Source organism: Aristolochia californica, unplaced genomic scaffold (genome assembly GCF_029961685.1).
Source record: "Aristolochia californica isolate CCGP_79_NKW_82.1479 unplaced genomic scaffold, dmAriCali1.0.hap1 SCAF_9, whole genome shotgun sequence".
NCBI lineage: Eukaryota > Viridiplantae > Streptophyta > Magnoliopsida > Piperales > Aristolochiaceae > Aristolochia > Aristolochia californica.
Window position 1 is genome coordinate 207,510 of NW_027182290.1, and position 131,178 is coordinate 338,687.

Below are 131,178 nucleotides of genomic sequence, written 5' to 3' on the forward strand. Positions count from 1 at the left end.
TATAAGTCTGTTATTTTCTAGTTTGTTTTTGTGCCATATATGTGGCACTATAATTGCTGGCGCACCTACTAAGGGCATTATTTTCCTTATTGTTTTTTACTTTAAACAATATAGTAGAGATTAGAGGTTGATTCGAGCCCCTGAAGACATCTGCTCTATCAAACCATCTTTCTCTACTTCCTCTCTTATCTCTTTCTCCTTTCTTTGTCTCTCTTGTTCTTCAGTTATACTATTTTACAAACATCAATAGCAATGTGTCTTTGTTGCTAGCATAAACTAATATTGAGAACCTTTGGCTTTTTCTGTAGCTGTTTTCCTTGACCTTGCTGGAAGATTGGCTATTCAAGTAGAACTTGATGCGTTATACATTTATTGTATGGTACTTTGGGATTTAGTTTCATTTTTTCAGGAAAACGAGCAATTGAAAATAGGCTTGTGATAGGGAAGTGTTAGTTTCACTTTGCTATTGAGATTTGACAAGAAAAGAGGTTGATTTCAAATTGTTTAATCAAAACCCAAGAAGTTGATATTGATTAATGCAATTCAAGGATCCAGCATGGTTCATCAAATTCTGTGGAGCACGACTTTACGTTGTATATATCTATATGAACTTGACACTTGTTCATGATTTCTTGACAGTAACAATGTTACAGAGAAAACCAGAGTTGAAAATCCTGAGGATGAGGTGGAGGAAAATAGACTGAAGCAAAAGCAGGAAGAAAATGGCATCTCATAGAAAGTGTGCTATTCTTGCTATCTCTCTTTCAGAGTCCTGTTCTGTTTCCCATGCCACTGTAGTGAACAAGATTTAGAATTTTGTTTGGCAGGTGGACTCTTCAGGAATGCTGAAAGCTTCAATTACACAGAGAATTACTAAGAAAAAGTGAAATACTGTATCTGAAAGAGCTAGAATGAAATGCAGCAAAGACCAATTCTTAAAACAGTATATGGCTTTTTGAAAGCAAACCGATGATTCACACTGTGTTAGTACACATCATACTTATTTTTTGCGTTCTCCAACATTTTTGTTTGGAAAAGAAAAGGAAAACCACCTTATGCAGTTTCATAGCTGAAGTAATTGCTGTTAACATCAGGCCAAGATCCTCTTAAACATATCTATTTGAAATTTAGACATGCTCATACCCAAACAAGTTGGTACTTTCTGGGTTTCAAAAAAAAAAATTTGGAACTCCACCATTGTAAAAAATTTGGAACTCCACCATTGTCCTTAATGGGGAATTAGTGTAATCGTGATAACATCCAAATGCTGTGGGTCATCTTCTTGGATTTAATGTGCAGAAAAAATGGCATTGCATTTGTCATCACTATCTGGTTTGTTACTTCTTTGTGGCTCTGTGGGTTTTGTTAACGAACTGCCCTCATATTTGTCACAGAGAATTCACCCTCTAAAAGATTCACCAAATTCTAGCTTGCAGCCAAAGATGATGCAAAGCTGGGCCTTACAACTCCATTGGGTTCTCCATTTTTCAAGAATGGGCTTCACCTACCTACCTGAATAACTGTCCTTTTTTTTATGGTAGAATCTTCATGAGAGTTTCATGGAATTATGCTTCTATTTATTCCCAGTTCAAAGTTATCTCATGGTGGCAGAATTATTTTCCTTTTTGCCTCGTGGTGGTGTTGCCTCAGCCCTGCAATTCGTTTCAAGAAATGGGAGCGTTAGGAACTGGAAAAGAGGGTTGTATTCGGTGAGTCACCGTGCATATTTTGTATGAAAAGGAAAAGCATGTTAACTTACAACAGAAGCCTTAGGATTCATCACATGGATCTGTTTTGTTCATCTCTTCACTATATTTCCATCAGTAGTGTAATTTCTATTGTCATAACAGCATACATCTCTGCTGGAAGACCACAGCGTCAGAGATCAGGATAACGATCCTTGTTCACAGGTACCAAATTTGCAGCCAATTTTCTGGCTAATCCCATCAGAGTATTATAGTACAGTCAGTCTGGTACATGGGATACAGGATTGATCCAGAGTCTACTGGCCATTTTGAGCTGTTGTAAATTGTAATAGATGTTTTTGTGACTTTTCAAACTGTAGCAATTGGTACATTTGTTATTACTGTTCCCCCAGCTTTCTGCTTGTTCCCTCATCTTTCAAACTGTTTCAGTTTTGCAGGCATCGGAGTGTAGTGAAGCTTCTTTCTCTATCTGGGGATTTGACAACACATTCAAGGCACAAGAAAACGGAAAAAAGAGTGTAATGAGAACGTCATCTAAGGTAAGCAACTGCGATGCTGTAGTGAGTACGTAACACCGAGGACTTTCTCCGAGGAAATGGGATGGCAGCAGATCAGACCTCAGAGAAGTCTTTGAAGGCTTAGAGACAATGTTTGCCAGGTACAAGCAGGGAGATTTCAGAGAGGACTCTCTAAAAACCCTTTCAAGACTCTTGGAAAACCGTAGTAAGCGCCATGCTCGAACATCATCTGGTCTGAAAGGAGTCCTTCCATTTTTGAATACTGAGAAAGAGTTGGCAGTCCACAGACTGAAGAGAATATAGATAAGAGTGATATTCCTGATTCCTGAAGACACCATTTGGATTGGTCCCCAAATCTAAAGGCAAACGCTGTTTCCATTCTCCTGCCTTCTGAAAACACAGACAACAGCTGCGAGCCCTTCGACATGCATCCAAAAGAAGTAACAAAAGCTTTCGTCTTTCTCTGCCCAGGATCGGAGCCGTGGTGGACCCACTGTCGTCCTCCCTGGTGGACCCTCGTTTACAGATGGAGAGGGGACAGCATCTTCAGAAAGGCCCGTCTGTCACGGAAGGCGGCTTCGATCCCTTTGGTCGAACACCACAGAAAGGTTCTCTGTGATCGAGGTGATGGGCCCTGTTTTTGTACGTGGCACTTTGGCAAAGGGACGACCCTTCTGCTTTGTCTTTTTGAAAGAGCCCGTTTCTGAGGAGCCATGGAAAGAGCTTTCCCTTTCGTGTTTGGGGTGGGGAAAGGGATGGAGAACTACAAGTCAAAAAGTCAAAAAGTCAAAAAGTCAGAACGCAAAAATGAAGCTCCAACAAATTAGGCTTTTCGTTTTTAGTCTGCTTTTTGCAGGAGCACCCGCTTGGCTTACCATCTTTTAATTTTCAATGGCCACATGAAACAAGCCCTAGTGGCTAGGGTAATATGTCAATGAAGACGATTAAAGGATTCAATTTATGCCAACTTAGATATATTTATTAGTTTCTACTTAAAAATTACACTAAGTAAGTCTATCATTCAATTATACTTATTCACATGTTAGTTTATCGACAAGAGTGAGACTCTAAATAGTAGTAGTTTTTGGTACGTGTCGCTCTTTTCAAATATTCATGCAACATCCAAGCCCTAATTACTACAATAATATGACGATGGAGATGATTCAATGATTCAAATTAGGTCAACTTGATATATTTATTAGTTTCTACTTAAAAAGTATGTGAAGTAATTCTATCATTCAATCATACTTATTCATATGTTGGTCTATAAACAAGTGTGACACTCTACATTATATTAGTTTTTTGTCAAAGTGTCTATCTTTTGGATATTCATGCAACGGGCAAGCTGTAGTGGTTATGATAATATAACAATGAAGACATTAAATGATTCAAATTACACTAACTTGATTTTTTATTGATCTTACTTAAAAGTGTTGGATAAAGATTGTCTCAATATCCTTTCTAAGCCCTAATTTGATGATAACAAACCAAATAAATTAATCATGGCATGTGAATTAAGATTTTTAAAATTTAGAAGATACTTTGTGGGTAAGAGAGTATGAAGTTGTTTGCTTAAGTAGAGTTGATTACATATTGAGGTACCTAGATGATTATAAATCTTAAGTAGTTGACTACACTTTAGAAAGCAGGCCATTAACAGAAACAAAAAGTTTTTGAAGCTTTCAATAGTTGGCCGACAAGAAGTAGTCGATTACATTGATATAACATCTTTGAAAGGTAACATACCATAATTCTAAAAGTAGTTGACTACACCTGAAATAAAGGAATTTTAAAATTTCATAGTCGACCACCAAGCATGCAGTCAACTCCAGCTGCAATAAGGAAAACAACAACTGTCAACTACATATCGTATATACATATACCTTTGTCTCTTCAAAGTCTAGAAGATATGACAAGTAGTCAACTAGATAGATGCAGTTGGCTACAAATAAGAGAGAAATTCACAATCTCCAACTATGACCTTTGATTTAGCATCTACAAGTTTTCAAAATTTGTAATCAACCATTATAATCAACAACTAAAATGAAACATTTTGCATATGTTGCATAGTTTTTGAGTATGGTTTAATCTATTTTATCTCAATGACAAAGTATGTTTTTCTAGTTATTGGCTTATTTGTGGGTGTAGATGACAACACCTAGTTGTTGGCTTGAATTTTCAAGTGTAGGTAGGTGTTGTATTAATTCGTACATATGTAGTTTTTTTATTGATGATGTTTTACTAACCAAACATAATGAATTAACTCTAAGGTACAAAACCTTGAGATTAGATTAACACATGAAATCTTTTTAACTCTAAAGTGTCACTCCCTCTAAGTTTATCTTTTTAAAACCTAATAAAAACTACATGAAATCTATCATTTAATATCGTTTATTGGTCTATTGAAAAGAATGACACTCTAAATTGCATTAGTTTTTTTTTCCCAAAATCTGCTCTTTTTTTATATTCATGCAACAAGCAAGCTTTAGTACGCTATGATAATTTGGTGATGTAGACGATTAAATGATTCAAATTCAACTAATTGATATGTTAATTAGTTTATTAATTTAAAAATGCCATTAAGTAAGTCTAGCATTAAATCATGCTTATTCATATGTTGGTCTATCAACAAGAGTAATACTTTAAATTATATTATTGTTTTTTCTTCTAAATGCCTCTTTTTTTTTGGATATTCATGCACCAAGTCCTAGTGGATACAAATTACGCCAACTTATTACATTTATTATAGTCTAATTAAAACTACTCTAAGTCTGTTGAGCATTCAATAATACTTATCCGATTTCGATTTTTACAAACTCTATATATGGATGAAACTTGGGTTAAACTTACTCTAGTCACTCACTTATTTTATACAAACCCTAAAGTGTACTTGAATTGAAGAACTGGTGAGAATCCTAATGAGAAAGGAAATTCAGGGTTGTCACTTCTAAGTTAAGCTGGTTCAACCATCCAACAGCTTTAGTAACTTAGAAAATTGGCTGGTGATGCTTTGTATGTTTGATATGTAGGTAAAAAATAAGTCTTTTTTTTTTTAGATTTCCAAAACTTTTAACCATCTGTGTATCTGCAACACTATTCAAAAGTACTTCTTTGAACTTAATAAGCATCCCCTCATCAGTCATGAGGCATCATCAATTTGGGGACCCAACTGAACTCATATGTGTGGACTGTGGGTATTATTATTATTAGTCAAGGCAAGAGCTGCTCAACAGTCAAAACAAATCTGCACCTTCCATTTTCACCTTAAATTCCAGGTGTACTGCTGGGACATGTTCTTCTCTCTTCCAACAGGAGAAGAAAAAAGGAAGTTTTGCAGGAGAGATAAATGAGAAAAGGTGGAGGAAGCATGAGAGAAGACATGATTCTCAGGGCACAAGTGCTTGTCGGTAATCATCTCCCTCTCTTCTCTCTCTCCTCTCTCCCTCTGAACCTCTCTCAGAAAAGCTGTCGGCGCCGCCGTAACGCGCCGGAAAATCATTGCACCACGTTCCTATTCCTTCCCCGTCTCGGGATTATTTTCTCTCGTCTTTTTCGCCCCTCCCCATTTGTAATCTTTCACCCTCTCAGGGAATTTATTTCGTTCCTGCACACCTCTCTCTTATCGAACTCCTACACCCACTTCTCTCTAAAAAACCTTTCAAAACTCCTGTCTTTGTTGTCATACGTGAGATACCGGTTAGTTACATCATCAGTATCAGTGACAAGGATTTCGAAAATTTCGGAAGTATTGCTTCTGAAAATCTTTTGCTATGATGGGTCCTTTATAACAGGAAAGATTTCTCCAGATCTCTCGGTGGCCAAATCCTCGCCCTGAGTCCCACGTACTTAAAACCGACTTCAACCCAGCTTTTTTCCGTTATTCGACATTTGCTGTCTCCTCTGTAGGCAGCTCTTCAGTTATCTTTCCTCCTATATATATATATATTCTCATTTGTTCCTCAACCTTGTGCATATCTTATCTGCTGGGCATCAGGTAGCGGAAGTGCGAGAAGATGATGCCATTTCCCAGTTACTATGGGTTCGGGAGAGTTGACGAGTACTTGCCCGGAATGGGCATGGTGGAATCCGACGGCGGGGACTCCAGCTTAACAGGATTATCGGCAGAAGCGAAGGCGATCGCCGCCAATAAGAACCACAGCGAGGCTGAGAGGCGGAGGAGGGAAAGAATCAACGGCCATCTCGCCACACTCAGGACTCTTATTCCAAAAGCAGCTAAAGTAAGATCAACATAATCCAAATCAACTATTTTCATAGCTTCCATTTCTTTAGTACTTGTGTAAATTTCTGGTGCTTCCCGTGATCTACTCAGTTTCTCTTCATCGTTTTTTCTTCTGTAACTTCCTGGTTTTCCAACGAAGCAAGATTTTAGAAATTGCGGAACCGATAGAGACGGAACCATCGGCTCATGCATGAGTAATCTGAGCCGTTCAGTTGGTAGTACCTTTGCTTGCATGGATAAATTAGAAGCCATAGGATGGTTCGCCGTTGTCGTCAACGACAGAAGAATCTTTGGAAAATCTGAACTTCGTTTCTTCCCTCAGAAAAGAAAAAAAAAAAAAGCTACTTTCCCATTGTATCATGAACAGATAGGAGTGGGCCCGCAAGATCAACGGCTGCAGATAGAAACGTCGCTTCGCGCGGCTGACCCTTCCGTCCAGGAGATTCGCCTACTGAAATCCTTCATGCGAAAATAGTTGACTGGAAATATCAAAATTTTATTTTTAAACCGGGCCCACCCAAACCACGTGGGTCATTTCAAATTTTCACGTGGTCCATTATAGGCTATTTCTGTTATTTGACGACGTAGCTCTGTATGTCGCAGGCGGACAAGGCGTCGCTACTGGCGGAGGTGGTTCAGAAGGTGAGAGAGCTCCGTCAGAACGCGGCCGACATCGTATCCTTCAACACCGCCGGCGAAAAAACTGACGGAATCAGCAGCGAAAGCGGGGTTATCGAGGGAGAGAAGGGGAAGAACAGCAACAGAGTCAGTCTGCCGCTACTGCCGGACGAGACGGACGTGGTGACGGCGGAGCCGGAACCGGGATCGTCGCTGATACTGGCGACGGTGAGCTGCGAGGACCGGCCGGAGCTCCTCTCCGACCTGGACGCGGCCCTGAAGTCGCTGAAGTTGAATACAGTGAAGGCGGAGATCGCAACGCTTGGAGGCCGGACCAAGGGTGTGTTCTCCATGGAAGCGGAGGAAGCTGACTGCGCCACCATCCGCCACGCTCTGAGGGCCGTTGTCGAGAAGGGCTGCATCTTCCCGGGAAATAAACGGCCCCGTCTCGCTCGACCCTCTGGCGGCCCCAGTCTGGTTTAATCATAACTAGTACTGGTTAAAGAATAATTATCATATACTTAAATGTTAAGAATAACTGCATTAAAGTTGCAGAGTGATATATTATAAAGAAGCCGAACATGTTTGAGTGATATTGACCAAACTGAGAAGGGCCCCATGAAGGATGGGGACATGTAAGAGTGGGCCCGACAGAATGTTTGCATTCCCTTGGACATAATCTGATACTTCGGTTTTGGTGATGAAAATTTGTTGTCATTTCTGTTCCATCAATTCATAGTCTCATGAAACAATCTATGTGACTTCCATCTGCCAAACGATAGTATTTTAATTTGCTTTCAAATATCTCAAATAAATCACCCATTTTCCAAGGAAAATAAGTAATTTTCATAAAAATAAAAATTTAAGATAGCATCACTTATAATGATTTTGCAATAATAAGCAATGATTTTACAAAAAGAAATTTAGCTTAAAAAAATAATGATTTTTTTTTTAACTTTGCCTAGAAAAATGCAGTAATTAAGTGTGTGATTTACCTTAGAAAATACAATGTCATACTTGCCCAAAGAAATCAATAATTAGCCAAAAAATCGAAAAACCATTTGGTGCAAAACATGCAAAATGCTATCTCAGTCGTCCAATCAGTGACTATCTCAGTTGTCCAATCAACGGTTATCTCAATCATTCGATCATGGTTGAACAGTTGAGATAGTCCTTTCACACCAAATGACTTTTCGTATTGGATCAGTCGTGTATATATATATAATTATGTTTAATATTTTAATAGATTTATATGTCTCAATTTTATAATATATGAACTACAAAGTCTTATTATAAAGTTATTTTATAAATTTTAAGTTATTTGAGATAAAATTATGATTAATCATATTACTAACATTAGATAGAAATATAATGACTTGAAAAGGAGTTATATGGAGACATTTTTAAGAGCCTAAAGATTTTGAAAAAAATTTATAGTGATATTTGACATACATAAATAGCAATTTTCAATAATATTTTAATATACATGTATGAATTAGTTTTGCTCGATAAAAGATATTATAATAAACTTATATAAGTTGAAGAGTGTAAAACTTGATTGAATAATAGAATAAAAGATCAATGGATAATCACAAGTTATTGACATAAAAACCCTAACAAGAACTAGAGTCGGTCTCTTTTGTTTCACTTAAGAAATGCATGATTTTTAGGGCACTTTATATGTTGAAGCGTTATTGTGAAATGAAATACATTTTTCCATACTTGTTTTGGCATCTTTTTTGTTTTTGATTTATGCTTGCAATAGTGCAACAACGGGTCAACTTGAAGAGTGTTGTTATCGCGAGCTGAAAAGGATGTGTTTGATTGCATTCATAAAGATATAATAATACTAAATTTCAATATATGAAGACTCGACGAAGCCATTTCATTTGTAAAAGCCTTAAGTTAAACAATGTATACACATTTTTCTTAAATATTTTTCTTTTATATATAAATCTAAAATTTAAAATATTGTGTCTTTTTATCAAATCATTTATACTTAATGGTTTGCACTCCTCCAAAAGCTTTTTGGCTTTGCAGTTGAGCTTAATGTTTATGAGTCATGAACTTCAAGCACATCGTTGTAGAGCTTTCTCCTTAAAGTCATTAATCTATGTTTTTTTACCAGTTTTAGTTTCTCTTATACACTTTTCTTATATCTAGGAGTTTTTTTTTATAGACTATAAATATGTATAGTTGTTTGCATTTCATAAAATGAAAAAAACTAGGCGACCTTTTATGTGCATTTGTATCTTATTTCTTCTATAAATATTTGTAGACCCAAAAATATGTTGTTCATAATTACCTTCCTTTCCTTCTATAAATATGTAGGAGTTTTTAAGTTGACCTTGTTCCATGGGATGAGAGGGGGAAGCTTATTCCCACTAGAAGTGGATCAAGTTAGGTTAGTTTTTCCCTATAACCCAATATGTTGTCCCCCCTACTTTTTAGAATTCTATGCTTTGAAGAGGGTCAAGTTAGGTTAGTTTTTTTTTCCTACAACCTAACCCATTGTCAACCTTACTCCATTTTTATTTTTTTTATTATTTTTACATAAGCATACAATCTATACCGTCAAAGTGATATGAAAGTTAGCCAATATTTGTGAGGTCAATGTTTAGAAGTTATAGACTTCAAACTTGTAGTGTGCAATTTAGATCCTTCTCTCTAGAGTTTTTTCTCTAAATTTTCTCTATAGTTTTTCCAATAAGTAAACTTCTTTTATATTTTTCTTGTATTGAGAAATCTATGGTGTAGTTTATACACATTTCTAATTTCTTGCAGTATATTAGGGGTGTCACTGGGTTCAAACTCAACCCAGTAAACTTAAACCCTAACACAACTTGCATTAGGGTTGTTCAATGAGAGCCTTGTTGAATGCTCATTTCTTAACATGTTGCTTTCGGGTTTTACCCAATATATAAACTATCTGGTTATTAATTAAACTCATGAAAATTTTTATCTGTGTTCCATAAACTAAGTGAACACTTTTTTTTTCTAATAATAGAACAAAATAGAATATTTTTTATGTCAAAAATATGTTTTTCCCATTCAATCGCATGGAACAACAAGTCACTTTCTTGATGCTACGAGTTAGAATATTGAAGCTACTATTGAGTTGGTTCTCTCAGGTTATTGAGGTGGCAAACTTGCTCTATTATGAAAATACAATTAACACTATCCCTTCTACAAAATTCATTCCCTTCCCATTGTGCTAGTTACTGACTCCATTATAGGACAAAAATATGATTTTAGAACCAAATAGTGTAACCCTAAAAAATGTTGGAGGATTTGTTGGCTTTCTTGGAGAATGGTCCCTTCCAATATATTTGTATGTAAATCTTCACTAGAACAAGCTTCATGGAAGATGAAACAACTAAGTATTTACAAGAGATGTGTATAGACTATAGATAATGATAAAACAACTGACATTGTTGACAATGAGATTGTTATCAAACCAACTAAATTGTAGGTTACTCACCAAAAGTAGATTAGGCTAAATTGACCTATAACAACTAAGTGGATTTTCATCTTATATCTAGAACTTTTTTTTGTTTTATTCTTCTATTTCTTTTCTTATATCTAAGAGTCTATATTATAACCTATAACAAGATTCAATTGGTTGCATTATATATAATAAAAACAACTAAGTGGACTTTCATCTTCAATTATACTCGATGTTGTTTCTACTTATTGAGTTTTTTTTTCTATTTCTCTTAGTCTATCGAATATCCTATTTGTTTATGTTTTTTAGGGCTAACATTCCTCATCTTGCCTAGAATCCAAACTCCTTGTTTCCTTTTTACCCAACACAAAACTATCTTTCTCGTAATATCGGGGATGTAGGTACATTGCTCAATAAATTTCCCTATTCTCATGAAAGGGTGGTTCCTTCTATGTCTGCATGCACTAACAAAAAATAATGCTTAATGGAGAATGATATGGAGATTAATATTGACAAATTCATTTTGATTTTACGAATGGTAATAAAGGTGATCATTAATATGATAGATCCTCATTTTGACTATTTCGTTATTAATGTTGTGAAATCTTCCGAAACTAAAACATTAGTTACATACTCTCAAAGGTGGATTTCTATTTTTAAGGGCAAGTAAATAACCTATAAACGAAGAGTTGTAATTAATGTAGTATGTGGATTTCTATTTTTACAAGGCAGTTTAATGACCTGAAAACAAAGATCTTTAATATAGACACCTTTTAGGTGTAGGGACCCCTTAGACTCCACCCCTGATTTAGTGAATAAATATTAAAATTATTTTTTATACTACTTTAGTAGTGTAAGCTGATTGCATATACAATAAAGATGCTCACAAAATATGAAGTTGTTGCAATAGAGTATAAAAAACTTATAAATTGAGGCGGTCAAGGCCATCATAGAGGTGATAGCAAGTGTGTCCACTATGGATGCACCAACCACTATTCACATAGATATTGGGATAAGTATAGGTAACTTACATGTACAAGTTTATTGTTCATAAATATTGAACTTCTAATTGTTTTTATCTTAGCTTTTATACGATGTTGCTAGCATAAATTGATTAGAAATGAAATGAAAAAGTAAAATGAAGTGGATTTATGTGAAGATGAATACTTAACTAGTTTTATTTTATTTAATACAGCTAATTATAAATATTTATGAGTTACGATGGAGATTTCTAGATATGCGATTATGAAAGTATGTAAAAATTAAAATTAATTAAAAAATCTAAAAAATAGGGAAAAAAACTTTAGAGAAAAGGATCTAGATTGCTCATTATATGTTTAATGTCCATGGATCCTAATTGTCATAAACAAAGAAAATTTTAATGAAACAAGAAATTTTCGATTGTAATTTGTTCTTGTCATTTTTTATCGACAAAAACACACTATGTAATTCTCGACTAGGTTTCTAACAAATCACAATCACAGTGGGTTAGGTTTGAGTTAGGTTTTTTTGCAAGAATAAGTTTTATACTATTAGATTGAAGGGGGGCAGATATAAATTACAAAATTACACAACCTACAATAATTTGTAGTAATAATACATGTATATGAGCTAACAATAAAAAAATAACTTAACCCATTTCCTCAAAAACAGTTGATTTTATAAGGCTCAATCAATATGGATTCTCTATTTAACCCAGCTTTGTGCCCCACAGCCCACCCCTAGTTGGGCTCCTCCGAATAAGAAAAAAAACCTATTTAAGCTTTGGGGCATGTTAAAATTTCCTCCTCTTCTTTGTTTAAAGTTCCAATCGTGCGCCTCGTCAGCTTGAAATGCAGTTAAAACCGAAATTCAACACCCAGACATTGCTGTCCCGGTCCCCAACTGTCCCCTTCCATGCGCAAAAACACGCTTATAGAAAACTCGCTGTCTCCTTTTCGTCCCAGACTCGTCTTCTTCTTCTTCTCTATCTCAAAATGCTGTCCATGTCTTCATCTCTATCCAGAGATCCCTTATCCTCTCTGTGCCTTCCTAGATCGTCAAAGAACCATTCAAAAGTAGATTTGGCCACTCTCAATGTAAGAGCTTCCCTGCTTGTTCCTCTCCGCTTATTATTTTTCCTTTTATCTTTCTTTATGTTAATGTTGCGATTTTGTTTGCGGCAGTTTAGTGGATGCCGGTCGACACTGTCTAAAGTCGAGGAGGTCCATTTGAGAATCGCAAGCTCGTTTGGGTAAGTGGGTTCTTCCTTCAATTGCTTTGTGTGGAGACGGGAAAGAATTAGCTAAAGGATTGGTACTTTTTGACAGATTTCGCCATTTTTTTTACTGAGTAGCTGTAATTCATTTTTCTGTGTGTGTATGTGTGTGTGTGTTGTGTGTGTTTGTCTTTAGATTCGGATACTTTTTAATGGGTATTCATTAAATCAGGCACTTGGCTATCGCTTGTCCATGATATCAATATATGAGACTATTCACTTCTCAATTGTTCAAGAATCTGTTTAATTAAAAAAAACTTGCTGTGTCAGTACATGCCTCTTTCTTCGGACATTTTTACTTTTTTAGCAGTTTGATTAACATAACCGAATTATTTACAAATTTATAGTTATCTGGCTAAGTACAATACTGATTACTGTTCCTCTGATTTGTTTTCTTTGCTTCTTCCTTTTGTCAATTTTTCTGGCCACCTCTTGTCTCTTTTTAGCTATTCTTCGTAGTCAAACTGTATTCATTTGGTCAAATTAGTTAGAGAAAGTTACTTTTTCCCTTTTTCCTTTTGACAGAACAGTATGCAATACAAGCTGCAAACATGCTACTAGCCACATAAGCCAATTGGAACTTTTTTTTGTTGATCTGCAGCTAATGTCTTTAAAAAATGATACAGAAACAAGGTTTTTCTTAGATCCAAATCCTGAGGAACTCTTCCTATATAACAATATAAACAGTGAATATGTTCTCTAAAATATTTCTACATGTAAAATATAGTCATACTTGTATTATGTATGTGTCTGTACATCTCTCTCATTATCTGAATACCTACTGTTCAAGATTTTATTTTGAAGGATACTTCTTTTTTATGGATACATGGAAAAGTTGTGGACTGTTTGAGGTTTTTCATAGAAAAATGGTAGTTCCTCTTTCACATGAACCAAATAATTTTTATTTCTTTGTCTTTTAATAGCGAGTTTCTGTCATCTGTTCATGAAGCATAAGAGAAAAAAATAGCATATTTACTTCTTTCACTATGTACTGGTATTTGTCGTGGTATTTCAATACCAATAAGGGGGAGTTCTTGATCTGCATATTTGCTCCATTTGCACTCATGTTTTGGTAGCATGTAGATGGTTTGATGGAAATTGAGAGTAACAAGCCTCTCTATTGGCAGGAGAAATCCCACATCAAGAGTAGAAGCATATGAAGAGCCTCTCGGACTAACTCAAGAACTTAGCAGTACTGAACTAGAAGATCAAGAAAAAACTGGCAGGAGTTTAGATCCATTTGGTCCTCTGAAGCGTAGATTTCTCAGATTCAAAAGGGAGCAATTTCTGTAAGCAATCATCTACAGAGCCAGTGCTTAAAGCAATGATTAGTTTACCAGAGGATTAAAATTGTAGTTTGAACAGGGAGTACCAAGTCCATTTCAAAAACCTTGCTGAAGCTCAAGAACCAAAGGTGATAAAAACTCTTTCTCTAACAGTTTTTTGCATACCAAGTCTGCCTTTTTAACATGAAGACCTGTGAATCTTTTTTTATTTTACTTATTTTTACTGAAAATTTCAAAAACAGTTTTTGGTGATTGCATGTGCTGATTCTAGAGTCTGCCCATCTGCCATCCTAGGCTTTCAACCTGGAGAAGCCTTTACAGTGAGAAATATTGCAAATTTGGTTCCTCCATTTGAGGTTGGTGATGCCTGTTTTTCAGATATTTGAACCAGTCTTCCAATTCTATTTAGTTCCCATCAATTTGTTTTGGTGCATGAAAAATTTCTTAGTTGATGGTCACCTTTTTCTTTTTTTTCTGGCAGAGTGGACCTTCTGAAACTAAAGCAGCGCTTGAGTTCTCTGTTAATACTCTTCAGGCAAGTTTTGAGAAATTTTACTCAGTGTGTTATAATTCTGAGAAGAAGCTTTTTTTTTTTTTTTTAAATAAACTAGATAAGAAGCTTCATTTCAGGAGTGGATGATTTGAAATAATTTTTGCCACAAGTTCTGCTGCCAAAAGTTTGAAGCATACATTTTTGTTTTATGTCATTGAAGCATTCAGTCGATTGAATTGGCTACTGCAAGCCAGGTCCAATAGGAAGAATTTTATATGGTGGTTTTCAAGTATATCCATGTATGCAGTTGAACAAATTTTTTGTGCTGCACTAGGTGAACAAATGTAGCAATGCCCTACTAGGATTTATTGTTATTTATTTTTGTGAGTGCATGTCATATTGCAATTGGGCCATTGTGAACAGTCTCTATCTAACTTTATTTTATGCCATGTTGATATCAACTGTAAAGTGATGAATACTATCACTTTGCAGGTAAGAAATATATTGGTTATTGGACACAGTCGCTGTGGAGGCATTAGAGCCTTGATGAGTATGCAAGATGAAATTGAATCTGAGTAAGTAGACTCACCTATAACATACACAGTAGTGGTTCATAAATCTCATATTTTTCTTTTCTTTTGATATTATGTATTTTCATTTTTTTTTAAATTGATCATTTTACTTATTCCCTGATATGCCAGTGGAAGTTTTATCAAGGAGTGGGTTGTGATCGGGAAGAATGCTAAGTTACACACAAAGGATGTGGCTGAAAAACTCAGCTTTGATCATCAGTGCAGCCACTGTGAGAAGGTGTTCCCTGCTCCATGCCTGTCATTTTTCTTCTCCCATTAAATTTTCCGTGGCATCCTCAATATTTGCATTATGCATTTGTTTTGTTGTCCTGAGTACCTGGGTCCTTATCTCTTTCAAGTGCATATGCTAATATATTTACAATCAACAGTTTTGACACTGCTACATGCTTTTTCTTCAATCTTTTTCTTTGTGTAACCTGCAATTATTTGGTACATTTACAAGTAGGAAAGCAATAATATGACAGAATGGTTTCTCTCCTCTTGCAGGAATCAATCAAACAGTCAATGCTGAGACTGCTGACTTATCCATGGATAGAGGAAAAAGTGAAGAATGGATTTCTCTCTATTCATGGTGGGTACTATGATTTCGTTGATTGCACGTTTGAAAAATGGACACTTGATTCTGGGGGGAATTCAAAGGATGATAGTAACTTATTATCGAAAGATCACTGCTTCTGGAGTTAACTCTTAATGGCATTTATTTTTTATTGTTTTAGAGTGCATGAATAATTTTTGTGTAATTAGGATCTAGTGATGGTAATTTAGTTTTCCACTTTCAAAGGGTGTGGGCCTGTTGTGGTATTTGTCTAATGGAAATGTACTCTGAGCTGATAATATTGTTAATACCACTTGTGTGCTGACTAATAAATTCTGTTTACTCTTTATGTTTCTTATTCCAATTCTAAAGGAAATCATGAAGTAGAAAATAGGTGTTAACGTTCTTTCTGTTACCATTTCTAGTAGGATTTTTACTTATCTATCAACCTTCAGTTAGTCTACGTGTCAGTTTTTTTAGAAAGTTAAGCTGTTCAAAAAGCAGCAGTGCAGAGCTTTCTATGAAGCTCCAAATATGAGCTGTTGGGGCTCCAGCAGGGAGCTGAAGCTAAGATACAAAATGCTCTCCATTTCATTCAATGGTTATGAACCTACATAGAATAAGATAACGGATCTGCCAGATCGAGGGCACCAGGTTGGGGATGAATCAGCAGTATCCATCAGAGTTTTCTGGTGGTTCCTCAAGCGAATCTCAATCCTTTGGGGTGAATTGGTTTAATTTGATTTTATAATTATTGTCATTTGTGTTCTCCATTCTTTACTGATGGTTTATTTGCTACAGCCCTTTCATAATTGGGTGCCACAAACTTTCTTTTTCTCTTTATGTTTTCAATGAACTATCTATTAAGTCCTGCATCTTCTTTCTAATTCTGACAATTAAAAACATAAAAATGGTATTGTATGTCTGGGACATCTTCATTTTCATACTTGTTCATGTATAATTTAATTTATTTTATTTTCCTACAATTAATTCTTGTGGTTGTCTAGGTCGCTTCTCTTATCATTCAAAGCAAACAATACATTGATTTGGTGATGAGCGTTCATCTTTAGGCTTGCTTATTCTTCTTTCAGGATGCCAGTATTTATTGGGCAGATTGTGGATGAGAGTTTAAATTTTTCTTATTAAATGCTACTAAGATTGACATATACCATTGGACAGATTTCTGTTACTTCTGTTCCATTTTGGATTCTTGGTGTTTATCGCCTAGATGCACATGTAAAAGTGTGTTCCATGTAACAGCTATTGGATGTTTCGTAGCATCAATAAATCCTTCTGGAAAGATGTTTCAAAATTTAGCATGCAGACTATATATTAGAAAAATATTACTCCTCAATGTGACTATTGTTCACATTGTGGGAATCGCTGGTAACTTGATCACTGCTCCAGAGGGGGATATATGTTCAGCTTCTGTAATTGCTTAGTCCATTATTGTTTCTGTCTGTCTGCAATAATGAGGATAAAATTCTGGTTAATAAGGCTATCTCTGTGAAAAGAGATGAAGCAACGGTGGGCTTTGCTTGGAGATGTTAAAAGAGAAGAATGTGACTTTGGAAAAGAGATGTTAAAAGACCTTTGCATGGAGCTTGGAGCTCAACTAATCCATTTATTGAGATGTTTAACTGGGAATAAATTGAATTCAAATAGTTGGTGAAGTGAGATTTATTTTGTTGGATACTTTCCTATTTGTCTGAACTCCCTCTCTCTCTCTCTCTCTCTCTCTCTCTCTTAATTCATCAAAATCAGATTACTTGTGGCCCCGTGTTGGTTTCTAATTTGATTTGATGATTCAATTCTTGCTCTCTGTGTTATTTTCTCCCTCTAGTGCAGCTTTATTTTGTGTCCTTCCAAAGAATGAATGGTTTCCTACCCAGATGCTCTTATTGGAGGATTCTTTAGGGATTTGATGTCCCAGTAGCAAACGACAGTTATTGGAGCTATCACTTAATGCAACGAAAAAATGTTAGAATCATGTTCTTCAAAATGTTAGCTTCACTTCGAAGAAAATATACAGTGAGTTGATTTGGCCGAAGCATCTTTTTACAAATACTTTTATAGGGAAGAGATTTGAGGTGAAAGAAGAAAGAAGATACAAATTGTCTTTAGATGTCTTTAATTATCATAAAACAGAGCACATTTGGTTCATTTTTGGAAGCCACTTTTTCAAAAAAAAAATTCAAACTGTGATTTTAGTGTTAAACGTAAATAACAAAAAAAATTATTTGGGAAAGAAATGCCTACATTAGTAATCTTGGATCTATATTAATTCTTAATATATTAGTTAATATAAGTAACTAATAAAATAAAATATTTATAGATCATGTTGAATATTCCTGAATTACATTGGGTTTAAGAATTTAAGATCTAATCCCATCTATTTTAATTTAAGGATCAAAATCGGTTTCGATCGGGTGTTCTTTTTAGCAAATTCCAACACTTATCCATACTATGTACGGATAAAAATGTTTGATCTCCTAATCTAATTCCATTACTCTAGCATCTAATTGCCACTGTTCTTCTATTCTCTCAGCCATTGTTAAGTGATACTCGAGTGAGATTATATTTGAATAATCCTTTACTTATCTTGTTATTTCCACTGACATTTATGTTTCATGAACGCGCTAGTTTGGAATTTCTCAAAAACGTAAAAGATTAATCATCAAAAGAGAACTATAAAGCCCAATGGATACAAATAATATTTAAATCTCAAATCATTAACAAGTATCTCATCTGGAAGTAAGGCGCGATTAAGGAAATATGAAGGAATTAAGAGACACTTTCAAACACAGAAACCTCACAATGAGAAGAAGAGAAACTTGTAGTAGCTGCAACTAGCCTTTCTTCGTCAAGTTGAAATCTTTCAAACTGTAATCTGAGGCTTTTTGGAGTGTTGAGCCTTTCATGGGGTAGCGATTGAAGGGACTTCTTTCGGGATTTCAGGGATATCCTGTAATTTAGCCTTGGGCAACTCGGGGAGCTCTGGGACTTCATTCTTTGGCAATTCAGGCAGCTTAGGGACTTCAATCTTTGGCAATTCAGGCTTCGGTAGCTCAGGCAGCTTGGGGACTTCAATCTTTGGCAATTCAGGCTTCGGCAGCTCAGGCAGCTTGGGGACTTCAATCTTTGGCAATTCAGGCTTCGATAGCTCAGGCAGCTTTGGGACTTCAATCTTTGGCAATTCAGGTTTCGGCAGCTCAGGCAGCTTGGGGGCATCAAACTTTGGCAGTTCAGGTTTTGGCAGCTCAGGCAGCTTGGGGGCATCGAACTTTGGCAGTTCAGGCTTGGGCAGCTCAGGCAGCTTCGGGACTTCGAACTTAGGCAATTCAGGCTTCGGGAGCTCTGGGAATTCCGGCAGCTTTGGAACTTCAAACTTTGGCAAATCAACTTTGGGCAACTCCGGTTTGGGAAGTTCAGGAGCTTTAGACGTGGTAGTCTCCTCGCTAGTTTCAAGAAGATGTCGAGCTGCAATTCTCACACTCATGCTCGACATTGACAGTGCAATGACAAAAGAAATCAGAAAGAATTGGTAAGAAGAAGACATCGCTACAGAGGGAGATATAAAATTACAGGCAGTTTGCTAATATTAAAAGTGGACACTGCAAGTTTCTTGGTGAAAATAAAGGTAGCAGGGTTGCCTTCTTATAGCAAGGAGCATCAGCTGAGAGACGTTAAGGACTCAGGCATCTACGTGAAGTTTTCAGAAAGATTCTGAATATTTCATTGGTTAGTTTACCTTCTGATCTGCTTCAACCCTTCGAGTTGATTACCAAAACAAAGGAAAACAGATCGCATTGTGATGAATCACCCTTTCTTAATTGTTTTATATTCTCTTCTATTTCAGGAAGTCGGAGAAAAAGTTACCTAACCAGAGGCTTCGTCATGGCGCTGCATAATGAAAGAGACTAGCTTGAAAGGGCATTTTGAGATTTTCGTATTTGATTAATTTCAAGCAAAGTGCATCTACGTCGAACGGTTTTGGAGTATAGATCTCCAAATCTTAACTTTAATGGTGCCCTCTTAAATAAGTTGGAGGAGTGCCCCTCGCCCATTTCTTCTTTGTCAATGGATTAAGAGGAAAATAGGAGGGATGAAGCTCCTCCCCTCTCTTTTTAAATAAATGTTTCAAAATATAATATTTTAAAATAAATAAAATTTTAAAACGAATAAAAGGGTAATCTAATAGTATTTTGTGTTCTTCGGTCTGACAAGGACACGCTTGTGGGAAGACAGTTGGAGAGGTTTGCTAATTGCTAGCTCTATTGCCTATTTTTTATGTTTTACTTTAAACAACACAAAACGTGTATAATCAATTAATCGATCATCATGTGCAACCACAAATTTAGGAATTAGATACCCTAATTACAAACTAACGAGAACAATAATAATAATCACAAAAAAGAAAAACAAACAACAAAATTCAACAAGATTTATACAGGTTCGCCTCAAGGTGAGACTACGTCCTGTCTTCCGCCGCTGTAGTAATCCACTATAAAAATGAAATAGTTTACAAAAGAAATTGCACACACTTGCAGGTGTTTTTCTCTAACTTTTCTCGAGCTGCAACTCGAGATCCTTCTCCGTAATGATGATAAAACCCTAACAACGGCGTCCCCAAATATCAAGAGAAAATTAGGGCAACCGGATTACAAGTGTGAAATCCCAAAACTACCCTTAATGAAATAGAAGTCAATATAGCGAAGGTCGACACACATACCAACTCAGCGTAAGGCGTTGATTAGGCTCAACAACTTAACAATAAAAGCTTTCACATTTGCCATGAGCCAGGGCAAGTAAAATTAATTACAAATGCACCTATGTCTTTAGGGCTCTTTCATGTCCTTCTATCCAAAGAAGTATGAAAGTCATGTAGGATAATGCTAAGTAGCTCAACATCCAATGGAACATACAAATAACAAGATATCATGATGAAAGAGTAGTGAGTGACGGACACATGTTTATAATAAGTCTTAAGAGGGTGGAATCATTAGCATAAGCATGTGTAATCAATTCTCCATAAGTAGAAATAAAAGATAAAATTATCGACATGATAATAGAATCAATCCAATGGGATAAAGCATCAACTGCCTTATTACTAAATCCCTTGTGATAAATGATAGCAAAATTTGTTAAGTTGTGGAGCTTAATCAATGCCTTACGCTGAGTCGGTACGCGGATCAACCTTCGTGGTAAGGTCCTCGTAGGGGTTGAAAGGGTGGCGGGAAGCTCACCTCCCGAGCATGTGGAGGCGAATCCCCTATTCGGTCCATGATATATTAACTATTGTTTCATTAAGGGCAGTTCTGAAATTTTATTCTATCGCGATTGCCCTAATTTTCTCTTTATAATTGAGGGGTGCAACTATTAGGGTTTTATCATCACCCAAAAGGAGTTGGAATTGTAGCCCGAGAGAAATTAGAAAAAACACCTGTAAGTGTGTACGATTTCTCTTGTAAACTATTTCATCTTTATAGTGGATTACTGTAGCGGCGGACATGACATAGTCTCACCTTGAGGTGAACCTGTATAAATCTCGTTGTGTATTTTCGTGCTTGTTTTTTCCTTCTTCTGCGTTTATTATTATTGTTTTTGTTAGTTTGGAATTAGAGCGTCTAATTCCTAACAAAATCGTAAGCTAGAAGTTTTACCAACCAACACCATTTTCTAGTTTGAGATGATTATTTAATCAAAGAGATATTACAGGGATATGTGATAAGTTAATATTTTAAAATGATGCCTCAATAAGTATGTTTGCCAATTGTATACTAGAGTAGAACCTTTTAGGACATGACTAGAATAGGCAATTATATGACCTCTTGGCTTAACGTGCCCCAATCCCAGTGTCGAAAGTGTCACACTCAACCACAAAGCAACTTTATAAAATCAAAAGGTGACAAAACGAGAGCTTACAACTAAGACTATTTCAAGCGCTTAAAAGTGACAGTGGCTTCAGGTGACCATTGACAAACCTCCTTTAGCAAGTTTGTTAGGCCAAAGTCCCATAACAATGAATGAAATGCCTATAAAAACTCGTTAACCCACAAATCCTCTTACCTACTTTATAGTTATGGGTGCGAGCCATGATTACAGAGCTGCCAGTTGTTTGACTCGATTGAGATTACCCTTGAGTCAATAATATAACCCAAAGAGGCCACACTAGAAGAACCAATCGTACTTCTTAAAAAAATGGTTTTGTCATAATAAATTCAATACTATATATAAGCATTCTAAATGTGCTTCTATTGTTTTATTGTATAACAAGATGTCATAAAAAAGATTAAGACAAATCTGTGTAAAAATCATCTAAAGATCATATTTATGAGGCTCTAAAATGTTGATGGAGCATTAGTCAAGCTAAGTGGCATGACTAGGAACTAAGTGTGCCCTTAGTGTGTTTTAAATGTTGTCTTGATTAGGCACATCCTTCAGAGCCATACAAATTTGATGACAACATGAGTCAAACTTTTAAAAATATATGGGTTCCTTGCAACTCATCCACTTGTTTTTCAATAATAGGAATTGGAAACTTATCCTTCAAAGTAATGTCATTTAATGTATGATAATCAACACAAAAAAGCCGACTACCATCTTTTCTAGACAAGTAATATTGATGATGAATATAAGTTTGTACTAGATTGGATGGCAACCCTCTCAGCTACTAAAATAGTTCATGAAAGTATTCCAATATGACACCAATTCATCTAAAATTAAAGATTCACCGCTCAATGTTTGATAAAAAAAAACTTCTAGTCATAGATAAACTACATCAGTGACACATTCAGTGCCCATTGCCTCCAAAGCCAACTTGATACCATTAATTGCTGGTTATGCAATTTACCATTTCATTGAAACTTCCTTGAAGTCAAACTCAAAGAATAAAAAAAAACCTACAAATTGTACCAAGAGTCCGAAAGCACTAGAGACCCAAAACCACATCCATTCCTTTAAAACGTAATATATAGAAATCAAGGGACAAACTCATGCTTTGCACTATAATCACTACCCCTTTACACATACATGAGCAAAACAAATATTGTCCATTCCCAACTATGACCTTGAAGGAAAACACCCTGGACTTCACCAAACCCAATTGTTTGGCTACTTTTCATAAAATGAAGTTGTGGGTGCTTCCACTATCTAATAGATTGAATTTTGAGTTGCTATTGTTGTGGTAAAATAACCTAGTAGTGGGTGTATTCATTTTATTCCTATTATTATAAAATTAGCATACTAAGAAACAAATGACTATTGTAATCATAATGCAAGATCCTTGCATTTGTAAATCCAATCTATTAGCATGTGAGAGCTAATTGAAAGCTAGAAAATCCTTATGTGGGTTTAGGTGTGTGTACCTAATTATTGACCATAAATCCCATGTGGGCAAATATTGTGATTTTGACGTTAAAAGTCTTTAGTTGTAAATGTTGTTTAGTTGTTGAATATAATGAGTTAATTTTGAAGTGTAAAAACGTTGGGAATGGATTAACAATCCAATGCAGTTTACAAACCACTACAAATCATTATATAATTGTGGTTGCTTGATTTGATTGTTTAATTGTTGCAAGAATTTTAAGAGCCAAACTAAAAATTAGCCATCAATGTTGATAAAACTATTCACTCCCTCCCTTCTAGATTTTTCTTTGTGGAACCTAACATTTAACTGATGAGAGGAATCAAATACCGTACTCAATATGGTAGCTAAATTCAAATTAGAAATTTAACAAGCTAGCACCAACACATTCAATAAGAACAAATCTGATTAAATAAGCTAGAAGAATGTATTTAATTGATTTTTGAAACTTGGAGAGAATGAGTCTTTGCATCATTGTAAGATTTGTTAAAATTAATTTACCAAGCTTTTGGGGAACTTTCACACTGAGATTTCTAATCTTAAGCCCAAATCCAGAGATATTTTCACCTAAGCGAGTCCACAACCAATGGAATGACAAAGGCAGACATCAACCTTGACAACCAGCACAATCTTGCTTTTGATACATCAAACTATTTTAGAGAAGCTTGGGAGCAATTATCGTTTTTACCCTTGAATCAAATGTTTTCATAAATCCAGAAGAGTGAGGAGAAACAAGAGTTTCTCGGTTTTTGTAATTGTATTTTCAAGCTCGCATAGCAAAAATGCCACAATCAAATTCTCAACTCGAATTCCAAAACCATCATCTGAAAGATACAAGCATGTCAACTGTCTGGATGAGTTTCACATTCCGTTGACTGCTAATGATTAACCAGATGTAATATCAGAATCCCAGCAGCAACAGTCAACCAATGAAAAGTAAACTTCCTACAAAATACCGCGAAGATTAATTGGTAGCCATGAAAAGCGAATCACGAGAGAGACTTACATGGGTAGCTATAAGCTTTAGAGCAGTAAGCCTTCTTCCCGTGGGAGCCGACAGTAACGAAAAAGACGATTAGTAATACTTAAAACGAGTGAAAGTGAAAGTAAATATGATTTATTTCATTTATAGTGTTTTTGGTACACATTTCAAGGTACATGTGGAAGTGTTGGAGTTCCTTTTTTCTTTTCACTATCTGATCAAGGAGATAAAAGGTATGTTTGTCATGCATGTATTGATTTATTGTACTAATTTTTTACTAAATTTGATGTTGTTTTATTAGATTAATAAATTGCATTTCATTGTAAAGTTGGGGGGAATACAATGGTTTACAATGGGACTATGTTTGATAGCATTTGTGTATATTTTTGTATTAGTTGTCTTAAAGAGAGAGGGCTAGTTGGTTGGGAAGGGCAAGAGAGAGAAACAAAGAAAGAAATGAGAGGAAAAGGAGACGGAGAGAGAGAGAAAGACCCAAAGGAGGAAGAGAAAGTTAGGGAAGTGGGAAGGAGGGGGGAGAGGGCACGAGGGTAAGGGAAGGAGAGAGGGAGAGAAGCAGTCCAAGAGCCACAACAAACCAGCTTGACTAGGTAAAGCAATAGTCAAATCAGGCCACAAATATTATATTTTCATCTCAAGGTGTACTAATGTTATATCTTCCACTTCAATAAAATTGCATTCCACCATCTCATAATTATTAACTACTTATATTATATATTGTTGGGAAGTCCCGTCGTCTGTCTTTAATATCCACGTTGCGCCTTCTCTAACAGGTCAATCTTTTACAGCAACTGGTTCTAATATGGTATTGAGCAGGTCGGTCGTGTGTTCGAATCCCGCTGCCCCCGTATCGGTTGTCGCATTTGTCCCCCCATGTTGTGGGGTTGTCGTACGTGCGGGGGAGTGTTGAGAAGTCCCGCCGTCTATCTTTAATATCCACGTTGCGCCTTCTCTAATAGGTCGATCTTTTAGAGCAGTTGGTTCTAATATATGTTGTACTTCCTCTATGCCTCATGTAAGCAAGGCCAAGTACAATCCTACTCATGACCTTGTTGTCGATTTGGCCATTCAGAGGCATGAGGATGGAGGCTACCCATTCGAGACATGGAAGTAAAAGGAATTGACAAATCATGATTCTACTAAGATGCTTTGGACTTGGGCACCTTAAACCTAAGTTAGATCCCTTAAGTTGGATCAAGACTCTAATTAAGGGAGGGGCGCGGTTGTCCTTTCAACTTGTTGGGTCAGAACACCAAGAATTTTTATACAATGTGTATCTCCACATTGAGGTGACAATATTTTCTTTTATGACTATGTTTTAATTAATTTTTTTAATATATTTTTGTGTTGTTATGACTTGATTTTTATATTAATTAAAATTATAATTATAAAATATTAATACTAATTATCATTTAATTTTAATAGGAAAATATGCAAAGAAGGTGGAAGGGGTAGAGACATCTAATACTCCATTGGACCCCGAAGAGATAGTGTCATAGGTATTGGGTAGAAAATTAGGTCAATTAAAGGGGATGAGTCTTGGGATACCGACTCCAGCTAAAGGTAGTAGTTCAACTTCATACCCTCTAATTGTCATGGTAGAGTTAAATCAAACAAGAGAATGACTAGAAGAGATAGAAACTCGGCTCCAATACCATAAGCAAGAGAGGGGGCCATAAAATAGGCTACTACAAAAGCAAATGAGAATGATAGAAAGACGTATGTTTGTAAAGAGTCAGTTGGCAACCAGCTTTGATGAGGAGGTATGTGTTCAAAGGATCCGTCTTTGTAGAAAAATTTAAATTTGTGTATTATATATTCTATGAAAATTTTAAAATTTTATGACAATATTTTTTACATAAAAATAAATTTTATTTTAAAAATATTTTATTCACATTACTTGTTGCATTTATGTATTTTAAAATTTTATATTGTCAATGTCAAATAATACAAGGTAAAAAAAAACTAAAAACTAAAAATTTAAAATAAAATTTTAATGTCAAAATAAATTAGACAGAAGATCTAACATTGGTGCCAACAAATTAGATCTTCATCAAATTTATCTTTTAAAAAAAAATTTAATGTGTCATTAAAAACATTTTATTAATGAAAGTCAAAAAATATCTTTGAACCTAAAAAATTAAATTTCATTAGTAAACAATTTTGATTTTGTTGAATTACCTACTGATGATTTTTACTGAAAAATTGTGTTTTAAGAATGAATGTTTGCCGAGAAAAATTTTATTTTGTTGTAGAGAAATTTTCATAATGATTTATGTATAAATATATTTTTTAAAATAAGTCTAAGAGGGTGATTTATATTTTTCTCTTTAAAATATAGAAACAATTTTGTTTTGTGAAATTAAATTACAAGGTTGTATTTTCAAATACAGGATCAAGCAAACAACATTAAAAAATACAAAACCTAAGATGATCACATTTAAAAATTATTTAATTATTCTTTTAAATTAATTTTAACACATAATTTGAGAGGTGGAATTATAGAAAGTAGAAACCACAAAGTTTTAATCATTCCTAGCAGCCATGAAACACATTGTCAGACTAAATTCTCCTTGTTAAAAAACATCATGTGGTTGCTAGTAAGAAACCAAATAGGCAATGAAATCAAACCCAAGTAGTGGAAAAGGAAATGTTTTCGACACTTGCAATTGACTTCCTTGAAACTTGCAACAAGCTGTAAACACATCTTCCTTATACTTCCTTATACTCAATGATTCTTTGAGGCGAAACAAAAAGAAAATACCTTTCTCTCCCCTTTTTCTTTTATTTTCTTTTCTTTTATGTTTGTTCGTCTTCTTCTGCATTGAACAGCCTGAATTAATCGGCTAGTTTATGTTCAGTCGTTCATTTCATCTTACCTGTTCCAGAAAGAGCAACCTCATTTAACATTAAATAAAGCTTTAACCACTTACTCAAGACACCACCTACTTCGGCGAATTTCTTGCAGATTTTTCTGCCATTAAAGCTGTTTTCCTACCGCCATTTATCCATTTTCTTTCTTTCTCGCCACCTCTGTCAACCGAACAATGAATAAAGTAACCAATGATCTTGACCATATGCCGCGAATAGACTCTGTATAGTGAGGATGAGAAGTTGAGCTACCTATCCTTTTTCAACAACCTGAACCACAAGAAAGAACACGTACCACCTTGTACGTTTTCCCCTTCCATGGAAAATCATGCACCGTTCAACAACCGTCCTTCTACGCTCTCCGCTCCTTCCCCTATAAAAACCCAAGCCATGGCCGGAGTGATTCAGTCAAGCAATCGAATTCAGTAGTTCTCTTTGTAGTAGTAAACATGTCGTCTCGTCGATCAGTTCTGTTGTGCTTTCTCTGCATTGTGCTTGCGTTCTCGAGCATCAATGTGAGCTTGGGGGCTCGTCGTCTTCTCGACGAAAAGCTGCCTGAGGAGCCTAAGGAGTTGCCGAAGCAAGAGATTCCCAAGGTGGAGGTGCCAAAGCCCGAGCTCCCCAAGCCGGAGATTCCAAAGGTGGAACTGCCAAAGCCAGAGATTCCCAAGGTTGAGGAGCCAAAGCCTGAATTACCCAAACCTGAGTTGCCAAAGTTTGAAATTCCAAAGGTTGAGGTTCCCAAGCTGCCTGAGTTTCCAAAGGTTGAGGTTCCCAAGCTGCCTGAGTTGCCAAAGCCCGAGTTGCCGAAGGTTGAAGTGCCAAAACCTGAGTCGCCAAAGCTTGAAGTGCCCAAGCCTGAGTTGCCAAAGCCAGAGGTGCCAAAAGAATTGCCAAAGCCTGAATTGCCAAAGATCGAAGTGCCAAAACCTGAGTTGCCAAAGCTTGAAGTGCCCAAGCCTGAGTTGCCAAAGCCAGAGGTGCCAAAAGAATTGCCAAAGCCTGAATTGCCAAAGATCGAAGTGCCAAAACCTGAGTTGCCAAAGCTTGAAGTGCCCAAACCTGAGTTGCCAAAGCCAGACGTGCCAAAAGAATTGCCAAAGATTGAAGTGCCAAAAACTGAGTTGCCAAAGCCGGAGGTGCCTAAAGAATTGCCAAAACCTGAGTTGCCAAAACCTGATGTGCCTAAGGTTGAGGTGCCAAAACCTGAGTTACCGAAGGTCGAGGTGCCGAAACCAGAGTTGCCAAAGATTGAAGTGCCAAAACCTGAGTTGCCAAAGCCCGAGGAGACAAAGTACGAGGAGCCAAAGTACGAGGAGCCAAAACCCGAATTGCCCAAGATTGAAGTGCCGAAACCCGAGTTGCCAAAGATTGAAGTGCCTAAATTACCTGAGTTGCCAAAGCCTGAGCTGCCAAAACTTGAGGTACCAAAACCTGACGTACCAGAGCATGAGTTGCCGAAACCAGAACTACCAAAGCCTGAGCATCCACAACCTGAGTTACCCAAGATTGAGGTGCCTAAACCAGAACTGCCCAAGCCGGAGAAGCCAACAGTGCCCGAGGTTGAAGTGCCTGAACTACCTGAGCCCACCATTCCTGAAGAAGCTCCCTCCTCCACCCATGAGCCCTACACGCCATGAGCAGTCCACCTCGCATTCCTTTCATTGGCACTTTCAGTAGAATAACACGGGTATCGGCAATAAAATAAATCCATTTCACGGTCAGCTGGTTTAGGAAGGCCATCACCACTTCCATCGATGGCGTTCTTCATTTGTAGTTGATCCAGTGTATGGGTTGTGGTGTTTGTTTTCTTATTCTTTATTCTATTCACAGTAGTTATACGAGTGTGGAGATTTCTTATGTATGAGGGAATGATTTATAGGCTTATGTAAGATTATATATTCTCATGTTCCATTTTGTGATGAATGATAGTGATTTCTACTTTCTAGTATCAATACTTTTGGTCTACTGATGGTGAAATTAAGTTGCTTATGACTTTACGAACATTAAGTAAGTTAACCAGACAATTTATCATCCAAAGAAAACCTAAGAATTTACTTTCTTATCGGTGAAAACTATTGCAAGAAGAAGGATATATAAACTTGTTAATCCCTCAGGTCATGTTACTTGTTAATGCCCTTGGTTGAATTATGGGAACCCAGCTTTGGCTAAGATAAGACGATTATCAATTTCTTTGAGTCGAAAATCTTATTGTATCAATTAAGCTTGAACCTCAAAATGTTGAAATTCTCAATTGGTTGGTAATCAAGGAAACGTTTTCAAATAGCCCTTTGACTTCTTTTGAGGGCATGATCACGGGAGTCTGGAGCCCTTATATGTATGTATCACAGTTCTGTTCGTTTTCTGGTTTCTGGCCTGTCCTCTTTGCTGTTTTAGAAGGAAAACATAAAAAATATATATATATATATATAGAGGGTGAGAGAGAGAAACGTGTAATGACGAAAAAGAATTAAGGTCCCACCGAGATTTGAACTCGGGTTACTGGATTCAGAGTCCAATGTCCTGACCACTAGACCATGGGACCATTTTGTGTATTGTATTGAACAATAAATTAATTTAAATTACTGTTTTTTGTTTACCAAGAGGGAAAAAGCGGGTAGGAGGACGGTTTCCTTCTGGCTGGTAAATTGTCCGTTTCGGCTCACGAAATATAACATAATACAACTCCTTTTCGTTGTCTTCCTCCACTATTTTGTGAAAATTAGGGCTCCTTGCGTCTCTTCGATTCTTTGCTCGATCTTCAAATCTCTATCCAATCGGTTTGCTGATTCGATCGTCTCGGTAAGCTATCGTGCTTGAAGACTCCTGCGCTTGAAATTATTTATGTTTTATTTTTGTTTTAGCTTTTCTCTTGGATAGTGGCCAATTGAAGGAGTGCTGTTTGGGGTTGGCCTTGAATTGGTGTCGCCCGTTGCATTAAGGATACTGCGCGTGCTTGTCTTCGATTGTGGTTGTTTCCTTTGTTTGAATTTTATACTTGGGTGAGGATTACGGGATCGGATGCTTTTTTTCTTTTCTTTTCTTTTCTTTTCTGGTGAAGCTCTTTACTCGTTGATCTGGTTTTCTATTTATTGTTTTTTTTTTCTTTTTGCCGATCTGTTTGATAGTCTGAGACTGGAGAACCTGCTGATCTTCAATTGTGTGTTCTGTTTCTTTTCTTTCTTCTCCTTTTTTTTTTTTTTTTTGGTTCATGGAAAAATTACCATCTTATTGATGTTAGAAAACTGTAATCTTAAATCCTAATCCAGAATTTACATCATGCCAGAATATTAGGATCCAGGATAAATACCTGGATTCATTCCAATCGATCACCTATTGTTGCGGAATTCTGCGACAATCGATACGAACGAATGATTGGTTTTTGTGATCTTCCTCAACTAAATCTCCTTAGTTCCTCAATAGGACCTTCGTCTCTCTTCTGGTTGGGGAGAAGGGAAATTGTGTATGATTTAGTCTCTTCAGGACCATAACCATAATGTGTCTCCTTATATAGGGTCCCATAATTCCCTATGGTATCTACTCAATTGGCCCATATTCATGACCCATATTCCTTAATGGGCTTAACAAAATTAGATCGCTTAATTTCTGCCCATTCCATTGAATAGTAAATATAATTGAATAATAAATATGTTGCCCAAATTAGAATAGAAAACGTGAGTATCCTAACAATCTCCCAATTGAGTTACATATCATTCCTGAAACAATTATATTACAAATTCTTTAGCCGCACATTTGTATACCATTAATAATGGAACCACCGCGACTTTCATCACAATACAGTCGTGACTAAACCACGATGATCATCATACTAATACACTCAATGACATAGATCAAATATGGATGAGTAGCATGAAAATTACATGCAATATGATCTCAGACATTCCTATTTCCAACTGGTCCTTCTTTAGTTTTTAGTAAGATCTTTCCAAAGTCTTTAATGCAATGCGAACATTGCTCATAAAAAGAAACACAAGCAAGTTCAGAAATATAATAATAAGCAATCAATTTTATTACGTAAAAAATCTAATAACTCAATATCTAAAGTAAACATATAGTACAAAAATGACTCCCACTAAACCAAAGTATCCTCAGAAATAACGCCCATATGAGCAGTGTGCTCATGAAAGACCTTAGGCGTTAAGCCCTTGGTTTTTGGGTCTGCTAGCATAGAGTCTATCCCTATATGTTCTATAGAAATCTGTCTATCTTGAACTCTCTCATTAACAACTAGAAACTTGATGTCGATAAACTTCAACTTCGTCGAGCTCCTGTTGTTGTTGGAATAAAGTACCGCCAAGTTATTGTCAAAGTAAATCTTTAATGGCCTATCAATGCCATCTACCACTCGCAGCCCAGTGACAAAGTTTTGCAATTATATCCCGTGGTTGGATGCCTCAAAACAAGCAATGAACTCCGCAACCATGGTTGAAGAAGCTATGAGAGTCTGCTTAACAGACTTCCATGAGATAGCTCCTTCACCCAACATAAAGATGTAGCCTAATGTGGAGCGTCTGCTATCTTGGCATCCAGTAAAGTCGGAGTCAGAGAACCCAATGATCTTTAAACTGTCTGATCTCCGATAAGTGAGCATGTAGCCTTTTGTTCTCCTCAAATAACGCATCAAGCGTTTGGCTGCCTTCCAATGCTGCATACCTGGATCACTCAAATATCTGCCCAGAATTCCTACTATAAATGCTATGTTGGGACGAGTACAAACTTGAGCGTACATTAGACTCCCAACTACTGATGCATAGGGAATTTTCTGTATCTCTTTTCTTTCAAGATCATTAATAGGGCATTGTTTGAGATTAAACTTGTCTCCTTTTGCGATGGGTGTGTCTCCTGGTTTACTATCTTTCATACCGAATCTGCTCAAAACCTTATCGATATAGCTCTTTTGTGATAACCTAAGGATACCTTGAGGACGATCTCTAAGTATCTATATACCTAATACAAAAGAGGCATCACCAAGATCTTTCATCTCGAATTTTTTGGTTTTGTGCAGTAAGCCTATATCGCTAATAGCAAGCAGAATGTCATCGACATATAATATCAGGAAGATGTATTTACTCCCACTGAACTTGTGATATACAAAGTCATCAACAACATTCGCCTCAAAACCGTACGAGGTGATGACTTGATGGAACTTGTGATACCATTGACGGGAAGCCTATTTGAGACCATAGATGGATTTCTTCAATTTACAGACCATAGACTTTGGATCTCTAGATACAAAGTTTTCTAGCTATACCATGTAAATTGTCTCGTCAATGTCTCCATTTAGAAACGCAGTTTTGACATCCATCTGATGTAGCCACCAGTGCCATTATTGTTCTAAAAGAGTATTTCGAAGATACTGGAGAAAAAGTCTTTTTATAGTCTATGCCTTCCTTTTGAGTAAAACCTTTAGCGATTAGATGGGCCTTATATCTCTCGACATTGCCCTTTGAATCCCTCTCAGTTTTAAATTTCCATTTACAACCAATGGGCTTTGCACCTTTAGGCAACTCGATGAGATCCCAAACGTCATTGTCTTTCATAGACTTCATCTCATCCTTCATGGCATCAATCCACTTTTGAGAGTTAGAACTGCGCAAGGCTTGACAGAAGTTAATTGGGTCATCTTCTGTCAATCCGATGCCTTCCTCATGTTCTTGAAGAAAGACGATATAATCATCTGGAATCACATTTCTCCTCTCCCTAGTGGATTTCTTTAATGACACTTCTTGAGGTTGTTGAGTTTGTTCTAAAGGTGGTGCTTGAGGAAGAATCTCATTGTTGTCTTGATCTGGAACATTGTCAGGAATAGGAGCATGAACATTGTCCTCTAGTGCCTGAACTGTGTCTTGAACAACAATAGGTATGGAGACCTAATCACTGTCAATAACAGATTCTTCTTTAAAGACAACATTCCTTATGTTTTCTTCCCCTCCAAACTCAATGTCCTCAACGAATCTCACATTTCCCATTTCAAAAAAGGATCTTGATGTGGGATTGTAAAACTTATAGCCCCAAGAGCGTTCAGAATAACCAACAAAATAACAGCTAACCGTCCTTGAATCCAGTTTTCTTTTATGTGGCCTATAAGGCCGTGCCTCAGCTGGACAACCCTAAATGTGCAATGTGCCTAATGCTAGGCTTCTTGCTTGTCCACAGCTCATAGGGGGTTTTGGCAACTGCTTTGCTCAGTACCCTGTTAAGGATGTACACTGTGGTCTTTAAAGCTTCTCCCCAAAGTGACTTTGGCAAAGGGGAATGACTAATCATACTCCTTACCATATCCTTAAGAGTTCGGTTTCGTCGCTATGCAACTCCGTTCATGTTGGGTTTGCCAAGCATGGTGTATTGCGGAACAATTCCACACTCTTTGAGGAAAATCGCGAAGGGTCCTGGACGTTGTTCTCCTAATCCATCATACCTTCTGTAGTATTCACCATTGCGGTCGGATTCGACAACCTTTATTTTCTTTCCAAGTTGAAGCTCAACTTCAGCTTTGAAAGACTTGAAGACGTCCAGGGATCGTGACTTCTCATGTATTAAATATAGGTAACCGAATCTGGAGTAATCGTCTATGAATGTAATGAAGTATTGTTGTCCATTCCATGAAGTTGTAGGGAATGGACCACAGATATCTGTATATATAAGTTCTAAGACATTTGTAGCTCTTTCAACACCTAATTTTCTAACTTTTGTTTGTTTCCCTTTGATGCACTGAACACGCACTTGAAAGTTTGTAGTATCTAGGGGTTCAAGAATTCCATCCGACACAGGCCTTTGAATTCTCCGTTTAGAGATGTGTCCTAAACGTTTGTGCCATAATGTGGCGGAATTCTCACTTAATTTTTGCTTCGTACCACGTGAACTTGTTTGCAGTATTTCTCTTTAGAAACTAACATCATCAAGCATATACAGATTATCAATTAAGGGACCGAACCAACAAATTTGAATTTTGGTAGAGACTAACTTTATTATTTCCAAAAGAACAAGAAAAACCTGATTTGTCCAAAATGGAAATAGAAATTAAATTCCTCCTAAAAGACGGTGCAACAAATGTCTCAAATAAGTCCAAATAATATCCATTGTTTAATTGTAATCTGAAAGTTCCTATAGCCTCTACCGCAACTTTATTGTCGTCGTCCACAAAGATGAACTTTTCAGCATCACTTGGCGGTCGGCTCCACAAGTAACCCTTCTAAAGATATACTTACGTGAGTGGTAGCACCAGAATCCACCCACCAAGTATCTTTAGGTACAGAAACTAAATTAACTTCAGAACAAACTAAAGTTAGAGGCATACCCTTCTTTACATGCCAGGCGGCGTACTTGGGACAATCCTTCTTCATATGTCCCGGCTTCTTGCAGAAGTAGCAGGTAAACTCCTCAACCTACTTCTTATGTTTCTTATTCTGAGAAAATCCTTCCACAACATCCTTACCTCTCTTCTTCTTCTTGTTCTGAGAGGTCGAGGCCAAGTGAGCACTTTCAATCTTATCCCGTTGCTGCCTCTCTTACTCTTGCACACAGTGAGATAGAAGCTCATTGAGGGACCATTTGTCCTTCTGAGTGTTATAATTCACTTTGAACTGCCCAAAGTGTGCAAGAAGAAATATTAAAACCAAGTGCATGAGCAAGTCCTCAGACAGCTCCAACTTAAGTGACTTGAGTTTTGATGCGAGATGAGACATCTCCATGATGTACTCCCTTATGTTCCCTTTGCCTTTATACTTCATCGAAACGAGTTTAGTCAAAAGGCTACTCACCTCCGACTTTTCGTTCTTGGCAAAATATTGCTCAATTTCCTCTAGGAACTTCTTGGCGCTCTTGCTCTCAATCATAGAGCCCCAAAACGCCTTCGGAATGGAGCGTTTTATGATCATCAAGCACATTCGGTTGGAGCGATCCCACTTCTTAATTTTAACCTCAAGGTTATCCAGAGTGGAAGTGGGTTGTTCTGCCTGAAGTGCAAGATCCAAATCCATATAATTGAGGACTATTTCCATGGTATCTTTCTAAGCCTTAAAGTTCGTCTCGCTCAGCATTAGGATGTTAGAGATTTGGGCAGAAACATTCGTAACAGTAGCAACAGAAACTATATATAGAACAAAATAAACAAGTATACTCACATAAACTAGCATGTCAAATAAAGAAAAACAAGACATGTTCAAACAATCCAAATTGGGGACCCATCTCAAGATACCTAGTACAACATTAATTCCTAATCTTTGGACAGAGAAATTAACTGTAAGTGGTACTCTCGGTGCAATGATCAAATACTGACAATCATAGCCTTTCTTTAGACCGACTATTGTTCACATAAAAAAATCTTTATAATTGTCACACATTTATCATCACAGGCACGTTGTTGATTTGGCCAAACTGTGTCTTCCTTTGGGCCGAGCAAAATTGGCATAAATAACTCCACACAAACGTCTATGTATTTCAAGTCAAATTAATCTACACTATAGAGGTTACTTTGGCAACATGTAGCTTCAAACAATTTGATTGAAAATACCAGGCCAACTGAGCAAATTTTTTTTTTTTTATTCAGTTGTCCAGCAATGCGGCGCCATGGCGTTGGTCTTGATGCTCTGCAGCGCGCCCCTCTGTCTTCAGCGCTGTAGTGCGCCCAACGGGCGCTGCAAGATTTTCCAACAGACGCTGCAACGCGGGCCTCCACCGTCGGACGTCAGCCGATGCCTTCCGACGGAGACGCCAGCCGACGTACAGCCCCAAGGCGAGTTTTGTGGAGAAAGTTGAATGTTCTGCACAACGCCGGCGCTCTGTGTGTCACTCACCACGGAATTAATCCATAAATCCTAATAATCTAAAAGTACTACTCTAATACCACTTGTTAGAAAACCGTAATCTTAAATCCTAATCTAGAATTTACATAATGCCAGTATATTAGGATTCGGAATAAATACTTGGATCCATTCTAATCGCACCTATTGTTGCGGAATTCTACGGCAATCGATACGAACGAATGATTGGTTTTTGTGATTTTCCTCAACTAAATCTCCTTAGTTCCTCAATGGGACCTTCGTCTCTCTTCCAGATGGGGAGAAGGGAAACTGTGTGTGATTTAGTCGCTTAGGGACCATAACCATAATGTGTCTCCTTATATAGGGTTCCCATAATTCCCTATGGTATCTACTCAATTGACCCATATTTTTTTAATGGGTTTAACAAAATTAGATCACTTAATTTCGGCCTATTTCATTAAATAGTAAATATAATTGAATAATAAATATGTTGCCTAAATTTGAATAGGAAACGTGAGTTTCCTAACAATTGATTGGGTAGTACTTGCTGATGGTGCTCTGCTAGATGTTTCTGGATATTTGTGAATTAACTTGAGGAAATTTAATCTTCTGACAGACAAGATTTTTGCACACCTGGTAATATCTATTTGCGACCATGAGTGAGGTATTTGAAGGCTATGAGCGCCAGTACTGCGAACTTTCAGCTAACCTCTCTAGAAAGTGTACTTCTGCGGCTCACCTTGATGGAGGTAAAGAGTGACACATTGTATTGTTATAGTTGGACTTTCTTTGCTACTACATTGGCTGTTGTGAGGTTTAGGTGTTTGAAGTTCTGCCTTTTTGTTTTAATACTTGATTATTTATTTGCAACACTTAAAGTTTTGTTTAATGAAACCAGTGAACCTGCCTGATACTAATATTTGAGTAGGATCGAAGTTTAGAAATCCCTTTTTTAAATTTTATTAATAAGAGTTTTGCTTGGAAATAGTGAACAAGGATTTGTTGTTGTTTAGTCAAGATTTTGAAATCAATAACAAAACCTTGTGGGCTGCCAACTAGTGATGCTCTTTTTATGTAAAAAAAAAAAATTAAAATTATGATGCTCTTTGTCTACCTGGTGGGATTGTTGTTATAAATCTTTTCCAGTGCTTACCACCTCATTTGTTTATTGGATGTTTCAGAGCAGAAGAAGCAGAAAATCTCTGAAATAAAATTCGGAATAGATGACGCTGAGGCTTTGGTATTGTATGAATATGTTTTTTAGTTTCAGGTCGTCTCTTCCTGTTATACTGTTATATTCACTGTTTTCCCTTAATTCTTGCCTGAATTTTCTTTAGATTCGGAAAATGGATCTTGAGGCCAGGAGTTTACAGCCTAGTGTTAAAGGAGTGCTCCTTGCCAAATTAAGGGAGTACAAGTCTGATCTCAACAATTTGAAAAATGAAGTTAAAAATCTCACATCAGCAAATGCTAATCAATTTGCCAGAGAAGAGTTGTTGGAATCTGGAATGAAAGATACTCTAATGGTATGGCTGCACTATTTTCTTCTTCTATGAATGCTACATGAGTTTCCTGTTTTGTGATTTGGGGTTGATATTGTGGCTCTGAACAGCTTGATTTTATTTGAACTAAATACTCAAATATTGAGTAGACAAACTAATGATAAGCATCCTACTGGAACTTTGGTCAACTGATGGGAAAATTAAAGTTATAAATTTTGGTGAAAATCTTCTATTAGAGTGTAGATATTTTTAGAAAATGAAGTCAAAATCTATTTTATTCAGGGATATGCTGCATTAATTGTTGATAACGGTGAAGCTCCTGCTAATTGAATTATCAAGGAGTGTGGAATTTTGTCTCTGTGGCCTATATGGGGAAGTATATTGGGAGTACGGCCACATATGGTGTGTGTGTGTAAGATTCATGGTTCCCCAAAAAGAAGTTGAATTTCGTAAACTGCCTGTTGAAACAAAGATTGCATGTGATAAATAGTTCGCTCAAGTCCTTGCGTAGCTTCCTCCTCTTCCCCCTGATAGGAAAGTCTTTGATGTTCTTTGCTCTGAACTCTTCAAGTAGGCAGACCTAAAATGATAAATAAAGTAGTTTCATATGATATTTGGATGGTGCAGGCGTCTGCCGATCAAAGGACAAGATTATTGATGTCAACAGAGAAGTTGGATCAATCAAGCAATAGAATCAAGGAGAGTAGAAGAACCATGCTGGAGACGGAAGAACTTGGTGTCTCCATTCTTCAAGATCTACATCAACAGCGCCAGTCTCTATTGCATGCCAATAACACGGTATGACACACGTCTCCCTCTCTCTCTCTCTCTCCCTCTCACCTTGTGTTCATTTTGCAGCTGCATGCTGTAGATGACAACATTGGCAAGAGTAAAAAGATCCTTACCACCATGTCCAGAAGGATGAGTCGGAATAAGTGGATCGTTAGCACCATTATTGGGGTCCTGATATTCGCAATTATTTTAATATTGGTTTTCAAGCTTAAACACTAAGGCCTTCAATCCTCTGCAGATTGGAGACTCAAATGTCAAACTGCAATTGTTTTGATTTGGTACTGTTGTGTGCATATTTGTAATCTGAACATTTTGCTCACTGCTTTCTCGTGTTTCGCCTGTAAGAGGCTTTAGTCAATTTCCCTCGATTATATATTAAGGATAAATTGTGCAACTTTGTGATTAAAGAAACTAATGAAATGTGTCTTTAAGATCTGTCAGGTAACGGGTGCTCAAAGTCATTTAAACAAATCTTATATGTATCTTTTCTTATTCATTGTTGCATCTTTATGTTGTTTCAACTAATCGAAACCCCTTGAGTGTTCTGTACTAATAACGTTAAACCCCTCTTTTAAAACAAAACCCCTATTTCTCGAGGGAAACACACTCTGTGGTTTGCTCATACGACGGGGTTGGATTTCAATCAAATAATCCTAGAAAATATAGGTAAAACACAGTTGTGATTTATTCATTGCACGAGTTACTACACAACCTCATTCCCCTGAAATATCAACTGCAACGACATATACTTAACACATCGTACATCAATTGATGCTACAACCAGCATACCAATTAGATTAGAATTATTTTGAACAAATGGCGCGTAACTCAAGAATGGAGGATCTAGCAATGTTATATCCCGTCAACACTTCTCAGCCCTTCACTCCTCACCACTTCCTGGGAAAGAGATGATTCAAACTGTTGGAATTGCATTCCGCAAAGATTATGGCACTCTCGGTCAATAGAAACTAATACAGATTAAGTTTATGGAGGGAAGGCTTTTTCGTTAGTTGCTAAACGGAAAAAGAAAGAAAAACTTGGGTGGCATCTCATGATGCCCCTTATTTGGATCAATTCCGCGTACAAAATTTGTACACAAAAAACTTTGACCATCCTACAGCAACATGGAGTGAGGATTCTCGATGTAGCCCTTGAATGCTTTCAAGTATTCTGCTCCAATAGCACCTGCACAACATCAAAACAATCAGGGCCACCATTCATAAACCAAACCAACAAAACGAAATTAAGTAATAACAATTGCTAATAGATGATTACTTTCGCATGATCATATACTGACAGAATCCTTTTTGAGAAGTAAACTGGATTTGTAACATTGGAAGTAATGTTATTAATTTATATGATGCGTCTAATTTTGGCTGGACATTTTCTTCCCCTTTCTATGGTTTCAGTATGTCTTTGTCCTATTACCCCTCTGACATAACTTCCAGTCAACGAAATATTGACGCACCATGTACATAAAATATTTTACAACCTGGCATAAGTCCTTACCAGATGACAACTGATACGTAAAGGTAAAATCAGACATGCATGTGAACCAAAAATCATAAAAGACTAAGAGATACAGTAACACATACCATCTATTACACGATGGTCACAGCTCAAAGTAACTGACATGAAAGAACCAAACTCATATTGATCAGGACCAGCTCCAGGTATCACTCTCTTCTCAGCTGTCACAATTCAACAATTTCACAGGTATAAACCCAAAGCAGTAGAAGGTCCCACATATGCGACTGAAGAAGCATAAGAATCATATTGCAGTTGGCAATAAAGTTCAATTTGGTGATGCAGTTAGTAGGTGTAACGATGAAATTCAACTAGTTTTACAAGTAATATTAGTTTGAACAAAAAGTAAGTTGCTTTACCAGACCCCACAGCCAAAATTGCTGCTTGTGGAGGATTTATGATGCCACAGAACTGCTTGACTCCAAAGGGCCCCCCCAAGTTTGATACAGTAAATGTACCACCCTACAAAATGGATGTTGCATAATTCATCAGGATAGCAATGTATGTGCGGGCATCGTAACAGATCATAGATGGTGCAAAACGAGATCTCAAGTGGACCCACAGACCTCATAATCTTCTGGCTTTAGATTGTTTTCTTTGGCCTTCTGTGCCAAATGTTTAACCTCATCAGCAATGGTAGATAGGCCTTTCTTGTCTGCATCCTGCATCATACAGAATATTTGTATGTCATACAAATTCTTAGAATCTCACATGCAGTCACTCATTGAAGAAGATACTGATCAAATAAAGTATCTGCCCACTATTACCCTGATGACAGGGACAAACAATCCATTATCTGTCTGTACAGCTACATTGACGTTGACACTGTGATATCTGATATAACAAGAGACGGTAACGTCAAATATCTGATGTGGGAAGAGATCGCAGTCGATGTTAAAATAGTAAGAGAATAATAAGCAAAATAAAGTTATTAAACTCACTGTCTGATGAAATCATTCGTCCAAGAGCTATTACACTGAGGAACCTTCCTAAGAGCCAATGCAGCAGCCTGTGAATAATAAAAGTTCCATCACAAGAAAAACCCGTAAGGATTCAGAGAAAAGAATACCTCAAACTTGAGTAAAAGCAAAGGCTATACACGATGTTGATGCAACTGAATCCACATATTTCTGAATTCCAAGAGATTAGTTTACTAAACAGAAGAAGATAGCCATGAAGTAAAAGTACAGGTAGTGAAACTTCCTCAAGTTTAAATGAAAGTACAGGCCTTGGGAATAGGTATCATTTAAACTAATGGATTGGCAAGAACAATCTAAAGTCTAGCTTGAAAAATGTCATTTAAAATAATGGATTGGCAAGAACAGTCTAATGTCTAGCTTGAAAAATGGCACATAGGATAGCCCCTTTGAACACCATTAGTATTTGATACACACATGGTTACACTTGGGCCAGAAGACATGATTTGCAGGTTCATCAAGAATTGGGAAACATAAAGAAAAGGAATTTTTTATGCACAGTTAGTCTTTGTTTGCCCTCACAGATGTGCTTTATGCCAAACAGCACAAGCCCAAAAACTTATATAGAAAAAAAAAAAAAAAAAAAGACAGTCGATACATGAGATTGTGTAAGAAGCAAACCTTAATGACGAGGTCATTTAGGGAAATCCGTTTTCCACCAGAGGCCTCTTGCAGGGAATTAAGTTGGCTACGCAAACTGAAGAAACACCCAAAGTCAAGAACTATTAAATATTGTTAGCAGGAATAAGCCCACACCATAGTTGTTATTATTTGGAACAAGACTACCTAACTTTGGGTAGCTATTTTATGATGGCCCTGGACCCAACATTCACCTATAATAAGTTGAGCCAGCTCCATGCAAAATAATAAGCAATTAACAGCCCTACTTCCCAACCTATATGCCTAAGAATTTCAAAGCCTAAAGTAAAGATAATTTTACCCCACAATAGAACCCTTTCTCATCTTCAAACCTGGTAGAATCGGAAGACAAATGTGCCTGATGTTTCACATATACGAGGCAAAGAACTAGGTCCAGACCTTGGTCTGGTACTATGGGAAGTTAGGCCAGGTTCCTACCCTACATAATTAATCAATTTGACCAGGTTCCAACCTAATAAGACTAATCAATTTGAGGAGCCTACTTCTGAACTTATAAACCCAAGAGCTTCCAAGCCTAAACAGATGTGTGATTCTATCCATACAAACACTCTCTCACATTGAAGCCGTATTGAATACATAAGAGTGGCCTAAAACATGGATGACATGGACATGGAGCAAATTGGTTTGGAGCTAACTTTGACAGTATAATAAATTGTGCTGATTCCATCACAAGATGATCAATCAATTTAGAAGGCCTACTCCCCAATTTATAAGCATATGTGTCTCCAAATCTTAACTGTTGTGGAATATTCACCCATCAGTAACGATCTATCAATTAATGAGAGGCGGTAGAGGGTGTGTTTGGGTTAGAAGAGGGAGAGAACAAGCAAATTAAAAGTTGTCTAATGTACTATATAGAAGATGACTTTGAACTCACTCCATCAGTTTGTCTGTACGTGTATCTACAGTCAAATAATAGTGAGGAATAGTTTGTTTTGACAGCAGCAATCTTGAAGCAGTCACCTGCCATAAGCAATGGTATGACCACCAAAAATGTTACGATGAATAGCAGCCAGCTAATCAAATACAGAAAGTTTTCAAGATGAATAATTACTTTTCTAATCTGAGAGACTGGCATGTCAGAATAGTCTAAGGCTTGTGCTGCTGTAGTTGCCTTGGCAGAAGACACTGAAACGCCCTTTGCACTTGAAGCTGCATCATGGTTTATAAGTGCAGAAAACCCAGAACAAATAAATGATCTGCCTCGAAAATCAATGAATAATCATCAAATGAGTCTTCTCCTTTTTTAGGAATATGACGATTAAGGTTACACAAACACCCAATCTTAAAAGACCCATCGTACAAATCACACAAGGTGATCAAAACTGCATCTATGTACATATGTCTGGGGACACTTACCCAAATAATCTTCAATATCCGCCTTCACAATCCGCCCATCAGGACCAGTACCTTTGATGCTAGAAACAGGTACCTAAAATAAAATCAAATTAGAATTTAACAAATAAATAAAAGCATATGTCCCCTTGCAAATATAGTCAAGTTAAAAAGTCAAACCTAAATTATTTATCTCATGTATCAGCAACTAGGCAAATGAAATGATTTGCTTACATTATGATCTTCTGCTAATTTTCTGGCTGCGGGACTCATGAAGATACGATCTTCTTTTCGAGGCGCCTCATCCACTACCTTTGAAGTTTTAGTTGGCTCTGGAGAACTAACAGGTTCTACCTCCTCTTTTTTGGATGGTGAGGTAGATGCAGAAGCCGACTCTTTGGCTCCTCCAGCAGCCCCATCAGGTTTATAATCTTTGAATTTTTCTATATCATCTTCTTCTTCCACAGTTATAGCAATGACCTAAATAAGAAGGAACATGAAACGAATAACTACTTTAAAGTATTGTTTAATCTGAAAATTTTACTTTCTACAATTTATCACAAGTAACAGGCCCCTATGACTGAAAATTGAGTTCAAAATAGTAAACAACAGCTTGGCATTTTCTCAAAATTATAATCCAATAAAAAGATTACGATGATAATAACAACAAACGAATATGTAAGAGGGGTTATGAAGAACTATGCCAAGTGAACTATCAGGGTACTATAAGTGCAGTTACACATGCTAGAAAGATGGTCAAAATTTGTCCAGAACAAGAAAAAAGACATTTCTAAAGTCAACCATGCCCGGCTATGGATGTCTTATGCAGTCAACCTAAAGACTACAGGAACATTTCACATTTGCTTCACTCATTGTGATTCTTAACCAGCCACGAATAATAGATTTTAACCAGCTATGGTTAGCTCAAACTGTAGGTGACAAGAAAAGAGTCCAATCCAACAAGGAAATAGCACTTAGATTTTATACTGGAACTAAGAAAATTCATTCACTAGTTACCTCTATCACCAATTGTCAAAACAAAAACTATTGAATGCACAAATCTGTAAAAAGATGACCTACACTTCATACAACAAAAAACATTTTAGATGGAAGGAGGACAGATGAAATATTCTTCATTCCTTTTGTAATCTTTTTGCTCAAATAAGGAAATTTTTCTGATCAATGAAGAAAAAATTTCCCTCTCCAACCCCCTTTCGTTTTGCAATTAGAAATGGATAGGAAAAATTAGGTCAAACAGGGCCTTTTTTAGAAACAATAATGTCAATAATACTTTCAATTTAGGCACTAGGGGCAATTTCAATGCAAGCACTTGTACCTTTAGTCTCTATGTTTTATAATGTCATAAGTCTAATTTTAGTTTACAAGTTGAGTGCTTAACAAAATACAGTGTTGAAAAACGTGTATGAGAGAGTCTTACATGGCTATTACATCAAGAAGTCTTACAAAGCCTGAATTAATATGGTGGAGTCTTACAGGAGTCTCATAGGAGGAGGTCTCATAGAAAAGTCTTTATTTAAAGGTGTTTTAATTATGTTAGTATTTTTTTTCTAGTTTTAATTGTAATTCTGTTTATTTCCTCTATTATAAATAGAGCCTCATTGTACTAAGTTATAGTCAAGTCAATGAATTATTTCTCTTTTCCAAAAATTCAACATCCAGGGAGAGAAGACCCTAGAATAAATCTCACATTCCGACTTTTGTAAGCTGACCTCTCTCTCCTCATCTCCTTATATCTTCTTATGTATGTTGTTTGATCTTTTACTTTAACCCTTGTTATTTCTTGTCACAATTTATTTTTATTTTTCTTTGAATGGTTGATCTATACCTGGTGAGACTTGAACCCAACACCTTGCTTTAGAAACCCAAACTCCCTTTCGTCATTGATCCAAAGGCCCGATCCATGAATTGATTATGTAACAAATTGGCCTTATATCAATATTCTTTATATCCATAGAAAATCAAAATATTTTTTTTAAAATATGTACTCTAATTGTGATAGACTACTTTCACTTTTGACAACATTTAAGAAAGAAACAAAAACAAAAGAAAAAAAGAAGAAGCAGCAAAGTGATTGCTTTTCTTCAATTCTAACCTAGAAAATTGTTTAAAACAAAAACATGGAAGTTACTACTACAGGACTAGATAAAAATAGAAATTAAGCTATTATTTTCCAAAACACAGTCTAGATGGAAGTATTGTCATCCATTTATATGACACAAATAATGAAAGCATTATAATTGTAATGAAGGTAACATTTGATAACAGTCAACTAAAATGAATATCAATTCTTGATTCCTGACAAAAATAATCAAGCTATTTATTAAGGGTCTATTCTGAGTCAATATGCATAGATAAGCATTAACAAGGACGTTCCTGTTGAGACTTGAACCTAAGACTTCACACTAAAAAACCCTAGGTAGCCATTGAGTCAAAGGCCCAATCCACGGATATGCATAAATTTAATCTGTATAAAATAATGAATTATGGGTTAAATGACACAAAGTGATGCTTTTCCAACTTCTTTCATATACTGGGTTGGTTTGGAAATAAAAAATACATGTTAAGGTCAAGTAAGGTCACTTATCCAAAAAAAAAAAAAAAAAAAGAAAAAAGGTTTGAGCAAGGTCATTTCAGCCTTTCTTCAGCCTAATAATATTGACATAAACAAAAAAAAGACAAAAATAAAAAATGTGGGAATAAACCAGCACAGAAGATACGTTTAATTTTAGTTTTAGAGGTATCCCTGTTTTACATAACTTCCCTCAGGTTAACAAATATCAGTCAAAACTTACATGAGAACAGATATTAATTTTTTGGCACCTGAGAATAGAGATATGATTAACAAATGCAATGACAGAGCATTTTCTATAGCTGAATGGAATATGCATCACAATGACACGTTTGTGCAAGGAAAAAAGGTTATGACAAGATTATTTGTTGAGGTAAATAAATGGAATCCTTGATAGCTTTGGCTCTTTATATCAAAGAGTGAATCATACCTCACCAACTTTTATGTCTTTGGAACCATCTCCACGTAATATCTTAGCAAGATACCCCTCTTCCATACATTCCATCTCGACAGTCGCTTTGTCCTAATAGAAAGATTATTTTGAATGACAATAAATCTAAAGAAGTATATAAAAAATATTTTAAAAGACATGTTCCTAGATTATTTGGCAAAACAATACTAGATTTGATGATAAGATGCTTCTGGAAGGTGGGCTCATACAGTTTCAACTTCACAGAGTACTTCACCAGGAGAAACCTTGTCTCCTTCTTTCTTCAACCATCTCGCAATATTTCCCTGTTTATATTACAAAAAACGACTATGCTTGAGTCTGAAATAAAATACATGCTTCTACATGACTGGACAGGGAAATACCTCTGTCATTGTAGGAGAAAGAGACGGCATTCCAATCTCTTGGTGTGCAGGCAATCCTGTGAAAAAATAACAACCTTAGGGTGAGAAACATTGTTAAGGCTTAGCCCTCCTATATCTACCATAATCCAAACAGAGAGGATAGGTATATAATGTGGTTTAAATGTCAAGCCTAGAACAATTGAGTTCACTCAATGCATGGCATCATGTGTACATAGCCAGAGGAAGTACACTAGACAAAGAATCATGATAACAACAGGGGAATAGACACCATTGTCAAAATTTTGCTTAGAGAGCTAAATTTCATGCACAAGACAATGAAAGGCCTCTAAACCCTAAACTATAACAATAGTGTGTGGCGAATAATAAGTTGATAGTTAGGATCCACAAGAAAGGAGGTTTCATAAGGTGAAAACATTCACATATTATTTTATTTTTTTGGAGAAGGTCAGAACAATTCATAAGATGAGAGAAGAAAGAAAAAGAAATAAAAGCTATATTTAGCATGCTCTAGAGATGCAAAACTAGATTATTGCTTCAAAAGTCTGCACTGGATCAACATTCCTCAGAAGAAGACAAAAAAGCAGCAAAATTTTCATAAAAAAAGTTAAATTTATAAAGGAAAAAGAAAGTAATCTAAATACAGATAAGCTATTTGGAACTACGATGAGAAACCCTCCCAGAAGAGGTTATAAAACCAACCAAAAAAATCAACATGAGACAAGTGCTGCCATTCAGGAATGCACATATAAATACACAGGCAGTTTTTCAAAACCAAATTAGTCTTCAAACGTGTGGAACAAAAAACGTCAGGATGGAAATGTGTGTGTGTGTGTGTTAGAGAGAGGGAGAGAGAGAGAGAGATAGGAGCAATAGACATACCTGAATCAGATGAAAAACCTCTTGCAGTTGTTGTTTGAAAGCTGACAATAAGAACAGAAAAATACATGTTACAGTATTGATGATTCAGATGTCATGAAATGACAAGCAAATGAAGCATTCAAACAAACCATGACAAACTATGATTGAGTCCAAGGCCAGTCACTAGGTTGCGTACTTTCATTGCTGCCCTAGGTGAGTAAGATTTAAACAAAGATCCCTGAACAATTGATATAAAATTAGATAGGCACTAACTCCAAATTCAAAAATAGTATCAACATATAAACATGTGAAACAAAAACCAGATCTGGCAACAATTCCCACACCTTGAAGCTGAAGCTGTTAACTGTCTCAGGAACCCTTCTATCAAGATGGACATTGAGTTCTTCAGGTACATACAATGGCAGTCGAGATCGTAGAATTTCTGGAAATAAACAGAATTTGCTATGAGAACCAGAGAAAACACAAATATCTACTAGTTCAAAAGAAAACTGAATGTCTGCTGCACATTTTCAGGGAAAAGCTTGATGAAGGTCTCGACTGCTATGAATAAATATTTTCATTGATCTATTTCAAAAAATAAAATATTTTCATTGATAACATTTTGAAAATTCAAGCTCAAAATACATAGTCTGTAGGATTGGAACCTCAGGACCTCAACTAAACTGTTAGTACTACAGCAAAGGTAGAATAAGACTAAACATTTTACCTGGCTGTGAAATATAATTTCTTCTACATTTAAGCCCTTACAGCAAAGAGAAGCATGTTCAGCATGCACTAGATACTTAAACCTTTTTTTTTTGGAATGATCATATACAATACGAGTCAATGAGATCACAAATTTAATGTTGAGGATCCATATGCAATGAGGCTGAAGACAGTTTGAGCAGTTGACCAGTTCAAACAAAAAGGAAAAATTATTCATAGAGGACTCCTAAGAGAATTGAGAACCAATGATGGCAGCTGAACACATTCAAAAAATAAGTAAGGAAGAAATATATACAGAAAATACAACAAACTCTATGCATCTGGACTAGCCCAATATGCTCCGGAGGAAACTATTCCATCTCCAATAGAAGATCAATTGTCTCTGAGAAATGGGCAAATTAGTGACCTACATTAATTACCTGAGTGAGAGCCTTCAAGAATCAAGGCAACCGCTTACTGCTTTTTACATAACAGCAGTAGTGTAGCCTTTTCAGGGTTTCTCCTAATTCCCATCACATCTATTACGAGAAAAAAAAAAAAAAAGAATCATGATGTTTTGTGGACCTTCCGAAAGTCGTTATAAGATTTATGATCAATTGAGTAGACCAGACACTTATGGAGCCTCTTCCATTACTTGTAACATTCTATCACGAATTTATGAAGTTTATCACCTTTTTGTAGCAGTATTTGTTTTCTGTTTTCAGTGAACTAATTTGGTTTATCAAAATCGTGGACTCTAAATCAAGGCATATTATTCTAGATCATATCTATCATAATAGCATACTTACAGATTTCTCTCCCCCATCATTTTTAGCATAAAAACTCAAACTGCAGTCTTTATCCCTTCTACATCCACATCAATTTGATTTTATATTCCTACTGTGAAATCAAAGACTATATGACAACCTAGTCCAAAAAACAGGAAGAGGATTGTCTGCTTCCTGATGCAAAGAGAAATACCTACTGAGCAACTAAACACTAAATATGAAAACTACTTACTATCTGCCCCATTTGTAGAAGGATCTGCACTCTTGGAAAAGCAACGGATCAGGAGAGCAGTATCTCGTGGCAAAATACTCTGACCATTCTTTATCTGGAAGAGGCTAAATGTCAATTAGAAATTCAATAATTAGACCCTCAAACGCAATGATGGAGATAATACAATTGTTCGGTCACTTCAATGTGGAATTTTGACTATGCCAAGTAGAAGGATGCACTGCATCCAGCCTTAAAAGCACTTCATTTCTATAAAAAACTTCACTTCCATCTCGCCTTCAGATACTTTATGAAAACAAAGGCTCGACATAGTATATACTTTCGGCTGCATTGGGAGATACAAAGAATACTCTTCTCCAACATGAAGAACAAAAGACAAGGTCGCTTTTCGAAACAAAATGAGAGAGAAAAGATCTGAAAAATTACCTTTCTGGAGTGGCCGAACAAATGAGATCCACGCATCATGATCTGATTCGTCTTTGAACGTCAGATAGTACCCAAAGCTCTTCAAAAAATGAAAACAACAACTAGACTCAAGAAAATATCAAGATTGATATTCAATAGAACCATACGTATAACCACAAATATCCTGATTGAGAATCAACCTACAATCTCAATCGAAATGACCTCGACCACAGCAATACTTCAAAACTTTCATAAGCATAACTTCTAAAATGAACAGCTAACTTTTAAAACATTTAAATCCATTCAGGCGCAGAGATCCAAACACGAAAAAAAACTGCCTGACACGAGAGCAGAACAAAATGCCACATCGACGCAATAAGAAAATTAAAAATATAAATACAATTTAAATAAACTACGTTTAGATTCCTAATGAGAATCAGAAAAGAAGACAGAGAAGGTGGAAAGACGAAAACGAAATAAGAGGTAAATGAGCGAAAGCGCGAAATGAGGAGAGAAGAGAACAAACCTGGCGCAGGTTTTTCTGAAAGTTGAATGAACAGGGCAGACGCAGCAGGGAGACGTGGATGACCTGTGCTCCCCTTTTTCTACTCCAGTATTCGGGAAATTAGCGGGTGGCATCGGGTATCTTCGACCTTTCTTCATCTGAATACATCTAACGGGAGGTCGAACTCGAGCTGGAGCTGAGTCTCGACCCCAAAAAGTTTAAGCGAGTTTGAGTTCGAGCTCAACTTACATATAAAATTATAAAAATTAATAAATAAAATATTGTGACGAACTCGGTATTATTGAACCGAACTAATAAGCCAAATTTGTTTTTAAGAATATTATTTCGAATTTGAACTCAAACCGAACCCGAGCGGGTTGGGAGCCGGTTTCATTTTTGCCACCCTTACGGGGAAATAGGAATCCAGCCTTCGGGTAATAATAAAAAGTATGAAACGGGAACTGATGAAGAGTTTCTCTCGTTGTGCTTGTGCATTTTTTTCAAGAAAATTACCTTAAATTTTGCCGTATTTAAAGAACGCTCCTAACTTTCGGGTTATTTTTAGAAAAAAATCCAAAGAGTGTCCTAATTCGGATATTTTGAGGGTTAATTTTTTAATAAACGTTTTGATAAAATAAATTTAAAATATAATATGTGGACCCTTTTCTCTCCTAGAAGAGAGGGAAACTTGTCCAATATAGAAGAGAGTTGGGGGCGCTTTCCCTCTTGGTCTGTACACAAGTAGTAGGATTAGTTAATTTATTGTAGGGTTATAGGAAACCAGAAATACACTTTTGAGCCACCAAAGTGACCCAAAACATAAGTCGTAGATCCTGTAGGTGCATTTTGAAGCGGAAGAATCATTAGTTGGCTTTCAGCAACCTTCCTTTCTGAACCATTTATGGTTCAGACTGTTTGCATGGAGAAGGTAATCCGTCTACTGCAAGCAGTTTTGATTGTATTCTCCAAGTTCTCCAGCCGGTCATAGTCCACTCTGAAAGTGATTCTAGTGGTGCCATGCTCACCTGTGTCATAATCTTGTTTGATGTCTTCCACTTGAAAAGATTGTAGCTGCCAATGAGCAAGTATAAGATAAATAGATCAGATTAGCTAGCACATGTAGTGCTCTGGTCCCCTCTAATCACAAGAAGAAGATGAATCAATTTAAATTAAAAAAATGGATCCTCTCACCATCCTTGCCATATAATTGGAGGAGACCAGGCCAATGCTAATATATATGTATTAACAAATCTAACATCTGAACATGTGAATGGATACAAGAGCGGTTTCTATTTAACTGAATGACAAATGATTTTATAAAGAAGCACCATTATCCGAGTATGTTATCATCTGCTATGAATTACTAACTAGTTTCCATTAACTGAGTGGCAAGAATTTCTGCTGAAGGCAACACCTTAGAGATAATGAATTTTATGTCCAACCTCGATTCTCAATACTTTCTATGGCAAGAAGACTATTGAATGATCTGGGAATGGGCCTCGGATGGAGCCTTCTCTGTCTCTTTCTTCTTCCATAGCTGAAGAGCTATCCAACAACCAAAGGATGAGGCTGCGCCAACTCTGTGGAAACTTCTTGGACCCCATAAGACTCTTTTCTTCATTTCATGCGCTGTCAAAACAAGATTCTGACAGGAGGATCTGTCAAGAAGAGGTACAGTAATTATTAACACCTTGTGTTCCTGTGGACAGTTCGACGAATCTGTGGACCACATCCTGCTTTTCTGTCCCTTCGCCAACCCGATATAGTCAAGTATCTTCCAGCTTCTTGGCATCCAACTCTGCATGCCCCAATCTTTTAACATGTTTATACAGCTGAATGCCTTGATCTGCTACCTACTCATGGAAGTATCCTTTGGAAGACTTGCCTTGCAATCACCCTTAGGACAGAAAATAACAACAGCATTTCATATAAGTGAGCAACCCGAAAATGTCAAGGAGAATCCGGCACCATGTTCTCTCATGGGTTCCCGCTAGAAATGTGTTAAATTATGTCCAAGGCCCATCCCAAAATGACTAGCTAACTTAGGAAGCCTTTTTCCCAACTAATAAACTCAAGATCTTTATACTCACTAATCCATGTGGGACTATTCCTTAACACTCTCCCTCACGTGTAGGCCCTCTTTTGTGGCTCTACAAATAGAAAGGGCCCCTTTTTTTTAAGAGTATATTGCATTAGCAAACAGCAACAAAAACACAGGCCTAAGAGGAGGGCCCTTTCTTGATTCACTTGAGTTTTACTGACAGACATGGCTGCAATCTCTGCCCAATTTTATTGAATGTAGGATCCATGGAACTCAGCAAATGCCAAAGCTGATAAGCTTGCCGATGACAGTGTCAACCGTTCAAATTTAGTTGTTTTTAATCCAGGCTTGTAATTTTCTTTGTTTTCTCTGTGATTTTTTTTGTTGTTTCAAGTTGTATTCAGGTTTTTGAGGCTGGCTGACCCCTTCGATATTTTGGGTCAGCCGTTATAATTTCTCCCTTCTTCAATGCAAATTTTCCTCACCTCCCTCAAAATAAAATAAAATAAAACACCTCGCTTTCACAACACTATCTCTTTAGTTTATATTATAAGATCTGGGATGAGTTTAATTCTTAAAAGACAAGCATAATAGAATAAAATCACTTTGGGGGCCTGACTTCACAACAAAGTGTTGGAGAGACACACCCACCTTAGCCAAAGAGCGTGGAATGTGTTTCCATATACAGTTTAAACCAGAAAGTAAGTTACAAATTTCATTGAACATATCCCAATAACACCATGGGGGGTGACCATGGTTAGCACACCAATTGATGACTACTTTTGAATCGCCTTCAATACAAAGGGGGGCGGAGAGGTGGCTAGAGAAGACCTTGAGCCCGTGCAGTAGGCCAGAGAGAGCTATGCAGTAGTAGAATTTGAGTTGCCAAGGGGACCTGCATATGAGAAGAGGAGATCGCTATTTCCATTGTGGATAACACAACCGAATCCTGCAGGACCCAGGCAACCTAAAGCACTGCCATCAGAGTTGAGTTTTGTGTACCCAGGTGGAGGGGGGGGGGGTGTCCATGTAGCCATAGTAGGGGGGTGAGAGGGCAAGGGACATCCCAGCAATAGATTGCCAGTTTCCTCTAAAGTTGGAGTCACTGTTCTTTTCTGTTTAAGAGTCAGACAGAGACTTGACTAGATATTTGCTCAGTCAGAACCTCAATAGGACAAGATTTGAGTTTGAATATCCTTCTGTTGCGCTCTTTCCAGAGAGCCCAGATAATATGACCAATACAACAAGATAAGATCATTTTTCCTAGTTTTGGGAGCTTCGTATTGACTAGGGAGAGGACAGTGTCAGCAATGTATGCCGAGGCACAGAATTGAAAGCCAATTTTGTTTAAAAGGGATGTCAAGACTAGGTAGGCAAACTGATATGAAAGGAGGACATGTGTTGCTATTTCTAGGGTATTTATGCAAAAGGGGCAGTGAGGGTCCAAGATAGAGGTTCCCCGACGAACTAAAGCATCAAAGGTTAAAATTTTGTTTCTGCACGCAGACCAAATGAAGAACTTAGCACGTGGGGGGGGGTGAGCAGATCCCAGGCATATGCAGCAGGGTGCTTTGGGTGGGATGAAAGGTTGTTTAACTATGTATAGGCAGAAAATGTGAAGAAATACCCCTTTGAACAGGGAGTCCAGATTAGAGTATCATTGGAGGTATTTGGCCGTCTAGGTGGAAGAATGAGGAGTTGGGATGCAAGGAGGGCTTCTGTATTAGTGAGATGTCTTCTAAGGTTTAGATTCCAATCTCCATTTTCTGACCAGCTATCCGAGATATTGATCTCTGAGTTACCTGAGAGGCCAAAGATTTCCGGAAAGCTATTGTTTAGGGGTGATTGGCCAACCCACCAATCATTCCAAAACTTTGATGTATTCCCATTTACGATGTAACATTTTGTAGCCATTTTGAATTTGGGGAGGAGCTGAGCTATTTTTCCCCAGGCGGGTGAGAGAGAGCGAATTCGCCCTCCTTCTGTCCACCAGCCAGAGGGGAGATTTGCCTTCTCCTTAACAAAGCTCTCCAAATCAAATGATGATTCATATTAAATTTTCAAATCCATTTAAGCAGCAGAGTAGAATTTGTTGTGGATGTGTCTCGGATTCCCAATCCACCTAATACTTTTGGCTTGCAAACCTCCTCCCATTTTACCAGATGATTTTTTTTTTTACCGTTTGGACCTCCACAAAGGAAACGTCTCTTAAGGAGCTCAATTCTGTTTCTGATTGGCATTGGGCAATGGAACATGGACAAATAATAGTTAGGGATTCCTTGTAAACATGATTTGATGAGAGTTAACTTGCCTGTTTTTGAGAGAAATTTTCCTCACCAGGTGGCCAGTCTCCTTTCCAAATGCTCAATGACAGGGTGTCAAGAAGCCTTAGAGGGGAGACGTGGGGTCAGAGGAAGCCCCAAATAGTTTCCAGAGGTTGATTCAATGCGGCAACCAAGATAGCTGGCCATAGAGTTGAAAAGACCAGGCTCAATATTGTAACCAGATAGAGAAGATTTCTCCCAGCTGATTTTTTGTCCAGACGAGATTTCAAATAAGCTCAGCAAGGCACTTAAATTATGAATTTAATTGAGGGTGCCATCACACCATTTACTTGATGTTACTTGTAATCTTCTACATCAAATGAATATCCAAAACGTTTTTGGGGTGAGGCTATACTAATTGTGTGTTATTTAATTACTCATATGCTTTTTTTAATAGTAGATGGTAAAATCCCTATTCGAGAGCTGAAACTAGACATTAAGTTATCTAAAGTTGCTCCACGTGTGTTTAGATGTATACATTTTATTCATTGATTTGCCTCCTCCACAAATAAGTTATATCCTCAGTCTATCAACTGAATTTTTTTGGACTATTTTCATTTGCAAAAGGGATACAAATTTTAACACCCTCTCATTAGAAAAAGGTATATTTCCAGTTGATGTGACTTTCTTTGAGGACATTCCTTTTAATTCTTAATTAGAAGAATCTCTTCCCCCATTTAAGAGTTCTGGTTCATCTGTTCCTCTCCCATAGGGTTGGCTTCGAACCGAGCCGGCTTGCGAGCGGCTCAAGCTCGGCTTGATTCTGGCTCGGTTCGATTCGGTATACCCGAATCTCGAGCTGAGTTCGAGATCCGGGATCGGCTCATTTAAATTAACGAGCCGAGCTCGACCGAATCAAGGTTCGGGCTCGAAAGCTCGCAAGCTGGCTCGTTAGTTTAACGAGTTGCGCGGATTCGGGGGAGTCGGGACCGGAGCCCTGAGCGGAGTGGGAACGAGAGCGAGGGGGGAAAAATTCTTCCTCCCCTCGTCACCACCGAGCCCCTCCGGCCGCCGGCCGCTTTCTGCCTTTCCGTCGCCGCCGCTCAATTTCTTCTGCCTCGTCTGCCTTCGCCTTTGTTTCCGTTGCTGACGAAATTTTCCCTCGGTGCGTGAAGATGATTTCGCACGTGCAAGATCATAAAGTGAAAAAAAAACTTTTTCTTAACCTCTCCTTCCTCATGGCTCTTAAAGAAATTAAAAATACATTTTAGTATAAATAAGTTTTTAGGGACTATTAGTGTCTCATGTTTTTTGTAAACATTTTTCTAATTGAAAATTATTATTAAACAAATCATATAATTTTCTAAGTAAGATTTTCCTGCCAAGATGGGCTAGAAAGCCGTATAGAAAATTTTTGAATAAGTATTTGACAGTTGATATTGTAATACTTTTAGCATGAGGCAATTTTCATAGCAATTTTGTGTTTGACATTTTATTTGATTAAAAATTTATCGATAAGTATAGTAATATATTAGATTGATTATTAATTTTTATTTATTTCCCTAGAAGAGGCAATAAGAGGTCCATTTGATTTTCCTAAGAAAATTTTAAAATATTTATTGTAATTTTCTAATTAGTCACTAATAGTAATAGGATTTTATTTAAAGGTTTTGTTTGGAAATATGTATCATAGGAAAAACATATCTAGTTTTTCCTAGAATATAAATTTTCAACTAGGAGCACTAAGGAGGCCATAGTAAATTTATGGCCAGATTCAAAAATTACAAAATAAGCTAGACAACATTTGGAGTAAAAACATTAATATTGGTGTGTTCTAATCCATTATTAAAATTCAATCCTGAACCTCCCCTATCATTCTTTTTTTAAACTGTATGCGTAATTTTATATATAATTTATTTGATATATATTTTATATAGAGTATTAAATGCAGGTTAAGCTCGAACTCAGCTAGAGCTTGAGCTCGAACTCGGTTAAAATTATTTAGGTTTGAGGCTAGGGTCAGTGGAGTTCGAGTTCAAAATATTTAAATCAAACTCGACTTGAACAAGGTTCGGACTCAATTGGATTCGATGCCACCCTTATACCCAATTTTAAGTAGAGGTCATTCCCAATTTTATGTAAAATGTATGCATAATTTTATATATAATTTATTTGACATGTATTTTTCGAAAAAAATTTAAATGTATGTTGGAGCACGAACTCGAGACTTGTATTTTTTTAAAAGTTTTAAATGAATGTTGAAGCTCGAGCTCGGCTCGAACTCGGTTAAAATTATTAGGCTCGAGCTCGATAACAATTTTAGGCTTGAGCTCAAGTTCGAAATATTTAAATCAAGCTCGGCTAGAACATAGGCAGGTTCGGGCTCGGCTCGATGCCACCCCTACTCTCCCTGTTCCATTGATTGATGTGTCATAGCCTTTGTTAGAGCGTTCACCGGTAAACCATTTGTTGGAGTATGGACAACCCACAACAACATAATTCCTCCACAATCATTATCTTCAACTAAGGCTCTGCCTGAACTCGATTTGCCTATTGACTTGAGGAAATTGGTACATTCTTCTACTCATCATCCATTGTCACATATACATCCTTCGTAACTACAGTATCTAGTTCATCTTTTCCTTATTTTAGAGGAAGATATTGGATGTCCAAAGTGGAAGCAAGCAATGGAGCAGGAAATGCAGGTATTTGTCTGTTGTCAGTTATGGTCTTTGTGTGATTCACTAGAGGGCATGAGCATTACTGGATTCAGTGGGTATACAATATAAAGTACATTTCCAATGGAATTGTGGAGAGGTATAGGCTAATTTGGTTGCTAAGGACTATATCCAAAACTATGGTATTAATTATTTATGAAGTTTCTCTCATATAACCTGCCTAAGTTTAGTTCGTGTCTTGATATTTGTGGCAGTAAGTATGAGGGCTATACCCAAACAATTGCTAATAGAACAAGGGTTATGTGATTCGACTACTCAACATATCTAGATTACAATGAATCCATTGCATATCAAGAAAGTCAAACAATTTTTTTATTGCACAACACTCGGGAAGACCAAAAAGTCAAGTTGGCTACATAGCTTAGCTCTTTTACTTCTAAAACTTTGGTGGAGCCCATAGGACTAGTAAAGGTACAGGAGGAGAAACCTAATATCCTCCAAAGCCTGGGGATGACCCCAAGACCTATTTCATTCCCATGGTCCACAATTCAGCCACAGAAAGAGGATGCCTTCGTGCTGCCACAAAGACCACCTGTCAACATTGGGTCTAAACCTTGCCAAAAACTTACTTAGAAAGAAATGGCTAGCAGACAGGCACAGGGATTATGTTTTATTATGATGAGCAATTTGCCATGAGACACAGATGCAATATTTTTCAGTTACTACTCTATGAAGAGAGACGAAGCAACCGGTGGAGAATTTAGGGGTGTCAATGTTACCAGTTTACTCGATTTTTCAGTTATTGTTTATTAAATGGAATAACAATGGAACAACAATTCTTACCCAATTAGGCATTGGATAATTTTACTCGATTATAGGTTTTCCGTTCATGAAATGGAACAGAAATGGGTAAGGCTATTCCATAGCTGATTAAACTAATTAACCGATTACATATAAAAGTAGCTCGGTAAATTTATATTTGAGTGAATATATGTTTGAGATAAAACATGATGCAAGTGTCTTTTTTAAAGATTTTTTAATATTCTTTTTAAGGGTTTTGTTATACATTAGAGTGACATTGTTCTTAGGCTTATGCGCATATGATGGTGTGATTTTTTATTCTTTTTATGGTATGATAAATTTTATATCATTTTTTTGTTATTGTTACAGTTATTTACCTGATTACCTACTCAACTGTTTGATAAATAGGTACATAAAGCGTATAAGGAACAACTTATTATATATACCGATAATACCGTATATAGACATACAATATATAAATGAGACAGTAGATGAAATACCGTTTATATATCTTTTACACCCTAGCGAACATGAGCTTCAAAAGAATTCATATTTTTTCCAACTCAACATTGAGATCTTCCAAGCAATCTTCACTTTTCTGTCATTTTAGCTGGTGCTTGTTCTTAACCTTACAAAGAATTCAGCTAAGGGGCAAGGAGATATTTCACAGCCTACCCTCTGCAAAATAGTTTTTGTCAAGCTGCAAAATGAAATTGAACATTCCAACATAGGGGAAGATGTCTTGCAGCTTATAGGGAAACCCCTATGGTAAATTTGAATAGTATAGTTACAGGGACTGTTGCCAATGTAAGTGCCAACCTTGATATAATGGAGCCATGTGGCAAGATTAAGGACAGGATAGGTTATAGTATGATAGCTGATGTTGGGCAAAAGGGATTAACTATACTTGGAAAGGTTGTTCTAGTGGAACCCACTACTGGATACACTGCACTTGGGCTTGCTTTTATTGCTGATGCAAATGGATGCAAGCTAAAAACTAACAATGTCGGCATCCGTGTGTATGGAAAGATGAATCCTTATTAGCGCATTTGAAGCAGGACTTGTACTAACAAATTCAACAAGGGGCATATGCAGGGAGTTGTTCAAAAGACTGAAGAGATTGTGAAAAAATACACCTAATGCTACATACTTTGGCAATTTGACAACCCAGCAAACCCAAAGATACACTATGAGATAACGGCTCCTGCAATCTATTACAAACCCATTCACCCAGCCCTTGACTCAGCCTATGACTCAGCTCTAGACGTAGTCTCACAATGCTCAAGTCAGCTCTAGAGGGTGGCTACAAGAATAAAGACAGTGTTACACCTGCAGGATCAATTAGGAGTAGTTTATTCCAACAAGTATCTTCCTATGTAATCAGTATTCTAATTTGAGCAGGAGAATAATGATGTAAGGTCTCGAGGAGGATTCAAGTAATGTAGAAGAGTTTAGAGAGTAGTTGCTTAGAGTTCAAGTCAAGTTAGAGACATGGGAACTCAGTCCCACATAGGATTTAGATGAGAAGTGCTCAGTACACTTATTCTTCTTTTCTTATTTTAAGAAATGTACCAGAAAGGTAAAATAAATGCCCAAAAGATGAAAAGAAGTGAAATTGAAGCAAGCAAATGTAAACAACTATTACATGCAGTCAATATCAAAACATACCTGATGATAGACACTTCCTAACAGATCAAAAGGGACTTCAAGACCAACTAGAACCTGCAAGAAGAACTCAGATGAATGAATGAAATTAAAAAGGAAAGAATAAGTAGCCCCAAATATAATAAATTTCCTATATCATATGCATTATCTGCATAAGAAATAAAATTAGCCACAAGAAAACAGTGGACTAGAACGACACATCTCGTTGGGAAAGGTGCTTCGATGATGATAACAAAGACATTGGTAATTACTTTAGATTTCACAAGGCATGTCGGAGCATCTCTCAGGCACTCTGTGGTAACTCCTCCGTAAGCCCTCACTAATCCCCCAGTACCCAGCTTTATCCCACCGAAATACCTGCGAAGTCAAGACCCACGAGGCCATAATGGACAGAAAGTAAGAAATATTAAAAGTCAATAAAATGATGTATAAAAAAGACGAGAAAAAATAAGACACCAAAATTAGGCGCTACCATGGATGATGGTCGATGAGCATTGGCAACTAAATTACTGGTTTGAAGAAGTTCAACATTTTTGAAGATCATTCACCTGATGACTACCACCATCACTCTGTCAATTCCCGAGGAAGCAATGGCCGAATATATTGGCTTGCCAGCCGTACCTGATGGTTCGCCGTCATCGTTACATCGGTACTGATCACCAATCTAAGGAGAAACAAATAGATATAACAAAGAAAGCGGAACTATAAAACCAAAGCAGCAAAATTGGCAATCAGATTCATGCCAGACACATGATATACAGACCTTCGTAAATCAAGTTTGTCCAAATACTAACCTTGTAAGCCCAACAGTTATGAGTCGCACGAGGCTCACGAACCTGACAACAACAATCCAGAAATGGTACATTAGTTGAATATAAAAAAACACATAAACAAATGAACGCAAATTGGTAAAAGGAATGATCTCAAATAATGATTATCATCTTCCAAAGAATTTCAAAGGAACAGGATGAGGGGAAGAAGAAGAAGATGAGGAAAAACCTGCCTGAGAGAGGAAAGCAAGAGCGGATAGGTCGTCAGAGATTGGAGCGGCGACAGCGATGAATTTGCTGCGTTTGATTTCCCGCTCGCAGCTGATTCTCTCGCGGAGCGTCGTGTAAGATATTCCGCCGCCGCTGCCGGAGGTGCTGGTACTTGCCATTGCATTCGCTCGCAGGAGCAGGGCCGGGAAACGGTTGAGAGGCGATACCGCAGCGAAGCCCAGCGCCATAACGGGCTAAAGGCGTTCGTTCTTCCACACGGGCACACTGGAAGACAGGCGGCTCCCACAAGGGGCAGCTCCGCGAGTAACGGTAGCAGTCGGGAAGAAAGTGAAGGTAGCATTCGCTTGCTGATGGAGTGGCATTCAGCGTGCTAAACTCAAACCTACTAAACTTGGATGAATTAATATATTTCATTAATAAATTAAGATAGATTACAATTTAGTATAAATTAATATAATAATTACGTGTGAAAAATTAACTGTTGCACTAATTAATTATAACAAATAGATAAATAAATTATTTTATTCATAACATAAGGTAGATTTTTATGTAGTAAAAATTAATAATATATTTCTACAAAATAAAAAATTATTATTTTAATTAATTATACAAATTATAATAATTAAACAAAGATACTTGATCAAATGCTTACTTTAAAAATATTTTAATTATCACTTTTAAATCACTAATTTAATATAGTAATAAAAATAATTAATATAATAAATAAATAAATATAAAATTTTATTAATAACATAAGATAGATTTTTACGTAGTATAAATTAATAATAAACTTCCACAAAATTTAAAATAATTAGTTTAATTAATTATAAAATAATAATTAAACAAAAATACTTATCAAATGTTTACTTTAACAATATTTTAATTATCACTCTTAAATCACGAATTTAATATACTAATAAAAATAAATAATATAATTAATAAATAATATATAATATTTTATTAATAATATAAGATAAATTTTTACGTAGTATAAATTAATAACGACGCGAGGGATACCGAGGGCAGGAGGGAGTGTCAACGCAAGGGAAAGTGGATGAACCAGAATTTCTATGGGATCTCTAATTCTCCCATTTTATTCAGGAGCAAGTTCAAGTGAACGAACGGGTTTATCCACTTGAAATTACCTCCGTTGCACTAAGTGTTAAGTGCCACTTGAAATTACCTCCGTTGCACTAAGTGTTAAGTGTTCAGGTCACGTGACAATGTAATCACCTACACTTTCATTTGACTGGGCTGAACAAAAGAAATTGACTAGAACAATCAGAGTAAACAGTATTTTTGTAAAAAAAAAAAAAAATTCTAACCGGGCTCACAAGCTAAGCTGGAAAAATCTCAAATTTAGATTTATTTCAAGTTTAAATCAATTACCGGCATCGGCTCTTCCATGGAAGCCCACTTCCCCCATTTAAAAATTGAAGCAGTCAGTTAAGAAATCCGAGGTGCTGCACATTGTAGAGAGAGAAAAACACACTTACACATCCCAGCTATGTCTTACTCTCTTTATCCCTTTCTCTCCGGGCCCCCGGAATGGGTCACTTGTACCGGATAAGGCCATCGGCGGCGGAGGGGCTCAATCATTCCAGACCGGACCGATCATTTGGATGGTCCCCCTCCGGACCATTTTCCCGCCTTACAAGTCACGCCACTTTTGTTTCCGTTTTTGGCGGCAGGGTCGAGTGCATGAATGGGCTCTGTCAATCCCCGTCACCCAAACTGGAAGTTATTCCCTTGGCTCCATTCTGGCCCCTCCCCAGTCGCCCATCGATGTCACCTTTTCTGGGTTCCCTTCGGCGGCATGCTTGCCGATTAACGATTCAATTCTACTTGCCCTAACTCGGATTATTCACCAGGGAGAGAGAGATTTCTCGAGTCTCCTCCGTCGCTTCGAAATCCACTATCTATTCTTCGACGCTACCCTGTCGTTTCTGACCTTCCTCCATTCCGATCAACAGAGACTTACACTTACACCAGACCCCTTGCCCAACCCCTATCTCCAGGTCTCTGCAATTCGTCAACCCGCATCCATCCTTTCTGCTTTCAGGTTTGTTGGCCGACAACCTGCCCCGCACATTCAAGTATTTCAAAGTTCAAAGTTTGAACTTTGAACTTTGAACTTCAAACTTCAAACATCAACAGCCCTCCATTTGAAGGTTGGGAAGTCAATGGCCTTCGGCAGATCTTCTGCACCTCAGAAATGTGAAAGTGGGTTTCTGAGTTGATGGATGATGGGTTCGATTTGACATGTTCACAAGCATTTAAGTGATCTAAAGGTCGTCCCTGTTCGCTCCGCCTATTCCATCAGGACTGTTCTTTCTATTTCAAGTACGTTTGCATTTATTAGAGATGGGTAGAAACTACAAAAGGAGAGACTGGTTCTGTGGTTCTTCCCCAGCTCGCCACGTCGGAGGAACAGTAACATTGGAGATACTTAATTTGTAGTATTTTCTCATTGCAAATTATGAAGAAATGAAGAAGAAGATATTGTTATCTAGGAAGGATTGAAGACTGTTTTTCATATCTTTTTCTGACGAGGGTGGAGCTGAAAACTTTTCTCTGTAAACTGTTAAACGATCATCACCCGTCTTGTATCTTTGAACACAATCAGAACCAGATCAATAGAAATCTATAAAACTGATCAAGTGTATCTTTCCTCCGCATTAGAGAAGAAGCTGTTTCTTCCACTTGTAACATTTCCAAGTAAATCGTGCAACTTCAGAAAACAAGACTGAATCCTATTTCTACAGTTTCCCACCTCAGAAAGTAAAAGTATTGCCAAATATCATCCAAAACCAAACTTTAGACAGACTCGAATGCTTCCTTACCTTGCCGAATTTGCAACAAACAAAGCAGTTCAGAGCCTGGAGAGTTTGCTGGGCTGGCTTCAATCTGAATCGATTCCATTACTTATTTCATGCTAAGGATCGTCCTTTTTTATGTATCATCTTCCCTTTGAAGCTCCCACTTAAGATAAGCAAACCGACTTGATCTAAGCTTGTTTCGAATCCATTTCTTCGGTTACAAGCAAGACATCGTTTTGATGACAGAAAAGGGTTTGGATTTCTACTAAAGCTGTAAATCTCTTTTTAAAGTGTTTCCAGAAGAGTAGAAAAGACAAGGGCTCTGCCACCAGGCAGACGCTGGAGAACTGCTAAAACAGTAAAAAAGGTGAAAGAATCTTGGTTGGAATTTTGACTTTTGCCCTCTTGTAGGGAGGACAATGTGTAATGAAGTTCTAAAAGAAAACTTAGACTGATTAGTTTAAGGCTGCCAATGATTTGTTATTCTAATACCCTCCTATTGTGTTTTAAAATTGGGGTTTGGTACATGAAAAGTTCAAATTTAGGTGTCACTCCAGTTTTTATGAGTCTAAGGGGAGACAGGTCTGGTTCACCCAACTAAGTAAATCCCATCTCAAATGAAAATAATTATTGAGAAATATTGGGTAGGGTAGGGTTCCCTTCCACCAACATAAAATGAGGGAAAGGAGGGGGGAGCATCCCTATATAACGCTTGGTGTTCCATTTGAGTGCCAAATTTGAAGTAAACTTTTTGTTGTGCCGATTGTTCGGGATAAAAGCATTTTTACCCTTTTGTCTCTAAAAAAACGTTCAAGAAGATTTTAAAAATATAATTTTTAATAAAAATTGAAAAAAAATCTATGAAAGTTTAAATTTTTTTAAAAAACTGGATAATATTAGATAATCCATCTTTAATTGAGTCCCACTGCCAGAAAATTCATTCGCTCACGCTCATGATTTAATGATTTGAGGCCGGTAAATCCTCTCATTTCGTTTTTCAAGCAACGGATTAGCTAATGCTTTATAAAATCTGTAATCTTTCTTCCCTTATGAGATTACACAAATAAATGCGAAAGGAAGAGAAGCAGGTCATCAAAGGGATCATTGATCATTCCAATCTCTTCAACCGGCCTGGATTTAAGATCCATCAATGGCGACTTGGGACCCCAGAAGGCATGTGAATTCAGCTTGCAGTCTCCATCTTCCCTGATGCAGTAGAGAAGAGATAGGTACAGTACAGATCCAGTGTCTGCCAGTTCATTGATCAGGTCTCTGGATTTTACGGGGGACCCACGATATAGGGGGGGGGGGGGGGGGGGGGGGGTGTCAACTCTGGAAGCTCTGCTGCTGGCGACCAACTCATCTCCATCTCTGGAAAGTGGAAGGCGAGCAGAAAAAGCATTTTAACAGTAACCAGAGGACGCAAGGAAAGACATGCACACTCTCCCTGTCCGTCTCGCAATTACTCTCGTTGTACGAAGATGGTGAGAGAGAGAACGGAGGGACAAGGACGAAGCCCAGGAAGAGAATGTCAAGTTATTTCAAGTCGAGCACGGGAAATTGCTTTTGGCAGTTCTTAGGAAGAAGAAGGTAAAAGTACGCCTAAGAAAAGCTAATTTTGTTCGACGAATGGAAGTGTACTCTCCTTCTCTTGCTTTCTCAGGGGCGGGAGGGAGAAAGGAAATAAGAAAAGAGAAAGAGAAAGAGAACGGGGAAGAAACAGATAAAGGAGATAAAGATTAAAGGCGCTCGCGTGAGCATCTCGCTCGTCCCTGCAGCGTTCTTGCAGTACTCCTGCACAGCTGGTGAAACCCTAACCAGTAATCAGAGCCCAGAATTCAGACGTTTTTTTTTTTAACTTTTGCGTTTAGTCGTTTTGTAAACAGATAATTTCGCTCACAAGTTGGAGAAGATGAGGGAGAGAGAATCACATTCACGTCATCTGGTGCAGACGTGGAGTGTTTCTCAGAGACGTGGAGAAGGGCTTCCCCTAGTCTCAAACTCCAAGGCACATCCCACTGCCCAAAGTTCCAAGAGAGGAGAGAGAAAGATCGGAAGTGATTGACCTTGACGATAATCCATATTAAAGACAGAAGAGATGACCATGACTTGTCTTTCAAAGGCCTACTCTTTTTTTAGCTGCCAAGTTAACCATTACAGGGAAAGAAGAGCCTGAAGGAACAGTTCTCTTTCAGAATCAACTGGTTCCATTCAGGGCAGACGTTACAAGTTAGAACCAGGTCAAGCATTAACCTTTGCCTTTATACGGAAGAAAGCCAGTTTTAACAGATTGGCCTTAGGGTAGAAGCTTTCTCGGATCGAGATGAGTTTCGGTCTTTTAGATATTTCTAAACTCTCGCTAACTCTTGCGAAACGGAATTCAATCGAAGATGCATCTCCACTGCGGAGGAGATGATCTTTTCGAATCAAAGCTTACTTTCACTAGTAGCTTTCCTGCAACAATTCCAATTTTCGAAGTCTTAAAGACAGAAACCAGTAAAAGGGTGGGAGACTGCTCGGTTATCTAGACAACAACAAAAAGCTTCCCTTCGGAAGGACTGTTGCTTGCTAAAACCGCAGCAGTTCAAACCAGCTAAAACCCATTACAATGGAATATGAGCTTTCAACTTCAGAAGGTTGGTTTTGATAAAAAAAAACTTCATCCCTACATCTAAGCTAAAGGCTAAAACCATCAAAATGAGAATTGTTAACTCCGAGCACAGTTTACTCTCTTCTTCGCAAGTTTTTTAGATTCTCATGGATCTCCGAACCAAAAGCTTGAACTTTGAGAAGATGAAACAACACTAAACCAGTAATGGACATGGATATGGCCTATTTTTACAATCTGAGACAAAGTTAAAACAAATCTAACAAGAAAATGGTATGAGCTAGAAAGGAGTATGTAAGTAACCTAGCCCGGTAACATACATGCAGCAAATCCAAATCCCAAACCTCATCAGTACGGCGGTGGCTGCGGCGGGCGAGGGGTGGGAGCCCATATCACATCAGATGGCAAATGGCAACTGTACAGTGACATTCCACAACTCTCCGCCGAAGGCTGATGTTGATGCTGTTGATGGGTCGTATCCGGCGGGGATACTGCAACGGGTGGCCCGGAAATCTCGTCCTCCACCGGGAGCCTATGGTACGTAGGGCTTCCAAAAACGGCGGCGACCACGACGACAGTCCCGACAGCAAGAAGCGAGCCGACGACGGAGCCGCCCACAATCCGACCCTGGGCGCCGGCAAGGGAGATGGCGAAACCGTGGGAGACGGAGGAAAGAGAGCAGGACGGGGGGAGGAATGTGGCGGAGATGGAGAGAATCTCGAAGCGGCCATGAAAGGTAACAGTGGATCCGGGAGAGGGACCAGGTTGGCGAAGGGTCACGTTGGCGACGGTACCGCTACCGGAGAGCAGACAAAGTCCGATGCTTTTCCGCCGCGCATACTGGGTGATAGCCTGAACGACGTCCTGACCACCGGGGACCTCCAAAACGTGAGGTCGCATCGCCGATTCAGCTTCCCGGGTGATGATAATAGGCGGCTTGGGCTTGTTCTTGGAACCAGGAGGGCGTCCCCTGGGGCGGCGAACGACCTCGATGGTGGCGCCGTCAGCGTTTGTGGCGGTGGCGGAGGCGGCTATCTTCCTGGACTTCTTGGAGCCGCCGCTGCTGCGGGTGTCGTCTTCCTCGGAGGTCTGGCATTCTCTTCTGCGCTCGTCTTCGTACTCGGCCTTCATTGCGAATTCGATCCTCCCACAAATATAACCACAGAGGAAGAAAGCAGCGGACCAGACCACCCCCGAATAAAATAACACGAAATTGGCGAGAGAAAGAGGAGAGGAAATCAGGAATAGAAACGCAAGCACAGATTGAGAGAGAGAGAGAGAGAAAGAAAAGGATTTTTGTTTGTTAGAGACCGAGTGGGTTTTTTATAACTGGGAATCCGGGACATTCACAAACACACGCACGCGTGTGCATACACACCACTCCAACCACTCGGGCTCGCCCGATTCCAACAAGCCACATTGATTTCAGTGGGACCCACTACGGCTTATGCGGTTGCCAATGGGCGAAGACACCTAAGCCCTCCAAACAACTGTTCATCGTCCCACCGCAGGGTCCACATGACCCGTGGGCCCACCTGATTTTTACACTCCCCCTGTCGCGTGGGAATTCTTTAGCGATAATGATAATCATAATGACAAAAGTTAACATAAAAAAAAAAAACAAAAAACTGAGATCTGAACAAGTGTGAGCTTAGAAACCAAGTAGGGAGGGAAAAAAACACCTTTTCTTTTTTTTTCCCAGGTCTTGAAATGGGCGAGAATGATGCAATGCTTCTTTACTCCGACCGTGTCGATTGACAGCGACGAGCAATGTCTGCTCTCGTCTTCTTCCTTTCTCTCTATACAGAGAGGTCTCCCAGATTCTCTCTCTACCCTGCCCAGTGACTCTCTGTACCAGGGGCCGGGCCGCTGCTTTCGGGCTGGCGATTGCTTGAAAGGAAATCCGGAATCGCCCACATCCTTTGACGGAAAGATTTGATGATCATGAAAACGGGAGGGGGGTTTTTTTAGGAGACAAGTTACGTGCTCTTCCTTTGCGGCCGATCTTGATTTCTGTCCGTGGTTGGTGGGGTTTGCGGGGCCCACGCTATTTGTTGAATTGGATGGTTGGGGACTAGAGGATGGATCGCCGCCGTGTGTTGCCGATTGTGGGTCCCGGAAGGGTTGCTAGGTTTTTGTTTCGCAGAAGGAGTGAGACGCGGATGTGTGTAATGACTGATGATTGTTGGGGAAGAACCAGTCGAGCAAATTACGCCATCACGGGGCGGAGGCGGGGGACGAGGATGTTTGGAATTGTTTTCTTGTGAGAAGCAGGTCAGAGGCCATGATTTGAGGCGGCCGAGTAACTGTATTCCCTTTCAAAACTCGAATCAAATCATAATCTTCCGTTTCACTTTGAAGTTCCATCAAATACATTGCTTTAGTCCTCTTATGGGTTTTCTACTGCATATAAAAAACCTCTAATGAGACACCCCAAACCTCAGCCGCCTTAAGTCACATTACCATTTAAATATGAAAAGAAGCATCAACCCCCATTTGATGTAGCATTCATGCTGTAATGATAATAATGAGAGACTTTTGGGTCCTGAGCAACCCCAACCCCCACTTGTGGACCCTTTGAAGGATGACCAAACATGACTGCATTTGGTTCTTTGCATGAAACATCAATTCACTCGAGTGTGGAAAGAAAATTCAAGTCTTCAGTTTCATGCAAAGATGGTAATACTCATGTGTGACCCAGTCGTATGCTCGTGTCCATTTTGAGAATGAAATGTTGGACTTTTGAAAGAGGTCGAGACAAAATTATCATATATTTTTATTCTGCCTTTGAGCTGAAAACCCTTTTAATAATATGATGTTTGTGTTCTATCTCTAGATCTCCTCAATGTTACACCTACAACATCCCAGTCAGCCTCACTACTGCTACTATGGTTATCTCCTATTTTTCTAGTGTCGGAATACAAAGAGGGAGATCTTCCCTTACCTGATAAAGCTCGTCCTTGGTCGGAAGAACTTGAATCTGAAGCTGAATACTCACTTGGAGAAGATGATACCTCTAAGTCGTCCGTAACCCTAAAGGGGCTGTACAAAGTAAATTGGCCAGAGTCCCCGAATATATATTCGGAGCAATCATCAATACTGAAGGAGTCCCTGGTGCTATCCGTACTGCATGATCCTTCATCGGAGCAGCTAAAAAGAGAAGAACTATCACTTGAGGAATCCATTCTAGGCATCCAATGTTCTGGGTGGAATCTTCCATCTAACGAATCAGGAGAACCCAAATTAGCAGGTCCATCTGGAGCTGTCCTGTATTGATTATACCGTCGGACTGATGTAGGATTGGGTTTGGCCTTAGAAGAAATCTTTTCACCACGGCTTGAATGAATTGGTACTGCACACTTGGTTTTCTTAGTTTTTGTATCATGGGCCATTGAATTCCTTATCAAACTTGGAGCACGGGGTGAGACCCTGAAAAAACAGTAGCCAGCTTATTAATATGTAAAGTCCAAAAGGCAAATGAGTGAAGAGAGATCATCGTGGAGATCAATTTTTACCTTGCATAAAGAAGCAAATAAGCTCCTTGAGATAGAACTCTATCAAGCTCCACAATTTTCACCTAAAAATGTCAAAGATTAGACTCGTAAAAAAAGCATTAAATGTAGAACAGCTTTTGCATAAGACAAGTACCAGCACCCCACAGAGGTGATACAAGTGCAACTCATTTTGATACCAATAGATCTCATCTCTGTGGGACCAACGACTGGTTGGTGATCACACACTGTATCCAGAGTCTCAACAACTCTCAAAACTTGCACTAAAAATCATCCTCATGCCCCCAAAACCTCCTGGGCACAAATCATTTTAACTATACACTATATCTTTCAATTTAGTTCCTCACATCAACCGCACCAGTAACGTAAGAACTCAATAAAACTTTCATCAAGCAGATAATTCACACAAAAACCAGCTCAAATAGATATTAGAACAGAGGATAAGTACCACGCTGTCATCAATCTTGTACCACTTCCCCTGGATATTCTTCACATAACAGACATAGTGCCCAGAAAATGCTGCATTCATAATATCCAAATGAACCACAACTGCATAGAGCCTGTAAATAGGTGATCTGTCGCTTGTACCACTCATATATGGTGCCAAATCCAGGATTTCAGGGAACTTAACCATTTTGTTGAGCTTGCCAAAATTTCCAGACTGTAAGAGAGTAACAAGACATGAGTCTTCAAACCACAAGACATCTAAATGCAAACATTAAATCTTAAATATTACCTGGAAGCGCTTTAAAGCAATTGTCAGAACATTAGGGGCCTCCAAAATGGTCAGCTTCTTCTTGGCCCTTTCATAGGATTTGCATCTGACAGAAAGGGAACTTCATAAGTCTTGGTAGATATGCAGTTCTATCTAAAAAGAAAATATTGTGCCTACTTTTGCAAGATCAAACAGGGAAAAAACATGAACATACCTACTACAGTGATACTTGTTTTCTCCTTCCAAAATTTCTGTAGAGGTAAATTTATGCAGTGCTTCTTCAAGAGTTGCAATATCTCCATCTATCTCCACAGTAAGATCCATCATCCTTTCATAATGTTCAGACTTGCCTACGCACCTCATGCACTTTATCTGCATTTGGAGTCGATCAGTTTCTAACACCCCTTCAGCTCAATGTAAAAGCATCTATTACACTGATAGACACAGACCAGAGGGAAGGAGGTGATCAAATACCTTTGACTTAAGGTAACCACCAAAAGTCAATTGGATAAGTGTAGTTTCTTCGGCCATTGGACTCCTGGCATTAGATCCAGCCTCTTTCAGACAGGCAGATTGCATTGCATCAATAGCAGACCTGCCAAAGTCATCTTTTATTTGATTAAAAAATGTCAACATTTTCAGAAGATTGATGAAGAAGACCAGAAATAAAACCACCTTAAAAATTCATGGGCGTCTTCTTCTTTTCCGTGCCCAAGATTAATTTGAGAGAGTATTCCAATTGGAGACAAAGGAGATTTCCCCTCTTTCGCCTTCAAGAGGAGGCTCTCAAACTCACATGTAAAGCACCACTCTTTCTTGGGGCCTGAAGAGGGAAACAAAAGAAGAATCGGAATTAAACTAAACGAATAGAATAACCAACACAAAGACAGTGTGGACGTAGAAGAAATCAGTGAAGAGATCAGAAGTGTACATGCTTTAGAATGGAGCCCTTGCAGAAGATAAGCTGTAACAGGTCGAGTAAATGCAAGGCACTGGAGGACAGCATTAGCATAACAGCTGCAGAGAGTTCAAAATGTTATATGTACTAGCGACAACTAAAAAACACCCATAACACCATATTCTTAAAAAAGGAAAAGAGAGAGACAAGAAAAGTAATGGCCCTAGATTGTTTCTGCAAGGGGTTAACTTTGATGGAAACTCAAAGCAAGCATACACAGGTAAGTTGGTAAAAAGAATTCATGAAACTGGCACGTTGACAGAAACAAATTTATGTTACCCTTTGTTACAACAATAGAATGATAAATTGATAGTGAAGGGAGTTAAAGAGTCCTCTATAAGGAATATCTATTACAGTAGAAGATATTAGCTTTAGGGAATTTAGTGACGCTAAGAGAGATCACAGACTCAGTTGAACTAATCTTATAAATCCAGTTTCTGCAAGGTATTTTGATGGCTCATTTTTCAAGGGTGTGAAGATGCCACTGAGGAAGAAAAAGACATTCACAAAATGAGTACCATATTTTAGCAACAAGACAGCACTGTCTTACTTTACAGAAATGAACAACAAATAAGAACGGGGTCAAACAGGTATAACCACTTTTCCTATTAACATTTAAAAAAAAAATCATGTCATTAAAATGATGTTTATGCATTTACCTGTTGCCACAGTTTATAAGACCACAAGGTCGGAGTTCTACTCTGTCCCAACTGCAGAGCTTTGTGAAAAGATCATAACGAAACAGCATCTGCCAATACAAGAATACGTCAATTCCAGAGGACATCAACAGACTTTAAATTTATGTTGTAAAATTTTAAAGCAAACTAAAATATGCAACTCCAACCCATCATTTATAGAAAACTTCATTCTTAAGGCTCTACAAGTACACCAATAACATAGCAATAAACAAAAACATAGCGGGAGGATGTAAAACCTTGTCATTGTATTTTCCAATAGCCTCACTTCCCAATGGTGACAGGTTGCAATTCTTTGAAAGCTTTGATGATCTGAACTGCTGCACCACTTTCCGCATGGAGCTCTTCAAGGCATTAGCACCATAAAGGCTAGGTATGACAATGTCCGAAAATACAGCCGGGCTGGTATCAACTTTTGAAGATGAAACACTTGAAAATGAACACCTTCCAACCTCAGATGATGGATTCTGAACAGCTGATGAATCAAAAGCCAAAGATCTCTGCCCTCTTGACTTGGGCAGGCGCACTTCTTTATTCTTCTCACCGGCCGTAGAAGAAGACCTTTCAGATCTTGAGAGTGGTTGCTCAGTATGAGCAGAGGGATTCTTAGCAGATGATTTTGTTGACACAGGCTTTCCACACTGAGGCTTCAATCTATTACCCTCACTGCCTGTGTCTAATTCTTTCAATTGTGCAAGCTTTTCAACTGTAAAGCTTGAACCATAACTATCATCTATAGCAACCTTTTTTAAAGGGGCAGGATTTTCTTTCTGAGAGCTAGATCTACATGTATCACTTGTAGCCAACTCTTTTGCAGGTACAGACTTTTCATCTCGAGAATTTGATCTAAGCTGATGATTTACAGGTAAATCCTTCAATGAGTCAGCTTTATCATCCTTAGAGCTTTGCATATATGGATCTTCCACGATACAAGTATTAGAGGGAAATGCTTGAGCAGACAAGTTAAATGAGAACCGGAGAAGAGACTTGGAATCAGGCTGAGACAAATCAACTTTTCCAATCGTTTGGGTCCAACATGACTCAGAGACTGCTTTTACTTTTTCCAGTGGGACTTTAGCCTCATCAGTTTGAAACTCATCAAAGCTATTTGAGCTTGTAGTTGAAGAGCTACTTGTACTACAAGAAGGTGTTGTCTGCTTAAGCTTACTAGAACTAGATTCACTATTTACAGAGAATAAGGTAGAGAGGGAATCAGATGACTCAGATTTGGTTACTTTGGTTTCATAAACACGGCCAGCATGTCCAACGGACATAGGTTGTCTTACTAATCTGGAAGAAGCATTTGAGACATGGCTCCCTGCAGCCAGAACTTCAGCCCATGACTCCATACGTGGATCTGATGTAGAGCAGCTACTTGATGACATGAAGCTGGGAGAGTCGCTTTCGGTAGAATACAGAAGAGACTTAACTGCAACATTAAAGTCATCCTGTCTGCCCAAATCGTCAAAAGTTTTGCTTGATTCTGATGAGGTTTGAGATTCAGTGTCCAATGGCTTGGCATGAGCTCCACTTTCTGTATCCAAGTAATTTTCCTCTGTTTCAGGTTCTTCCGCCAGTGAGTGCTCTAACTTGAAATCTGACTTCCTTTCCAGACTGTTTAACTCTATAAGTTTTGGTGCAGGCTGACATTCTTCCTCGTGACCATGCCTCCAGTGAATAATTTGACACTTCCCAGAACTGCACTCAGTCAACCAGAAATTGAAAAATTATATTCAGGACTGAAAAAACAGATATTTAACACATAGGGAACAAGCATGCCTGAAAAGCTTAGCTGAGCTTCCCATTGTACAGGCTCAGCTCAAGCTCATCCCGAACCTGAAAATAATTTCAAGGTCCCTTCACTCTTTATCTGAACCTAAACTGAACTGAGCTTCTTAAGCAAGTTAATCATCCTGAATTTGAAAGCTAGGGCCAAGCTCAAATACAAGAGTACAAAAGACTAAGAATTATTCTTCGATTGGCTGTACTACTTAAGCCTTCCATAAAGATAAAAAACAAAAAGAAAGAGAAACAAACTTCAAACCATAGAGAAATAGACAAAACAATTAAATCTGGTTATAGGCCCATCCAGCGTAAGGCATCACCTGATCTGTTTATTAGAAAGATAGATGCCTCAAGTGACATTTTAATTGGTTTTCACTCCACACTTCTCAAACACAGTTTGCAAGTAGAGAAAAAAAAAAAAGTATTTGAAAAGATTGCGACAGTCTGCAATCAAACCCTTTATACATAGAAATGGGAACAGAAGCAAAATTGCCTTACTTAAATCTTTTATTTTCAAAAGTAAGTAAAACAGCATCAAAAGGTAGATTTCATACAAATACTTTCTTTGCATTTGTTGATTATGCAGCTATCTTTGTCAAAACGTGTTGAGCTAATGACAATTAGTTCTCAAAGAGGTAATTTCTCTGGTTTTAATGAACTAGGTGGAATCAATTTAACACTTGTACAAGATTCAATTTTGGTGTTTAAAGTTATGTAGGAGATCAACCCAACTCAATTTCCTTCTTATCCCCATACAGTAGTACACAATGATCTCAACCCCTTCTCACTAAAATTATGAACGAAATAAACAAAATAAAATTTCTTTTAATCTCCACACAGTACACTCTGCTCAGAACCCCTGCTAACAAATTATTAGCTTTTCCACACAAACTTGTGAAATGTTAACATCATTGTAACAATAAATAACCTACGGCAATTCAAAGTAAATAGTGTCACAAGAACTACCCAACGGAAAATAGCTGTTTCGATCATTTCAACCCCATGCAAATTCATCTATTTCCCCCCAACTCATACCATAATCGTAAACAAGAATACATAAAATTTAACATAAATACGGTAATTAAAAAAAGGGAAAAATTTTGCTGAAAATTTACTCACCAGTAGCGGACGGCCTTGCATCGGGAGCACCTTGTGGTGGTGGGGCTGTAACAAACTGCGCACTGGTGCCGCACGACGGTAGTCGCTTCTATGTACTCCTTGGCCGCCTCAAGCTCAGCTCTCGCCGACTCCTCAGAGGCAAGAACGAGGAGGCGCACGATCTCCTCCCTCCTCGCGGCGGCCTTCCTCCATTTCCGCCGGACAACAAAGCCGGCGACCAGAAACACGAAAACGAAAAGGAGGGAGGCGCTAAAGCCCAGATCCCCGTACAAGGGCATTTATCCTACCCCCCAAATGCATTCACAAAGAAAAAACCCAAATTCGCCCGCGGCGGTACACATAGAATTCCTAGGAGGGAGAGGGGGAGGGGGTTTCAGCAGCCGACGCTCCCGCTCCTCGACTCCATATCCGACGATGACGACGAATAACACCGCAGAGAAGAGGAAGACAACACTGATAATGATGATGATGGTGATGATAACGGTGGTGATGAGCGAGGGAGGGGTGAAGGAGAAACGGGAACAGGGGGGGAATTTCTTCTGTTGGAGGAGTGAGAAGCGAGTGAAGGGTGAAATGATGGCATTTGGGAGTGGGAAAGAGAAATTGGCCAAAAAACTAAAAGCGGGCGGGTTTGTACTTTTTTTTCTTTCTTCCGATGGTGCTTGTTTTAGAGAGAGAGAGAGAGAGAGAGAGAGAAAACCCACTCTCCCCTCTATCTCTCTCTAACGTTATTCCAGAGATTAATTAATCAAAAGAAAAGAAATTAATTATGGGTTAGGCCGTGTAAGAACTTGGACAGACACGGGAGAGGTGAAGCGGGGGTAAGGAATTTCGGATTTTTGGAAGGGGTTGGAAAGCGTGAACTCTTCGCCATCTGAAGATTCCCTGGACCACGTACAATGACGTGGTGCCACATGCAGCATATTGACCCGTTGGCTTTTGTGGGTCCCATCCTTCTACGTTGGGCCGTCGTAATTTTTAGTGATTATCTGGACCGGCGGACCCGGTCTAGGTCCATGAAATTAATAGATTATTGGGTGTCGCCTGTCGGCTGACTGCTGGACGGAGAAGATGAGCTCAAGGTAGACCTGACGACCCGAGTCAACCTTCCGAACCAGCTTCCTTACTGCCGTGCGAGTCGCTTTCAGACCGGGCCCACAATGTACGAACGCAAAGGACAAATAATAGGAAGCATTTGGTGAGAGAAAAAAAAAAAAAAAGAACGTTTGTCCGGATCCGAATCAAGGGAAACAGCTAGTTATGATATATGCTTTATTATTTAATATTCACAGGGGTGACCGGCTGAGCCGGTACAACTCGGCGACAGACCGTGCCTGAACCCGGCCAGGCTTTTACGTTATCTGTCCGTTGGACAATTTCCCGGCGCCACAAATGGCGGTGTGTTTTAGTCATGTCGAAGTCGTACTCTCTCCGGCTCAAGTCCCTGGTCGTCAAATTAATGAGCCCAACGATTTCTTCAGTCTTCAGTAACTTTCTAACCCGGGTTCCTCGTTAACCAGTTTTTTTTTTTTAACCGTTTCTGGGCGGGACGAGTGACAAGTCAGGAATGAAACGACACCTGCTTGTACCTTAATTTGGCGGGTATGAGACTCCGGACAAGAAAATCCGACTCACGGGATCATTTAGGCCAAAATGTCACGGATCGGATCATCGGACTGGGTCGAGTCAATCCGACTCGTTACATGGAAAGAGCAAAGCTTTTAAGGGTGGCGGTACAAGAAGTAATTATTAAGCAAAGAGTACCGGTTAGGGTCTGTACTTGCCGATATTGGGATCCGATGCACATCCACACCTAACTCAGCGAAGCATTTTCCAAAGAGGACCGGGTTTGGGCTTGACTCAAGCTTGATAGTTTTCACCTAAAATTTGCCTCCAAATACAACTAAACACCATGTGAACTTTAATGCCAATTTAAGTGAAGATGATAAGAATGGCCAAAAAGTGGTATCCAAAGACCACATTGATGGAGGAGTTTGTGCTTTCTAAGAAACCCAAGTTTTTCAATTTAACCTATCACTCTTTTTTCACTCTTTATGATGCCTTACACATTGGGATATAGAAAGATATTTATTTCCCATAAATGTAATTTTAATAGCTATAATTTTCTAGTTGTTCCTTTTTTTTCTTTCTTTCATTTCTTGTGTATTCATGGTTGATATTAAATTTAACCTTTCTTTTAAAATTTAAATAAAAAATAATAAAAAATCATGAATATAGTGAAATCAACAGGAAATTAAGCTTGTAAATAAGGTGATTTTTACAAGATGCATCTCTCTCTCTCTCTCTAGTTTACTTGTGATTTTCTCAAGTTTTTATAAATTAGAACCAACTGGGTTGAACCATATTCAATTGAAACTTTAAAATCAGAAGATCCTAGAGAAGAGAGAAAATTTAGGCTCATGTTTCTTCCCCTTTTCATTCTACAAGCAAGACAAGAAGAGGGCTATGAGATTTGTGTAATGAAACAAATTGGAGTGAGCTAAGCACCCCTTGCCCTATTTTTTTTCCATTTATGATGTTGTCTTGCTTATTTGAGCTAGACATTTTATTGGGTTCATTTGCAAGAATGATTCTAACCACATCTACCAAACACAAAATTTCATCATGCACAAAGTGGAAAATGTAACTCAAATCCCTTATTTTCTCGCATGTTAGCATGCAAGAGTATACATGAAGGGGTTTAGCTTCTTCTTTTTTTATTTTTTTTTATTTTCAGAATATAGTGGGATTTTTTCTTTTGTTACTTTTACAAAAAATCTATTCTTGAATTGAAAATGCTATTAAATTGAGATGACTACTTCAATGCTAATTTAGGTAGCTTCACTAATAGGTAGAGAGAAAATGCTACTTAAATGCTATTTTCCATATGAGGCCTTTTATAATTATGATGAGTTACTTTTTATAAAGTAGCAAGAAGAAAAAAGATTAAGACCCCATAACCCCTTCTTTACATTTAATCCTTTTTATTTTGTATGATAGAGCCTTTACAATTATGATTAAGGGTAACACCAAGCCAAACTGACTTGCCAACCATTTGAGTTCGGTTTGAAAAAAACTCCGCTCAATTTTAGTTTTTGCTTGAACTCAGTTCGAGTTCAAACTTGAAATAATGTTTGTTAAGTATAAAAAGCCAAAAATTTATGCTAGATCATGAGCCGACTTGTTTGCATTTTTTTAACGAAAATACCTTTCACTCTAATTAGACTCGTCAATTCCCTTTTTAGTTGGTTGATAGTTGCTCTTATTTACCTCAAACCTCAAAGATAAACGGATCGTTCAACCCTTTTGGGTCCCTCAATATCTAATATTGTTGTTTGCCAATGGAATAAACACTATTGATAGGTGTGTTTTCTCTTTATTTTAGGTTTATTAAGCTAGTTATTATACATTAGTATGCTACATTGTACAATCTTGGATTCCTCTATGATACCTTACAGTTTAATGGTACCAAAATCATCATAATATTATTTTTATTTAATTTTATAATTATTTTTATTTTTTAAGTTTTAAATGTGGGTTGGAGCTAAAACTCAGTTAAAATTTTGGACTGGAGCTCAAGTTCAAGGTATTCAGATCAAGCCAAACTCAAACATTTGCAAATTCGAGTTTGGCTGACTCGATACCGCCCCTAATTATGATGAGTTACATTTTAATGCTTGACCAAGCCATTTTAATGCATGTCGTTGATGCTTTAATCTCATGACATTAACATTTTCTTGCCTTTTGATAACACCATAGTTTTTTTTTTTTCCTTTTATAATGACTTTTTAGTGTATTTAGTGCATTAACTTGTCTTCCCTTATTATCTGTTACTACAACCATTATTATCTGTTACTCATGATTTAGAAGACGCTCTAGGAACTAGAGAAGATGCTTGGAGATTGAGAGAGATGCTCAATAATTTGACATGAAGAAGATCTTTTTGGATTTATTGTTATTGCTGAAGGTTAGTATTGAATTTCTTGATTTCTTTCTGCTATGTTAACATATATTTTTTTCAATTTACATAACTAACGGTCAGGGATCGCTTCATTTTTAATAGTTTTAGCTTAAACGTTGGCGCTGGTCAAACTTCTCAGGTGCTCCGGGCAGCTTGTAATGCGCGGCTCCAGTCGGCTCTCAGGCTGTTGCACTCGCTCTTTCCCAGCTTCTGGCTCTTCGCCTCTGGGCAGGCTGCCGCGTTTCACTGAATCCGTTGACGGAAGTAGTCTCATCGCATCGATTCACCGACGATCTCCGCAATTCCGTCTTCTCTCCCGTTTCTCCACGCAGCACAATGGTTGGAAAGCTCAGGTGCGTTGTGGTGGCCGTCGATGGCAGCGAGGAGAGCATGAACGCCCTCCGTTGGGCCTTGCAGAACCTGAATCTCCGTTCCCAGGTCGTGAATTCTGAAAACGGCAATTTCCTGATTCTTCACGCTCAGCCTCCGCCGACCATCGCTGCTGGCCTCAGCCCCGCCGCGATCCCCTTCGGTGGGCCTAGTAAGAATTCGACATCTGTTAGGATTTTCTTCGCTTTTCGGCTTCTCCCCTATTTAGGGCTTGGATTTTGTTGGTTATGTTTTCATTTATTTACTCGAGCAAATGGATGCAGGTAATGTGGAGGTGCCTGCTTTTACCGCGGCAATCGAGGCGCACCAGAAGCGCATCACAGAGGCGATCATGGACCATGCTCTGGAGATTTGTGCTGAGAAGAACGTAATTTTATTTTAAATATCTTAGTTCATGTTTTGGTGTTTTTACCAGAAATGCAGGCTTATGGGTTGGTTGAATGTTCAGGTGCCTGTGAAAACTCGTGTGGTGGTCGGCGATCCAAAGGAGGTGATTTGTGATGTAACAGACAAGTTGCAGGCGGATCTTCTAGTGATGGGCTGTCGCAATGTTGGAGCAATCAAAAGGTGATTTAGCGGTTCTGATTGTCTGTTACGTAATGCCCTTGCTCAATTGCTTGATTTAGCATAAAATTTTAAATCATGAGATTATCAGTGGAAATCGTTCGATTCTTACTAATTGCCACCCTTCTTTCTGGGGGTTTATAATTGAACTGCTGCTGCTTATACTTACTTTTGTTAACGTTAGGAATGTCCCTGGACCTTTGTCACGTTGAATATGTTATCGAAGTAATAAAATAGCTGCTCGAGTAGCCCAACATTAGGATTTCAAGTATCTCCTTGAGATCGATCGACCTTCCTCTGATTTTACATAGGATGCTTTTTGAAGAGTGGAGTATTTCTATGGTGGGTAGTGCTAGTTGATCGTATTGGAGCAAATTTATTGGCTTTGTTAATACCAAACTTCTGCTATGTTGAGTAATCTATGTGACTGGAGGCCAGCAGACTAGGTATCATGGAATTGTTTTCCACAAGCCAACTAGCCTTGTGGCATAGACGCACCAACTTGTTGATGCTGATTGTTGCAGACTATAACACCTAATTAGACTGAGGGTAGAGTAGTGCCTATGGCTGATTTTCATTGATATGAATTCTGTGGACTTAGTTTGAATTGGCAAAGTCCAGATATTGAGGTGTATGAACCCTTTACTTGCTCAAATATTCTCAGTTTTGCTGATTCATCCCTCTTAAAATGTTCTCGGTATATGTTCTGAAGTCTGAGTTCTGGATACTGGTAACTGGGATCCCCTTTCGTTCCTTCTGTTGATGTTGGCCCTATATATATAACATATTTCTTTTATCTGCATTGCCCAACTCTGTAGCAAGGGTCTTACTTCTCTATCTAGTTTGATAGACCCCAACCATGCCACTCCTCTGATAATTTGGTAGTCTGTTTGTCTGCCAAGGACTAAAGTTGGGATAGGTTAAACAGTTAATCAACTTATACTTCTAGTTAGGAATTTGGATGATCATCAGTATATTTTCTTATTGAATATACTGTTAGACAGCACATAGCTCCATCTTATGCCTGTACTTTGGGGATTCTGACTCTGTCCAGCTAGTATATTAATTCTGAATTTTCACAGGTGAAATTCAAAGTAGCAGTAGTACTGCAAGTAGATTGTGCTAGTGTTGAACAACTTTTCCTTGTTTTCAAGAACTATGCGATAGTTTGTTTACAATGTAGTTTCACTGAGATTGATGGGGTCTGTTTTTGCTGAGCTTGATGAGATCTGTTTTCGTCAAATATATATACTTAGACATGCTTTGTGAACTTCCTTTGTCACACTTTCTCTAATCTAGTGCTGCTTCAGGGTTCTGCTATGTACCTGAAACCTGGGAGGATGATGGTAGGTCTAGGTAGTGGGAAGTGAAGGCTAAACATGATAGATTGGTGAAAGAGGTTGCAGCATGTTTAGCTTTGTTCACTGGTTGCATCTGGTTGTCCTTTCATGGGAGATGTTGTATTCAAGTGTCACTGGTGTTCATTGATTTAACAAACTTTTCCCAAAAAAGCAAAAAAAAAACAAAAAAACAAGTAGTTCATTGTATCTGAGCACAATAAATGCTTCTGACTGTAGGAGAATACCGGACAAAGAAGTTTGAGTTTTTATTTTTTAAATTAGGGATCTATCTTAGTAGTCAATTATGAAGTTACTGGAGCATATATTAAATGTGAAAGTAGCCATGGACATCCTGAAATCCTTTATTAACATTTTGTGCTTGGAGTCTGACAAGTTTGTGGTTTAGATCACAACAAAATAAAATACTTGAGGCTTACCCATGCCTGAGATGGATTAACCAACTAACTATGTTAACTCAGAAAGAGTTGGTCATGTTTATTGTTCTGTTGATTGGCTGGTTGATTTAATCACTACGTGAAGTTCTCTGAAGATGTAGATAACATACAATGTGGAAAATATAATAGAAAGATATTATCCAGTTATATTTTCAGTTTTGAAGGGTATGTGGAAGCAGTGGGACATCTATACCAGATCTATATGGGAACTGGCACTAATATTTTCCAATGACTAGATGTTAAAGATTTTCTTAAAAAAATGTGGGAAGGAGAATGAGACATGTATAATATGGTAAATGTCTGATAATAAATAAGCTGCTAGTAAATCACTTATCTCATTCTCGAACTACTTAGTTTTGACCTTTCTTTCAAGTACTTGGTGCTTTCCATTAGGAGAGCTGCATAACCTGTATTGTGAAATTCAATCTACTTATGTTTGGCGTTTTGACCTATAGTCTTGAACAAATTAACTATTGCAGAACCAACTAAAGAAGTAAAGATACAATTTGATGCAGATTTCTTGCTTATCTAAAGGTTGTGTCTCCATCATTGACGACAGCAGAGTGGGTTAGAATAACCCTGTCCTGCCTCGCAATCCTGTTCCCACTCCACGACAATGGTCCCCATCTCCTTCGTTGCCCCATCCCTGTGAGGGGGCCTCTGACTATTTGTACAGGCTTTGTGCTGAAAGGTGAGGGGCTTTCTCCCTCTCTCTGCACAAGGAGAAGGAGAGGAAGTGGATCCCCCCTCCTCTCTCTTACAAACAGAGAAAAAGGAAGAGAGGGGACTCACTACCGGACCTTATCCTAGCTCTGCAGGATCGGGGATGGGGTGAGCTGGTTGCCCAATTTGACTTGCCCTGTTGCCATTCCAAGTCATAGGCAATGCATTTAATCATGAAAATGCTTGGTTGATTTCTGAGAAAGCGTATGATCTTCTCCAAGATACTAACATTTTCAGGAGGTTGGAAATGGAAACTGCATGACAATTGAGGGGGATTTTTTATCTGGAAATAGAGCGTTGGCACCTGTATCTGTAGACTTGTTTCGTTTCTCAGAAACTTTATATCTTATTTATATGATATTACAAAAATATGGATTTTGTGTGTGATCACAGGATGTTTTTGGGTAGTGTTAGCAACTATTGCATCAATCATGTTCAATGCCCAGTGATGGTGGTTAAGGAGGCTGTCTGATGTATCTTGTCCGTCAATGTTCCTCTGTTCGTCATGGTTGTCATATACTTTTGACACATTGATTCCTCTTCAAGAGTGGTATGCTCAGACAACAATGTTTCTTTAGTAGCAGATGTTAACGTATTGGTGTGGAGTGAGAATGTGAAAATTTCCTTCCATTTGTTAAATTTAATATGACAAAATAAAAACTCTAATCTTCTGTGAATAAAGATTCCAAGACAGTTTTGAAGGGGTTGAGCTGTTCCTTGTTTTCTTTGATGGACAACTTGGTCTTGTTTGTTGGTCCAATTTGTTGCTCAAGTATTTATCGTTCATTGCCCGTGAACGATCCCGTGTAAATTTTCAGGGTCTGTGTAAGTTAGTAGTCAATAGAGTGATGGTTTACTTGCTTCAGGCTGTAGCTCTGAAATTGTTTGAAGAGGTGTTGGTTCTTGTTGTTTATTCCATTTGTCATCATTTTTGCCAAATGGAATAGTAAACTTATTGTTTGATTATCTCCAAATAGATTAATTTCTGAACTTGGGAACTATGGTAATGATCAAATTGCCTAGTAGATGATAGGAAAGAACACTCGGTGCTATTGAGTACATTTGAACGTTGCAGGATTCGAAATTTTGGTACCACATCTCTCCCTTATTAGAATTCAATTGCACAGTTGTAAAAGTGGATGCGATTCTGTTGCTCTTTGCAGCAAGATTAGGGATCCTACTGAAATAGTCCAATCATTTATTGAGAGTGATGACTCTGAATACTCACATGGAGGGTTCCTCTGTCTTCTCAGGAGGAAACCAGAAGATCCGTTTGCTTTTTACGGCCGGCATCTCTTCACGACCTGCCTTCCGACCTTAATGGAGACTAAACCCGTGTCTGTGTGACCTGTCACATGCAACGAACTCGGGGGTGTTTCATCCGGGCCAAAATTTCAGAAACCTTCCAGGAAAATTACACAGATCACTGAACTGCAAACGATACGATTTCTGTAGTTCTGACTTCTTTGAAAAAACTTTTCTTATCCACATCTCTTCTATGTTTCCCACTCGGATTCTTCCGAAATAGTGGCCATTAAGTGTCTGAAGTTGTTTCAGTCAATTAAAGATCCATGCAGCGCAGAAGTATCTTCTCCCTGCAAATAAAGATCGAAATCTCACTACCAAACAGAGAGCTGAAACTTGAATGGCCGATACTGTGAACTTTCCTCGTGACGTCAAAAAGAGATTCCCACCAAATAATTTTCAGTCCAGCCCGTGAACCCATTTTGTCTGAGGATCCTATCCAAAACGAGAGAAGAAGATATTCTGCAGAGACTTATCATCCAACTCCAGCAGATTGAGCTTCTGAAATTTCAACTGGTTCGCGTAGCGAAAAAATTAAATGGACCAATTGGGGGGGTAAGGGCATTTTCGGAATTTAAGTTGGGAGGGACCGGGTGTGGGCTGGCGATCAGAAGAGAGAAAATCCAAAGAACGGGTGTTTACCTTCCCCGTGACCGACAGTCTTTCGAATTTGGATTGCTGGAAGCGTGCTACGGACAAAGTACTCCAGTGAAGCAGGGCAAACCCCCCTCCCCCGGGCAAATAGATTGTATGGACAAAAACGCTGAAATTGATTAAATCATCATATCATATTAAAATATAAGATAATAATGGTACACATGTAATTAGGGCAAGGATGACTTTTCACCAACTTGTTGGATAAAGAAAATGGAGCAACATTCCCACTTCCCGGCCTCTATCCGCGGCATGAGTTTGGGGATTTGGGAAAATCTTGGCTTCTTTACTTTTATATTCTTCATATGAACCCGAGACAGGTATGCCCCTCCAATCAGATTTGTTCCTGACGCCCCCAATAATACACGGAGATGTAGGTTCCAGTAGAAGAGGGCCCACTTTTTGTTATTTTATTTACGACATTGCCCCTCATGTATTATATTTTTTAATTTCTATCTAGTAAAACAAATTATTAAAATGTGCAGTCGACGGTGATTTGTCGCACCTGAGGAGGGCCCACTTGAGAGTCACGTGAATTTTCCCCGACTCGAATCAATCTTAAAGTCTAAACTCTAAACCATGCAGATATGTGATAGGCCCGGCGGGGTCCACCTCACGTCTCTATCCAACTTAAAAGGAGGGGAAATGCACTGCACACATAACCCACCAAATGACAAACATATCCCAGAATTTTAATTGAGTTACCGCCACGTTCGTCATTTTTGGGAGTGAATTCTACGAGGGGCTATTTTCGTAACTTCATTCTTCTCCCTTCGCGTATATAACGCAGGGGAGATTGATTGAGCAATTCGTCAGAGAAATCACGGGGCCACGGCAATGGCGTTCGCCACTCCAATTCTCTTCCTCTTCCTCTTCCTCTTCCTCTTCATCTTCGCCACCTCGAATGCCTTCGATCCTTGCCCATCCGACGCCTCGGATTTATCCATCTTACACATCTACAGTAAATGCTCTCCCTTCGCTCCTCCCTCCCCGGCCCCGGTTATGGACACCGTCATCTCCATGGCCAAAAGAGACCCGGCTCGGTTGGCTTATCTCCTCACTGAAAAAGTCTACGTCTCGATCGGATCAGGGCAGCAGATCATCCAGACGGGTAATTACGTGGTTCGGGTCAAAGTTGGTACTCCGGGTCAGCAAATGTACATGGTTATGGACACCAGCAGCGACACCGCCTTCGTTCCTTGCACCGCCTGCACCGGTTGCTCCAAAACCGTCTTTTCCCCGCAGCTGTCCACCACCTTCCTGGGCTTGGACTGCAGCGTCTCCGAGTGTGCCCAAGTCCGCGGTCAGGCTTGCACGACGGTCGATGGGCCCTGCCTTTTTAACCAATCCTACGGCGGAGATTCCTCCTTCTTCGCGAACCTGGTTCTGGATTCGCTCTCTCTTGGCCGTGACGTTGTACCCAAGTTTCCCTTCGGTTGCATAGACTCAATCTCCGGCGGGTCGATTCCGCCTCAAGGGTTGTTGGGTCTCGGTCGTGGGTCAATGTCTTTAATTTCCCAAACCGCTTCGCTGTACAAGTCCACTTTCTCTTACTGCTTACCCAGCTTTAAATCGTACTACTTCTCCGGTTCGCTGAAAATCGGCCCGGTCGGTCAGCCCAAGGGGATCCGGACCACACCTCTGCTCCAAAACCCTCATCGTCCATCTCTCTACTACGTGAACTTGACGGCTATAAGCGTGAACAAGAAGTACGTCATCGTCCCACCCGATTCGTTCGCCTTCAACCCGGCGACCGGCGCCGGCACCATCCTTGATTCCGGAACAATGATCACCAGGTTCGTGCCGGCGATTTACGCAGCCCTGAGGGATACCTACAGGAGCGGGTTGAACGGGAGCATCTCCTCCCTCGGTTCTTTCGACAGCTGTTTCGACTCAGAGTTGAACCCGGCGGCTCCGACGGTGACACTCCACTTCGAGGGGTTGAACCTGACGCTGCCGATGGAAAACACGCTCATCCACAGCAGCGCCACCTCCTTGGCGTGCCTGGCCATGGCGGCAGCGCCCAACAACGTCAACTCGGTTGTGAATGTGATTGCTAATTTGCAGCAGCAGAACCTGAGGTTTCTGTTCGATATACCCAACTCGCGAGTGGGGATCGCCCGTGAGCTCTGCAACTGAGTCACATACTTCGGCTCTCTTGCTTCTTTCTTCTCCCTTTTGTCGTTTGTATTAGCTTAAAATTAGTATCGGCGATACAAAAGAAAAGGATATCGTCCGATAATTGTATTGTATTTTTCTGTACGTTGAGTTTTTCTTTCTTTTGAGGGGAGGCGCTTTGGAAAATGGATGCTGTAGTTTGGCGGTTCGGGTTCCGGTCAAATTCTTCTTTAACCGGACCCGGAATGTCGAAACGTGTTAATAATGAATATTTTTTTGTCTAACTTGATGGAATGAGAGAAAAGGAGCGGTTAGTCCGCCTCCGTTCGGGGACTGAAGGTGGGCTTTGCGACAACAACAATGTGATTCAAGTCCAAAAGCGTGGAATATGAGTCACAGGGCTCATCCAAACAACCCACTTGCAAAGACAAAAAAGAGATTGTCTCCAACCTTCAATTACTTCAGTTCAAAGAACACAAAAACCAACTAAAAATACCAGCAAATCACATGATCAAGAACTCAAACGACTGGTTCACTTAATGGATTAGGTTTTAAATTGTGCTAATAATTTGGAAACAGAAGTGTTAATATAAAAATTGGTAGGCACATTGTTACTCAATAAATTATTATAAAATTATAAAAAGAGCAAAGATCAAGAAAACTTGATAATTATACAACACTAGGGATAGAAACCCCAATATAAAAAAAAAAAAAAAAAAAAAAAAAACACTCGAAAGCCACTAAAACACTTGGGAGGCAGTGAGGTCAAGGTGCAGTTCATCAAATACTACAAACAAAACGAAAAAAAAAAAAAGGCTTCACAAATCACTCACTCAAATGGATGGAAACAAGGATACAGAAAGAGATGATTCAAACAAATCAATCACACAAATGGATAGAAACAAGGATAAAGAAGGAGATCATCCCCACCATTGGTGGACAGCCACCCCTTCATCCCTCAGCTTCCCATACAGGGCCAAGCATTCCCAGTATGCCCTCCTGCTCTTCGTCTTCCTCTTGCCTTTCTGCCCCTGGTGCTCGCACTCCAGGAACAGCTCGTCCACCAGCGATATCGCCTTGCTCTTCACCATCTCCTCCACCACTTCCGCCTCCGCTTGCATCACCACATACTCCTCCTCCCGGACGTTCCTCTGCAACCACTCCGACATCCCCAGGGGCCCGCCTTCCGCCACCGTCTTCACCTTGTACTTCTCGAAGTCCCGGTTCATTACAGGGTAGTTGCGCTCGAACCACCCGTCGCTGCTCGACCCCACGCCGATGAATACCCGCCGTGGGTACTCGTCTAGGGACACTCCCGTCAGCTCCGGCAGGTACTTGATCCTTCGAAGGTGGAGTTTTGATTCCTTGGAGGAGGAGGAGCGCGGCGGCTCTAGCAGCGCGTCTTCCAGCTGCTTCAGAGCCTCCTTCTTGGAGGCTGGGTCGAAGTTGAAGAGCCGCCGGGCTGCTGTGGATCGGGTCACTGTGCTGACCCGCCTCGAGGCTATCTTTTTTATACCCACGATTGTGGCGTCGAAACGGCGGACGTAGACGATGCTGAAATTGGGCGGGACCCGGAAGGCTTTGGTTGGGTCGTGAGCGAGACGAATGACCGCGAGGCCGCCGGTTTTTAACGTCCGGATGATGAAGTCACTGTCGCCGAATCCGACGGAGTAAGTCAAGTCCAATGTCTCGTCCGGGACGGAGCGTTGTCGCTCCACGTCGAACTGGGAGACAAAATTCAGATCCATCTCCAGCCCTATTGCGCTCAATTCGAAAACGCTCGGTGCTCCACCGATGAAAAGCGCCTTATCTCCAGGCTTCAGTTGCCCATTGTTCCTCAAGTCCTGGAAAAGCTCCGGCAAGGAGGAGGTATCGTCGATCCACCGAGAATCGTCATTGTCGTAATTGGAATCGGACAACGATCCAAGAATTGATCCCACCCAGGGGAAAGCCAAAATCATCACGGCCAGTAGGACAGATCGGGTAATAACCCTCAAAACTCGGGCATTGGGAAGCTTTATCACGAGCTGATTCTCGGAATCAGACGCGTCAACAATTCCGCCCACAAGCGTTTTGTGTTTATTACTGGCCTGAGCAAAGGCCGAAAGAACCGCCATTGAACCAAATTCTCTTCTGTATCCTTGTCTCTCTTATTAATGGAGAAAGCAGAAAAACAGATCCTAATACCACCTAAACAGATGCCCTAAAGAAAGCAGGGAAAAGATGGGGGGGGGAGAAAGAGAGAGAGAGGCTACACGAGGAGATGAATCGCTAGCGAGTACAAAACCTGGCAGCGGTGTGGTTTCCACCCACGAGGGCCACACGGGAGGTTAATGTTCTCAGGCCGAGGAGATTCAGCTGCTTCATCCGTTCCACCTCCATTCCTGTCTTCCCAACCAGCGCCACGGAAATCAGGTCAGGTCGTGGCCTCGAAAAGATTAGATGACATTCTCGTTTCCGTCGACGCTGGTGGTGGATCCTGAGCGACCGAGGAGAGGAGTAGGACCGATCTGCGAATAAGGGTTTAGAAGTAGGAAAGGCATGGGTGGCGCGGAGGGCTTTTAATGGCGGAATCAGTGATATGGTTTCTTGTTCCAGCGGTAAATGCGTTTAACCTCAGCCTGGTTGGGGCGTGTTGTTAACCAAAGGAAACTTGGAGCATCCTTTTAACCAGTTGACGTGGGGTCGAATGTCTGGTGGGTTTGTACATTTCTTACTGTCGCTCTATTAATAGATGAAAGGCCAAAAGAAAGGAGGAGGGCCCAACCAATAAGTGTACCAATCCAAGTTGGTCATGATATCCAAATGCTTAATCAAATCGTTAATTTTTAATATCTAAGTTTTTACTCTTAAAATAATAATTAAATATAATATCTTAAATTTATATAAATAAATAAATAAGTGGGTATTTTATTGTAAATATTTATAGATTTAATTTTATAAGATATTTTTATTTAACTAAACTAAAATATATTTTAACTTGTTTTAAAAATTTATAAATTAAGATTATTTATTTAATTATATATATATATAAATAAAGTGATTAAACAAATCCTTACTTTTGTATCCAATTTTTAATCAAATTCTTACTTTTATAATATCTAAATTTTCACTTTTAAAATAGTTATTAAATATAATATTTTTAAAATATTATATAAATAAAAAAGAGGATATTTTATTATATAAAATTAATTTAATAAATTTAAATTTATAAGATAGTTTTATTTAACTAAAAAATTAAAATTTAAAAATTAGTAAATACTTTTAAATTTTAAATTAAAGTTATTTATTTAATTAAATATATAAATTAGAATGATTAAAAAAACACTTACTTTTATAATATCCAAATACTTAATCAAATTGTTAGTTTTGTAATATCTAAATTCTCACTCTTAAATTAGAAATCAAATATAGTATTAAATATCATGAATTTATATAAATAAAAAAGAGGGTATTTAATCATATAAAATTACTCTAATAGATTTAATTTTTTTATTAGATAATTTTATTCAACTATTCTATTCATAAAGTAAAAATAATTTTTAATTTTTTAATTAATAAATAACTAAAAATAAATTAAATGTAGATCTAATATGAAAGCTGTTCGGTGAGAAACATGCAAAAAAGCTGAGCCATTGATCGAGATAATCACATATTTCTTACTAAATAGCTTTTATTATCGGATAAGACCTCAAGAAAAATCGAAAAGTTTGAAATACTAGAAAGATATTATGTTAGGTCACCGAATAATCTGGTCCGGCCGTCGATCTCTCGATTAGAAAGTGACAGAAAAGAAAGTGGAAGAGAGTGGCGAAGAAGAATCAGAAAGCCTCTGTAGTAAAAATCTGTTTCCGTCTGCCGTTATCGTCTCTGCGTTTCTTCTCTTCGGTTTTTTCTCGTTACCTGTATCACTCAACATGGATGGAGCAGAAGACACCCAGATCTCCCATGAGCTCCAACATTTCATCCGAATCTACAAGTCCGGCCGCGTAGAGCGTCTCCGAGGCAACGACGTCGTTCCCGCTTCCGCCGATTCTCCATCCGGGGTCTCTTCTAGGGACGTTGTTGGAATTTGTGTTTGTATCGACGGGCCAGTCCTTGCATAAGATCCGTGGGGTTGCTTTCCTAAAAGGTTCGAACCTTTTAGCCCAATGGTTTCAACATGGTATCAGAGCGGACGATCCGCAATTTCTGATTCTCATTCAGACGACGGCTCTTCATTTCTTTTTTTCGGCTACCGTTTTCCGGCGGTTTTGCCATTATTTCCGACAAAGGGGTTTTCGCCCTCAGTTCGGACCGGACTCTGTTGGGAGACTCTTCTGGTATTTCCGGCGTTTTGATTCCGGTGGTTATTCCCGGCAAAGAGGTTAGCTTCCGTTCCCATTTACTTTTCCTCTGGATTCCGTCGCCGAGAGGTTGGATTTCCTCTCCTGCGTTCGTTTTCTGGTTTTTGGGCGCCGATTTTGGGCGTCGCCTTTGGTTCCGTGACGAGGTATAGTTTCCGGCGCCGAGCGGGTCACCGACGCTGAGAGCGTCACCGAGAGGGTGCGCTGGTTATTTTTCTGGCCTTCTCTGGTTGGCCGAGCTGGTTTGGATCTCTCTGGCTTCTTTGGTTGGCCGAGAGGACTCTGTTAGTCTTGGAAATCTTGAGGGCAGTGGCCACTTTGGGTTTTCTGTGGATTATTTCTGCTCGATTTTTTTCGAGCTAGCTGCGGATTTGATTTCTTTTGAAAAGCTTTGGTAGCGGATCTGGTAAAAAAAAAAAAAAAAAAAATTGAAGTTGCATTGGTGGTCAGTGCTCTATGGAGACTTATTCATCTTCAGATTCTGGTTTACGTACCAGTTCGGCTCGTTCAGTTTTTGACGAATCATCGAATCCGTACTATATTCACCACTCGGACAGCCCCGGGCAAGTCCTTGTCTCTCAACTTCTTACCGGTGAAAATTACACCAGTTGGAGCCGTGCGATGTTGATCGCCCTATCCGTAAAGAACAAAGTCGGATTTGTCGATGGCTCCATCCTTGAACCTCCCAGTGCTGATCCTATTCTACTCAACTCCTGGACTGGGAACAACAATATGGTCATCTCTTGGATCCTAAATTCCGTCTCCAAGGAACTCTCTGCGAGTGTTATCTTTGCTGCATCTGCCAGAGAAATTTAGCTCGATCTTAGGGATCGTTTTCAACAGCGGAACGGCCCTCGTATTTTTCAACTCAAACGGGAATTGATGAACTTGTGTCAAGACAAGGATTCAGTTAGTACTTATTTTACCAAATTGAAAACCATTTGGGAAGAACTGCGCAACTACCGCCCTCATTGTTCTTGTGGGAAATGCTCCTGCGGTGGCGTTATAAATCTTAATGATCACCACCATATGGAGTATATCATGTCCTTCTTAATGGGCCTTGACGACTCTTTCTCCCATGTTCGTGGTCAGTTGCTCTTCATGGATCCGATGCCCCCTCTTAACCGTGTTTTTTCTCTGGTTGTCCAAGAGGAACAACAACGACGAACTACTCATGCCTCGGGTTCGAATGCTTCCACTGACACAATGGCGTTTGCGGTTAAATCTGATAAGACAGAGGTTAGTAAATTTGGGCACAACAACGACAGAGGTTACAATGCTCCACGTCCTCCGCCTTATCATACTTCCCGGACTCAGAATTCCAGTGCTCCTCGGAATCAAAACAAGGACAAGTATTACTGTACCCACTGCAAGACTACTGGCTATACCATCTCTCGTTGCTTCAAGCTCCATGGCTATCCGTCTGGCTCTACATTCAACACCAAGCAAAATTCTCCTGCTGCTGTTCATCAAGTTTCCCTTGCTGATGCTCGCCCTGGTTCTTCTTCTGTTGGGAGTTTTATTCAGAATCTGGACCCCACTCAATGTCAGCAGCTCATATCCATGCTTTCTACACAACTGAGTAGCTCAGCAACGGTCACCACTACTCCAGCCTCTTCTACATCCGATTGCTTGGCAGGTACTTGTTTTTCTGTATCCTTATGTTCTTTAAGTTCTTCCACCCCATTCTGGATTGTCGACTCCGGAGCTACTCGACATATTTGCTCACAAGCTCAAGTTTTTACCTCCTTGCATGCTATTCCTCATACTACCGTTACTTTGCCAGATAATTCTCATTTTTTGGTCCGTTTTGCTGGTGATATTAAATTACATTCTCACCTTATACTTAAATATGTACTATTTGTCCCTCAATTCAAATTCAACTTAATCTTTGTTAGTGCTTTAGTTATTGCTTCTGGTCTTACAGTAAATTTCTTTCCTGATTGTTTTGTCATCCAGGATCTTCCCACCCAGCGGACGATTGGCAGGGGTGACAAAGTTCAAGATCTCTATGTCCTCCGTGCTCAACATTTGCCCTCTGCTTCTCATGTTTTTGTTAACAATGTTTCTGCTCATGTTTGGCATAATAGGCTAGGACACATTTCTTTCAAGCGACTTGATTTTTTGAAGGATCAATTGCACTGTGATGTAACTAGATTACACAAAGCAGATCCTTGTTATATTTGTCCTCTTGCTAAACAACGTAGACTATCTTTTGAATCTCATAATCATTTATCAAAATTTCCTTTTGATCTTGTGCACTGTGATATTTGGGGACCATATCAAACTGTCTCTTATACTGGCCATCGTTTTTTCTTAACTCTTGTTGATGATTGTACTCGATTTACTTGGATTTATCTACTGAAGACTAAATCTGATGCTATTTCTGTGATACCGCGTTTTTTTAACATGGTATCAGAGCAGGTTGGTCCCGAGTTCGAGTCCCGCTCCCACCGAATTTTGTCCCAGGTATTTCTGGTGAATTTGTCATGGGTTTTTCCAGGAGTTTGTCCCGGGTTTTTCCGGTGAATTTGTCCACGGGTTTTCCCGTGCGGGGGAGTGTTGGAATTTGTGTTTGTATCGATGGGCCAGTCCTTGCATAAGATCCGTGGGGTTGCTTTCCTAAAAGGTTCGAACTTTTTAGCCCAATGGTTTCAACAGACGTCACCATCTCGCCTGACGTCTCCGCCCGTCTCTTCCTGCCCAAGCTCCTTGACCCGGCAAAAAAGCTTCCCGTTCTATTGTACCTTCATGGTGGGGGCTTCATCATCGAGACGCCCTTCTCACCCACTTACCACGATTACGTTAGCTCCCTCGCTGCCGCCGCCAACGTCGTCGCCGTCTCCATTCACTACCGCCTTGCACCAGAGCACCTCTTCCCGCTGCGTACGAGGATTCCTGGGCTGCTTTCCAGTGGGTCGCCTCCCACGCCGAGGGCGGCGGGTCGGATCTGTGGCTCACCGATCATGGCGACTTCAATAGGATCTTCATCGCCGGTGACAGCGCCGGGGGCAACCTAACCCACGACCTGGCTCTCCGCGTCGGCGAGGAGGGGGCGTTGAAGGCCGGGGTCGTCGACGTCGCCGGATGCGTTCTAATTCATCCTTACTTCTGGGGGCCCCAACAAAACGGGCCGACTGATATGGATCCAAACTTATGGGCATGGGTGGAGATATTTTGGAAGTTTGTGTGTACGAATTCGACCGAGAGGGATGTATTACTGACGAATCCACTTGCTGCGGGGCCTAGTAGGTTGGCAAAGCTCGCCGGCAAGCGCGTATTAGTGTGCCTCGCGGAGAAGGACTCGCTGACGCTGTGGGGCCGGAAGTACCACGATGGTTTGGCATCTAGCACGTACAAAGGGACGGTGGAGATTTTAGAGACCACGGGAGAGGGACACGTGTTTCATCTCTTCAATCCGGAGTGCGAGAAGGCGAAAGAGATGATGAAGAGGATGGTAGACTTCATTAATCGTGGTGATTAGTGGGGTTTCAAGTACTGTTTGTCTTAATTTCAATCGTGATTTTGAGTATTGAGATTGATGTCATATATATAAGATATGTACATTGGAAGTCACTTTTTAAAAAAAGTTTTTCTTCTTCTTAGTATTGGGTGTGTACACAATATTTACAACCACTCAATTTGTAAAATTGGTGTCACAATCAAACTAACATATACAAGCATTCAAACCACATTCACCAAGGTCCTTTCTTAGTATTTAGGTGAGGACCATCTTGTCTACTGAAAGGCTTGACTCAATTTGCAAGGATAAGTTGTTTACCCTCGAGTCCAATTTAAATGCTTCTCAATCCTATGTACCAACTCAATGTAGTCAACAAATCTTAATAGTACTTAATGATTTAATTTGAAAATGTAAGATGAGGTAAATCTCAAATCGGTTCTACAAATAGGGGAAAATACACAAAACAATTCAACGGAATATATGGATTCAAAATATAGCCTACAAGTAATAATCTAAGATTTGTTAAATGATCTTAAAGAGAAATTATATTAGTTTAGTGTATTTGACAAAGTATATTTAATTATTGTTAAAGTAAGTTTATATAGATACTTGGATTTTTGTTTTTGTCCTCAAATGTTAAAACCATTTGAGAGCCCCTTCAAATTCAAATGTTAGAACGAATAGTATGGTTCAAAGTACAAGGACCACACTTCTAGCACAAGATAACCAAGTAAATATAGATTTTAAAGTATAAGCATAGAAATACTTAGCTCAAAGAGAAAGACTTCAAAATTGTTTGCCTTTGGAGCCTTGGCGATGACACAAATTCTCAAAAAAAGTATGTGAGGGCTTGGAAGACGTGGATAGCATTGTGACCAAGAGTACTCAACGTTTGGGGCTAGTTTGGTTACATAGAAAGCTCATCCAACATTCAAAAAACTACTCTTTAGGCCTAGAAAGAGACATTTTTGTATTTATAAAAATTGGGTCAAAATAGGTCTAGGAAATCTATTTTTTATGAGCTAGATCACTTTTACAAAGGGATTAAATTAGGCTACACAAGCTTAAACCTATATAAGGATTTTCAACAATAACTAACTTGGCATACTAGACTTAGACCCAAGAAAGAGATTTTCAGCACCACCGGCCTACATAAGGACTTATGACACTCTACAAGGACAAATATGCTTAACAACCTTTCCTCTTCAGCCACACATTGCTTCACTCAATCAAATTGAGGTGAGAATAGTCGCTAATCCAAGGCGTGACTCAATTTGCAATCACTACTTATTTACTCTTTAATGCCATTCAAATGCCTCTCTTAAAGCAGATTTTACAAACTAAATACATGCAAATAGGTATGTTGAAAAGCAGGTATGGAAAAGTCTCACATGACTCTTACAACATGAAGTTTTATAGAGCCAGGATTATTATGGAATGCGGTCTCGCAAAATATTCTCAATTTAAAAGTGTTTTAGTTATGTTAGTCCTCTATTTGTGTTCAGTCGTTCAATTGTTCTAGGTCTTATTTTTTAGTGTTTAACTTTGGGTATAACTGTGATAAAGGTAGTTTAATTATAATTAGATTTTACTTGTTTTCTCTATTATAAATAAAAGCTCTTGCACTCAAATTATAAAAATTTAATAAAGTTTTTCACTTTTCCAAAAATTCAACATGGTACAAAGCATGTTCTGGGAGTTAACTCGGTCAGCTCATAGAGATGATGTGATCCTTTTCTGATCTATTATCTCAAGTAGTTCAGGTTCGTATTCTATCTTCTTTATTTTTGTCCTGTCATAGTATCTGTTGTTATCTTGATGTTTGCTTCTTTATAATGAGCTTTTAATATTTTATTTTATATACAAAAATATCTTTGAGTCTAGTTTCCAATCCAAAAATAATTTTGGCAATCAGAGTTCTACAAAGAGAAATCGATATTTGAAGCAACGAAGGTTAGACTGTCAGAGAAGTTCGAGCAACAGCAAAAAAACTTTAACCTTTGAACCATTTTATGCCATCAAGAACGAGACTTATAAGGAGACATATATGACAAAAGAAAGATCTGTAAGTTTATTTTCTACCTGTTAAGTTGGGTTCAAGACTCATCCCAAAATGACTAGCCAACTTAGGAAACCTATTTCCCAACTAATAAACTCAAGATCTTTGTACTCACAAATCCATATAGGACTATTGCTTAACACTCCCTCTCACGTGTAGGCCCTCTTTTGTGACTCTACGTGTGGATAATTTGGGTAGATGCCCACATATGAGAACCTGATCTGATACCATGTTAAGTTGGGTCCTAGGCCTATCCCAAAATGACTAGCCAATTTAGGAAACCTATTTCCAAATTAATAAACTCAAGATCTTTGTACTCACTAATCCATGTGGGACTATTCCTTAACACTACCTTATCAAAGCAATTCTCAATCTGAGTTTTCTAGAGGGAGATATCAATTTTGCGAGGGTCAATGGTCATGTTGGCCAAATAAGAAAGAGTACTGACTTCAGCCAGATTACAGAGTCCGTAATCTATTAGATTATTCCTTTCAAAAGAAGTATATTTCATGAAGATATACTACACTTGGATGAAACTTAATAAAGTCTAGTTTAAGAAGGAGAAAATTTCATGTCAATCTGATCTATATTTAATGAGATATTTGCATTGGTGATAACAAAGGTCCAACTACTAAATGAAGAGAATACAGAGGTCATAAAAGCTTCAAGAACGAATATTTTTATTTCAAATTAGATATAAACTTAAATATCTTTGAGTCTAGTTTCTTATGCAACAAATCGTTTGTGATTTTGAGCTATGTTTTGGAAGATATTGATATCAGAAGTACCAAAGGTTAGATCTGCCGAAAATCTCTCATTTTTTCCTATCTTCTCTTATTATCTTTCCAAGCATTGATGTGATTTGAGCTTCTTTTTCTCTAAAAATCTGAGTTTTTTAGCCAAATTTGTCTTCTAATTAGAGTGTTTTGGTCCAACTTAATCACTCAATGATGTGCTCATTCAAGATATGCAATATCTTACGTCAATGTTGTTTTTAGGTTTTGTGTTTTTTTTTTTTTACTTTGGTTGTATATCTTCCATATAGTTAACTCCAAAAAACTGTTGTCTCCCAAAAAATGGTTATACTTGGTCAAATTTGTTCAGTTATTTCATTACTACCCTTACAATCTCCTTTTTATTAAAGTGGTGGCTATTTTCTCTTCCTTTAATTTCCCATTAACCTTTTACTTGTTAGTCTTTGTCCTACCATCCCTTTTCTTTTGACTCTCGTTACCCCCTTCTTGACCAACTCTTTGGTGTGTTGTTTTGATTCATCTTTTTTTTTTAATATATATGAGTGTTTTTGAATCTAATGAAATTTTTTTATTGGTACCCTTAGTTTTTTATCGCCATCTTGTGAGTCACAGGCATTACTCACGTTAGTGAATATTATCACTACTTTTAGTTTTCAAAATTCATTGAGGTTAGTTTTGACTTATGTTTTATCACCAAATTTTTACTTTTTAAGAGTCTGTGTCCGGTTTCATACTTATCCTTGAAACAATTTATGGAAGAGATCATTACTACAACTATTTTATTTTTTTCAAGCTTGAATCATTGCCATTACCTCCAAGCTTTAGGGGCAGAATAGAAAGAGAAGTATGAGGATGAAATTGGAAGTTGAGTGATGCAGTAGTTGCGCCTCCTTCCAAATTCCCCGTTTGAGAAAAAGTAGTATAGTCTACAATGAATAATTCTACATGTTGAGGTAATTTTTATGTGATCAAAATATTCAACAAAGGGGGAACACATAAAATGAAGTTTTTGCATTTATGAAGAATTGCATCTGTGAAGAATTTTTTTTCAGCAAAAGAAAATTGAAGACCAAGAATCCTTTTCATTGTAAGATGAAGTTATAAACTTTAGTTTGAGGGAGAGTGTTGAAGAGCAGGTATGAAAGAGTCTCACATGACTCTCACAACATGAAGTCTTACAAAGGTAGAATTATTACAGAAGGAGGCCTCATGAAAGAGTCTCAATTTAAAGATGTTTTATTTATGTTCAGTTGTTCAATTGTTCTAGGACTTATCTTTTAATGTTTAAATTTGGGTGTAGTTGGGATAACTATAGTTTAATTATAATTGGATTCTACTTGTTTCCTCTATTATAAATAGAGGCTCATGTATTCAAATTACGTAAAGTTAATGTAGTTTTTCTCCTTTCCAGAAATTAATCAAGGTACACTAATCCGAAGTACCAACTTGATGTTGTCAACATATCAAATATGTTGGTACCGAGATCTCCATTGAGATAATTTTGATGATAACAAATAATCAAGTACTAATAATGTATGTTAAGTTTATTGTCCATCTCAATAAGCCAAAAAGAGAATTTTTAATAGCATTTCATTGAGTGGCAAGAGAATGTTTGAATGACCCCATACATCAAAAGTGAACAAGCAGCTCATGTCATGAAGTACACCATCTAAACGACCTAGCAACATCGTTTGCCCAAACATGAGGAATAACAATCTTTTTTACCTAAGAAGGAAGCAAGCCGGCAATAGTAAAATGAGTAAAAGAAGATGATAAAATGGAGTGTCAAATACTGAAGGAGTCAAGCCCATGCCTGGAAGTTAAAACCTGAAGTGAAAAGATAAAAAGAGAGTGAGCATATAGTGAAATAGAAGCAAAAGGAATCAACCGATAAGAACCCACTTGTGCAAGGTCCTTATATTTTCATAAAATTGAAGAAAGAGTTTAAAAAGAGAGATTAAGAGGGTTAGGATAAAAGAGAAGAGACGAAGGGGGAGTAAATAGAGGAAGAAGAGTGGTGAGGGCACCAGAATGTTACCAGTCACCTGAGTTTATACACGGAGGCATTGGGCCTGACCAGGACCCACTACATTGTGGTTCGGTGATTCCATATTTTTATAATTTATTTATTTATTTTGTTTTTATCTTCCTGATTTTACGATATTCATCAATTAGTGATTTATCTTTTTTGTGAATTTCAACTGTTTTTTATTAATAATTGATTGGAATCAGATTAGTAAGATTGATTGATGATGAATTAAGATTTTTCTCTCTGCTTCTTTTCTGGTTCTTCCTCTTCTCCCTCACTACTTTCCTCTCAATTCTTCTTCTCCAGCTCTATTTCTCTTCCTTGATTCCCCAATTTCACCATAAGAATCAGTAAATCTCGCACGTCCTGCATCAGCTTGGTATCAGTGCTGAAGATCCGTTCGGCGAGCCTTCTTCTGCATCGTCATCCTCTCGGCGCTCATTCTTTGGCTTCAACGACACAAACCATTTTTCAATGAAAATTGCGTATCTGTTAGTCGATCAACATCTACCCATCTCTTCCTATTCGAGCCGATTCCCGAAGCTACGCAGTGCCGATGCACCATCCAAGCACCTATCGAAATGCTGACCAGTTTTCCTCAATCGACCGTCCCTCCCCCATCACTGGTCTCATTGACCGTCGGCCTCTTTCGGCTTCGTTGATACGTGCGACTGAAGCCAGTTTCTCGCAGACACCACATCGCCACCGAATCCCCATTTTTTTGCCATCCCCACTCTTCATTCAGGATTTGCCACCGTTCACCTCATCGACCGCCAACATCGCCTCGTCGCCAGCGCCGAACCAAAGTTTCGGTTGGGAAAACCTAAGAGAAAGAAATTTTTTTCCGTCACCTTTACAGCATCGTAAGTCACCTTACCAAATTTGAAATACTTTCAAATATATTACCGTCACCTTTACTGCATCCTTGTTCGCCTGCGTCTGAAGTACAAAAGAGGCTGTCAGATGAGGATGTCGTTCCATGCCTGGATATAAGATCGAAGATGGTGTCAGATGAAGAAGATGCACTGAAGCTCTTCTTCACCTTCTTGAGCTACTTCATTTTCTTTTCATTTTTTTTGTCTCTTTTTCTTTTCTAATATCCTCCCCTCAAGAGCTCACTTTTCCTCCAATTATACCCTCTTGCTTCACCTTGCCACTTCATTTTTGCTGGCTCGTCTCTTTTTCATTATCTTATTCATCTACACCCCTGCATTTTCCTTTTCTTTCTCCTTATCTTCAAACTCTTTGAGGGGCTTCTGTCTGAGTGGGCTTCTTTCTTGACTTCCTTTTCTCTTTCTTCTACAAACTCCAATTGATAATTGATGATCTCAAAATCTAGCTTCATCAGCTCTTGACATATCATTTCTACTCATTATTTTACCCATCATTCTTTTCACTCTTCAACACTAAAGGTGACCTTACCTTGTCAATCATTTTCTTTTTAACTCTTGGGATCATGTAAGGCTGGAAAAAGGCATTTAATCTCATGATTTCCTTGGACCTTTCTACTAGTGTACTCTCTTTGGGCATTTCCACCTTGCTCTCTACATGGAGAGTGTGAGACAACAAACTTTGCATTGAAATAATATATCTAGGGACCAACAGAATGTATTACCTATCTCTGTCTCAATTTTGACACATGCGTAATCAAACAAAATTTTCACTTTCATAAAAGCAATCCATTCTTCATAGGGCCATTCAAATCTAATTTCCATTTAACATTCAAGTCAATATAATGCATGAACAAGCTTGGGCAAGAAAAATGTCTCAAGGCATAAACAAATTCACAATAATGCCTAAATTCCAATTACTGTAGGGGGATGTCAATTTCTTATCCAAATGAAATTTTTTATTTTTGAGTTAAAAAATATTTAACTTATAGGTTCCAAAAGTGGAAGATAGAGTCTAGGTTCTTATATAAGATTTTTCATATCTTCACATAGGAATAATGTTCTTTGTGAAGATCTATTATGGATTTTAACTGTTTGATCAAGATATTTTTCAAATCTATAGAGGTTGAATGTCAAATTCAATTTGCATGGGTAGGTAAATTTTAATTGTACTAAAAAATTCAAAATATTTTTTAAAGCACTATAACCATACTTCTGTCTTAGTTTCAATTCAAGGAAGAATAGAATCAAACTATATATAAAATTCATGTAAAGGGTCAAATCATGATATTTTACAAGAAAGCATAATTGATTAACTTTGCATTGGGATGAGATCTTTAATGTCTTGAGTGAGAACCAAAACACAAAAGCATGTGGTTCCAATTTTTGGCTATCAAAATATAAGTGCCTATCATGCTCATGAACAAAATTTTGCTCATTTGTTCACCCACTACTAGCTTTCTCCAACGAGGTGAATTTTAGTCTAACTTTTTCAATATTAGGCATTTCCCACTTAAATTTATTTTTCATACTAAAGTTGGTTACTATGATGACATGTGTCTTTCACGACCATTTCATGTTATAATGCATGATTGATCATCACTCATCGATTGATCAATCATAGGTCCAAGCAAACAGAATTAACATGGAATGATCGATCATCCCTCCAAATTGATCAATCAATTAGCCAGAACCTTGCCAGTAAGGGACTTCAAGCATGATCGATCATACTTGTATTGCACAGCCGAAGGGAATCTTGATTGATCGATCAACCACTGGCAATGATCGATCAAGTTAACTTTTTTGGACCAACGATAACATAATGATCAATCAATCTATCGATCAATAAGTCACTGTTTGACAAAAAAGTAGTTGTTATGATCGATCAGTCACTTACCAGTGATCGATCAATCAACGGTTCGATTTTTGCCAATGGCCAAATAACATATAATTTCAATTGGGAAACTATAAATACCCCACCAAACCGTGAACGAAGAAGATTTATTGGTATTGTTGGAAGATGGGCTCAAGCCCACGAGCTCAAGACAAGAAGCCCACACGTCAAAGGAGTGGCATATGTGTAAAATATGGTACTTTCCATAAAGATGGCATAAAAGTGTAAATGTGTTCCTTTTATGTCTTTTGTTTTATCAAGTTGTATCCCTAAGGGCATTGTAAAACTATAAATAAAGGCATTGGCTAAGAGGTAGGGCATTGAAACACTCTCCTCTCTTTCCACAAATTCGTCCAACCCTCATTTTTCTTTTTGACACAACCCTCTTCTCCCTTAATCCAAACTCTCTCCTTCCACGTTCTTCTTCTTTCTTGTTGATCTAAAGTTCCTTTCATGAGATCCTAAATTCTACATGGTATCAGAGCAAAGGAGTTTAGGATCACTTCATGGAGTTATTATGAAATTTATTCAAGAAGTTGTAAAATGAGTTCAACCATGAAGAGATAAGTTCATGCTCTTCTTATTTACGTTTTTTTTGTTTCCTTTTCTTATTTACATACTCCTTTTTACTATTTTTCTTTACTTCTTGAATTTTGAGTCACATCAAATCAAAATAAATCTTTATATGTTGTAAAGATTTATTTCTATGACTAAATTGATGTTATAATCTTGATTCCTTATAAATCAATTACAAGAGTGATCAAGATCATTTGTTGTTTGCATCTTATTAAGATTGATTGGTGAAATTCAATTACCTTTATGTAATTGGGATCCATCTTATTTGAGGTAGAATTCCAGCACATGTTGCTGTATCTTCTACTACTTAAGTTGTTCATGGGTTTGTGTTATGTTGTTGGATGCCCATTATATGTTTGATGAAATTCGAGCAGTCTTTACCCTTTGTAGTTCCCTTTTTTTTTAACTTCAACAATTGAATTTTTTTTTTTTATGTTGAAGTCTCCCATGAGCTGAAGATAAATCTCTTCCCAGTGTCTTGGTTTGTCGTTAAATCTTCTCTAAATTTTTGTCTATTGCTTGTTTGTGTTAGAGATTGGATTAAGGCCTAATCGGTTGCATCTACTTTCTTCTCTTTGTTCTTATGAATACCAGAGAAGTTGAGTGATGGCTGGATGTTATTATCACTTTCTAAAGGTACAAATTTGTTGATAATTTGGTGTTTGCCCTTGTGAAAGAAATTGGTTCTTGTTTTCTTTTGTTGGTGATTGATTTGGTCTACGAGTTCTTCAAATTACATTGAGTAATTATTCTTTGAAGACAACCTTTTCCCTTGATCTCCATATTTTACTTGCCTCATCATGGAGATTAGATACAATAGTAATAAGAGTGATATACTCCGTATTACTATAATTCCACTTAGAGGTCACTCTAATTACATGAGCTGGTCACAATCGGTTCGGAGAGCTCTTATTACTCGTGACCTCTTGAGCCACGTTGTTAACTTTCCTCCTCCGATTGATGAAGAAGATGCATCCTACCACAAGTGGGTTAAGGATGATAACATGGTGATAAGTTAACTCATTAATAGCATGGAGGAGCAGGTGGCCAACAATGTGGTCCACTTGGAAACCGCCAAGAACATATGGGACATTTGTGCCAAACTTTACTCATGCACTGCTTCATTACAAAAAATATATGATGTCTTACAAAACATGCTGTATACGAAACATGAAGATAATATTCACGAATTTTTGGCATGGTTTCGAGGTCTTCTTCAAGAATGAAAACTAGCTCAGCCATATTCCACTGATATTGCCGTTTAAGAACGACAAAGAGAAGCTTTGGCAGCAGCCATTCACTTATCGAATATTAAACCATACCTTGAGGTGGCCAAAACTCAGCTTCTAAGTTCTTCAGCTCTTCCATCCTTCGATGATATTAGTGCTACAGTACTTTGGATACCGGATCCATCCCCTCTTTTTCCTATTGATGCTCCATCAACGATGTTATCTGGCAGTCGGAGAACATCTTCCTCATCCCAAGGACTGGGCAGAAATATGAGAGGGGGTCGAACTATGAGAGGGGCTGAAAATAGAGGTGGTAGAATGGGTCATAGAATTCTTTCAGTACTGAGTCTCAACTTTGCACTTATTGTGGCCGTCAGAACCACCTTGTGGCATCATGCTGGAAACTTCATGGCAAACCTGATTGGGCCACAACTAACCCAGTCTCGGTTAACGTTAAGAAAAATGAAGATAAGGCTGAATCATCATCCGAAAATGTGACTCTTACGACTGAGGACTATGCTGCATTTCAGAAAATGAAGTCCTTCATGGAATCATCTATTCCCTCATCATCTACTGCTGCGACTACTATATCCTCAGGTATGCTTTCTTCCTCTTCTTCCTCTTCCTCTTGGATCATTGACTCTGGGGCCTTCGAACATCTATCGGGTAACAAGCACTTGTTGCAGTGTTTATCTCCATGTTATCCTCATAAATTTGTTACTATTGCTGATGGTACCCAAACCAAGGTCCTTAGCAAAGGTTCCTCCTTTCTTACTTCATCTATTCCCCTTCAAGATGTTTTGTTTGTTCCTTAATTTCCTTTAAATTTGCTCTCGGTTAGCCAATTGACCAAACAATTAAATTGCTCTAGCACTTTCTCACCGTCTTCTTGTGTCTTTTAGGATCTCACTACAAAGCGGGTGATTGGTAGCGGCCGTGAAAAGGGGGGTTTGTACTACTTCACTCTTCCACCATTATCTGCATTATCATCCACTACATCTGAGGCCCAACTTTAGCACAACCGACTTGGTCATTCGTCTACCCCTTCACTTCGTTCTTTGGTTCCATCTTTAAAAGGACTTTCTAATTTCAGTTGTGAGGTTTGTCAATTAAGTAAACATGTCAGGAGTACATTCTCTTTGCCTTACATCTATAAGTACTGCTCCGTTTGAGCAAATACATTATGGTGTATGGGGCCCTTTATGTGTCTCAAATATTTTCCAAGTTAAATATTTTGTCATTTTTGTTGATGATTTTACTCGAGTGACTTGGTTATTTCTATTTAAAGAGCGTTCTGAAATTCTTCCTTTGTTTAAAAATTTTCATGCTATGGTCTTGACATATTTGGGAAGAAAATTGAAACCCTTAGATCTGATAATGCTAAAGAATACATGTCTCATGACTTCAAATCATTTTGTGAGAGTAATGGGCTTATTCATCAAACATCATGTGCCTATACTTCTCAACAAAATGGTGTTGCTGAAAGGAAGAATTGTCATCTTCTTGAAGTTGCTCGGGGCCTCTTCTACTCCATGAAGGTACCCTATTTCTATTGGCCTCATGCTATACTCACAATATGCTTTCTCATTAATAAATTACCTTCATCAGTCCTTCATCATAAAATTCCTTACTCTGTGTTATTTAATAGTGAATATCCTTTTTCTCTTCCTTTAAAAGTGGTTGGATGTACGTGTTTTGTTCTTGTTACATCTCCACATAAAAATAAACTTGATCCTCGGTCTATGAAGTGCATTTTTTTGGGATACTCTCGCACCAAGAAAGGTTATGTCTATAACAATCCTAGGAGGATGTTTATCTCTAGGGATGTGACTTTCTTTGAGGGCACTCCCTTCTACTCCTCCCATGATGCTCCTCCAGGATAGACTTGTCCTTCTACTACTCCTTGTCCGCTTGTGCCGTTTAATCTTGAAGTGGATCCATCCCCTGATGCACCGACCATACCTTCACCTGTGGAGTTGTCGGATCCACCCGAGGTAAGTCCTTCTCCTCTTATGTATGGGCCTGAATTTGATACTCGGCCTATTGTTTTAAGAAAAGAACGTCGCTCCTGTACTACTTCGCATCCTATCTCAAATTTTATGTCTCACCATCGCTTGTCTTTCGAGTGTTTTCAGTTTCTTGCGTCCCTTTCTTCTACTTCCGTTCCGCAGTTGTATCAAGAGGCCCAGAGACATCCAGGATGGAACGCGGCTATGGATGAAGAAATGCACGCCTTATACGAAAACCAAACCTGGTACTTAACATCACTCCCGAAAGGTAAAAGACAGGTTGGTTGTCGATGAGTTTTTTCGATGAAACATAATTCGGATGGTTCGGTTACTCGTCTTAAAGCTCGACTGGTTGCTAAGGGCTATACGTAGTGCTATGGGATAGATTATGAGGAGACCTTCTCTCCTGTTGCAAAATTGAATTCAGTACGCATCATCTTATCTATTGCTTCTAACTCCTCATGGCCCGTATATCAGTTGAATGTTAAAAATATTTTTTTAAATGGTGATATCAATGAGGAAATTTATATGGTTCAATCACCTGGTTATGTGGTTGAGGGGGAGTCAGTATGCCGGTTAAAAAAGTCTTTATATGGGCTTAAGCAGTCCCCTCGGGCTTGGTTTGATAAATTTAGTCAAACACTTACGGTTTGGTTTTCATCGGTGCTCAGTTGATCATTCCGTATATTATAAAGATACGGTCAAAGGGAAAATATTATTGGCTGTATACGTGGATGATATTATTTTAACCGGTGATGATGCTGTGAGCATACAAGAGGTGAAGCAGATGACATGTCAGGAATTCAAGACTAAAGACCTTGGTATGCTTAAATATTTTTTGAGTATAGAAGTTTTTTAATCCAAACATGGGATAATATTATCTCAAAGGAAATATGTCTTGAATCTCCTTGAAGAATCAGGAATGAAGGGTTGTAGACCAGTTGACACACCTATGGATACAAATGTAAAATTTTGTGTCACAAATGAAGAAGATATTGATATTGGCAAATATCAAAGACTCGTGGGAAAACTGATTTATCTCATGGTAACTAGGCCAGACATATCATATACTGTAAGTGTGGTGAGTCAATTCATGCACAAACCACAAATTACCCACTGGCAGACTTTAAAGAGAATATTACGTTATCTAAAAGGAGCTCTACGAAGAGGATTGCTGTATAAAAAATATGGGCACTTCAACATAGAAGGCTTCTCAGATACAGATTGGGCTGGATCTCCTGATGATAGAAAATCTACATCAGGATATTATACTCTGGTTGGGGGAAACTTGGTTACATGCAAAATGTGGTTGTAAGATCTAGTGCCGAAGCAGAATACAGAGCTATGACCCATACCGTTAGTGAACTTTTATGGATCAGGACCCTTCTTACCGATCTAGGTTTTTATAAAAAAGGGTCTATAAATCTGTATTGTGATAATCAAGCAGTTATTCATATCACTTTAAATCCAGTTTTTCATGAAAGAACTAAACATATTGAGGTGGATTGTCATTTTATACGGGAGAAGTTTCAAGCAGGAATAATCTCTCTCAAACATGTGTCATCTCAAGAGCAAGTAGCTGGTATTCTCACTAAACCCGTTACATTTAAAATCCTATCGTTTATATGTGGCAAGCTGGGTATTTATGATGTCCTTTCTCCTCCAGTTTGAGGGGGAATGTTGGAAGATGGGCTCAAGCTCACGAGCTCAAGACAAGAAGCCCACACGTCAAAGGAGTGGCATATGTGTAAAATATGGTACTTTCCATAAAGATGGCATAGAAGTGTAAATATATGTTCCTTTTATGTCTTTTGTTTTATCAAGTTGTAGGCCTAAGGGTATTGTAAAACTATAAATAAAGGTATTGGCTAAGAGGTAGGGCATTGAATCACTCTCCTCTCTTTCCACAAATTCGTCCAGCCCTCATTTTTCTTTTTGACGCAACCCTCTTCTCCCTTAATCCAAACTCTCTCCTTCCACGTTCTTCTTCTTCTCTTCTCCTTCTCTCTTCTTCTTCTTCTTCTTTTTTGTTGATCTAAAGTTTCTTTCATGAGATCCTAAATTCTACGGGTATATCTTCAAGCCACAAGTCTTTACCTTGTAAATTTCCACCAAAAGTGCTTTAGAGAGAAAGAGAAAGAACCTTATCTTTGAAAAACCTTCTATCTCTTTTAATCATCATTGCATATATCATAGTACAAGCTCTTTGATCATTTTATAACATGCTACAATGGAGGAGGCAACTTGAATCTTTCAAGGAGAAACATCTCTCCAAGTAAGGGTGTAATTTTTCCTTTCTTTTATGAAATTGTGAAATGTTCATCTAGAACCTGTTAATCTAGATAAAAAGGTCTAACTACAACAAAAATCAAGCAACAATCTCTTGGGAAGATTGATTTGTGTAAAAATCGTGTATTGAGCTACACGTGGCTAAAGAGAGCATAAATCTATGTGTATTTTTTCAACTATTAGAGCGTAATAGTGAAAAATTTTCTAAGCACAGATTATTGGGCGATGACTACCACTACTTATATTGAATTTATTTTATGCATGATATTTTTATTATATACACAAATTTATTTTAGTTTGAATGACTTAATTCTCCCTATGTGACCCCTCCCCTCTCTTCCCTCTTGAGAAGCCACCTGGGCTAACAAGACTCCTATAAGACTGCATTGTATCAAGTTTGGCTTTGTGAGACTCATCTAAGACTTTTCTATACGTGCTCTTCAATAGAAAAACCCTTATTTTCACTTAGTTTTTGGAATATTGGAAACTTTTCTTGGTGCAATTAAAATCGTTAAAAAATGTGTACAATTTTGCTCAAGTAAAATACCCAGAAACAACCTCTATGTTTCATTTATTTTATTTATAATATCAGAAAACTTTTCTCGATGAAATTATAATCGCCAAGAAATGTATACATGTCTTATCAATTTAAATTTCACTGAGAAAAAATGGTTCTTGCCATTAAGCATGAATATATATCTCTTATAATTTAAATTTTATCGAGAAATGTATATATTTCTCAGAGAAATTAATTTCACCGAGAAAAAGTTAGCTAGACACTAATAAATGTATATTTTTCTCAGAAAAATTAATTTCAACAAACATTCCCCACCAACGTTACATTACTTAAAGTAATTTAAACTAACTTTTCTTTCAATTAGTAATCTAGACGCAACAACGACTATTTATCAACACTTGCACTCATCCCTTAACTCTTTTGATTAGCTTGTCGAGGGTTTTTAGCTTATTATTGATCAACCCATACTACATGATGTGTCCTGGACGGATTAAAATAAAAATTTCCATTATGTTGTTCCTAATCATAATGCATTAGGACAAAGACTTTGATATTGATTGAGAATCGACCAATCCCATCCACTAAATAAAACGTGCCTCAAGAAAACTGATTAGTTCTATAAATTACAAAAATAATGTTTGATTTCCCTCTAAAATCTTCCACATGATTGTATTAAACAGTAAAGAATATGCCGTGTTTAGATAATCATATTACTTGGAATCAACGTTAAACAAGTCATCGAAAATGAGGTAGACAATGATCATGCACAGTTTTATTTCTTACCTTAATCAAGGTTACTGTTTTGCTGCTCTTAGTTCGTCATGAGATCCTTCTCTCAATCACTTGAAAGTAAACGTGAGAAAGACATAAGAATAGCTTAATTTAATCAGTAACCAAACTGATTTTGAGTACGTAAAGCTAGAGATTAAAATAATCGTTCGACATTTTTGCCAGCCGGAAACTCAACAGGAACTCAAAAGCATAAACTCATGCATGTCGTTAATTTAATCAGTAAAGAAAACTGATTTGAGTACGAAAAGCTAGAGCTTAAAATAATCGTTCGACATTATTACCGCCGGAAACTCAACAGAAACTCAAAAAAGTCATAAACTCAGGCATGTCGACGGCTTATTCTTCTCCTTCAAATCGGTGTTTTGTTTTTAGTGGCGACCGGAATTTTTTATTGGAAGAAAGGAGAAAACCATGGTTATGGGTAATTGAAGCTCTCAAGCCTGATTTGTTTTTATTTGTCTTATGCACGTTAACCTTTTGCTGTTGTATTTAGCGTGGTTTAACGATTTATTTTTCTCCCAGTCACATCGAATATAATTAAACAAGAGAAAGAAGGCAGGTTGGGTTTCGTTGAAATAAAAAAATTCCATGCCGTTGGAACAACTGTAATAGTGGTCCTGTGAATGTAGAGACGACGTTTAAACAAAAAAACTATTTTCCTCTAGAAAGTTAACAAATTTCTTGTGCGTCTGAATGAACTGAGAATGGTCCCCTGAATGCAACACCTGACCATCTACAGCATTTCCTCGCTCATAAGAAGCCACAGCTTTCAGTCTCCTTTATAACTCTTTCTGGTCATTGGTTTTCTTGCATAGCCTTTATTCAGTCTCCATCTCTCTCTTCCCTGAAGAAACGAACGAATCTGGTTCTGGTTAGAAAGAGATGGCATAATCTGGACCTTGAGCTGAACCCGAAAGCTTCAAGTGAGTTGACTGAACTATGAATAAGTTGGCCAAGAAGAGGCGTAAGGTCAGTTACTGTTAGTTATGATAAGGGATAAACATAATCTTTTCTGTTATCAAATAAAATTCCATTGGATTTATCCCATGTTGTATTTATCTTTTATCATGTAAAATTTATCTTTTCTACAAGAGAACAAAAGCTAAACTTAGTAGAAAAAATTTGCTCATCAGCCTATGGAAGCAAAGAGGCTATGATTCTTCATCCAACAATACTATTTCTAGCTCTCTCTTCCTCTTTTCACTCATATTGAGCAATCAATATGAGGAATTCTGCATTCCTTAAAAAAAGCACTAAGAAACATTGATGTTTAAATCTTATGAAAGAACTAGAATAAGCTCATATTAAATAATATATGAGAGAACACCTCCACTGATCCACACAAAAGTTTTCAAAGCCAGTTTAGATTTCTCAATAGATCACAATTTTCTACCATATTCATCACTATAGAATATAATTTTTTGATTTCCCATGAAGATTCCCTCTGATTTTATGTTACGGAAAATCCTGCCCCAATCGTAGGAAAGCGTGTCATGTCTAATGATATGGGAAAGAAAAAGAAATCTAGCAAACCCAAACTGCACTTGAACACTTGTTTATTATTTTCTTCCCATAAAATACAATTGTTATAACGATGCACCATTAATATTTTGTAGAAGGAACTGCACCAGTTAGATTATTTATACCGAATCCAAAAACAAGTTGAAAGAGGCTTTCAGGGGGGAGAAAAAGGAGGTAGAGAGCATGGCTCGTGAAATGTCATTTTCTGATACCAACTGGCTCATTTTTTTCAGACATGATTGAAAGGCTTCAATTCATTTGCAAGAAACTAGAGATGGGCATTGGGTCGGGTTTTACGGAACACGACCTGATTTGATTTGAAAAACTTGGGGTTCAGGTTTCCAATTTCACTTTGTGGGTCAGGGACAAGGTGGGAAATAAACCCATTAGGTTTCGGGTTGGGGACTGGTTTTCTGAAACTTGACCCGCACCTGACTCACATATGAGAAAAAAATATACAACGGGGTTGAGACAGGGTTATGAGAATGGTGATCGGGTTGGGGTCGGGTTTGATGATACGTGGGAGGGACTTGATGATTCCAAAATTTTGAAAAATAGTTAATAAATCCAATTTTTGTTGTTGAACATGTTGGCAGATCACTCACAAGATTTGGATGCCTACACTTTTAGATTTGGGTCTGACATTTCAAGAATTCGAATTTCAATCTTCAGCATGGGTTTCATTCTTGTGCTAGGGTCTACTGTTTTTTGTACGCAAATGACTTGGATTTTTTAAGTGGATGTAGTTAACTCTTTTTGTTTCTATGTGCATTGGAGTCAAACTTCTTTTTCCTTTTTCTTCATGTTTTTGCTTCTATAGGGGGGTCAATTTCTTTTGCTAAGGGGTCCACTACTAAAGTAAATCATATTCATTAGTTTAATAGTTGTGATGAACTTTGTAAGTTACCCATGATGCTTGTCAACATGACATAATTGACATCTTTTACAATAATTAAAACTTATTTATCCTAACATAAAGCTTTGGGATATAAGTTCTGATGGTGAATAGGGAGCCAACAACTGGAGTTAGTGTAACTCCCACAAGGAAAAACCTAGGGGATGAAAGGCTTATCAAGTTTCTAAGGCTGATTTAAATTTCCGCTCATCTAAATGGCAGTTTCACAACTAATGCAACCACCAATTAGCAATTTAAACAAGGAAAGTAATTGATCAATCATTGCACTAACTTTTTTTATAGTAGTTCACAATCAATATTTTAAATTATTAATCCATCCCAAGGAACTATTGTTCTAGAATTAAAACATCCACTAAAATCAAACCAAATGGCATCTGCATTAAAAATCCACAAAGGGTTCAAGTACAACACCTATCTAACACTTGGTACTTACAACCAAGAGCTATTAAGTACAAGCACCTTGATCCAATTAAGGGATATTTAGTAGCTACCAATCAACTCATTCAAGTCTTGATGGGTTTCAAATACAATCTAGTCAAAATACAATTGAGTTTCTTAATAGGTAAATATAACAATCAAACTCAAAACAAGATTACACAAAATCCTAAGATGAATCTACCTGCAATTCAAGAACTCTAATGGATTATCATTAAACTAAAAGGCCTTCAAAACACTGCAAAACTGGTAATACAATGAATCCTACTAATCAATCACTCAATATGAAGAAGTTGAGCCTAATATAATATGAAAATCAAATGGCAAATACTCAAAAATCAATTACTAAGAATCCAAATTAGACTTTTAAAATCCAAGCACTAAAATACTTATTTTTAACTACAAATGTTTGCAAAATAACTTCCTTTTGAGCCTTTGAAAGGGTAAAGGGTAAGAACTTGCAAATCACTATGGGAGCACTTGGAGGCCAAAATTCGTTGAGGCAAGTAGCGATGAACATTTGGGGTAGTTTGGTTTATATAGCATGAATTGTAACGCTTAGAAAATTAGCCGTTACAAGCAGATAAGGCTATTTTTTACATTTAGCAAAATTTGTGAAACCTAAACTCAAAAATTATGAACAAATAATCAATAAATCTTATTTTATTATTTAACATGTTGATAGACCACTTAAAAGATTTGGAGACCTACATCATCTTGATTTGGGACTAAAATTTCAAAATTTTGAATTATTTCTATAGCGAAGGATGGAGCCTAATTATTCCTTTGCTTGGGGTCAATTCCTTTCTATGTAAACAACTTGATTATGTGGATGAATTTAATTGACTTTTTTAAGGTGTGGAGCCTAATTAACACCTTACGTGGAGTCGGTATGCGGATCATCAGTTTTCTCTCTATATTTGGGGGCACCGTAGTTGGGGTTATCATCATCGAGAAGGATCATTAGTTGCAGCTGAGAGCGGTTAGAGAAAAGACACTTGAGTGTGTGCGATTTCTCTTGTAAACTATTTCATCTTCATAGTAAATTACTACAACGGATGAAGGCAGGACATGTCACCTTGAGGCGAACTGTATAAATCTTGTGTTTTTCATGCTTGTTTTTTCTTCTTATGCGATTATTATTGCACTCATTAGTTTTTAATTAGGGCATCTAATTCCTATCAAACTCCAACCTAGGGCTTGACTCCTACTCCTGTGTCATGTTATGTTTTTTTGGATCATGACACTTTGAGTAAATTACTAACCTTTTTTCTCTTTTAAGTCAAAATTCGAAACTCGAAGTGATACTTTTTGGAGTTGCACTTCATGGTAAAAAGTGACAATTTGAATAAAATGAAAACGAACATTTGGAGAGAAAAAAACAATCATTTCAATTGCTTCAGTATTTTCAGTGCTGAGCGCTTTAATCACATTGGCATGAAAGAACTATTTAATGGAAATGGTTTTTGAAATTCAGAGTGATCCAAGAACACACACTCCGCATATGATGGAAACTGGAAATGACATCTTATGCTCTAATACAGGAAGGGCATCTTCATGGTTTTCTGGAGATACTACTTGGAGTCTTGTTTGTTTACGAGAAACCAGAGGATCCTCCGTGATAATTTCATGATCCGCCTCACTCAGCGTAAGACTTTTGCCCTAATTAATGAAGGGGCCAGTTGTTATTCTTTCAAGACAAATCTTTCTATTACTGCTGGATTCGCTGGAAGGAGAATTAAGAAGGTTTGCCTTTTTCTATATTATGTGCATTGTTTCCAATCTAGAAGATTTATCTATATTCTGCTGAAAATTGACATTGATGTTCAGGAAGGGATTCAGACAAATCACTATGCTTCCCTCTCTGCATTAAAAATAGAACTAATAGACGCTGATCAGCCATCTTCTTCCCGCTGTCGCCTGCCAAGATGGGCTACACATTTCGTACCAGAATCATGAATTAAAAACAGTTTCCTGACTTAGTTCATACCTTCAATTCTGGCGAAACCCATTCACAATAATTCAAGTCACCGTCTGAACGGATTTAAACATTTCAGTTGCTCGGCGTGGCCATTGGCGAAACAGAAGAATATCTACTCCATTAATGACCACTCCTTAAGCGTTTAAGAAAAAAAAAAAAAACCACTGATTCTTATCGTCTGGTCCCTATTCCCAATAGACGAAATCTCTCTCTTTCTCTTTCTCTGCCACTTCGTCAGTGTCTGATCAATCTTAAGAAAATAATTTCATGAGATCTATCTATTGCCACCTCGTGTAGGTCTGAGTTTTCACTGGCAGATGTCTCCATGAGAAAAAACACAACTGTTTTGTTTCTTTTCCTGCTAACTGTTTGACGCCGACCACAGTCCCTAAAGTTCGCGAAATAAGAGATCGCCTTACGGTTGCCGTAGCTAGTCTTCTGTGATCGTGGCTTAATGATATCGCTGTCCAGCAATTGAGCCACCGGAACAGGCAAGTATAAGAAGAGGCTAAACGTCGCAAGCTTCGGCGCTCAACTACCGTATCAATTTTGTGGGAAGAGAAGACATGTCTAAGCTTGAAGTCAAGGCAGTCTTTTCTGGAACTCACAGTTGCCTTCACCATTTCGAGCTGCTGCTCAGTCACATCTGATGTCCCCGTGCAGTTTCAGCCTTGCAGGTGAGAAGAGAGCTTGTGGACAGGGTGGTTCCAGCAAGGGGTTGCCGCCGTGAAATCAGACTTATTAAAACAATCCCGTGGTAGCCTTATAGATAATACCACTCTCTAACCCTTCACATTTGTCAAATCTCACCGATAAAAGCTAATATTAACTCCTCATCCTGATTTTTCCCTCCGTGAATTTGAGATTTTATATGCATGTTCTATTAAGCGGAGTTTGCCACATCAGCTGGTTCAAAGAGTCCAAGAAAGAGCTTGATATATAATATAGGAGTTTGCCACCGTTTGGCAAGCCGCAACTCAGTTGGCCTCCTTCCATAGCTACTTGAAAATATTTGACACAGTCATGAACTTGCCAAAGTTGGAAAATTGGAAACGAAGCTTTGGGTTGCTTGAAATCTATCTTCATCCTCTCCCCCTTGAGTTTCCTTTAGATCAATGAAATGGTGCCAAGGTTGGTAGTTTAGCACCTGACTCAAGGTTGATCATATGCTCAACCTCCCTCCTTAGAAGTAAGTACTTGCAAAAGTCAGCAAGGGTTAAGGTTTTGGTAAACCCGACCCCGAGCTGACCCGATGCCCACCCTAAGCAGGACCACAACTTCAGTGGAACTATGAAATGTAAGTCACCTGCAATTGATTTCAATTCATCATTGTCACGACCGTCCAAGCTGCTCTTATGATCGTTTCGATAAATAATTCGTGTAATTGGATTCTAGAAGGTTTTTTTATGAATGTGTTACACAATCAGTCAATTATGAGGGAGGGTTGAATTTTTCAAAGCCATCAAATTCATATGAGAGTCTTGTCTCTGAAAGAAAACGCTGTTCCTGTCGGTAAAATAATTGATCTGTAAATGCCTATGATTCTGGCTTGTCCCGTTCCCAGAATATCTTACCAAATCCACCATCAAATCGTTTATTGGGTGTAAGCCAGTTTTTTTAACCTCTGGGTTTGCCAAGGGGAAACGGGCAAGAAGCCAAGAAGACGTTCCGTCGATCGATTTACTCATGCACGTTTATATATCGATTTACTCATGCCCGCCTGCCGCTCCATGATAGGTGCAGCTGAGAGCAGCAGCCTGGGGCAATCGACGTTGAATTTTATGATTGCTTTCTGTCAACAGGTTTCGGCCATGTGGGGAAAAAGAAGACGATGGTCTGGTACCATGTGCATAAACCTAAGAAGCCAATGAGACGCAACTCCTCGGTTTCTTATATACGACATTGCCATGTGATGGGACTGTAGCTCTTCTGAACTATATAAGGCCAAGTGTAGTATTGACTTTGCGTGCGGGCTTCTGATTCTGTAGTAGATTCGCTTTGGTAGCTAGCTTTCTTTCGTCTCTGTGAATTTCGAGCTTGCGACTGATCAATCAAGATTGGAGGAATGGAGGATATTGAAGGTTTCTTAATGGAGGATGTGCCGGACTTGAGTAGCCCGGCGGCCGGTCTCGACTTGTGGGGTTCACTTGGTTCCAGTCTTGATGAGTGGTGGGGTTTCCAGTTGTCTGAGATTGATAGCTTTGATTTCACACCCAGCCAGGAGGACAACGAATCAGTGATGCATAATCCCTATCAGGGCTTTAATGTTTCCTTGTCGGAGCCAAACGAGTACCTTAAAGAACACCCCTTTAATCAACAAGAACAACAATGGGTTCAGGAATCCAGGGAACTAGAAGAAGTACTGCTGGAGGAGGAAGAGGAGTACCATGTGAATGATGAGGAAGAAGAAGTGGAGAGCGACGATCGAAAGTCCAGTGGCTCAAGCAGTAAAAATTTGATTTCTGAGCGCAAAAGGAGGAAACGACTGAACCAGCGACTCTTCACTCTCAGGTCCCTTGTCCCTAACATAACGAAGGTACAGTATACCGTTTCTGCGTTTTTCCCCCTTTTAATACTGATTTGTTCTAGTATCATTGTTAAGGACAAAAGAAAATAAGCATTTTAGCAGCATTCGTCTGCCCACGATTGGTACATCCTTCGTGTAAATTACTATTGTCTTGCTGTGGCAGATGGACAAGAGATCAATTCTGGTGGATGCTCTAGCCTATTTACAAGGGATTCTTCAGCAGACGGAAGCTGAAATGAAAATGTCCAATTGTGAGCCAGAATTTATAGGAGAAGGATCTGATCTAGTTATCGAAAATGAGTCCCCTCTTCAGCAACCTCAAAAATGTATTCGTTCAGCGATTCCAACAATTACGCAGGTATGCTGGGTTTCTATTGTTTGTATAGAATACAAAATCAAGTTATATTTCTTTAATTTATCTGTTTGTTGTGTAGGTTGATGCCGAAATGCTACACGCAGAACGTTTTACTTTAAAAATCACCTGCAACGGAGCGGTTGGAGCACTGGGACAGGTGCAGAAAGTGATTGAATCGCTAGGGTTGGAAATCACCCTAGTTTCTGTCAGTGAACTCGACCATGATTACAGCCTCACCATGGCATTCCTACGTGTAAGAACATTTTCTTCTTCTCTTTCAGATCTTTCCTCCTTTACTATCTAGATTGTACTTTCTTTCAATTCCTTTCCCACATTTATTAAGCCTTTCGTGATCATCTCCTTGTGTGGGATGGATTTGTTTTACAGGCAAAGAAGAAGGAGGTGGTCACAGTGGACAAGCTCAAGCACCGCGTCAAAGCAATGGCTAAGAAAATGAGTTTTCATCTCTGGGGATTATAAGGCATCAACGAACGACTACTGACTGCTTTCTCATGTTTCAAGCTGTTTGCTTACGCTTAAGTATCACTTACAGCAACGAGATCGTCCGCCTCGGATTTCGCCATTGTTTTCTCTTTGTTTGCTTAGTTTCAGAGGCAATAAAGCAAACCCCTTTAGGAGATAACACAGCACGGAGGTCTTCTCTTGTTCGTCACATAAATTAAATTTCTGTGGGAGCTCATTGGTTGAAAAACAGCTATGATCACATCATTTTCAAACATTCTCATGATGGAAGTTGTTGTTCTTAATTCTTCGACTAAGGAGGGATCACTTTAGCTAATATCTAGCGAATTTTATTATACTATCCATTTTTTTTTCAAATAATAACACAAATAATTAACTTCTCAACTTAATATCATAAATACTCAATTTTGATCGCTTACATGCTGCCACATCAGCATCTGACAGTCCAAGAACATGTCACCCGCCACATCCTCAACAAGCCACATCATCCTCTATACAGGATTACACATCACCACACCTCATCATTGAATGCCACATAAGCCACCCACATCAACATACTTTTTTTCTTCCATTTTCTTTTCATGATTGATTTAGGTTATTTCAAAATTAAAAAATATTTTAAAAACATTAATATCTCTTTTTTAAAAAGCTTATACATTTCATGTCATTACCTTCACTTTAATATAATAAAAAAATAATTTTTGATTTAAATTATTTTGAATTATTTTTAAATATAATTAATACCTTACATTACATTATCTGTCTGTCCAAGAACATGTCACCCACCACATCTACAACAAGCCACATCATCCTCCATACAGGATAACACATCACCACACCTCATCGTCAAATGTCACATAAGCCACCCACATTAACTTACCTTTTTTCTTCCATTTTCTTTTCATGATTGATTTAGGTTATTTGGTTATTAAAAAATATTTAAAAAATATTAGTATCTTGTTTTAAAAAAGTTCATACATTTCATTTCATTACCTTCACTATAATATAATAAAAAATAACTTTTTATTAAAATTATTTTAAATTATTTTTCATGTAATTTATACCTTACATTATCATTTTAAGATATTATTTAATTTAATAAAATATTGTGTAAAAATATTTTAGTTTTTAAAATTCTTATTTGTTGGTAAAAATTTTCTACCTTTTTTTTAAAAAAAAATATGGATAATTCGTTTATTAATTAATTAAAAAATCTTATTCATACCTATTCAACACCTTTTAATATCAATTTAAAATATAAATAATTGAAAAAATATTTTAGAGTAAAAATTTAATTTATTGGTAAACGTTTTAACTTATATTTACAATATAAATATAAAATAAGTATGTTAATTCATTAAAAATCTTCGTCTAATATGTTTAACACATTTTATTATCAATTAAAGATATTTTTAATTTAAAAATTAATTACTAAATTTTTTAATTTTTCAAAAAAATTATTTTTTGGAACACTTTCATTACCATTAATTTAAGAAACTAAAATATCAAATTTTAATATTGATTATTAAAAAATCTTTAAATCTGATTAACTCATATGATTATCAATTCAAGATATTTTGATTATAAAAAAATATTTTTTTTAATAATCTTATTTGTCCGTACATATTTTAATACCTAAAATTTACGTTAATAAAATATAAATTTTATATATTGACTAATAAAAACTCATTAAATTATATATAGAATTAAGATATTTTAAAATTTTAAAATAATATAAATATGTAAAAAAATTTTAAAAATTATTTGTCCGTACGTGTTTTATTACCTTCTTTTTATTTCAATAAATTATAATATTAAATAATTAAAAATTATATTCTAATCTATTTAATACTTTTCATTATCGATTTAAGATATTTTAAGAACTTAAAATATTTTTAAAAATTAATTTTTTTGTTAAGAATCTTATTTATAGGCAAATGTTTTATTTCCTCCTATTTATTGTAAAAAAAGATAATTTTTACATATTAATTGGTAAAAAAATAATTTAATTTGATTAACATCTTTAATTTGATTAGGCCAATCGACCAACCATAAAAAAATTCTTCTTTAACTTAAAACTAAGCAGAATATAATATTCGCACATCGGGAAATCATAAGAGACTCATTTTATCCTTTTCCTTACATCCACATTTTTGTAGAAGCCAATACTGCCTAGTGTGTGAAAGAAAAAAAAGTGAAACATATTGAATCACATCAGAAACACAGAAAAGAAAAAGCGTTGGTGCAACATTCTCTAAATTTCACCTTGATTACAAATACTTGCATGGTTGTTTCAGCTTTTTGTAATGCAAAAGCACATACACATAATGAAGGTGCTCGGAAAGCGCCTTATCCTAAGGTTACACTTAATTCTCTCATTTTTGCCCTTTTTTCCCCTAGATTCACAAACCATAAATGAAAATTCCCTCTATTATCCTTTTCCATAGAGCCTCAACAGCACAACATGAAACCTTGGAACTTCCCAAAAGTACATACATAACCATAAACAAAAGCTAAGAGGAACTTCCCAAAGCAGCAGCATAAAAGAAAATTAAGAATATGCCTACACTAAAGACTCTTAACATCAACATCACATTAAAGGATACTAGAGCATTCCCAAGCATAAAATATATAAAAAAAAAACTCCAAAAATCATTCATACTTATACAATGTTTATTTTATTATTACAACCTCTGCACTCAAATGAGTTCTTTTTATGGTTTGCAATGGCAATTAGCAGCTGACAAGAAATATAAATTTTATAAAGCTTAACCTATGATTATATAATACCAAAAGAGGACCCCAAACATTTGTTCTACCCTAAACCAAAACTAAAAAGAAAGAAAAAATACTATAATACAAAACAATCATGATGTGCAACAAACGACCACTTATCCCTGCCCTCAAATGCTGCTCTTCTTTTATCGTTACCCATGCTCCTTTGTCGCAGCTTTGAAAATGATATTTACTTCAATCTACCAACCATAAAAAAATGAAAACAATCTTCAAAAGAATAATAATAAAAAAACATAGATGAGATACATACATGGAGTCCCGTTAGCTTTACTACATGGGCACTAACTACAAGTTCCACTAAGAATGGTTACATAATAAATTTTAAAATGATTGATTAATACATATATAATACCAAAAGATAAAAGATAATTATCAATAGTAATACTTAAATTTCACAAGTAATGAAAATGTTTACCTTGGATTGCTACTTCATGGAAGGCTTGTTGGGGCGTTAACCAGCACGCTTCAACATTTTCTAGCATTATGCCTTGATTGTTTACATCAACCATAGTCACATCTACCACTTTCTCCTTTATCCATTTTTGTATGCATACGAACAGAACTTGGTTGACTAGGTTGCTTCCATGCAATAGGTGGAACAAGTCATGCACTCGTATCAAACCAATGGAGTCTATTTTTAGGAGGATTGAAACCAATTGTATATGTTTGTCTATATGCCTCTATTGTATATCAAGAAGGACCACAAAAAAAATTATTCAATATATAAATGGTTGATGCCACCAAATCTTGAATTGGAAGACTTGTAGCACCTTTCAGAACACTATTGAAGCTCTTAGACATATTGGCAGTCATCACACCAAAGTGAACAATGCCATTATGCGCCATTGACTAGAACTCAGGACTCAATTCTCCTTCTGTTAGTAATTCATTCGATCACTCACTTTGTTGCCCAATCAACTCCATGGTATAATCAAATTCCATGATATTTGTCTTATTTGTTGCAGACCATATGAGAGCAGTCAAAATATCATTTTTGAACATCTTCTTGAAATTGGCAACTATATAACGTACACAAAAACGATGAAAATATTTTGGAGGTGGAAATTGTCTCTGGATCGCCCTTATCAAACCCTTTTGATGATCTGAAATTAGAGTAAAAGTCTTCTTCCTAGAATAACAAAACGATATAAAAAAACAAAAACCATTCCTAACTACTTTGATTCTCAGATTCAACAATAACAAAAGCTAGAGGAAAAAAACTATTGTCCTCATCAAAAGTAGTAACAATCAACAGGTATGAAGGATACTTCTCATATAAATATGTTCCATCAACACTAATAAGGGGTCTACAGTATTGGAACCCTAAAATGGATGACCCAAATGACCAAAATACACATTTAAACATATTTTCATGGCCACATTCATGACAACACAACATAAGTTCATTTCTTGGATTTGATTCTTTTATTGAATTTAAAAATCATGGCAACGAAATGTATGATTCAACCTAATCACCAAAAATTGTTTTTTGAGCCTTGTATTTTGTTCTCCATGCTTTTGCTTATGGGACATAGATGTGATATTTATCTTTCATGATTTGTTGAATATCATGAGGAGTCAAAGTAAATTTTGTCCTCACAGTTGGCATAATGACTTTACAAATGAAAGATGATGTACATTGTTGATGATCATGACAAATAGAAGTATTAACACATGTATGATCTCTACCATACTTTTTTTTTTTTTATCTTAAATTGATGAATCTTTCGATCATAAGATGCTAAAACACTCCAAGGGCAACCATCACTAACACATTTAATTTGATAATCATAACTGCTAGACTTTAATGTCTTATACTCGACATGTGTTTTAATCAAGTATTTTTTGAAATAAAATTGCATTTGGAACTTATCCTCAACCCATGCTGATATCATTTGATGTTGAGTTTGAAATATCTATTATTTTAGAAACATTATTGAGACATCTAGTATTAACCTCCTAGGCATCTTCATATGTATACGGGTACCCAATTGCATATCTTTCTTTAACTTTGTTATTATGAACCCCGATTTCCAATATTTCATCTCCCTCATGGTCAATAACAATTGACATACTTTTATTAACATCAAAATCAATATCCTCTAAATCAATGTTATTTTCACTTCAACTATTGTTATCATCATCATTGATAACCCTGAATACACACAACAATAAACATAAAAATCTTGGTAGGCATAGCTTAAACATAACTCATTTAACAACGAAGGGGTATATGAAATTACATGGGTGAAGATGTTCCACCCTCAAATATTGAAACCATAGGCACGGCTAAAATTAGTTGAAACTGCAATCCTTTTGATTTGTCTTTGACCTCCGTCATAATCATCAAAATATCCAGACTTCTCCTTCAATTTTCCATTGTATTAATTGAAGAACCCATCAGCTGACGCCATAATATCTACAATCTACATATATAAGTAAGAGTCTCTTTATGCAAAAAAACCCACCTAAGTCCAAATTTTTGCGACTAGTCGTAACAATGCAAAAATACACCTAAGTCCAAATTCACTAAACACCCCTAGTTGAGTTCCATATGATTTTACAGTCACTATGAACAGTACCTTGTCATTGACAGGGGTCGGGTTTTGTTGGCTAATGGACGATCATGCAGGCAACTCAACCTAGTTTGAATTAGACTCAACCCATGATAGCCTTTGAGGCAAAATGACAACAATGTTTTTAATGCGGATACATTTATTTCTATGTAACCAATTAATTTGTTAGATGTTCCATTTTGGGTTAGTTAGTACACAAAGAAAGTGATGGGAGAGTTTACTTTCTCTAGTGAAAGTTACTTTTAAAACATTAGTCAACTAGGAAAGTCGGGGTGGAATTCACTTGTGGTTGCCTTTGTGGATTTGCACATTACTCTTTCATACTTCTTCTCCCCTATTCTTCTTCCCTCTTCTTGTTCCTTCTTCCTTCCTTCTTTCTTCTTCCTTTTTCCTTCTTCTTTTTTATTTTTATTTTTTACTTTATTTTTATTATTTCATAATTTATAATTAGATCGATAAAAAATTATAACTATTATTATTAATTAATTATAATAAGTAATTATGAATTAATTTTTTGTATGAAAATTCTAATTATTTTAATAATAAATTAATTTAACTATTATAAAAAATATTATATATCTAATTTTTAAATTATGTTTATTTGATAAAATAAATTTATTATTCTATTAATTTTATATAAATTACTTGAAAATTTTATGATGATTTACCCATTGTTTCCAAATAAATCAATTAAAAAATTAATTCAAATACATAATCATTTAAAATAAATTTAAACAATGCTTTTAATTTATTTTATTAATTAATTTTATTAATTATATTACATAAATATGATTTAGATTATAAATTAATTTGAAGATTAAAATTTACATATCAAATTAAAAAAATATATTTTACAACTAGAATAGTTAATACCAGATTTCTGTCAATTAATTAAAAATATTTATAATTTTATGATGAGTTATAATAGCATGAATGCCCTTTTTCTTAGTTATTTTATCATAAATCTATTGTATTAATGAATTCCATGTGTATTTCTCAAAATGTTACACTAAAACGAAAGTCTACATTTTATTGTACTTTCTATAAGTCACACTAACATGAAAAAATACATTCTCCAGGAAAATTATATCAGCCTGAAATTCAACTTTCACTTTTTCTTTCCCTAGATAAATTTTCAAACTTGATATCGTGACGCAGTTTTTTCCTTGCACCCAAGAAAATCGTAGTTTATTCAATTCTGACTCTGAAGGCACGTGGCAGATTAAAAAAGGTCGAACATTAGGCGCGCATCCCGGATGATCTCTAAGAATCACGGCAAAGTGTGGCTTCTCTATATTTTCTTGATGCAACGTCTACTTCGTTCGTTTCGGATTCAAGGTTTTAGGGCACTTATCTTTTACACTAAAAAAAGAGAAATATGTACTCGGGAGGTTCGGTATATGCTCGAGAATCCTACTTTGCGTTGTTTGTTTACTGAACCTCAGACGTATAAACAAGTCCCATTAGTTCGGTTGGAGATTACGATCGTTAATTTTGACAGACAGAAGATTCGACAGCTCCTCTCAATTGAACGATCAGAGTTTTCTGGGTTACTTTCCTCTGATTGTGTTCGAAGAAAACAAACTCTGCTCTACCACGTGTCTGAAACTGCTCGATTTTTTAGTTTTCTTGTCAGAGATTATAAAATATCTCCAAGATTGAAGCATCCGGACCTATAAGCAGTGTCTGTGCATGAGAGCCTTTCCGGAGCCAGGCGGGCTTCTGGTTTTACTCACTGCTCCCTGTTCGTTTCTTCGGTCGGGGGTTCAGGACTGAAGGACTTTGGAGGTGTTTTTAATGGAGGATGTGCCGGATTTTAGCAACCAGATTGTGGACTTGGAAGGCTCGTTGAATTCCAGTCTTGATGAGTGGCTGGATATTCGGTTGCCTGAAGTGGATGTCTTTGAAGTTTTGCCCAATGCTGAGGATGATGAGTCCGTGAATCCGAATTCGTCTCCGAGCTAATAACTCTTTTGACGATCAAAACGTGTACCAAGAGGATCCGTATCCCCACCATGAACAGCCACGGCCAGAAGCGCCAAGAGAACAACAACAAGTACTCTTTCAGGATGAGAAGGAGGATATCGTGCTTGAGGACGAAGAAGACGAGGTCCATAGTCATGAGCGAAAATCCAATGGATCCAGTAAGAATTTGGTCTCTGAACGCAATAGGAGGAAGAGACTGAATCAACAGCTCTTCACTCTCAGATCCCTTGTTCCTAATATAACGAAGGTATATATTCTTATCATCTTCCGCAAGCGTTTATTTTTTCTTTTCAACCGATCTTGGTGTTTTTAGGAGATAAGAGACATTTAGAGAAGAAATCAAACAAAAACCCCAACATTAATGTCTTAATGCCCTCCAAAATGAGTTCATACATCTTATGTTCTTATAAACTCTTAATTTTGTGCTCTCATGGCAGATGGACAAGAGATCCATTTTGGTCGATGCACTCGCTTATTATTACGAGTTACTGTTATGCTGAGTTGCTTAACTGAGTTGTAAGTTGTAAATGGGTTGTAATGAGTTAATGTTGAGTTGTATGTGTGTTAAGTTAGTGAGTCAGGTAGTGCGCCGACTCGTTTTTATTTTTCCTTCTCTGTATATACAACTTACAGAAGTGAATGAAAGATACTCTGTTTTTCCGAAATAACAGAGGAGCTTCGTCTCCCGATTTGGGGATTTTCCAGAAGCAATTTTATCATGGTATCAGAGCTAGACGAGATCTCGTTTCCTGTTCATCAAATGGATTCTTCAAATCCGTATCATCTTCATCACGGCGACAATCCGGGAAATATTCTCGTCACTCAACTTCTCACAGGTGAAAACTTCAACACCTGGTGTCGCTTGATGATAATGGCGTTAACCGCCAAGAACAAGGTATGTTTCGTTGACGGATCTCTTCCGTCTCCTTCTGAAACATCCTCTATGTTTCATTTGTGGATTCGTTGCAACAATATGGTGCTCTCGTGGATCTTGAATTCACTTTCACGGGAGATAGCTGCCAGCGTCATTTACGCTGATTCAGCTCAGGCGATGTGGTCCGAACTCAATGAGAGATTTTCGCAAAAGAATGGACCTCGCATTTATCAATTGCAGAAGTCCATTGCATCTCTCCTTCAAGATGATCTTTCCGTAAGTTCTTATTTTACAAAAATGAAAGGTCTCTGGAATGAATTGATGAATTACCGTCCATTACCTGTTTGTTCCTGTGGCGCATTGAAGTCATTGATGGAAATGCAGCAACAAGACTATGTTATGCGATTTTTAATAGGACTAAATGACTTATTTTCGCACATTAGAGGTCAGATCCTCCTTAATGATCCACTGCCTTCCATTAACAAGGTCTATTCTTTGATCAGTCAAGAAGAACGTCAACGAGAAATTGGAACTATAATGTTACCTGCCATACCTGCTGCTGCTACTGCTACTGTAGCTGCTGCCATTGCTGATGCTCAATCTGCTGCTGCTACTGCTACTGCAGCTGCTGCCATTGCTGATGCTCAATTTGTTCGTCAGAACAAGTCTAACCATCGTAAACCTATATGTTCTCATTGTTCCATACCAGGACATACAGTGGAGAAATGTTTTAAATTGCATGGATATCCTCCAGGATATAAGTTTAAAGGCAGGTCTTCCAATTCTTCTAACTCTTCAAATTTTTCTGCTAATCATTCTGCCTCTGCTAACAATGTTGCAGCAGAATCATCAACTATTTCTTCATTACCTTTAACTCCAGAGCAATGTCAACAATTGTTGGCTTTACTCAATACTCAATCCTCAAATTTTTCATCACGCAATGCAAATATGGTAACATCTCCACTTGAACATTTATCTGGTAAGGGTGATTCTGCATCTTCACATTCTATTTTTTCGTTTAATACTGTTAAATCTAGGTTGACTCATAATGATGAATGGATCATTGACACTGGTGCTACGGATCATATGGTTCATTCCATATCTTTTTTTGATTCATATAAGCCTATTCAGAATTCATTTGTAAAATTGCCAAATGGTTTTTCTGCGCCAGTTACACATATTGGATCCATTCATTTGTTTCCTCAACTCACATTATACAATGTTTTGTGTGTTCCTTCCTTCAATTTTAATCTAATTTCTGTTAGCAAGCTTACTCAATCTTCATCATGTTGTATCACATTCTTTCATGATTTTTGTTTTCTTCAGGACCCCATCCATTGGAGCATGATTGGGAAGGGTAAAGCTTGTGAAGGGCTTTATATACTGCAGAAACCAGAACCACCTGTGACCTCCTATAAAATTGTGGTTTCTAATTCTGTTTCTGGTTTTCATTCCAGAATTTCTGATTTTGACATTTGGCATAAGAGATTGGGTCATCCATCTCCGTCTCACATGAAATTGTTATCGTCTTTTGTTCCACAAATTGTTGGTTCTAATTCAATGGTTTGTGATGTATGTCCTCTTGCTAAACACAAGAGATTACCTTTTTCTTTACACAGTCAAACAAAAACATGTTGTTCTTTTGAACTCATACATTGTGATATATGGGGACCATTTCAATCCTCTTCCTTGGATGGTTTTAAATACTTTTTAACGATAGTTGATGATTATACTCATAGTACTTGGGTTTACTTGTTGAAATCAAAATCTGATGCTCGGATTCTTTTACAACATTTCATAGTTCTGGTTGACACTCAATTTCATACTAAAATCAAGTATGTGAGAACTGATAATGGTAGTGAATTTGCTAGCCTTCATTCTTTGCTAGCAAAGGAATAATTCATCAACTCTCTTGTGTAGCCACTCCACAACAGAATTCAGTTGTAGAAAGGAAACATCAACACATTTTAAATGTGGCTCGAGCACTCATGTTTCAATCTCATTTACCATTGCATTTCTGGTCTAATTCAATTCTTACTGCTGTTTATTTGATAAATAGAATACATTCTCCATATTTGCAAGGTAAAAGTCCTCATGAGTTGCTTTTCAATAAACCTCATGTTTATGATCATTTGAAGGTTTTTGGATCTTTGTGTTATGCTTCCACTTTATCACATAACAGATCCAAGTTTGCTCCTAGAGCTCGTAGATGTATATTTCTTAGATATCCTCTTGCCATCAAGGGTTACAAATTATATGATCTTGATGATCATATTTCTTTTGTTTCCCGGGATGTCACATTTCATGAGCATGTATTTCCTTTTAAATCCATATCTCAGCATTTGAATTCATCTATTCCAATTGTTCTTCCAAAACCATTGGTTGATTTTTTTTCTCAGCACTCTGATATTGCATCTCCTTCAATTGATCATTCATCTCATATACCTCTTGAATCTGAACCTTATTTTCAAAATCAGCATTCTGACACAGATCACACATTACCTGTCTCTAATGATCTTCCTCTTAGAAGATCTTCTCGAGCTCACAGGTTACCTGGATATCTGCATGATTTTCATTGCCATATGGCTTCTTCAACAGCTTTACCTCCAACATCTCCTAATACGATGGCTGGTTCTCAAACAGGTACTTTGTATCCTCTTTCCAATTTTGTATCTTATTCTAGTCTTACATCTAAACATACAGCCTTTGTTGTTGCTCTTTCAACATGTTTTGAGCCTAAAACATTCACTCAAGCTGTCAAAATTCCTCATTGGAGGATTGCCATAGCTGAAGAAATTACAACTTTGGAAACAAATAAAACATGGATTTTAACAACTCTTCCACCTGGTAAGGCTACAATTGGTTGCAAATGGGTTTATAAGGTGAAGCTTCGTTCTGATGGGACACTTGAACAGTATAAGGCTCGATTAGTTGCTAAGGGGTTTACACAAAAAGAGCGCATTGATTATTTTGACACTTTTTGTCCTGTTGCTAAGATGGTGACAGTTAAATGTCTTCTTTCCATTGCTGCTATTAAAGGTTGGCATCTTATTCAATTAGATGTCAACAATGTTTTTCTTCATGGGGATTTGTTTGAGGAAGTGTATATGGATTTACCTCCTGGTTTTGGTGATCAAGGTGATAAAAGAGTATGTCAGCTAACTAAGTCTTTGTATGGCTTAAAGCAAGCTTCACGCCAATGGTTTGAAAAATTTTCTTCAACCATAGTTTCTCTTGGTTTTCAACAGTCCAAAGGTGATTTTTCTCTTTTTACCAAAACTCAAGGTTCCAGTTTCATGGTTTTATTAATATATGTTGATGACATATTGATAGCCAGTAATGATATGGCATTTGTAGACACCTTCAAAGTTTTTCTTCATCAGAAGTTCAAGCTCAAAGATCTTGGACCCTTGAAGTATTTTTTGGGACTTGAAGTGGCCCGTAATCAATCTGGGATATCCCTTTTTCAGCGCAAATATGCCTTAGATCTTTTGTCTGATACTGGTTTTCTAGCTTCTAAACCTGCCAAAACACCTTTGGAGCAGCATCTTAAGCTTTCAAAATCTGAAGGTACTCTTCTTGAGGATCCTGAGATTTATCGAAGATTAGTTGGGAGGTTGCTTTATTTGACCATTACTAGACCAGATATAACTTTTGCTGTACATCAACTAAGTCAGTTCATGGTTGCTCCTCGGATGCCTCATCTCCAAGCAGCTCATCGTGTGTTGCAGTATATTAAGAATTCCCCTGGACAAGGTCTTCATTTTTCGTCTTCCTCCACACTTAACTTGACTGCCTTTACAGATTCTGATTAGGCTGGTTGTCCGGATACTCGGCGGTCTATTACTGGTTTTTTTATATTTCTTGGTAGTTCGCTTATTTCATGGAAATCCAAGAAGCAAACTGTGGTTTCTAGATCTTCTGCTGAGGCTAAATATCGGGCTCTTGCAAACACAGTTGCTGAGTTGCTTTGACTCATTTACTTACTGAAGGATTTTCATATTTCTCATACTCATCCTGTGGCTGTTTATTGTGATAACAAATCTGCTGTTCACATTGCCACCAATCCAATGTTTCACAAGCATACAAAACACATCGAGATTGATTGTCATTTTGTGCGTGACAGAGTTCAAGATGGGTTTATTAAACTCTTCCACATCACTGCTTCTCATCAACTTGCTGATTGTTTCACTAAACCACTTAGCTTGCCATTGTTCTCTGCTTTTCTTTCCAAGTTGGGCATTCTTAACATTCATGCACCAGCTTGAAGAGGGGGTATTACGAGTTACTGTTATGCTGAGTTGCTGAACTGAGTTGTAAGTTGTAAATGGGTTGTAATGAGTTAATGCTGAGTTGTATGTGTGTTAAGTTAGCGAGTCAGGTAGTGCGCCGACTCGTTTTTATTTTTCCTTCTCTGTATATACAACTTACAGAAGTGAATGAAAGATACTCTGTTTTTCCGAAATAACAGAGGAGCTTTGTCTCCCGATTTGGGGATTTTCCAGAAGCAATTTTATCACTTATCTACAAAGCATTCTCCAACAGACGGAAATGGAAATGAAGATGCATGACTGTGAACCCAATTCTCCAGAGGAGGAGTCCGCAATAGTTATAGACGAGTCGCCTCCTGTGCAGCAAAGAGAATGCATTCGTCCAGCAATTCCAACAATATCACAGGTAATTGGCAGGTCGACTGCATTTTTCTCTTTCTGATACAAGCCTTTGTCGTGTTTCTTTGCACCACAGAAACGTTCTGAAGTACATTGTCTGTGTTTATGATTCAGATAGATGCTGAAATGTTGAATGAAGACCGCTTTGTGTTGAAGGTTAACAGCAACAAAGCGATTGGTGCAGTGGGTCAGGTGCAGAAAGTGATTGAACCACTCGGATTGGAGATTACACTTGTTTCTGTTCACGAACTTGATCAAGATCACTGTTTTACCACAACATTCCTTCGAGTAATTTTATTGGTTTTTTATCTTCCAATATATCCCTGTAAACATAAGCCCCATTCATGGTGTCAGCCTGCTTGATGGTCTGCTTTCCATGAATTGTGCAGGCGAAGAAGAAGGGGGTCGTGACGAAGGAAAAACTCAATCCTTTCGTAGGGAAAAAAAAATATAAATCAAGAAGGTATGATGGGAAGGAACCTAGTCGAAAAGTTGAACCATGGCTTTTTGCTTCTCTTTGACTCAAAAAATAGGATGAACGACAGAACGTTGAGAGAGCCAGTTTTGTCTTAAAAGAACATGATTCTCTGAACTGATTCCTGAGAAACTTGCTCTTCTAATATGATTTTGTGCAAGATAGTGAGTCACTTGTACAAAGTGTCTTCTGGCTTCTAGGTTTGAACTCTCATAGAATGGTCCTGCTTGTGTTGCATGGTCATGTCGACGTGAACATGTTTTTTAATTTTTCTTTTTACTGGTGGGAACATGTTAGTTTGCTCCTTCTAAAATTTCTATTCGACTATTCTAATGTTAAAAATGCATACAACATATTTGATCTCAAAGAACCTCCATGAGTACATGGTTGAAAATGTTTTTGGTCTCAAGATCCTCATTAAGATAATTTTAATGATGATAAATATTTGAATTACTAATTTTACATGTTAAGTATATTGTATAGTAAAAAAACCCACAAAGGAAATTTTCTAATAGCATATTGGTTCGATTGGTCATAGTCGATGCCAATGATCCATATGAATGGGAAGCAAACAACACATACCAGAACACACACCATGCATAAAAAGTAAACACATCAATGAAATAGACGAAGCCCAAAAGTGAAAACACAAAAGGAGTCGAAAACCTCCAGGGTGTGTGTGTTTTGGGGTGGCAATGGTGGTGGGAATATATTTGTTATATTTCTTCTTTTGATTCTTTTGTTTAACCCTTTTTAAAAGTGTCAATAATCTTGTATAATTTGGTTTTAAAAAAATAATATTAAAATCAAGATTCAATCACAAGCGATAATTTTAAAAAAATAAGCCCGCAATAGACATACAATGATTTATAGTGTTTCACAATCTAGCACTATCTCAAATTGCTTATCTTACTCCCAAGGTTTTTGCACCTTGAAGTTGATTCACTAAGTTAAGGTTGGCAAACAAGACTTACCACAAATTATGTTTTAGGCTAATTATTACTTTTTATTTTCTAATAAATTATACCAAGATCCAAACTCAACCCATTTATTTATCAGGTTAGGTGAATATATTTATACTTAACCCATTTATAACTTGGATCAGGTTTGGGTCAAATAAATGAGTAGGTCAGGTCCAATTTTTGGCCCACGAATTAGACAAAACTT

General features: G+C 37.8%; 13 protein-coding genes, 1 non-coding gene and 1 pseudogene across 19 annotated transcripts; 8 read left to right on the forward strand and 7 right to left on the reverse strand.

The window, feature by feature from the left end:
• Window positions 1–6,237: 6,237 nt before the first annotated feature.
• Window positions 6,238–7,565, forward strand: LOC137940087 (transcription factor bHLH30-like). Its single transcript, XM_068785010.1, has 2 exons — window positions 6,238–6,462; window positions 7,068–7,565. The coding sequence occupies exons 1-2, from the start codon at window positions 6,238–6,240 to the stop codon at window positions 7,563–7,565; spliced, it is 723 nt and encodes a 240-aa protein (XP_068641111.1).
• A 4,854-nt stretch (window positions 7,566–12,419) lies between these two features.
• On the forward strand, window positions 12,420–16,024 carry LOC137940194 (beta carbonic anhydrase 5, chloroplastic-like). The gene is made up of 9 exons (XM_068785129.1): window positions 12,420–12,605; window positions 12,693–12,760; window positions 13,912–14,073; window positions 14,150–14,198; window positions 14,313–14,426; window positions 14,552–14,605; window positions 15,056–15,138; window positions 15,265–15,373; window positions 15,643–16,024. Exons 1-9 carry the CDS (start codon window positions 12,504–12,506, stop codon window positions 15,838–15,840), a joined length of 939 nt encoding a protein of 312 aa, XP_068641230.1. The 5' UTR covers window positions 12,420–12,503; the 3' UTR covers window positions 15,841–16,024.
• Window positions 16,025–18,418: 2,394 nt separating this feature from the next.
• On the reverse strand, window positions 18,419–19,250 carry LOC137940195 (protein PELPK1-like). The gene has a single exon (XM_068785130.1). The coding sequence runs from the start codon at window positions 19,248–19,250 to the stop codon at window positions 18,609–18,611; it is 642 nt and encodes a 213-aa protein (XP_068641231.1). The 3' UTR covers window positions 18,419–18,608.
• An 8,109-nt stretch (window positions 19,251–27,359) lies between these two features.
• On the forward strand, window positions 27,360–28,850 carry LOC137941801 (protein PELPK1-like). The gene has a single exon (XM_068787384.1). It carries the CDS (start codon window positions 27,378–27,380, stop codon window positions 28,566–28,568), a length of 1,191 nt encoding a protein of 396 aa, XP_068643485.1. The 5' UTR covers window positions 27,360–27,377; the 3' UTR covers window positions 28,569–28,850.
• A 551-nt stretch (window positions 28,851–29,401) lies between these two features.
• Window positions 29,402–29,473, reverse strand: TRNAQ-CUG (transfer RNA glutamine (anticodon CUG)). The gene has a single exon. It is a non-coding gene; the product is annotated as a tRNA-Gln (tRNA).
• Window positions 29,474–29,632: 159 nt separating this feature from the next.
• LOC137941085 (vesicle transport v-SNARE 13-like) lies at window positions 29,633–38,324 on the forward strand. Its single transcript, XM_068786337.1, has 6 exons — window positions 29,633–29,730; window positions 36,328–36,460; window positions 36,893–36,951; window positions 37,049–37,237; window positions 37,841–38,011; window positions 38,072–38,324. Exons 2-6 carry the CDS (start codon window positions 36,367–36,369, stop codon window positions 38,222–38,224), a joined length of 666 nt encoding a protein of 221 aa, XP_068642438.1. The 5' UTR covers window positions 29,633–29,730; window positions 36,328–36,366; the 3' UTR covers window positions 38,225–38,324.
• A 593-nt stretch (window positions 38,325–38,917) lies between these two features.
• Window positions 38,918–49,538, reverse strand: LOC137940362 (dihydrolipoyllysine-residue acetyltransferase component 2 of pyruvate dehydrogenase complex, mitochondrial-like). Of its 2 annotated transcripts, none has more exons than XM_068785390.1 (20): window positions 49,419–49,538; window positions 48,914–48,955; window positions 48,491–48,584; window positions 47,110–47,207; window positions 46,915–47,003; window positions 46,787–46,827; window positions 45,908–45,963; window positions 45,755–45,829; window positions 45,525–45,617; window positions 42,739–42,984; window positions 42,529–42,601; window positions 42,224–42,321; window positions 42,047–42,132; window positions 41,131–41,206; window positions 40,474–40,541; window positions 40,300–40,366; window positions 40,099–40,194; window positions 39,892–39,994; window positions 39,601–39,696; window positions 38,918–39,190 (listed from the first exon to the last, which is right to left on the reverse strand). In XM_068785390.1, the coding sequence occupies exons 2-20, from the start codon at window positions 48,950–48,952 to the stop codon at window positions 39,120–39,122; spliced, it is 1,665 nt and encodes a 554-aa protein (XP_068641491.1). In that variant the 5' UTR covers window positions 48,953–48,955; window positions 49,419–49,538; the 3' UTR covers window positions 38,918–39,119. The 2 variants fall into 2 exon arrangements, with proteins under 2 accessions (XP_068641491.1, XP_068641490.1); XM_068785389.1 differs by having other exon boundaries at window positions 48,914–48,992.
• A 546-nt stretch (window positions 49,539–50,084) lies between these two features.
• LOC137942112 (uncharacterized) lies at window positions 50,085–60,087 on the reverse strand. 2 transcript variants are annotated; one of them, XM_068787796.1, is made up of 6 exons: window positions 59,850–60,087; window positions 59,641–59,682; window positions 59,395–59,510; window positions 59,098–59,203; window positions 58,850–58,903; window positions 50,085–50,468 (listed from the first exon to the last, which is right to left on the reverse strand). In XM_068787796.1, the coding sequence occupies exons 1-6, from the start codon at window positions 60,072–60,074 to the stop codon at window positions 50,304–50,306; spliced, it is 708 nt and encodes a 235-aa protein (XP_068643897.1). In that variant the 5' UTR covers window positions 60,075–60,087; the 3' UTR covers window positions 50,085–50,303. The 2 variants fall into 2 exon arrangements, with proteins under 2 accessions (XP_068643897.1, XP_068643898.1); XM_068787797.1 differs by having other exon boundaries at window positions 59,846–60,087.
• Window positions 60,088–65,428: 5,341 nt separating this feature from the next.
• LOC137942240 (AT-hook motif nuclear-localized protein 17-like) lies at window positions 65,429–67,939 on the reverse strand. Its single transcript, XM_068787966.1, has 2 exons — window positions 66,957–67,939; window positions 65,429–66,827 (listed from the first exon to the last, which is right to left on the reverse strand). Exon 2 carries the CDS (start codon window positions 66,403–66,405, stop codon window positions 65,623–65,625), a length of 783 nt encoding a protein of 260 aa, XP_068644067.1. The 5' UTR covers window positions 66,406–66,827; window positions 66,957–67,939; the 3' UTR covers window positions 65,429–65,622.
• A 90-nt stretch (window positions 67,940–68,029) lies between these two features.
• On the reverse strand, window positions 68,030–74,694 carry LOC137942239 (ubiquitin carboxyl-terminal hydrolase 17-like). Its single transcript, XM_068787965.1, has 11 exons — window positions 74,059–74,694; window positions 71,394–72,852; window positions 71,119–71,207; window positions 70,433–70,518; window positions 70,177–70,324; window positions 69,976–70,096; window positions 69,716–69,873; window positions 69,523–69,607; window positions 69,235–69,447; window positions 68,790–68,851; window positions 68,030–68,703 (listed from the first exon to the last, which is right to left on the reverse strand). Exons 1-11 carry the CDS (start codon window positions 74,334–74,336, stop codon window positions 68,079–68,081), a joined length of 3,324 nt encoding a protein of 1,107 aa, XP_068644066.1. The 5' UTR covers window positions 74,337–74,694; the 3' UTR covers window positions 68,030–68,078.
• Window positions 74,695–77,896: 3,202 nt separating this feature from the next.
• On the forward strand, window positions 77,897–83,097 carry LOC137941779 (universal stress protein PHOS34-like). Of its 4 annotated transcripts, none has more exons than XM_068787356.1 (5): window positions 77,897–78,025; window positions 78,122–78,560; window positions 78,673–78,776; window positions 78,858–78,976; window positions 82,745–83,097. In XM_068787356.1, the coding sequence occupies exons 2-5, from the start codon at window positions 78,356–78,358 to the stop codon at window positions 82,836–82,838; spliced, it is 522 nt and encodes a 173-aa protein (XP_068643457.1). In that variant the 5' UTR covers window positions 77,897–78,025; window positions 78,122–78,355; the 3' UTR covers window positions 82,839–83,097. The 4 variants fall into 4 exon arrangements, with proteins under 4 accessions (XP_068643457.1, XP_068643458.1, XP_068643461.1 ...); XM_068787357.1 differs by having other exon boundaries at window positions 78,159–78,560; XM_068787360.1 differs by lacking the exon at window positions 82,745–83,097 and adding an exon at window positions 80,284–81,836 and having other exon boundaries at window positions 77,899–78,025.
• A 1,177-nt stretch (window positions 83,098–84,274) lies between these two features.
• On the forward strand, window positions 84,275–85,852 carry LOC137942223 (aspartyl protease AED3). Its single transcript, XM_068787926.1, has one exon. It carries the CDS (start codon window positions 84,288–84,290, stop codon window positions 85,587–85,589), a length of 1,302 nt encoding a protein of 433 aa, XP_068644027.1. The 5' UTR covers window positions 84,275–84,287; the 3' UTR covers window positions 85,590–85,852.
• A 368-nt stretch (window positions 85,853–86,220) lies between these two features.
• On the reverse strand, window positions 86,221–88,192 carry LOC137942224 (uncharacterized). The gene has a single exon (XM_068787928.1). It carries the CDS (start codon window positions 87,683–87,685, stop codon window positions 86,489–86,491), a length of 1,197 nt encoding a protein of 398 aa, XP_068644029.1. The 5' UTR covers window positions 87,686–88,192; the 3' UTR covers window positions 86,221–86,488.
• Window positions 88,193–89,485: 1,293 nt separating this feature from the next.
• LOC137940089 (probable carboxylesterase 12) lies at window positions 89,486–93,398 on the forward strand (annotated as a pseudogene).
• Window positions 93,399–123,803: 30,405 nt separating this feature from the next.
• LOC137940092 (transcription factor bHLH61-like) lies at window positions 123,804–124,492 on the forward strand. Its single transcript, XM_068785013.1, has 3 exons — window positions 123,804–123,944; window positions 124,030–124,239; window positions 124,430–124,492. Exons 1-3 carry the CDS (start codon window positions 123,804–123,806, stop codon window positions 124,490–124,492), a joined length of 414 nt encoding a protein of 137 aa, XP_068641114.1.
• Window positions 124,493–131,178: the final 6,686 nt, after the last annotated feature.

What these genes read in the sequence shown, in the direction of transcription:
- LOC137940087 (XM_068785010.1), top strand. Translation starts at nt 6,238, where the DNA reads ATGATGCCATTTCCCAGTTACTATGGGTTCGGGAGAGTTGACGAGTAC. An exon ending in TTATTCCAAAAGCAGCTAAA is followed by an intron (nt 6,463 to 7,067) that starts GTAAGATCAACA and finishes TGTATGTCGCAG; the next exon opens with GCGGACAAGGCGTCGCTACT.
- LOC137940194 (XM_068785129.1), top strand. Translation starts at nt 12,504, where the DNA reads ATGCTGTCCATGTCTTCATCTCTATCCAGAGATCCCTTATCCTCTCTG. An exon ending in AGAATCGCAAGCTCGTTTGG is followed by an intron (nt 12,761 to 13,911) that starts GTAAGTGGGTTC and finishes CTCTATTGGCAG; the next exon opens with GAGAAATCCCACATCAAGAG. An exon ending in TTCAAAAGGGAGCAATTTCT is followed by an intron (nt 14,074 to 14,149) that starts GTAAGCAATCAT and finishes TAGTTTGAACAG; the next exon opens with GGAGTACCAAGTCCATTTCA.
- LOC137940195 (XM_068785130.1), bottom strand. Translation starts at nt 19,250, where the DNA reads ATGTCTTCTTCTTACCAATTCTTTCTGATTTCTTTTGTCATTGCACTG.
- LOC137941801 (XM_068787384.1), top strand. Translation starts at nt 27,378, where the DNA reads ATGTCGTCTCGTCGATCAGTTCTGTTGTGCTTTCTCTGCATTGTGCTT.
- LOC137941085 (XM_068786337.1), top strand. Translation starts at nt 36,367, where the DNA reads ATGAGTGAGGTATTTGAAGGCTATGAGCGCCAGTACTGCGAACTTTCA. An exon ending in TAGATGACGCTGAGGCTTTG is followed by an intron (nt 36,952 to 37,048) that starts GTATTGTATGAA and finishes AATTTTCTTTAG; the next exon opens with ATTCGGAAAATGGATCTTGA. An exon ending in GAATGAAAGATACTCTAATG is followed by an intron (nt 37,238 to 37,840) that starts GTATGGCTGCAC and finishes TGGATGGTGCAG; the next exon opens with GCGTCTGCCGATCAAAGGAC.
- LOC137940362 (XM_068785390.1), bottom strand. Translation starts at nt 48,952, where the DNA reads ATGATGCGTGGATCTCATTTGTTCGGCCACTCCAGAAAG. An exon ending in TTCTACAAATGGGGCAGATA is followed by an intron (nt 47,208 to 48,490) that starts GTAAGTAGTTTT and finishes GTTTATTTCCAG; the next exon opens with AAATTCTACGATCTCGACTG. An exon ending in ACGAATGATTTCATCAGACA is followed by an intron (nt 40,367 to 40,473) that starts GTGAGTTTAATA and finishes TTGTTATATCAG; the next exon opens with ATATCACAGTGTCAACGTCA.
- LOC137942112 (XM_068787796.1), bottom strand. Translation starts at nt 60,074, where the DNA reads ATGGCGCTGGGCTTCGCTGCGGTATCGCCTCTCAACCGTTTCCCGGCC. An exon ending in CTCTTGCTTTCCTCTCTCAG is followed by an intron (nt 59,683 to 59,849) that starts GCAGGTTTTTCC and finishes TGTTGTTGTCAG; the next exon opens with GTTCGTGAGCCTCGTGCGAC. An exon ending in ATAACTGTTGGGCTTACAAG is followed by an intron (nt 59,511 to 59,640) that starts GTTAGTATTTGG and finishes GTTTCTCCTTAG; the next exon opens with ATTGGTGATCAGTACCGATG.
- LOC137942240 (XM_068787966.1), bottom strand. Translation starts at nt 66,405, where the DNA reads ATGAAGGCCGAGTACGAAGACGAGCGCAGAAGAGAATGCCAGACCTCC.
- LOC137942239 (XM_068787965.1), bottom strand. Translation starts at nt 74,336, where the DNA reads ATGCCCTTGTACGGGGATCTGGGCTTTAGCGCCTCCCTCCTTTTCGTT. An exon ending in GACGCCCATGAATTTTTAAG is followed by an intron (nt 70,097 to 70,176) that starts GTGGTTTTATTT and finishes TGACTTTGGCAG; the next exon opens with GTCTGCTATTGATGCAATGC. An exon ending in ACAAGATTGATGACAGCGTG is followed by an intron (nt 68,852 to 69,234) that starts GTACTTATCCTC and finishes TGACATTTTTAG; the next exon opens with GTGAAAATTGTGGAGCTTGA.
- LOC137941779 (XM_068787356.1), top strand. Translation starts at nt 78,356, where the DNA reads ATGGTTGGAAAGCTCAGGTGCGTTGTGGTGGCCGTCGATGGCAGCGAG. An exon ending in GATCCCCTTCGGTGGGCCTA is followed by an intron (nt 78,561 to 78,672) that starts GTAAGAATTCGA and finishes AAATGGATGCAG; the next exon opens with GTAATGTGGAGGTGCCTGCT. An exon ending in AGATTTGTGCTGAGAAGAAC is followed by an intron (nt 78,777 to 78,857) that starts GTAATTTTATTT and finishes TTGAATGTTCAG; the next exon opens with GTGCCTGTGAAAACTCGTGT.
- LOC137942223 (XM_068787926.1), top strand. Translation starts at nt 84,288, where the DNA reads ATGGCGTTCGCCACTCCAATTCTCTTCCTCTTCCTCTTCCTCTTCCTC.
- LOC137942224 (XM_068787928.1), bottom strand. Translation starts at nt 87,685, where the DNA reads ATGGCGGTTCTTTCGGCCTTTGCTCAGGCCAGTAATAAACACAAAACG.
- LOC137940092 (XM_068785013.1), top strand. Translation starts at nt 123,804, where the DNA reads ATGGAGGATGTGCCGGATTTTAGCAACCAGATTGTGGACTTGGAAGGC. An exon ending in ATGCTGAGGATGATGAGTCC is followed by an intron (nt 123,945 to 124,029) that starts GTGAATCCGAAT and finishes CACCATGAACAG; the next exon opens with CCACGGCCAGAAGCGCCAAG. An exon ending in TTGTTCCTAATATAACGAAG is followed by an intron (nt 124,240 to 124,429) that starts GTATATATTCTT and finishes CTCTCATGGCAG; the next exon opens with ATGGACAAGAGATCCATTTT.